Here is a 144179-nt window from a genome sequence, read left to right as displayed (position 1 = left end):
ATTGATCAAGTCTAAAAAGTCGAACTGCCACCGATCGGGAAAATAGACAAATGCACCAAGATCAGATCATAAGTAAGAACTCAAGCAAAAATGATCTTAATGATTACAAAAGAAACTTTCATATTCTTAAAAGAGGGAATTTTTACAAAAGAGGCAGGGCATACCCTGCACCTCCAAAAACAAAAACAAAAACAAAAAAACAAAAACCAAAAAACAAAAAACAAAACACATGAACAAAAAGCTACTCATGTGCAAGATCATCCTAGAGTTCAGCCCCACCTTCTGCATTGAACCTCTGAGTAAAAGCATCAACTAACTCTACCCTAGCTGGAATAGAAGTGCAGTAAGTGTCAAAGAAGGCAACCCTTGAGAACTCGCAGGATATTGGAGAGAGGGCAAAACCTCAGTGGCCATGCCACCTCGCCCTTCAGCAGGGCAGCAAACTAAATCTCCCTAGGGCCAGCAGAGGGCTCAACATATTCACCAGTAACCAAGAGCCCCTGCTTGGCATCATGCTCATTAATATCACCATAATCTCTTTCTTAAGAGGGAAGCTGCCCTTGAGCAAATCCAAGCCTAAAACCCTTGGCATAACGGAGATTGTCAATTTGGGAGAAGCGGTCAAACATATCCAAACCCCCTTTCTTGCAGGTCTGGATCATGGAGTTTGCCTTCCCAAGCTGAACATGAAAATCAGCCGCTTTATTCTCAAGTTTCTTGGGCCTCTTATCAAACTACTCAATTGACTTGAGCTGTTGGATCTTCTCTTTTTTTCTCTTCCGCAAAAGAATCCTTCAAAAGGTCTATCCTCTTCTGCAGAGTGGTAAACTGGTTCGCTTGAAGAAATTCAGCTGACAGTTTCTTTATGAAAGCGAACATCAAGAAAGAGCTCTGTAGGAGAATAATAGAGTGTCATCGAATAGATAAGCAATAAGAAGAAGAAAAAAAAATAAAAAAATAAAAAATAAAAAAAAAATAGGAATCAGAAGAAGTTACCTCCATTATAGACTTAGAAGCAAGAGAAAGCAGATCATCAACACTCATCTGCTATTGCAAAATCTCATCCCTGGGTGGCCACATCCCTCAAGCTAAACCTATCAATATCTCCGGATCCTCGGCTCCAGAATCTCCTATAGTAATAGGGGAGCCATCAGCTTTCAACATCTCAGGGAATCACCTCTCAGCTGAACCCACAAAATCGCCCCCAGTAGCATTAGTTGAACTTGGGACTAAGGCATTTCTACCACCAAAGGCCCCAGCCATAAGCTTGGATCTCTTGGAGGGAGGATCATCCCTTACAGGAGGATGTTTATTCCCTTGCCGAGGTTAAATCCCCTTTTATTTCTGAAAAGAGGAAGATTTATTAGCCTCAGCCAAGGCATTATTCCTCTCCTGCAGAAGCTTGGCAACAGCCTCCCTCTCTTTCCTGGTAGAACGAGGTTTTGGAGGAGGAAGTTCCATTGCAGACTGAGAAAGAAGAAGAGGGGCAGGCGAAGCAAGGTCAGCTTCAATATCAGAAACCTCGAGGTCAATAGGTTCCTCGGGATTCTGAATAAACACAGGAACGTCCCTCGAAATCACCTCAATAAGAGAAGAAGAGAGCAAGACCCGAGCCGAGGGAACGTCGCCCTAGACGTGCAATCATAAATATTCGAATCGGATATCTGCAAATTTCGAAGGAAAAAAGTCAATGTTACGGCCTAAGAAGTCATAAATATAACAAAAATGTTTTACGGCATAGGCAAAGTAATAAGACTCGCCCGAATCATCAAATGCGGGAACAGATGAGGCATAAAAGCTCGTCCGGATAGGAAAATCCTGGGCAGAAGAGGAGCGCCACGCCCCTCCGACCTTAACAATTTCATCTTTCCACTCTCTATCTGAAGTGTTAAGATGAGTAAAAAGAGCTCTACCCATCCTAGAATGGAAATGAAACCGACCCTCCTCACCTTTAATTCTATTAAGGGTATAACAGAAGAAAAGATCAGCAAGATTCAAGGTCAAACCCCTAACCCTATTCAGAGCAAGAAAGCAAGAAAAAATACGAAAAAATTTAGGGTTAACCTGAAGGGGAGCCAAATCCAACACCGATAAAACCCGAAGATAGAAAGGGTTAAGGGGAAATCAAAAGGCAGGGAAGTGTAAAGACGAAAAAAACATCTCGCCTTCTTCCAAACCCTCACCGATGCTAAAATTCAAATTGTGATCATATTCCTTCAGGGTAAAATTTAAAGGGACACGGTTCTTCTTTCTCAACTATACAATAGCAAAAGATTTTCTCTCTACAATATCAAGGGGAAGTACAATCGGCCCCTTAACATCACCACTTGAACTTACCGTCAGCATCACTGACTCGGAATTGGACGCACGAACACTATGGGTTCGTTCGCTACTCACTTGACTCATAATGACAGAAAGGGAATAAGAAAGTGACTAACCTTAGCAAATGAGAAGAAGATTATGTAGTGACTGAAAAACTCTTGCTTAGAATCAAGAACAAAACTGCAGAGGTAGATATCCAAGTAACAAGGTCACAACATATATGAACAAGATGAAGCAGATAACGAAGAGGCAAACATGAGACCCCAAAAACGGGGGCATGAATGGTAATGATAAGCAGTAACAGCCACAAAAATTTTTACACTTCCCAAAAACAGTTACTATTCCATATATAAATTAAATTCATAAAAGGAATCGGAGGCAAAGTGTAGAGGAAAAAATCCCCACCAACCACAATACACCACGTGGCAGCAAAAGAACAACCCATTACTAACTAAAATCACCCAGAAGACCACCATCAATTGGGAGCCCAACAATAGAAACCACACACGTGTCAAGTCAGCCCAATTAAACAAGGGAAGCTCCGCTTGACATAAAACAAACCAATGGACAGCCCAATCTCGGCAAACCCATAAGTCCATAACGCCTTCCATAAAAGAAATACGCACACGATCAGTAAGCATAAATACCCACGTCTGGGAATAAAGCCATAAAACAACTCCATGTAATTCTCTGAATAAAGCGTATAAATAGAGCATGAATGGGAAAGAAAGATCATCGAATTCATATCATTGTTCCTCTATTCAAAATTTTCTGTTGTCTCATCTATATTTCGTGTATTTCTTTTCGATTTATTTCTTTAAGTGCTCGGGTGTGAGAAATTGCATCTATAAACACTTTACCTTCTTCCTTCTTTTATTTTCAGCTTTATATCCGGACCTTCGGAACTCCATTTCAAGTCTACTTTTTTGCTCATAATATGAGCCCTTCTCTTCAGTGCTTATTATTTTCCATGCATGCGTAGCTTCAGTCTCTATTTGTCTTTTTAAATACATCTTGATTTTTTCGGTCAATCCATACTCTTCTCGGTATTTCCTCATATATGCCGCTCTGATCAACCATGAATAAACCAAGCATAAGGATTTAAATACATATACATCACAAGTTACTTTTTATGTTCTCCACTCTCAAATTCATATATCTTCCATTTACGGAAAACAAAAAATTTCATATAAGTTCCCAATTTGTTCCTACTTTTTCATGACTTTAGAAGTCTAAATTGATCTCCAATTGTAATGAGCAATTCATATATTTATTTAAAGTTGATAATTATACATATACTAACTATCCTCCTAACATAACCCAACTCTACTCCTTTATTTTTGGTTATATTTTTTAAAAATTGGAAATTATCCATATACATCACAGGTTTTCTTTTATATTCTCGCGTGTGAAATTAATGTAACTTCCCAATTTGTTCCTACATTTTAATGATTTTATAATTCCAAATTAATTACCAATGCATATAATTATTTGAAGTTGGGAATTATGAAAAACTAACTGTCTAACATAATATATTGCATTCCAATGATAATAAAAATGGAACTAAACTTCAAACCAAATTTTAATTACAAAATTAACATTAATACATACATACTTAAACAAAAAGAACACTCCACCAGGACGACGCGGCATACTTTCTTTGCTCTTCGAGGATGTAGTAGTGTTTGCCTCGGGCTCGAATTCATCTTCATCTACCTCTACCTCTTTAGGTGGCACATAATCAGAATCACTTTCAGAGGCTTTTCTAGAACTCTCACCAACCTCACGACTAAATTTCCGAATAAGAAAAGGATTACGGATTGTTTTCTTCTTTGCAACATGTATAATTTTCCTTTTCCCTTTGTTATGAGCTAGAGTCTTCAACCTACCCATTTCAAATCCAAATTCGATTTCCACCAACAAATTTAATGAACCCAACAAAGCAACAGCAATTGAACTCAGACAACCTTAATTTCAGACCAATCACGAAAACCCTCACACCCAAGCCTCAGATGAAGCAGCACAAACCTTCCCTTCTTCTTCGTCTTCCCTTGTTCCCTTCTTCTTCATCTTCCCTTGTTCTTCGTTTCAGACCAACCTCGAAAACCCTAAAGCCTCAAACCTTCCCTTCTTCTTCTTCTTCTTCTTCTTCTTTCGTTAAAACCTTCTTCTTCCCTTCTTTCGTTAAAAATTATGGAAGGGGTAAATGGACAATTGCAAACAATATGTAAGGGTTAAATGGACAATTCCAACTAATATACCGTATTATTATAATTATACCGTAATTATTATATAATATTTAAATCTTTTATACCCATTTAATACAACTAAAACAGTGTCCAGTTAAAATTTGTTCACCCAATTTTTTAAATCACCTGGCCAACTCTCGTCCACTCATTGCCAAATGGAGAAAATGGGGCACTGTTGGACTGGAGGTGATTTTTGGCCACTAGTGACCAGCATTCGACAAGGAGTTGGTTTAGTAATAAAATCACTTGGGCTTGGGTGTCTTCCTAGCATCAGGTCTGGAGTTCGATTCTCACTAGGAGTTTACGACTACTTGGGACCACTCCTCCGTTGCCATACTCTACGACTTACCCAACCAGGGATAGGGAGGCATCCTTGTTGGGTCATCGAGGATTAGTCAATGCGAAACTTTGGATGCCCGAATTATCAGACCCAATGGGTACAAAAAGGGATGGAATATGTAACAGAGGAAGGAAATATGCTCTTTCTTCTTCTATTTAACTTCCATAAAAAGAAATAAAAGAAGAAGTTAATTTAAACTCATATGACATTTGTTGTGTCCTTTCTTTTTGGGGAATTAAGAAATGAAAAATGTTTTGTAGGAACAATGTAATAGAAATTAAAGTGCAAATTCATTTCATGAGAACATATTATTTATAATAAATAATCATTTGTAATCCCCAAAACAACGCGTATTGTTTGGGATCTGTTTGGCATGTGATGTGTTTTAAGCGTTATGTATTTGGTTAATATCAAAACAACTGTTTTATTGTAGGAGTGTTTTGAATAGAAATCAAAAACATATTTAATAACGAAAATTTATTTTGGCAAATTTGAAATTTTGCCCTAATTCTTCCGCTACAGTATCAAAACACATAATATCAATTAGGTGAATTGGGTTTTGACCAAAAATGTTGATATATTATGAATTATTCCAAACTAATATACTACCAAACATAATATGGACCCAAATTTAAATATTAATATTAGAAAAATAATATTATAACATTTTTCACACAGACGCTTAAGTCTAGTGTTCTAAGTAAATGTAGATGGTACAACTGTACAAGTATATATAATACAAAAATTAATGCCAGACTTGCCGGTGGCTACACACGAAATTTGGTAAAAAAAAATTGCAAATGTAGTAAGTTATTTATTATTCTCTTACTTCTTAAATTCATCGAATCTCTTGTCCATATCAAAAGGTCAAGACTTATAAAATATATATATATATATTTCCTTGACGACCATTTTTTTATTGGAAGCTAGAGATGAAATCAAAAGTACTGACTTCAAGACAAAGAAAACTTATAATTCCGAATTTGGCTGACCAGTCACCTTATACTTACCTTTTAAAATCTTTGTCTGACATATATAATATATAGTATTCTCTTTAACCTTGCTTAATTTTCTAGTTTTTAATTTATTAGTTCCTCCATTCTATATATATATATATGCATGTTGGGTCAAATTTAGTATCTTGTGTTATTCTTGCTATATATACATTCCACTAAAATTATGTACATACGTCATAGTGTTATTCTTGCTACATATACATTCCACTAAATTATGTACATATGTCAGGATGATGTCACAATGACATCATTTAATTTAATAATGTAAGGGTTAAGTGTAAAAAAAACTCCAAAACTATTACTCTTTTGCAAATAACACTCTTGAACTAAAAATTATCCCCCTGAACTATTAATTTGTTGCAATTAAAGACCGATACATCACAAAAGACTATTTTACCCTTTCTCATTAAATTTTTATTTTTTATTAAATTATTTTTATTACCTTTTCTCTTATGTAAATATTAATTATACTATTTACTTTAATTTTATTTTTAGTATCAATTTATCATAAAAATGAAATATATATATATATATATATATATATATATATATATATAATTGTAACTACCATTTTCTAAATTGATTAACTTATTATTAAAACTTTATTATTTATAATAAAACAAATTATAACCAATTTAAACATTTTTATCGTAAAAAAATATCATTTTTTTTCCATACAATATATTGATTGAAAATTAATAAAATACTTTTGAAAAAAATACCTTCTTTTCATGTAATATATTCATTAAAAATTAGTAAATTAATTAATTTTTTTTAAAAAAATTTATACTAAAATTTTTTATTTAAATAATTAATTAAAAAACTAAAAGTAAATTTATGCAAATTTAATAAAAAAATATCTCATCAAATTAGAATGAATTTTTTCTTAATTTATTTAGATAAAAAATATATTAAATGTAATTTAATAAGAATGGCCATTATAGTCATTTAATGAAATACAGTATAGTCATTGGGATATGTTATAACAAAATGAGATAGTTTAGGGGGTTTTATGCACAAAATATAGTTCAAGAAGGTTAATTACAAATTTAAACATAGTTCAAAAGGATTTTTTTGTACTTTATCCCTAATGTAATGATGACATCATTTCCACTCACATAAAACAATCGAATACATGAGATTTCAGATTACTTATCACATTATTTTTCTTGCCATATCCATGCATGTTAGGCATGATTTTTTATATCACTGCAGAAGATCCATCGATCTCAACTTAAAATGTATTACATTTATGATCCGCCCCTGCATTGATGGATGTTATATATAGTCTCTTATATTTTAAATTATTTGCCTATTTGACCAGTGCATGCATTTACTCGGTCAAAACTAATATATTTTGCATGTGATGTAGAATATTGTTTTTGGCCTTTTATTTCTTTTGCAGGAAAATGATATTTTGTATTCTTTGTGTATGGCATTAGCTATCAGGGGCAGGGGCGGATTACGGGCATGTTAACATTGACAAAATATTTTTTTTTTAAGCGTGCCGAAAATATAATAGTGTAATAACAGTGCATTAGAATAAGTGAATAAAAAATAAATAAGAAGAAAAAGAAGAGTTATTGTACATAAATTATGCATAAGTGTAAGAAAAAATAAATTTTTAAGAAAAAAAATGAATTTTTTAAGAAGAAAATGAAATAAAAAGAAAAAAAAATATGAGAGAATTTTGAAGGAAAAAATAGATTTTAATTATAGAAAGATAATACAAAAGTTTTTGAAGATGACAAAAAAAAAATTGAAAAATAAGAAGGAAAAGGAATAAAGAATTAAAAACATTTTTATAAATAGATAATTTTATGAAGGTGTTTTATAAATATTTACAAATCATACGCATAAAATAAAATAAAATTTAGTAGATTTAAGGCCAAAGGACCATTTTAATAATTTTAGGGGGAGCATTTTATCAATTTTTACAAATATATATATAAAAAAAATAAAAAATTATAGTGGGGCAGCTGATTAGGGGAGCACTTTGGTCAAATCCATATTATTTTGAACAAAAATATTGTGAGATAATTATAAATATTATTCGTGTTTCTAAAATTAGAAATAATGGTAATCATGATTCTATGTAGTGATACACCGTCATGGGGTTGTGCCCAACCACATTAAAATGTGAGTGTTATTTGTTTTATGTTTTTGCTTAATTTGTGATTGATTTGCTTTCACTATGCCAATCAGGGATGGACCCGAGTCTAAGTGGGGGCACTTGCCTGACTGATTTAATTAAACCGAACAAAACAAAGTGTATTTATTAGTTTATTTTCTTACGATGTAATAGTGGAATTCTTTACTTAATTATATTTTATATAAATAATTAATTAAAAATTATTCAATTTGACAATTCACTGTAAGTGTTCTAAGTATCACTACTCAAAAATAAATAAATAAATAAATTTGTACACTTTTTTCATTTTTGATAATTCCCAAATAAATATTATTAAAACTCATAGATTCCCAAAAAGAGGCATTCTTTACGCAACGAAGGGAATATAAATTTAAAAGCATTGGTTTTTCTCCCTAAGAATAACACACATACACATTTTACCCTTATAAAGATATGAAACTCAAAATCTTTCACTTTGAGAGGTAGTGAGATACCATTGAATTAATACCCTTGGTGTTGTAACATTTTTAAAACATGAAATTAGTTGATGACAATTGTGAATATATTTTACGAAAATATTATGAATCTATAATTAAGTTAAATATTATTTTAGTTGATTTTTTTTTTTTTTACCTTATTATTGTTTATAATTTAATAAGTATTTTTTTTAGAGAGAGAGAGAGCTAGCTTCGAGTGAATTATCATCAACACATAAATAGATTACAAGAAATAATAATATAGATTATTACAATCATATGGGAACCAGGAAACCACTTAATGGGCAAAGCTATACAAGATTAAGCAACTAGTTTTAAAAAATGAACAAATAATAAATTTTGATGCTTCTTTTAAGTCATCAAGCAATTTCGTGTATAAGCTCTGTTAATTGTCCTTGACCAAGAAAAAATTTTCAACAATTAGATTATTCTTGTTTCCTGGTCACCGACTAATCTCTCTTCTTCAATCTCGATCAAGTTCTTCATGACTGCGTCCGAAGCACTCCTCAAAAAATCAGACCAATCCCTACAAACCCAACAGAAAACAAAACATTAATTCCTACATCACAAATGCTCAATAATTTAAAAAAACGTATACACACATATACGTGTGTATTTGTTGTGTGTATAAATATATATATATATATATATATATATAATTTTATTGTAGTCCTTATAATGCAATCAAGGTACAATATTTCTTGAAGAAAATTAAAGAGGTAATTCAATAAATAATTATACCCTTTGGAAGAGTCAAATGTAAGTCCCACTGTGTACTTGGCCTCCTCAAGAGCCCATCTAAACCTATGCAGGTCCTTCTCTGGACAGTTTTCACTGTTAACCCTAAGCTCAGATGGTTTCATATCACAAAAAACTGGTATAACCCTTTTGTTGGACTCAATGAGAAGAGACAACTCATGAAGACAAAAGGGGGACTCACAGTAACGAGGCGAAAACACGGCGATCCCAACCTTACAATCCCTAATGGCCATGTCTATCTTTTGGAACAACTTGTCACCTGGCTTCATGTTCTTGCTGTCCAGAAATGGACGAAGTTTTAACCTAACAAAGTGATCGTAAAGCAGCCCGGAAACGTTCATCTTGGTGTCGATGCCACGGTGATTGATGAAGACGTCGCAGGGTTGAGATTTGAGAATTTGATGGCACACATACTTGGCTAATGATGATGAACGTTGCATGGCTTCTTGATGAAGTTGAATATATATATATATATATATATATATATATATGTATAGCTAACTTTAGTACAAATTTGTACCTTTTACTACTTTTAGTTGTTTTGTTTGAGTTTGTAGTTGGTGTGCGACTTCTTTATTTGATGGGTATTTATAGTTTTTTTGAGATGATTTGATTAATGACCAGTTTAGTTGATGATTTTCTAGGAAAGAATGTGATGGACTAGCTAGATTGGACCTAAGAAAATACCTGGTATTTGATAGGGCGGGACACAGGAAAGAGCAAAATGTTTGGAATATTTTGACTTATATATCCCTAGAATTATATTTAAGTAACTGTTTAATCCTTCAAACACGCACAGAAGAAATGAGAGAGGTTGGTTGGAAAAATTAAGAAAACGAAAGAGGCGGGTCATTTTTGTCAGTCACCAAGATTTTGTCACCATGGCCAATTTTTAGTTTTTTCCAGATATCGCCCAACAGGGGGTTTCTCACTAGATATAGGCGCTTCATAAGCCATAGGTTTGGGGTTCGAGTTCTCGCTGGGTATTTTTTTGTAGCTAACCTCAGTTGTTCTTGCAGTAACTTATCCGGTTCGGGTGGAGAGACGCTCTTCCAAATCCTTAAGAATTAGTCGAGTAATGAGGGGCCTAAAGATTCATGCCTTTTCAGACACATCAAAAAAAAAGTTTATAATATTTTTAATATACATATTTCCGTGCTATCTCTTTTTCTTTTCTTTTCTTTTTTCATTTTTTATAAAATATAAAAGAACCTCTCCAACCGTAGTCGCATCCTCTTTTTCTATTATGCGATACTAACTAAGAAAATAAAATAAAAACTTGTAGTTAAGTGATTACAAACTTTACTTATAATTGGTTCAGCATTTGGGTATCGTTTTGTCACTACAATATAATTTCAGTTCATTAATTTGAGTTGAGACTAAATTTTAGACACACTCTCGGTGTAAATGTGTTAGCATTTAAATGTAAGATATTCCGTGTGTAAAAAATGTTGGACGTTTTTAAGAAAGACTTCTTCATATCCATAATACCAAGTAATCCAAGATATCGATCAATAATATTTTATTATACAAATAAAAATATTTAATTTTAATAAATTATATGACTATATATTAGTATTTAATGGATTGGTGTGATACTAGAAACTATAATTAGCGTTGGTTTTGTTACAATAATTTGGGCTCATAAATTCATAATGGGCAACTGGTCTTTGACTTGGTTAAACGATGACGGTGAGGTCTATGTTAGAAAATTAACAAGACGGTGGAACACAAAGGAATGTCAAGTTGTCAACACGCGTGGATTCTCTTTAATTACCGAAAAAAAACACGCGGATTCTCTTCAACTTCAAGAAAATAAAATTATTTTATAGATAGAAACAAATTTGTAAATAAAGAAATCCAACTAATTTAAAACGAAATAGTGCAACGGCTTTAACACTTTTACAATTAGAGATGATCTTGAATTAAAAAATTACAGCCTTAAGTTAATTAGAGTTGGGCTTGGTTTAGACTGCCACCAACGAGAGCCCAACTATATCTATACTTTTCACATCTATTATAATTTTAAATATTTTACGTACATGTATGTATATTTAAAAATCATGATCAATATTTTCTTTTAATTTTTTCTTTAAATCTTAAGTTATTATATATATTACTCATTGGAGAACTATCCTGAATTTTTTTATAATATATATTTCAAAATTTTACATTCAATTTGAGAGTTTGTTTATGCCATCTAACTTAAAATTAATCCAAAATCAATCCATTTTTTTCTAATCTGGGCCGCAAGTTGCATCCCTATTTAACAGTGACCACAAGAATTGAATGCGTCAATTAAGAAAAATTAATATATGGTTAGATATTATGTAGTCCCAGCCAAGACCAATCACAACGTGTCACGTACACGAACCAAAAAAAACGGGATCATTTTTTTTCTAAGTTAGATTATTTTATAGATAGAAATAAATAAATTTATAAATAAGTAAATAAATTTATAAATAAGGAAGACAGCGATTCCAAACAAAACAACAAACCCTCCTACAAAAATATGATTAGTAAATTAATTAGAGTGAACAAGTATTGTGTTGCCCAAATGATTGGGTTACTTCTAGTAGTTGGAAATCTGTATTCGAGCCTTGCACCCTTCTCCTTCTTTTTTTTTATAAACATATCATAGCTAGAAAAAGATTATGTGGGTTAATTAGCAAATTTAACCCACATAATAATCTGCTCTAACATAATGTCAATCTTAGTTTAGCTGAGTTTAGTCCCAACCCCATTGATTCTTCTTCATTGAAGTCTCAAGGTCCAATCATTTGCGAACTCTTGTGTTTAATTACTTAGTTTGTATCTTGTAATCAATACTACTTTAAGTTCATTCAATGGACCTCGATTGCACATATATATAAATTTTCTTTCTTGGCACAACAATAAGAGCTGAAGACCTTTAACAAAATGTATATATTTTTTTGTTAAAACAATCAATCATGTGTCAAATGTATTGCAGCCGATCACTTTAACATTAAAATTTTCAATTTTTATATGTTAAAAGATTAATTTATAATTTTTTATAAATTGAGAATATTTGTTGCCACAGGAAATAGTAAAGGGAATATTTTGTAACTTTTTAACAGCACAATGAAGTTGAGAGCAATTTGGCCAAAAAAATATATATACAATTTTCAATTATCCTATTAGGCTTGGAGAAGGCATGGTTTTTAGGAGAGGCGGGATGTGAATAAAAAATGTATTACTTTTTATATTTTTTTTATTTATAGATAATTTGTTTTTGTGTCAAATATATATATATATATATATATATAGTACTATTCCGTATATAACTAGTTTGGCCCTCCCTAAGCAAGAATTTATTGCATCCGCCCCTGCATTGAGGGATGCTTATATTGTCTCTTAATTATAATCAGAGCTTGCATTTATTCAGTCAAACAAAAATATTTTTATTTTGGATAAGTCACACTATCCTTCCCGAGCCTTCGTCAATATATACTGACATTCCTTCTTGTTTATCAAATTATATTTACCTCCCTTAAAAATTTTATGTAAATTAATAACATATACTTGATACTTCCCCTTCATTAACTGTCAATGACAAAAAAAAAAAATCTAATATGAGCAATTTTGTAACTTTTAAATTTCAATTTTTACCTTTGGAGAAAGGTTTATTGCAAGACAAATGTATGTACAAACTCAATAAGTCTGGCAAGGAGGTCAGTGTAATTTAACAAATAAGAGGGAAGGTATAATTTATCTATCCTCTAATTATTATTATTTTTTATATGGCAATGTCTATTCAATCTGCTAAGCATGCAATTATACAAATGGAGTACTATGCAATTAAAAGGGTAGGCTGGAGACATAATTAAAAGGGTGGGTCTGGGAGAAGCCCGAAATATTAGCCCATCAGAGTGGGCCTGATTAGGTATATCAAATACATCAAAAGAGCCCAAAAGAAGGCCCAAGACTAACTGAGACATAGCCCGTTGCTTGAACTAGCTGTGGACTAATGAGGTAGTCAAAGAGAATTCAGAAAGTTGTTCAGAATTGACAAAGACTATTTTTATTTGGGTATTGACTAATCTCTCTTCTTCTTCAACCTCTTTTTTTTGGGTAAATCTCTCTCTTCTTCAACCTCGATCAAGTTCTTCAGGACAGCCTCCGAAGCACTCCTCAGGAGATCCGCCCAATCCCTACAAACCCAATAAAAAACAAAACAACCCTTCATCCATCAGAAATGCTCAAGAATTCAAACATGTGTGTGTAAAAACACACACACATATATATATATATTTGTGTGAGTGTAAGTATATACAATTCACCTTCTCTCAAAAAGGGGAGGAGAGGGGTTCGAACCAGGCTGGGCGTGGGCGTGGGCGTGGGCGCAGTGTGTGAGGACTTACCTTAAAATAAATATAATGCTCGAAGAAATTAAAAGAGGTAAATAATTATACCCTTTGGAAGTGTCAAATGTAAGTCCCACAGTGTACCTGGCCTCCTCAAGAGCCCATCTAAACCTATGCAGTTCCTTTGCTGAACAGATTTTACTGTCCCTAACCCTAAGCTCAGAAGGTTTTACATCACAAAAAATGGGTACAACCCTTTTCTTGGACTCCATGAGAAGAGACAACTCATGAAGACAAAAGTAGGACTCGCAATAACGAGGCGAAAACACGGCGATCCCAACCTTACAATCCCTAATCGCCATGTCTATCATTTGGAGCAACTTGTCACCTGGCTTCATGACCTTGTTGTCCAAAAATGGACGGAGATTTAACCTAGCAAAGTGATTGTAAAGCAGCCCTGCAACGCTCCTCTTCGTGTCGACGCCACGGTGGTTGATGAAGACGTCGCAGGGTTGCGATTTGAGAATTTTATGGCACGCATACATGGCTGATCTAAAACGTTGCATGGCTTCTTGATGAAATGAATATATATATATATATATATATATACCTTTTACTACTTTTTAGTCCTTCGATCTTTATTTGATGGGTATTTATATAGTTTTGTAAGATTAATGACCAGTTTAATTGATTATTTCAAGGAAAGTGATAGATTAACTACCCTAAGAAAATATCTGGTATGGAGTATTTGATTTCGCAGGACAAAGGAAAAGAGAAAACTGTTTTTGAATATTTTGACTCATTCCTTGGCCGGAAAGATATGTGGCCATGAAAGAGGGTTTAAGCCCTGGAATTATGAGCATGTGTTAATGCTGGAAAATTACATAAAAAATAAATAAAGTGTTTAATGTTAAATATATATATATATATATATATATATAAAATTATTTACGTATTCATGATAATTACGAAGAGAGTTTTGGACATTATTAGAAAAGGAGTTCACTTTTTGTTATATAAAAGGGTTTCATAACCCTATTTATAACCCTTCTCATTTCTCACATAAAATATTTCAAATTTTAATCGTTAATTAAATAGGATTGTTAAATTTTTTTATTTAATTATTGCAATATTTTTTATTATTTTGAAATCGTACAATGCAGCAATTAATGAAACTTTACACATTTATGCATAGTTGACAGTATAGTTTAGATCAAGGGTTTTGTAATTTAGTTGTATCTCCTTTATCGTTTAAAGTGAACAATAAGAGTTCGAGTCTCCAAATTGTGCAAAATAAAGTGAGTGAGTGAGTGAATTACTATATATATATATATATATATATATATATAATGTATATGAATGTAATGTCCACAAGATGTGAATTTGGAACAAATAAAGTATTAACATTTTTTTCCAAGCAACTTCACTTCTCATTTTCAAAACAAAGTTCAAAAATTTCTTTTTAACATTTTGAAATCAACAAGTGTGATACAAAGACATTTTAAACATTTAAGAATCATTTTGCCATCAGTTCGTTTTTTGATAGAAAACGGCTGACAAATTAGTATTCACATTTTCACATGTGATTTTGTTGATTTTTGATAGAGATTTTCTACGAGTACAAATTTCTGTTTTCACGTGTGATAATCTGAGTCTCTGAGAGCTTTTTCATTGACTTACTTACAAGAATAGTGGGTGTGTATGTGTGTGAGAGAGACCAAAAATATTCCACTGGCGATCAAAATGTATTAATAAATCCCGGCCCCATGAATTTTCTACTAACGTAATGTTCACATCCATATTTTGCTGAAGGACAATCAATCAACACTCCGAGCCCCCAAAAAAAACAAAAACATTTATTATTATTATACATCAGTTCGCTGTATGATTTATATATAATATTACTTTTCTTCTTAATTCGATTCATATACAATATTACTTTTTAATTCACTTTGCAATCTTGATTCTTGTTGTAAACCAATTACAACCGCTATTATTAATAATTTTTTCTTATTTTTGTGAAACTTTAAGGATTTTATTTTATTGACATTTCTTATTCTCCTCTCACTATCCATATACACGTACACATACAACTAAAAATCTCACAGTGCATTCTTTACTCCTTTTTTTTTTTTTTTTTTTTTTTTTTTTTTTTTTTTTTTTTTTTAGCCTCTCACTAATAATATATGTTTATATTAGGTGTGACAATTTATACCTAAATTCATTAAATCGTCCAAATTCGTTCACCATAATTAAATTATTTGGGCACTCAAATTTAAGTGAGGGGTCAATAATGGGTAAAAACATAAATACCCATACAATTCAAGGATCATAAATGGGTTAAGAGTGAGTACCCATCTTAACCCGCTCAAATAAATTAAAACCCTTTTTTTTTCTTTTTCAGTGATAACTCTCTATCACCGCCTCACTCTTCAACTTCCTATATCTATAATTTTATAAAGAAAAAATAAGACACAGATTAAAATATATAACCATTATTTATACCATTGATATATGAATTAATTAGGAGTGGCAAATTAGCGGGTTGGGCCGAATTTGGATTGGGTTGAAATTGGACGAGTCAAATATAGGTAAAGACCCATATTTATCCCGTTCAGGACGGTTTAAAAATGAGCGGATCAAATATGTATAGGATCAACCCGTTATGACCCGTGAACCCATTAATTATTATTTTTTAACTATTTTTTTAAAAATTATTTTTAATTTTTAATTTTTTAAAAAAAATTTATTTTGTTAAATTTTTTAATTATTTTTAATTATGTCTAATTATTTTAATTTTTTAATTTTTAATTTTTTTTCCGGAAGGTTTTAAAATTTTATTTAATAACAAATTAAAAAAAACAATCTCAAACTCAGCAATATTTATCGATTCGTTTTTATAGAGAGAGAAGTGAAGGAAATAAAAGAAATTTAGGGAGAGAGAAACTTAGAGAGAGGGGATTGATGATAGACAAATTTAGAGAAAGGGGATTTTAGAGAGAGATAATTTTAGAGAGAGAGAAATGAGTTGAGTGCAATATAAAATAGATGTATATTGTGTTTTTATTATGTGATGTGTGAAATATTCAATCCATCTAGATCCTCAAATTAAGTAGTTAAAAATTATCCAACTCATTTTTGACCCATATATGTTAAATATGATTCATCCAAAATTATTAAAAAGCGAACGAATATGAACAGGTTGACGAGTTGTGACCCATTTTATTACCCCTACGTTTAATGTAGCATAATAAATTCACACAGTATATAATTAAATTATATATTGAAGATACAAGATTTCGTTTCCTCTCTCTTTTCCTATCTCTCTCTCTTTCTCTAGCATTCTGTTTTCACTTTCCACCTGTAATGGTCTATTTATAGGCCATCACCCTTATTGCTGTTAACCGATTACAATTGGCCTATATTTAAAAACTCTCTTCCTTCTGGGCTTGATCTTCCAATGGGCTTGACCTTCCTCGGTGGATCCCCCAGGTTCGGCCCATTCCAGGGCGCTTTGGCATGGATCCTACTTCAATCATTCGACCCGATCCCATTCCCGCGAACTATATCCGGCCCATGCCACTTGCCGCATCCTCAACTGCCCCCATAATTACCCCTTATTGATTAGGGGGTAATTATTAGAGGCTGCTAATGATGACCTGACGGCTCGAGGAGATCGTGTGGGAGAATGGACGGTTAGATCTAGGGGTCGGCATTTCAAGATTCAAAAAGACAACTCATCGCTTTCCTGACTCCTCAGCCCTTGGGCTCACCTTGTCTTTATAAGCTTCATTGATTCTCCATCCCACCTTTTGCTGTTTGAATCCTCTCCGGCGATCTCTTGTGAAAGATCCTCCTTCCAGTGGCTTTGCAATACTTTCTGCCGTTTTCACTCTCGAAGGTTAGTTTCATTTACATTTTTCTTTTGGAAGACTTCTTTCTTCTCCCCGGAATCTTCATTCACTCTCACCATGACAGTAGATCTAGACGTTCTTCGCATGAAACTTCACCTTCCTGACGATGTAGAAATTAGAAACTGCCCCCGAGAAGTGAATATTAGAACCGGTGCTGGCCTTCTTCCCGGCGAGGTCCTGTTTTCACTCCTCCATCTCAATCTCCTTAGGTTTCCTTTACACCCTTTCTTTTGCTATGTTTTCAACAAGCTAAATCTTTCCCCTTTACAAGTAAACCCCAATTTCCTTAGGATTTTATCTGTTATGCTACTCCTGATTCGTGACAGAGGTCTGGATCTGGACCTCGTAGATCTTCTCCTCTGTTACAAGGTCAGCAAAATTAGAACTGACGAACCATTTTACCACTTTTTCCCTATTGAGAAGAGGTCCATCTGCACGGATAAAATCAAATCCGAGAAAGGTTGGAGGAAAAACATTATTGGGGTTAGGGGAGCCTGGTTCTCTCCAGCTGCGGAGGATTTCCCTATTCCGAGCGTTTTTGGAGAGTGCTCTGTCTCTTTTTACAAGAAATATAAAAACCATAAGAGTGACTGTCCTTGCGAGATTTGCATTCCTTGTTTTTGTACTTTCTTGTGCCATTCCTTAGGCATTCCTTGTGATGATTTGAGCTACAGTGTGTGCAGGGATAGGGATAACTACCTGAAGCAGTACGTTCTGACCAACGTTCCCTCCTGCTCGGACCTTCTCACCTCAGACAATCTCCTCGATATCTCAATCCTCGGCAAGACAATGAGCCAACTCCAGATCCCTTCCTTCGGCAGGAAGAAAACTGCCCCCAGGCCTGCTACCACCCCTGCATCAAATTCCTCACCGGCTTCAGCATCTTCCTCCGCTACCCTTTCTGATACCACTCTTTCCACCTATCCATCCGTGACGGCTGCTGACCCGGTCGCTAACACGGTGACTGCCAGTCCGAACGTTACCCCCTCTGTCAACAATCCTCCTGGTTCTACTACTGCTTCCGCATGGGAAAAGGCCAGAGGAAAAAGGCATCAACCTGACAGTGCCCTCATCATAGATGACGTTCCCTTGTCTCAGAGGGTTAGGCCCTCTGGGCCGAATGTGATATCCCTGGCGAGACCTCCTCAAGCTAGGCCCCCAACCCCTTCTGGGCATGCCTCCGCTTCAGGAACGGCGTCATGGAGCCCTCGCTTCATTCGAACAGACGAATCGTCTGTAAAACCGACCAAGACCATGTTCAAAGATGGTCAGACCGCAATGGCTTACTACAAGAGTATGTGGACTCCCAAGGACATCGAGGTAGCCAAAGGTCTGTCTCAGAGGGAGGTGTTCAACCGATTTCCCTTGTCCGCCATGGAGGTAACTTCTGTCCCTTAGTCAATAAATCTTTACACACTCTTGACACTTATTTTCTTCTAACCATCTGCTCGGCTTAACCAATTGTCCTGTATATCTCTACAGACCTTGTACGGGATGATGGCTATGCAGAAACAAGTTGAGCATGTGAATGCCAAGGTCCGCGTGCTTTCTGAAAGCCTTAATGCAGCGAACAAGGAGAACGATGATTTAGCTGCTCAGAAGACCGGGTTGATGGTTCAGCTTGGTAAAATTGAACAAGAGAGGGATTCGCTAAGGAAGGAGATTGACTCTCTTCAGGATGAGAGGAATGCTCTGCAGCTTGAAAAGAGCGTCTAGCAGACCAAGCGGGAATCCCTTAAGGCTGAGAAGGAAGAACTACTACGCCTTCTGAGTGATAAGCAATCCACTCGAATGGCCTTTGAAAAAAGGGCCTTGGACGAGCGCAACGTTTTACTTGATACCATCAGCAGGGTAAATGGTGGTATGCTAGCTCTGCATGCTCGGTTCTCTAGAGTTGGAGCCCTCAGATATGCTCAGGGGTTCCGAGAGGGTTACGCCGATCGCGTTCCAGATGAGGGTCAGACTGGTTCTACCCCTGATAATGTTGATAAAGAACTGGATATTGACCCTCCTGGTGTTTATACCGATCCAGACTCCACCACTGCCGAGGGCATATTTGATGAATGTCAAGAGATTGCGTCTTCTCAGATCACTCCTACTCCTCCTGCTGCTCTGACTTTGGACATTCTTCCTCTGTCCACTTTGACTCCATCTACCGTTACTGCTGAAGATAACCCTCAGCAAAATGATTCTTCTAACGCTGTTGAGGGTAGGACTCATCAGAACAATTCTGTCATTCACCCCGACTCTCCACCTCGTAAGGACGGCGACACCACCAATAATGAGGAGGCAGCCCAACATCATCAAGAGGCCGACGAGGCAAACGCCTCTTAGTTAGAACTTCTTTTTTTTTTTAAAAAAATGTACTGACTTTGGTATATTTGCCATCTTTACACCTCATTTTTTGTAACCCTCTGAACCTTATTAATGAGATGGTCGACTTTTGATCAAACTTTTTATATAAACTTCCTTCTTCTTCTTCTTCTTTTTTTTTTGGCAAGTGTTTTGCGTTCGGCTCATAGTGCCAACTGCCACTTACTTTACTCAGGCGCCTGGCATTCGGCTAGAATGCCACTTGCCACTTGGCCCTCTATTTTTCTTAGCAAGTGTTTGGCGTTCGGCTCATAGTACCAGCTGCCACTTACTTTGCTTAGGTGCCTAGCGCTCGGCTGGAATGCCACTTGCCACTTGGCCTTTTATTTTTCTTAGCAAGTGTTTGGCGTTCGGCTCATAGTGCCAGCTGCCACTAACTTTGCTTAGGTGCCTGGCGCTCGGCTGGAATGCCACTTGCCACTTGGCCTTTTATTTTTCTTAGCAAGTGTTTGGCGTTCGGCTCATAGTGCCAGCTGCCACTAACTTTGCTTAGGTGCCTGGCGCTCGACTGGAATGCCACTTGCTACTTGGCCTTTTATTTTTCTTAGCAAGTGTTTGGCGTTCGGCTCATAGTGCCAGCTGCCACTAACTTTGCTTAGGATTTTAAAGAGGAGTACAATCTTTATAAATCTCAGAAACTTATACATTCGACTGTTTTCAATTTAAAATAAACAAAATTCAGTATTGAATCTCAACTTTTATTGATAATACCTCTTCAGAGAAGTAACATTCCAAGGCTTGTTAACCAGCCTTCCGGCCATGGTTTCTAAGGTATATGCCCCTTTTCCTATGGCCTCTGCAATTCTGTATGGGCCTTCCCATGGTGGCATCATCTTTTTGACTATCCCCACCTTCTTTTTCAGAACCAGGTCACCTGGCCTAAAGTCTCTGTGCTTTACTTTCCTGTTATGGCTGTTCGCAAGCGTTTGCTGGTAAGATGCGAGCCTTACCGCTGCTGCGTCTCTTTTTTCTTCCAGCAAATCGAGGTTAAACCTTAGCATACTGTCATTATGCTCACGGTTCCATGCCAAGCTTCGAACAGTCGGAACTAAGTGCTCGACTGGTATAACTGCCTCGGTTCCATACGCCATGGTGAATGGGCTTTCTCCGGTCGGTCGCCTAGGGGTCGTTCTGTAGGCCCATAGGACGTTCAGCAGTTCATCTAACCACCTTCCTTTCCTTTCCTCTAGTTTCTTCTTGATACAAGTAAAGATTGTTCTGTTTGTAATTTTCGCTTGTCCATTGGCCTGTGGGTGACTTACTGCTGCCAGCTTTTGATTAATTCCATACTCCTCCAATAGCACTCTTACTTGCTTACTGTCAAGGTTGGTACCATTATCCATGATGATTGACCTCGGAATACCAAATCGGCAAATAATATTACTCCAAATGAATCGTCTCACATGAGTTTGGGTAACGCTCGGATATAGCTCTGCTTTCACCCACTTAGTAAAGTAGTCCATAGCCAGTAACACATACTTGTTCTGAGCTCTGGCAGTTGGTAGAGGACCAACTACATCCATCCCCCATTATGCGAAAGGCCATGGTGTGGCCATTACATGCAAGTCTTCAGGCGGTTGGTGAATCAGTGGTCCGAACCTTTGGCATTTATCGCACCTTCTGGACAATTCTTCCGAAACTCGCGACATGTTTGGCCAGAAGTACCCTTGAGCCATTGCTTTGTGTGCTAATGATCTCCCCCCTGAGTGGTTTCCACATACGCCTTCATGAATAGCTCGTAATATTTGCCGAGCCTCTGTGGGGGTAACACACTTTAAGTACGGTCCGGAAAAAGATCTTCTATATAACTGGTTATGCACTACGGCATACTTTGCAGCATTCGCTTTGATTTTCCTAGCCTCATCTCTTTGTTCAGGCAAAGTACCATCTCGGATGTAAGTTATGATCGGATCAATCCAACTTGGCTCATATGGAATAACATTCACTTGCCAAGGATCTGAGCCTGAAGGTTCTTCGAAAATGGATGGCTGATTTAATATTCCGACTGGAATCACCCTTGCCAATGTTTCTCCAGAACTCGAGGCACTACATGCTAGCCTGTCGGCATCTTCGTTATACTCCCTCAGAATTTGAATGAATTCAATTTTTTCAAAGTTCTTCGCCTCCCGCATAACAGCAAAACGATATGCTTCCATCGTTTCATCCTTGGTTTCATACTCACCCCTCACCTGCCGAACGACTAACTATGAGTCACTAAAAACATTCAAATTCCTGACCTTAAGTTCTTTGGCAAGCTTTATTCCTACCAGCAACGCTTCATACTCTGCCTCATTGTTCGTGGCTGCGAATTCAAGCCGAAGCGTTTGGCTTAAGGCTGTACCTTCTGGCGTCTGCAGTTTGATCCTAATACCTGCACCCATCTGATTTGAGGATCCATTGACGAAGAGTTTCCATAAGCACTTACAAAGATCCTCCACCATGTCCTCTGAATCACATTCTAGTAAAAAATCTGCCACCGCTTGCCCTTTGACTGCTGTTCTAGGTTCGTATATGATATCAAATGAGCTTAACTCTATGGCCCACTTCGTCATTCTTCCGGAGAGATCTGGTTTGTGCAAGATTATTCTGATAGGGAAAGTGGTTAGAACGATAATAGGATGGGATTCAAAATAATGCCTGAGCTTTCTTTTCGCATGCACTAGCGAGAGTATCACCCGCTCTGCCTTTGAATAACGTCTTTCGGCCTCAGTCATTGTCTTGCTAACATAGAACACTGGATATTGCTTCCCTTCTGCATAGCGGATCAGAACGCCACTTGTCGCGATACTGGATACTCTGAGATACAAAAACAGCTTTTCGCCTGATTCTGGAGCTGACAGTACCGGAAGGTTCTGCATATATTTTTTCAGAGCAGTTAACGCTATGCGTTGTTTATCTCCCCAAACCTGCCTGCCGTGGTTCCATATTGTGTCAAAAAATGGTTTGCATCGATCTGACAATTTGGAAATGAAACGGCTCAATGCAGCAATCCGTCCCGTAAGTGTTTGCACTTCTTTGATTGTCGTCGGCTCGGCATTCTTAGTCAGAGCATCTGCTTGGGCAGGGCTTGCCTCGATGCCTCTGAGATTAACCACGTGCCCTAGGAATTGGCCTGAACTTACACCGAACGAGCACTTGGTCGGATTGAGCTTCATTCCATATCGCCGCAACACATCAAACACGTCTCGAAGATGCTGCGCATGATCAGCTTTCTTCTTACTTTTGACCACCATATCATCAATGTAAGCCTCCACTATCTTCCCTATTTGTTCCTTAAAAATCTTGCTAATAAGTCTTTGGTAAGTTGCCCCGGCGTTCTTCAGTCCGAACGGCATAACTTTGTAGCAATACGTCCCGCGTTCGGTAACGAAAGAAGTTTTTTCTTCATCAGCGGGGTCCATGGGGATCTGATTATAACCCGAATAAGCATCTAAAAAGGTCAAGCGTTCATATCCAGTAGTTGCATCCACCATCTGATCAATCTTTGGCAGCGGGAAGCTATCCTTCGGACAAGCTTTGTTTAAATTGGTAAAATCAATGCATACACGCCATTTCCTATTTTTCTTTTGCACAACGACCACATTCGATAGCCAATCGGGGTAGTACACTTCTCTTACAAACCCCGCATCAAGCAGCTTGTCAACCTCCTCGGCAATAATTCTGTTGCGCTCGGGGGCAAACCGTCGCTACTTCTGCTTTACAGGTTTTGCATTGGGGTTAACGTTCAAGGAGTGACAGGATACCGAAGGATCGATCCCTGGTATGTCTAGGTGACTCCATGCGAACACATCTGCGTTTTGAGACAAAAAATCAACTAATTCCTGCTTTTCCTCCTCAACGAGTCATTCCCCTACTCTAGTTGTCCGTTCCGGTCGGAACTGATCGATCTGCACATCAAACAGGGGTTCTTCAGTCAAGCCTACTGGTTCCTCCTCTCCATTCCGCTTAGAGGGAGGCTCCTGTAATTGTTATCTCGGACTTACTGAACGAATGGGAGCTTTCCTCTTTCCGGCATGTTTCAGCGTTACAGAGTAATATTCTTTAGCTGCAACTTGGTCTCCATGAATGTCAATCACTTTGGTTCCGTCTGGTCCCAGGCATCTCATTACCTGATGCAGAGTGGAAGGAACACCTTGAACTCTGTGGATCCACCCTCTGCCCATCAGAAGATTGTAAGAGGGATGAATTTCAACAACTACAAAGGTTTCCATCAAAACCCTCTCGGCAGCATGTACCGCTACCTCCACCGTGCCGACAGGCTCCACTCGCTTTCCATCAAACCCTAATAGTGGATTCCCGGTGGATTTCAGCCGATCCTGTTTGATCTCGAGCCGATCGAATGTATCTCTTGGCATGATGTTAGCACTACTTCCAGGGTCAATTAGAACTCTGCGCACCAAGCATTTGGCTACTGTCAAACTTACGACCAGCGAGTCCTCATGAGGGATCTGAACACGCAACAAGTCTGTTGCGTCAAACTTTATCTGCGTTGATGCGCTCTGTTGGTGCAGAGTGTTTACACTGCCTATCCTTCTCTTCATCCGTGCCTGGCGAAGGCGTGTTCGAAGCAGTTCATCTGATTCCTCGGCAGGTTCTGGCCGATCATGAATTGCATTAATTACTCGAACTGGTTGCGTGTTGTGAGAATTTGACTTCTGATTCTTCTTCACATGCTCCATTGGTCGGTTCTGCTCCACCGCTGGTCCTTGAATATAACTTGCGAACTCCCCTCTGGCTATCAGCATCTCTACCTGTCTCCTTAGGTTCCTGCATTCGTTAGTTTGGTGGCCAAAATCATAATGAAATGCACAGTGCTTAGACTGATCCCTCTGTTCGAGAGGTTGTCTGATTGGTAAAGGAGGTCGGAACTTATCTTTATTTTCTTGGTACAGTCTCGCTAGGGTAACTTTTAATGGAGTAACCAGCTCTTTCTCTCTAGGCCTCTTCTCAGATTTCCACGAGGAGCGTTGCGGCTGAACCTGTTTTTGCCTAATCTTTGCTTTGGTCTTTTCTTCCGTGGATATAACGGATGTCTTCCAAGCGTTTGCCGCCTCTTCTTCTTCCAAACACACAAATCCATCGGCTCTTTCGTTAAGTTCATCCATAGTCCTCGGCGTGTTGACCACCAAGCTTGTGTGGAACGGGGTTGCACTCAATAACCAGTATGAATGCTTGAACTGCCGTTAAAGGGTGACATTCAATAACCATGCTCTTGGTAAGGTTAAACCTGGTTAGGAAAGCCTGGAGACGCTCTTCAGCGTGTTGCTTCATTGTGAATAGGCTCGAAATATCTTTCGCTAGACGCTTGTTTCCATAGTATTAGCTTATGAACCGATCACACAAGCTTCGGAAACTATCCACTGAACCCTTCGGCAGGTTCTTGAACCAATTCAGAGCTGGTCTGGCCAGACTCGTAGGAAAGCACTTGCACATCAAAGAGTCATTCTCAGTGTTTAGAGCCATTTTCAGCTGGATGTGATACACATGATCGATCGGATCAGTCGTTCCGTCGAACAGAATGAAAACGGGCATGGAAAATTTCCTCGGACTCGGAGCATTCAGAATCTCATCGGTGAACGGTGAATCAACCGTTCGAGCTGCTGAACGGAGTGCTTCATTTTCCCTCTGGAACCCCGCGGCTGCTCTCTGGTCTACTGATCTCCCCTTTGAGCTGTGATAGTCGAACGTCGTCATGGAAGGCCGATAGGTCGGATCGAATGATCTGTCCTCAACAAAGTCTTTGCGCCATGGAGGCATAGCTTTCTAACGAATCAACTCTGTTGCTTCACCTCGGCTGAGCGTTTCTTGATGTGGATCAAAAATCATTGCTTCGTTTCGCCTGATCTGCTCACGCCGTGGATTTATGTGAGTCGATCCTTCACGATCATCTATACGACGAAGATTTGGCGGCAAACCGTCTCACTGGATTTCCTCGTGGTGAGGATCTACTAGATTGTTTCCAACCTCCTCACCGTGATGTGCTGCATCAGTACGTGCACCTTCTTCTCCTACCGGGAGTAGTCGTGGAATTATTGGAGCTTCTTGACGCTGCATTTCGGTCCTTAGATCCGCATTTTCTCTCCGGAGAGCTTCGATCATGTTCATCAACTCATCAATTTTCACTTGCTGGACGTTCTCAACCGTATTAGAGTTGTCACCCCCTATCATGATTCCGGATCGAAGCAAAGGCATGAATTACGAACTCCGAAACAGATCTAAGCGTTACCGATGCAAACTCCGTTAGATCTGGGCTTAACTTCACCGAATCGTGATCACTGTTTGCTAGATCTGAACTTTTCTAGCTTCAAACTCATCGGATCTGACTGCAACTGAGCAAATCACAATTGCGTCATTCCGAAGCAAATGCCTCAGAATCCACAATAAGCAAGAATTCTCTCTGAACAAACTACAATCTTACTGGTCTGGATTCAACTTCCAGAAATCACACTGCGTACTCAGAAGCTCGATTGAACTAATATGGTACTGATCGGGCTCGAATTGATCTTCGTCCTCGATTCCCACAGACGGCGCCAATTGAAGATACAAGATTTCGTTTCCTCTCTCTTTTCCTATCTCTCTCTCTCTCTCTAGCATTCTGTTTTCACTTTCCACCTGTAATGGTCTATTTATAGGCCATCACCCTTATTACTGTTAACCGATTACATTGGGCCTATATTCAAAAGCTCTCTTCCTTCTGGGCTTGACCTTCCTCGATGGATCCCCCAGGTTCGGCCCATTCCAGGGCGCTTTGGCATGGATCCTACTTCAATCATTCGACCCGATCCCGTTCCCGCGAACTATATCCGGCCCATGCCACTTGCCGCATCCTCATATATATATATATATATATATATTATTAAAGTATCATTAACATCCGGTAGTGGTACTTTTCATGGTTGGTTGATTATTCGATATTTTGCTTTTCATATTCTTTGTGTATGTCTGAATGAATAAATGAAAAGATTGGTCCTTTTTTTTTCTCTTTCTGTGATGTTCTATTAGTACAATTATTGTCTCTAGGGCCATGGCGTCATTGGTAGGAATCAGAAGTAAAATTTGTTTTTGAACCGGACTTGAATAGTGTGTATATTATGAAATCGATACATATATTTAAAAAAAAAAAAAATAAGTACAATTATTAGTATAATGTGTCTCACACAAAATCTAGGAGATTCATAAATACAATAAAATCAAATGAGTGACGTCTTTTGGGCACAGTGTAGCTAGTATATGTTGTTTGCAGTTAATTTAACCGATTCCAACGTATAGACACACAAATTTTAACCCGTTCCAACATATAGACACACATAAATATGAAATAGTTTTGTATACGAGAATATTTACTTAACTAAAAAAATATGAATTATACAAATTTTAATTTGTACATTGATATCACAAATGGAAAATACTTCAACTGAGACAGCGATGCCCCGACTTTGCGAGGGCTGAAAAAAAAAAAAAAAAATTTGCAACAATTCTCAACAATTTTTTAAATTCTGTAAATTGAAAAAGAATTAAGTAAATTGAGATAATCTTTGTTTTTTTCAATTTAATATGATAGTTAAAGAAACTTTGTTTGAGGATAAATAATAATAATAATAATGAAATTTTAAATTTGCTTTGAAGTCAGTATTAGAATTTTGCCATCACAAAAGATTCAGTTTGCAAAAGTGAGAAAAATAAAAATAAAAACAAAAACAAAAACAAAAACAAACAAACAAACAAAAACATGTTGGAACGAGTTAAATTATTTTTGATCCGCTCATTTGAATGCTTGCCCATTTATAACTTGTCATTGGTAAGTTAATAATGGATTGCTGACCTATTCATACCTAAATCATTCAAAATTCGTCCAAACTCACCCAATTGCATTGTTACCCCTAATTTATATACATTATATACACACAACTAATAATCTCACATGGATTCTTTCTTTTTTCTCCTTTTTTTCAATTTCTTTCCTTTATTACATAGCATGGACGCCCCAATTAAATTTATAACAAGTGATATATATATATATATATATATATATATATATATATATATATATATAATAAAGACAATTAAAAAAAAATGAATGGCTAAGAGAATGTTAGTGGTATAACTTACCCCAAAATAAAGAACAAAAAAATAATAATAAAAATGTTTGTTGTTGGGCTGGGACTTGGGTGGCCTAACCCAAACAACCAGATTTTCGTCCAAAAATAAGATACTTGAAACTATGGGATGGAACTTAGTTTAAATTTTAGAGTCTGAATCTTTTTTGGGCAGGACTTGAGAGTAGGTTTTACTAACCCAAACAATCCGATGAACCCGAACTTAATTTTTATATTTTTAATATTATACCTTTGATTTAATATTTATAGTAGAGAATTCACCTAACTTAGACACCTGCTTTAAAATTATAAATTAAAAAATAATAATAATAATAATAATAATAGTAATTGAAATTTAGTTAAGAAAACAAAATAATAAAGAATATAAGATTTGGATTCTTTCCAAATTCTAATAAAAATGAATTTTTCTAAGTACCATATTACCACTAGTTTCTGTATTCTAATAACATAGTTTGGTTGATTTACGTCCCTTTTATTTTATGTCAAGTATACATATTATATATTTTAATATTTATTTATTAATAGGATATTACAATTTGGGATGACTCAATGATCCCAAAAAAACCTGTGTGGTATGGTACAAGTTGAAATATGATAAGTTCTCCGGCACTTAAATTTAGCGTAGTCCGAAGGATTAGAATCTTGAGTTTGGCCTGGACTAATCCCTTGACCCGTCCACCCAAATCCCACCCGTTGTTTGTAGGGAGAAAAGACGAGACAATCATCTAACGCAATGTTAGTTTTGTGTGTATATAGTGTGTGTGTGTGTATATATATCTATGTATATATATGCATATACGGGTATTAAAAGTATATGGACGGTGAGAGGGAGTAGAAGAAACGTCAATCAAACCTTGACTTTGACTTCATTGGTTTCACATCAAACCTTGACTTTGACTTCATGGTTTTCACATTTGACCTACCCAACCCCATCCACCCCTTTGTTTTTTTGGGAGTAATCCCAATGATATTTTAGACTTAAATGCTTTTAAAGTTCCAAAAAGACCTAGTGTTGTTGATTGACAAGGAATAAAGCAAAACTATCAAGCATATTCATTTACTTTTGCTATCCCAATGATATTTTAGACTTATATGCTTTTAAAGTTCCAAAAAGTACTTAGTGTTGTTGATTGACAAGGGTATAAAGCAAAACTATCAAGCATAGTCATTTAATTTTGCTTAATCCGAAGTTGATGTTTCTAATTTTGACCAACTTCAACTTAGGTGAGGCTCCAAATATTTTTAACTGAGCTGACTGGCAAATTCAATAAATAAATAAATAAATAAAACTTTCAAAAAAAAATTTGGACCATTATTAATTTAAGGCAAGGGTCATATTTAAATGAGCAATTGAATTTGATTCCACCTAATCTAGTTATGGAATTTGTATTTGCATTATATTATTTTACATACATATATATGTATATGTATATGTATATGTATACATATACGTATACGTATACATGCTTTTATGCACATGCCCCACACACATATCACTGTGACTTAGATTTTTGCCTTACGTTTTTAGGTACAAAATAATAAAAATTAAAAGTGAAAATTCATTTCATGGCTTTACCTCTTCTAGTCTTTGCAACTTTATTTTACACACGGTTACGTACCACGTCTTTAGTTTCTCACTCCAGCTATTAGCTTTAAATTACTTATTTCTTAGCTTCAAGTGATTTCACCTTCTTTTTTTGTTTTTTCTCATCAAGTGAGATTGTACTTACACGAATTGGATAAAACTCGGACTATATCTGTGATCGTAGTCATAAAAAATTGGTCGCACCTGAAAGAAATCAAACTTGAGACCTGAAGTTTAATGAAACTTAATGCTAATCAATATGGTTATTCATCACCATTTTATTCTTTACAATTCACTCCACCACCACCATCTCCATTTAACCAACAAGGAGTTGTGGTTGTGTGAGGGGTTTTTGGGTCCTTCCACCTCACGCGATCCTTGAAACTATGTATCATTAGATTTATGATAATATATAGATATATATATACATACAGAAATGCAATTAATTGAATATAGTTGTAAAATTGATGTTGTGACGCAGATACCATGGAAAAGGCCATAGATTTGTGTTAGCGAGTGGAAGCGACCCTGCACTGGCTTGTGATTTCTTGAAGGATCACTACCTGGTCCGACCTAACTGGAGGCAAGATGCTAACAACAAAGGGATGGTGAGGAACGACGATGGCCGTTGGATGCAACCTGAACGGCCCAAACTCGACGACCACCTCAGGCAATTAGGGTTGGCTTCTGATCATCAATAGATTGTTTTGGTAATTTATTATCGTACAAGAAGTTAAATATATCAAACATCAAACATTTTAAGATTAGCCTTTTTTTGTGAAATATATTGTTAGGCATTGAAGAATCGCTTTCCTGTCATAGATAGAAAATGATGGCACAGAAATGATTGAAGAAGATAAACCTTAGATGTATGAAGGTCTTTTTTAAATTTAGCATAATTATTAAAGAGTTTTTAAATTAACATTCTAAAATTTACTTTAGATGTATGAAGGTCTTTTTTTAAATTTAGCATAATTATTAAAGAGTTTTTAAATTAATATTCTAAAATTAATTTGGTGTATATATATAAGGGCACTCAACACTTTCAGGACATACATTGAGCGACTAGAAAGACTACTGAAGACGAAAAATAACAAGCACGCAACATACAAGTGGCATACTTTCTTCTTTAAAAGCCTTCAACACTTTCCGGAAATTTCTAGGGGGACTGATGAACCACAACAGGTTCAGACCATTTTTTATCATCCAGCTCATCAGAAAAAGGGGAAATTTTGTAAGGCAAAAAATAACAAGCACACCACACGTGTGTTCTTCTATGAAGACCTTCAACCCATCATTTGAAATCAAGGTCCATCAGCCCTCGTTCGAAAATCAAGCCTTCTTCAATCTCGAAAATTTGAAGAAAACTCATCACAATTGACTCAAAGCTTTGAAATCTTTGCACCAAACTTCAACGAGATTGAATTAAAAGAAAATTTATAAATAATATATATATATCTACCACAGAAAATTGTACCATTTTCTTAAATCAATAAAATTGATTATTTATTATACATTGTGTGCAGGATCATTACAATCTTATTGGCGCCGACTAGAAACCAGTTAAAGGGCATCGCAAGCATTAACCACTTAATGGGTATTAACTAAAGGTGAGTTTCATTACTCTACATAGTCGGTGTCCAAGCTACGTCGGGTCCTCGGCCCACCTTTGCAAAACCCAGCAGCGAGCTCCATTGAAACTCCGGTGACAACGAAACCATTTCAGCATCCATTGAAATCGACGAGTTCCTTCTGTCCAGCGAAACCCATTTCGGTTTCTTAAGCTTTAAGTCAATACCATTGATTTTTTAATTTCCTACTCAACTAATTAAACATTTGGTTAAAAGAATGAACAAATTAATAATGAAGATTTTTGCAGGAGATAAAAGAAAAAAATCAACAATTAGAGAGTATTTTTGTTTCTTGATCATGGCCGGTCTAATCTCTCTTCTTCAACCTCGATCAAGTTCTTCATGACCGCGTCCGTAGCACTCCTCAGGAGATCCGACCAATCCCTACAATCCCAATATAAAACAAAACAAACCCTACATCAGAAATGCTCAAGAATTCAAACATATATAAGTACACATATATATGTGTTTGTATGTGTAAATATATATATACAATTTTAATTATTTATACACTCCTGACATTAAATAAATAATTATACCCTTTGGAAGAGTCAAAAGTAAGTCCCACTGTGTACTTGGCCTCCTCAAGAGCCCATCTAAACCTATGCAGGTCCTTCTCTGGGCAGTTTTCACTGTTAACCCTAAGCTCAGATGGTTTTATATCACAAAAAATTGGTACAACCCTTTTGTTGGACTCCATGAGAAGAGACAACTCATGAAGACAAAAGGGGGACTCACAGTAACGAGGCGAAAACACGGCGACCCCAACCTTACAATCCCTAATGGCCATGTCTATCTTTTGGAACAACTTGTCACCTGGCTTCATGTTCTTGCTGTCCAGAAATGGACGAAGTTTTAACCTAGCAAAGTGATCGAAAAGCAGCCCGGAAACGTTCCTCTTGGTGTCGATGCCACGGTGGTTGATGAAGACGTCGCAAGGTTGAGATTTGAGAATTTGATGGCACACATACTTGGCTAATGATGATGAACGTTGCATGGCTTCTTGACGAAGTTCAATATATTATATATAGCTTCTTTTTGTGTGTGTATAAATTTGTACTTTTTTGTACTACTTTTTGTTTGTATTAAATGTAGGGCTTCTTTGTTTGATGGGTATTTATAGTTTTTTTTTAGTTAATTTGAGTTTCAAGGAAATGATTAAAAATTTCAAATTTTCAACCGATGATTTAGTTTGTGCTCCAAGAAAATACCTGGAATTTGATTTGGCAGGACGCAGGAAAGATCAAAAGTTTAGAATTTTATATGAGCGACTGTTTAATCGTTCAAACACGCAGATACTGAGAAATGGGATGTTAGAAGAAAAAAAAAACCTAAGAAAACAGAGGCCACGTGCTGTTAGAAAATGTTTTTAAGAGGCGGGCTATTTTTGCTGGCCGCAAGCTAAGATTTGGCCGCTATAGCCATTTTTTCATGTACAAAACCTATCGAAAGCAAAAACACAATCAAGATATTATCAAAAATAAATAAAAATGCATCACAGAAATTGAGGTTCGGCAAAGTTCCAACACCTAAATCCTAAATGCTCTAATATACGAGGTCACGAGAGAATTTACAACTTGGGTCCACCACGTGTAAGAAAAAATGAGTCTAAAAATTTATCTCGATGAGTCACATTTGGGTCACAAATCGACTCCAACAAACATAAAATTCAGGGACAATATTTTATGCAAAGTTAATTAAGAGAATAAAATCAAGGGTTGCACGTAGTTAAGTGGATATAAATTTGCTTATTATTGATTCTAACATTTTTTTCATATCAATTCACTAATATAAAGCTTTCAATATCCAAAACATTACGTTAGTGTTTTTATCGTACAAGATAATTTCACTTCATTAATTTGAGTCGAGACTAATATTTCTTAGACAAACTTTTGATATAATTGGTGTTACGTGAATTACACTTCGCATATAATGAGTGTTGCAAGTATTGCATTTTAATGTAAAATGTTGTATTTTGATATACTTTAATATATCCTTGTAACAAAAATTACAAATAAAAATAAATAAGGGTAGTATTATGAAATTCGCACTCGTAATTTGCAAAAGTGAATTTGTTACTTGAAAACGTTGAGGTATTTTCTGTCTGTCATAAGAAAATTAACAGGAATTGCGGGAAACAAATTTCAATGTCAACACGCATTGTGCCTCCTTTTTTTGCGACAAAGATGTGGATTCTTCTACTTTTCCGTGGTGATAGGTATCATATAACTTGTTTGGCAAGTAGAAAAATTGAAAGCTAGTAGTAGTCCACAATTCAAACACCATATCTTTTAAATAGCACAGAAATTACCATTTGGCAAGTGTCCAATTATTTAAACCATAATTTTCTATAGACTGCATTGAGTCAAGTGAGTAGTTCTGAGAATGTTTCTCACAGATATATTAGTGAGTCACATGAGATTTGATCAAATTTTTAAAAAGTCGATCCAGTCTCAACCGAATCCTTAAATATTCGGCCAAAATTCGTCAATAAAATTTTACTACGATCCAAATAATTGATTTCATTACGTTACACTTTAAGTATTGTCACATTTGATTTATAACTTTGGCGTATTAATTTGAGCTCAATCTAATTTTTTACGGACTTGGACGACCCCCTTTTACGATTAAGATTAAGTTTGGGTTGAAATTTTCTAACATTAAGTTTGGACGTAAAATATTTTTTTTGGAAAATATTTTCTTTATTTTTATTTTTTCAGTGTTTAGCAAAAGTGTAAGTCGAGATTGAGGTAAAGCTCATCACGTAGAGCGTGTAAACTAAATTGCTTAAAATCGATAGGTAAGTTTTTTTTGTTAGATTGTAATATATTTTTTTCTTCGTAAATATTTTACGACAACCAAACACCAAAAAATAAATATATATATATATATATTTTATGAAAAATATTATACATCCAACCAAACGGAGCCTAACTTCATTAGAGTTCTGCTTGGTTAAGACCATCTCCAACCGTTGTTTTTTTTTTTTTTTTTTTAAATCTGATATGTCATAATAGATTTACTAAAAAAAAAAAAATTTGAATTATTTATTTTTAGCTCCAACGGTTATTTTATACCTTTTTGCATTATGCAAAAATATATCACAAATAACAACTAGCCAGTGTCATGTCCGGACCCACATAATTTTTATAAACTTATTTAATATAGGGTTGATTCGTTAATGGATTAAGAAAGAGGGAGGAGAAATGAAATATGTTAATATGACTGTGTAAAAAAGTTGCGTAAAATACACAACAATATAATGTATATTTTACATAAAATAGTATTTTAATATACTATTGGAGATGCTCCAAGGTGCACAACCTAACTTGAACTTGAACTAGAACTATAACTCTACTTTTTAGATATATTATAATTTTAAATTCAATATTTATATTTAAAAATCATGCATTTTCTTTTCAACTTATTTACCAAAAAAAGAAAAAAACATTTTCTTTTTAACTCTTTTTTTTTTTATTCGTAATTTATTTTATGGGCTCTCTTAATAAAGAATCGCCTTTGTCTGAGGACTGTCAAGACAATAATTGCAAATTCACACCCATTGTGGTTTCTTTGGCTTATAAAAGGAACCCAAATTTTAATTTTGTAGATCATCACTCACTTTTGCAGAAATTGAACTTTTTTCAATCAAAAAATACACCACACAACGCGCAGGAACACCACTCATACAAAGAAATGTGACACCCAGAAACATGGGTGAGAGAAAAAAAAAATGTGGAAAAAAGAAAAGGTTTTCCCGTAATATTCAGTACATGGAGTTAAATTTGTTGTTTAAAGCTCTTCACATCTGATATGCACTAAAATAATTATAAAAGAAAAGAAACTTCTTATTACAAGTTGTAAAGTTGTGTGCTGAATGACAGAATGAGCAGCAAAAACTTGGCTCTAAGAAAATACATGCCCCAAAAGATGCATCAACTTTTCATACATTTCAATATGGTAGTATAAGTGATTTTCAGCTCAAAATGTGAGGTCAACAAACTATAAATTTGCCTTATTGATCAAAGGTTTAATTCAATGGGTTTTTTTTTTTTTTTTACAATATTCACATACAAATTTATGTATGTGATGAACTGAAGCTAGGAGCAGTTCTCTTTTACATTTCGCCCCAGTTTAAAAAAACATCAAATAAAGCCTGAATTGTTCCTTCTCATGTGTGGTCCCTTTTGATCAGTTTTGGAAGCTATAGCTGCAGAAATCAGTCATCAAAACTATAGATTAAAGAATGCTGTGCTATATACTGCTTGGCATAAATCACCGGAGCAACTTTTTCATGGGTTCAGACTTCATAGTGGCTGGAGTTCCTGCTCGGGGACAGCACCGTCCACAGGCTTGTATGAAATAACAGATTGCTGCCTTCGTTTCCAGATAAACCACGCCCCAGAAGCTGATAACCCCAGAATTAGTGTAACAACGATCGCTACAACCACAAACAAGTAGTGCTGCTGCCACCACATCCTGTATCATTCCAAAAGGACGAATATATAAGCAAAAACTCCAGATATGATACCATGTCTCTAAACAATTTACAAAACAAATGGTCATTGAAAAGGTAGCCAAAAAACGCAACTATTATTTACTAATGAAGAAACTGTGAAAAGAAAGAGAACTCACTATCACGATAAAAGGTGTAATCATCATGCTAACAAGATAGCAACATACAACGACCAAGAATGACTTACTGTTGAAGCTTTCTACTTGTAGAACAAATATATGTGTGTAAGTTCTTTTTGCACTTATGAATGATGTGCGTGGTATATGCCGTAACCTTTATTTATCTTCTTATTTAAATTTAGTACTGTAATTTTATGAACTCAATGTGTGTACTTTTATGCATCGCTTTCAAAATATGAAGACTCATCGAGGACAATTCTAATTGTATTCTTTTTTTCCATATATTAGTTGATTTTTTATTTTTATCAAGTAGCACGAGCACAAATGAAATGAATGTGTGCATGATTGCAAAGAAAGAAAGCCTATTGCAGGCATAACAAATTAATTAGATTACTTCCAATTAAAAACAAAAAATCAAGGAACAGACAAAAAGATGACGCTTCCCTATGTAATGGATTCTATAGAATGGAGCCAATTATTTCTTCTTTGGCTTCATTATTACTCCATATTATCCCTTAGAGGTTGAAATGCACAAGTGTGTGTATATATACATAACTAACAAGTGGAGTTTAGAATTTATACAGTTGAACATGCCAAATTCTTCTAGCATGTAAGATTTTCAAATTTGATGTTCAACTCAACCATCACCCCCATCCAACAAGCAGCTGGCTGCTGCAGGAGGGGGGAAAAGGCCAAGTTCGTCACATAAATCAAAAGATTTCAAGTTACAAATAGAGTCAATCTAGCAGCACTGTACTTTTGAAAATACCCCAAAACACCCCGACATCACCAAAGAAGAAGGCCAGGTGGGCAGAAAGAAGTCATACCGTTTTGGAGGGGGCTCAACATTCCATTCAACCAATTGATAACTTCCAAAGGTATCAGGAAGCTTTAAACGATGTTCCGCTAACCGCGCAATAATATTCTGCCAATAACATACTTTTCAAAAAAATGATTCTAATCTTTTGTACAGAACTCCTGGCAAAATTAAAACTCCAAACTTACTATTGCAGTGGCATTAGAGAAGTAGTCAGCAGATCCTGCTGGCAAAATGGCCCATCTTATCAGAGAATCATTTCCTTTAGATGTAAAATTCAATAAATGGACCTGAAACCATTCATTTCGAGTTACAGTCACCCTAGGTTAAGATGACATTTAAGGTGTGAGAAATACATAATAACAAATATAATAAAGTAAACATGCAATAAAATAAAAATAAAAAATAAAAATCTGGATTGCACTAATTTCAGACCGAATGATGCAACCAAAAAAAAAAAGGTATTACCCAGTCTCGCCATAGCAGGGTCCTACCACAAAAGCATCATGCTTTACAATCTAAAATAATCTACCTGTGAAGTATTAACATCTAACTCCTGGGCAATTAATTGAGGAAGTTCTGTGATGTGTGGCTTTAGATCGGAGTACTTGGCATTCAACAACATAAAAAACGTGATGAGTCCAACTTGAAATTCCCCTGCATATCGAAGGTAACATGGAAATACCATCAGAGATGGCTTGATTCAAGATGAAGAGAGCAATTTTAGCATATGTTACAGAAGATGCATCTCAGACATTAAAGATATATTGCATGATGTCCTATAAATCCAAGGGGGTTAGTGTGAGCCTATATGGGATGAAAATAGTAAACCAAGATACATATCAAAAAGTTCTGTAAATGGGGCAAAAATTATGAGAGATCACATACAAAATTCTGTATGGTCAGAACATATTGGATCTAGAAAGATATACTGATTTTAAAAGATCGAGGACTAAGTTTTCCCATATGGCTGGTATCATACACAATTCTACACGACCTCCTGAACTCAGACTCAACAATTGCACCTTAAGTCCCAACTTTGAGGTCAACCAAAAAAATTCTTTATTGCCATTCCACTCTCTCTAGGGCCACATCCTCACCTCAATTGTTCAGGGGAATCATGACACCATACCTGTATGGCTGTGCTAATGCTAAAATTAGCGCTCACAACAACACCGCTGCACAGGACCATCCATCATAAATGTGCTTTTATCAATGGTCTTCAAAAATGAGTTCTTGAGGGTGATGAAGATACTACACGAGAGGTGTTGGAGATCCTAGTGGATCAACCCAAGGTGGGACAACATAGTTTTATGAGTGAGGGGCAATAATGGAGAGAACTAAGGAATCCCCGGAAACCATGCGGTGACATGTGGATCTTTGGGGTGATGCCAAATTGCCATGTGGTGGGATGGGAAGTGCCATGCAAGCTGACGTACCAGAGACACTGGAAGAGATGGGAGTCAGAAACCCATATACAAAACCTTAATACGTACCCGGACAAGAGACACTATGAAAAGATATCATGAGGTAAACATGTTAGTCTTGGAGAAGTTGGCCTATGACAAGCAGTCATGACCAAGACAAAGTAAATTCTTGCTCAAACTTCAAGCTGAAGTTGATCATTTCCTGGGCTAATCATGGTTATGTTTTGCTCATCCCAAAGGTATGTTTGTGTGTGTGTGTGTGTGAGAGAGAGAGGGAGGGAGGGAGGGAGGGAGGGAGGGAGAGGAAGAACGATATAAATAGAAAAAAATAGATAAGAATTGAATGTGACAATGACAACACTAGGGGTATCAAGCGAAAAATGAGCTGAATTCCATAACAAATTCTTTAAAAAAAGATAAGTTAGAGAAAATAATATAGATAGTCAATTAAATTTTATCAGAATCTCAGCAAAAAAGGAAAGGAAGAACATTAGATTGCAAAAAGTATCTAATTCCAATGAATATCATAGAAATGAAATTGAAGAGGAGAAAATAATAGATAGGACAGCATCTCTCTTTCCTCCAAACCCATAGTAGAAATATTCAGATGAGTTACCAAACAACGAACACAATAACAGTACAACTACTTACGAATAAGTGTCCAATCCAACTTTAGTATGACAAATATTAATTACTTCAAATAATGCAAATAAAATGGCTAGGGATAGGATAAACTTAAGGTACAAGCTGAAATATTATTGTACCTGGAGGAACATACTGCGGAGGTCCAATAGGAGCCAGTGTAGGTGGCATATCTGCATTCGAGTCAGTTCCATTAGAAGATATGGGAGCCGGTGGAGGAGCACCAAGAATGTGAAGTCTTTCCCATAACTCAGAACAATTAGTTTTCCAGAAACCAATCTTTTCATGCTCACGGTCATACGTCACAAGGGTATTGCGGACAATTATTCCTGTGACAGAGTACATTTACATTAAAATATTCATAGAAGTACCTTCTTTTTTGTAGGTAGTACATACACACACTAACAATTGCCCCTATAGGGACTTAACCCTTAGCCTAAATGAAATTCAGTTTTTCAACATATACTGGGTAAAAAAAACAGAAGCTTTTCACATGAAGTGGGGTGCATAATGGTGAAACTTTGTTAGAATACGTTTGATAACACAATAAATACCTCCTAAAAGAGTGGTTGGATCCTTTCCATTCTGGAAAACCCCCAGGCAATATGCACCATGCACCTTTGAATGCTTTAGATGGATAAGAAATGATTGAAGCAGGGAATAAATCATCAGTTAGTGCATATCAAATAACCAGTTCCAAGGACATCCAAAGCTACACCAAAGTATGTTGGTTTCAAGAAAACAAGATTCAAAAAAAATAAAAATAAATAAGAAGTAATGTGCTTACCTGGAACAAGTAGTTTTCAGGAGATAATGACAGCTTCTGTCCATTGCCAAAAACCATGTCAACTATTGGAAAGGTTTTTGAAAGTTGTGAGACATCACTGAAGCAAACATCAAGACTAAATATTACTTGCAACACAACGATATATAGTGAAACAATATTATTATTGATAGTAATAACCTTCTACGGTGCTATAGAAGCTACCTTTCAGCACCAGAGAAGCAAATATCATTGTAATTTGGATCAGGACCAGGAATCGGCTTGAGGGAGTGGAGTTCTTTAAAGATCTACATGTAAAACAAAACAAAACAAAACAAAAAATTACAACAGAGATAACGAAGATAAATGATAATCGAACCAGAAGAGGCTGACAGTCCGATTGAATTGTGACAGAATAATGTGAACTACACCATACATGATACAATAATGATGTTAACCCACAACTGCTTATGCAACTTATTTGAGTTCTTTAGCATTACAAGGATGTTTTGAATTAGGGCCTACTCACCATCCAACAACATATATCATGTCCATTCTAATGGAAAGAAGTGGAAAATGAAAAATGCCCACAAATTTTAAGCAGAAATTCTGTAGGAAAGATTGCAGAAAGATACAGAAAATAGTGAATGGTTTGACGCATGCACATGCAAAGTACATGAATGCACACAAGCACGTCATAAGCACACATATACATACATACATACATATATACAGAAGGGGAGAGAGAGACTGTTAACAATCACATAAAAGGGGCAAATATGGTTCATCTTTTTGTTTGTAAACAATTCAAGTAATTCTATAAGTAAAATAAAACTATATTTCACGTGAAGAACTTCTAATTCTTTTAACAAAAGAGAATGGATAAATAAATTAGAAAAATGTAAGTTCAAAAAGAATTAGAAGTATTAAAAAAATAAGGAAATCACAAATAAAAAAATTGCAAATTTCATAAGCATGCATGTTTAAACCCACCCCTACCCTTCCCCACCACTGCAGTACGCATCCACAAATTTGCACACACGAGAGAGAGAGAGAGAGAGAATTTTGTTTTCCATTTCTTGGGTTTATGAGCTCCACATAGTTATTTACCTAAAATCGAGGAGCTTGAGGTCAGCACCAATAAAAGATTTGACATCATTTCAGTGGAAGCAAGGCTTAATTCTATTAGAATGTTATATATATATATATATATATATATGTTGGGCCATTATGTAATTACATTATGTTAGTAGGGCCCTTGTGTTATTAAGGTGACTTGTATCCTTTATATAAGTCTATGTAGGCTTATTAGGTTGCATAGTGTGAAATATAGTGTACAAGTTCTCTCTCTCTCTCTCTCTCTATCTCTCATGATAAAGAACATGGTATCAGAGCGCTACGAATTCCTGGGTTTGAGGGTCTGTAATTGTGTGGGTTAAGATCGGAATCACGATCGGAATCGCGAACGGAATCGCGATTGTGGTGTTGGTGTTCCTGCTTTCTTCGCCGGCAGCTATTCGTTCACTGTCATCAGATCTGCATCGTCATTCGTCGTCGTCAGATTTGCATCGTTAGTCATCGTCGTTGCCGGCAGCTTCTTTTTTGGTTGTCAGCGAGCTCGTCATCAGATCTGCCGGCTTGATATACAGAGGTGAGGTTCATTGAATTGTTTTTTTTGGCCGGAAGTTGCAGAGGTAGCTGCCTCTTGATTCGGCCGTTGCTTATGACTGGGTCACCATTGTCTCCGCTGCTTTGTTCACCGGCGTTTGTGAAGGTGTGAAGAAGAAGACCCTTGTTTGGCTACACGGTTCTGCTATTCCAATCCTGGTTTACTAAACCTGGAAAAGCTATTCCAACCCTGGTTTACTAAACCTGGGATAGCCCAGATCCGAACCGTTTGACCAGATCCGGCTCGTTTACTAGGTTTGGCCAGAATACCAATTTTGCTTCTTTTTCTTCTCTGTTTTGCTGAGTTCAACATGGCATCCAGTTCAGATTTGTTTTCTCCCACATCCGGTCTTCATTCTCTCATGACTTCCGTTAAACTCAATAAGAAGAATTACATACTGTGGGCTAAATCTGTTAAAAATTTTCTCAAAGGTAAAGGCCTTGGTACTCATCTGACTAAAGAGAAACTCAAGGAAACTGATGCTTCTTTTGATGCATGGGAAAAGGAAGATGCTCAGATCATCTCTGTGATGATAAACAGTATTGAACCCCAAATCAGTTCAACTTTACTTTATTTGGATACTGCCAAGGAGATATGGGACAGATTGCAGCAACTGTATTCTGGGACAGGTAATATAACTCGTGTTTATGAGCTCTGTAAGCAGTATTTCAATCTTGAACAAGGTAACCATAGTATAGAAGAGTATTATTCTAAAGTTATGGGAGTTTGTGAGGAGCTGAATATGTATCAGCCCATTACTGTTGATGTTCGAAGTATGCAACAAAAACGTAAGGACTTTAATGTTGTCCGTTTTCTTACTGGTTTGTCATCCGCTTATGAGTCTTTTCGTTCACAGATTATGGGCAGTCCCACACTTCCATCTCTGTCTTGCAGATGTGTTTTCTAGACTTCAGCGCGCTACACTTGTCAGTGATACCTCAACTTTGAATAGTAGGCAGAGTGGTGAGCATTCAACATTGATCGTTTCCGAGGGTGAAAATACTGCTTTCCGTGGAGGTCGTGGGGGACGCTTCACACGTGGCGGTCGTGATTCACGGGGAGGACATGGCCGTGGCAGGGAATCACGAAAATGTACTCATTGTGGCCTTTCTAATCATACTGTGAATTTTTGTTGGGACCTTCATGGCAAACCATCTAGTTATGCAAATCAAGTTTCCTCCTCTCCGAATGATGTTGTTTCTGGATCTCACAATGTAGCTGAATCAGATACGGTCCGTGTTCCACATGATGAGTATACTCAGTTTTTGTCTTATAAGCAAGCATCTAATTCATCTTCCATGGCTACCTTTGCCCAGTCAGGTACTGCACACACGTCTATTGTCTTCCACTCACAGTCCTTGGATCATAGACACTGGAGCATCCAATCATATGACTGGATGTTCTTCTCTTCTATCTGATTTTAATTCTGTACCTCTTTCTCAAAGAGTTACCCTTGCTAATGGTTCCTCCGCTAAGGTTTCAGGTTTGGGGACAACTCAACTTAGTGATTCCTTGTCTCTCTCGTCTGTTTTATATGTTCCTCAGTTTCCCTTTAATTTAATGTACATCAGTAAGCTTACTAAATCTCTTCAGTGCTCTGCTACATTTTATCCTACTTTTTGTGTGTTTCAGGATCTCAAGACGAAGAAGAAGATTGGTATGGGGTATGAAGCCGGTGGCTTATATTACTTTGATTTGGCACCTTATCCTGTGGCTCTTCAGTCTTCTCTGTCTCCATTCCAGTGGCACTGTCGTCTTTGTCACCCGTCACTTCAAGTTTTGCAGCATCAAGTTCCTAGTCTTAGTAATTTGAAATTATTGTCATGTGAAGTTTGTTAACTTAGTAAGCACCATCGCGCGACCTTCATGGCAAACCATCTAGTTATGCAAATCAAGTTTCCTCCTCTCCGAATGATGTTGTTTCTGGATCTCACAATGTAGCTGAATCAGATACGGTCCGTGTTCCACATGATGAGTATACTCAGTTTTTGTCTTATAAGCAAGCATCTAATTCATCTTCCATGGCTACCTTTGCCCAGTCAGGTACTGCACACACGTCTATTGTCTTCCACTCGCAGTCCTTGGATCATAGACACTGGAGCATCCAATCATATGACTGGATGTTCTTCTCTTCTATCTGATTTTAATTCTGTACCTCTTTCTCAAAGAGTTACCCTTGCTAATGGTTCCTCCGCTAAGGTTTCAGGTTTGGGGACAACTCAACTTAGTGATTCCTTGTCTCTCTCGTCTGTTTTATATGTTCCTCAGTTTCCCTTTAATTTAATGTACATCAGTAAGCTTACTAAATCTCTTCAGTGCTCTGTTACATTTTATCCTACTTTTTGTGTGTTTCAGGATCTCAAGACGAAGAAGAAGATTGGTATGGGGTATGAAGCCGGTGGCTTATATTACTTTGATTTGGCACCTTATCCTGTGGCTCTTCAGTCTTCTCTGTCTCCATTCCAGTGGCACTGTCGTCTTTGTCACCCGTCACTTCAAGTTTTGCAGCATCAAGTTCCTAGTCTTAGTAATTTGAAATTATTGTCATTTGGTTCATTCATATGTATGAGGTCCAATAAAGCATTCTTCAATCAATAAATTTCATTATTTTGTGACATTTGTGGATGATTATTCTCGCCTAACTTGGTTGTTTTTGATGAAAGATCGTTCTGAGTTATTTTTAATTTTTCAAAAATTTCGAAAAGAAATCAAAATTCAGTTTGGCTGCCCAATTCGTATTGTACGTTCTGATAATGCTAAGGAATATTCTTCAACCCCCTTTGATACATATCTTAGTGATAAAGGAATTATTCATCAAAATTCATGTGTTTATACTCCTCAACAAAATGGAGTTGCAGAACGTAAGAATCGACACCTCTTAGAAGTAACCCGTGCTCTTTTGTTTCATATGCGCATGCCCAAACGGTTTTGGGGTGATGCTGTTCTTACTGCCTGTCATCTTATTAACTGTATGCCGTCATCTGTATTAGATGGCAAATCTCCACATTCTATTTTATTTCCTGATTCTCCTTTGTTTTCTCTTACTCCTAGAGTTTTTGGATGTGTATGTTATGTCCACAATCTTGGTCCTGGTTTTGATAAACTTGACCCACGTGCCACAAAGTGTGTATTTCTTGGATACTCTCGTTCTCATAAAGGTTATCGCTGCTATAGTCCTGTTTCTCAACAGTACTTTATTAGCGCGGATGTGACCTTTTGTGAGTCCGTCCAATATTTTTCAGATAGTGATTCAATTCTTGATATTACTCCTGAGTCGCCTTTTCCTGCGGTTCCACTTCCCTCACTTTCTCTTCAACCTAGATCTTCTTTGTGTACCCCGTTACAGGCATAGTTGTCAAAGGCGCCGGAGGCGCGCGCCTAAGGCGCAAGGCGCCTCCAGGCGCCATCACATCGCCTCTATTGACTTAAGGCGCTTGGGTTAATGAAGGCGTGCGCCTTTACTTCAAAGGCGCTAGGCGAAAGGCTCTCTAAAGGCGCGCCTGATTGGTTTTGTATTATTTTGTTTGTTTATTCTTTGTTTATTTGTTATATTGTTATTGTTTTTATTATATTATTATTTTATTAGTTAAAACATGATAGTTACAAGTTACAACATAAGAAAAAACAAAAAAGAGAACAAAAAAGTAAACAAAGAAGACAGAGGCAGTCAGTGACGAGGACGACTTGGTCTCGGAAGCCGGATCTGCGTTGGATTTGCCGGATCTGTGTCGGCGACTCTGCCGGTAAGTTTTCCAACTTCTCTTCTTCTTCTCTTTTTCTTCTCTCCTCCTCCTTCTCTTCTTCTTCTCTCCTCCTAGGCTCCTTCTCTTCTCGGATCTCGGAAGCCGGATCAGTTTTTTTTTTTCCTCTATTCTTCTTCTTTTCTTCTTCTTCTTCTTTTCTTCTTCTTTTCTTCTCTCGGCCAAGTCAAGTTTGGCAGATTTTTTTTTTTCTTTTCTTCTTCTTTTTATTTTTTATTTATTTTTTTTTCTCGAGTCTGGAGACTCTGGAGCATAGTTGTTGCATTGTTGCTATTTTTTATCTTGATCTTGTGCTATTTTATTTTAATCTTAAAATAACAGTTGCTATTTTTTTTTTTTGTGAACTTTTATTTTATTTATTTATTTATTTTATTTTATTTGTTGAGTTTATCAGTGAACTTTTCCCTTGAAACTTGCAGCATCTTAAAGTCTTTTTTTTTTTTTTTGGGTTTCATAACATGATCAATAGATTTTCTATTATTCAATAGAGGATGAATACTGAAAATTTTAAAGAGCTAAATTTTATACGATGGTGCAAATGGTGAAATTTGCATTAGTGAAGTTACTGTAATTTAAAATGTGAAGTTACTGTGATTTAAAATCTTACAAAATTTAAAGTGATACATGATTTTCGTGATATTTAAAATACATTATAAAATGCACTGAAGCATGGATTTAAAATACATTATCAAATACACTTTTTTTATTATTCACTGTTGAATTTAAGTACTTGATTTAGTTGGCTTTGACATCTTTATGTTGAATATTGAACTTAAGTAATTCATTTAGTTGACTTTTGCATCTTTATATATATACTATTGCATCTTTAATTCTTTATTAGGTGGGTATTGTTTTTTTTTTTTCAACGTGCGCCTTGCTTCAGTCGAGCGCGCGCCTCGCCTTGCGCCTTGCGCCTCAGGCTCCAGGAGGCATTTGCGCTTTTGTGCGCCTTGAGCCTTTAACAACTATGGTTACAGGTGTACACTCGAAGACCAAAGCCATCTGCTATCGTGCCTCCTCCATCGTCTTCGGAGTCTTTAGATCCAACACCGTCCACTGTATCTGATTCTTTGCCTATTGCACTTCGTAAAGGTACTCGCTCGTGTGTCACTAATCATCCCATTGCTCATTATGTCTCTTATAATTCCTTATCGCCATTCGTCTCATGTTTTTCCTCTCAATTATCTATTACATTTGTTCATAAGATTGTGCAGGATGCTTTGTCTGATTCGGGCTGGAGGAAAGCAATGCAAGATGAATTGGATGCTTTGCATCAGAATGGCACGTGGAATCTTGTTCCCTTACCTCCAGGTGTCAAACCGGTTGGTTGTCGCTGGGTATACACTGTGAAGTATCTTCCAGATGGGTCCGTTGAGCGTTTAAAAGCCTGTCTTGTTGCCAAAGGTTATACCCAAACTTATGGTATTGACTATGATGAGACGTTTGCCCCTGTTGCTAAGATTTCTTCTATTCGTGTTTTGATTTCTCTTGCTGCTAATAGACATTGGCCTCTGTTTCAGTTAGATGTTAAAAATGTTTTTTTGCATGGTGACTTAGCAGAAGAGGTTTATATGGAGCAACCACCTGGGTTTGTTGCTCAGGGGGAGTATCTTCACACTGTTTGTCGCCTTAAAAAGGCCCAATATGGATTGAAACAATCTCCGCAGGCTTGGTTTGGCAAATTCTCTGAGGCGGCATTAAAATTTGGTCTTAACAGATGTCAGACTGACCATTCGGTATTGCACCAGCGCACTAAAACTGGCTTCATCTTTCTTGTGGTATATGTAGATGATATTGTGATCACAGGTTATGATTCTGAAGGCATTGCTAAGTTGAAGTTGTTTCTGCAATATTGATTCCACACTAAAGACTTGGGTAAACTTAGGTATTTCTTGGGTATTGAAGTTGCTAGATCCAAGAAGGGTATAAGTTTATCCCAACGAAAATATGCGTTGGATTTATTAGAAGAAACAGGTATGTTGGGTGGTCGCCCGGTTGATGCTCCTATGGATTCGAATACAAAACTTGTGTCTGATGAGGGTGATCTATTTAATGATCCGGGCAGATTTCGTCACCTTGTTGGGAAATTAATTTATCTCACTATCACTCGACCTGATATTTTGTATGCAGTTAATGTTGTAAGTCAATTCATGGGAGCTCCTAGAATGCCACATTGGATTGTTGTTCTTCGGATTATCCGATATCTCAAGCAAGCTCCAGGTGTTGGGTTACTATATAAATCAAATGGTCATTTCAGGGTGGAAGGTTTTACAGATACCAACTCGGCTGGTTATCCTTCAGATAAGAGATCTACTACAGGCTACTGCACATTTGTAGGAGGAAATCTTGTTACATGGCGAAGTAAAAAGCAAACAGTGGTCGCTCGATCTAGTACTGAAGCTGAGTATAGGGCAATGGCCCATACTACTAGTGAGTTGACCTGGATACAACATTTTCTAAAAGAACTTGGGTTGACAGTTGAAGCTCCTACTCCATTGTTCTGTGATAATCAAGCAACAGTTCACATTGCCTCAAATCCTGTATTTCATGAAAGGACCAAACATATTGAAGTTGATTGTCACTTCATTCGAGAAAAGATATTACGTGGGAGCATTTCTACTCCATTCGTGAAGTCTAAAGATCAATTAGCTGATATGTTTACCAAAGCATTGGGTCATAACCGGTTAAGAACTATCTGTTCCAAGCTGGGATTATTTGATATATATTCTCCAGCTTAAGGGGAGTGTTAGAATGTTATATATATATATATATATGTTGGGCCCTTGTGGTATTAAGGTGACTTGTATCCTTTATATAAGTCTATGTAGGCTTATTAGGTTGTATAGTGTGAAATATAGTGTACAAGTTCTCTCTCTCTTTCTCTCTGTCTCTCATGATAAAGAACAAATTCGATGGCCACAACCAGAATGAAACATTTCTTTCTTTCCAAAGAACATAGACTATAGCAGCAAACACAAGTTTCACAGCTATGATTCCAAGATTTTACTTTGTCTGATCTAGTCTCTTGTAGCTTGAAATATGCTTAAATTGATCTTGTTTGGTTCTGGTTGTAAGAAAAAAGATTCTTTGGAAAGTCCACCACCCAACACACACAATCTAATCAGTGATCCAACAGGAATGAGGACTGCCACATTCGATTTTTAAGATTTAATGGTACTACCTGATTCCAGAACTTACAATCTTGGCTTGATAGTTAGTGGTTTACTTCTTATCTTTCTGATGGGGAGTTTATGGGCTGCGGCTGCAGTCTTACAGTCCTGTGCATAGCAGTGAGAGTCTACACTATGTTAGGTTGGGTTAATATTTAAATGGACTGTACGTATTTTGATGGATGGTACAGTACTGCAAGTATGGCATGACCAGCATTTAATGAAGGATGTCATTTTTCCAGCTTGGAACGAGAACGCTGCAGGTGATCCTTTGCAGAACTTATGCAGCAAGCTGCAAGCAGTGAAATGTGCAGTGAAGAAATTGAACATTACTCAGTTTGGCTCTATTCATCACCAGGTGATTGATGCTAGGATTATTTATTAAACATTACTCAGTTTGGCTCTATTCATCACCAGGTGATTGATGCTAGGATTACATATTTCAATATGTTGAAGGATATAAATATTAAAGTTGCACCCTCTCTAATAGGTTAAACTTTTAGAGTAAATGGTGGTTAACATGGCATCAGAGCCAAATGTCTCGAGTTCAAACCTCACCGTCACCCTAATTAAAAATTGAAAAACACATGTTGGACCAAAAAAAAGGCCACACGTGAGAGGGCATGTTGAAGGATATAAATATTATCCCTCTCTAATAGTTTAAGCTTTTAGAGTAGATGGTTGTTAGCACAATAGATGGTACAGTACTGCAATAGGTTACTACATTAAGCTTTTCTGCTTGATTTGTTTGAAGGAGTGGTGCAGATCGATATGCTGACTACACTTGTAAAGGGCCTGGGATGCCCTTCATAAATTTTAGTTTTTTTGAGGCCTTAAGGCTTGTGAATGAATTAGCCTTGATAATAAATAAATAAATAAATAGAAATGAAAAAATCTACGAATCAAAATGGGATACGATATCTAGTATGATGCCTTCATTCTAGTATCTATGAAGAGAATAGGGCCCCACGTGAAGCAGCATCATTTTTAACACTGTATGAGAAGAGTGGCACATCTCTATTCACTAAAATAGAGGAAGGAAGTGTTAGAAAATGTGTATTTTTACTAATTTAAAATTAAGCACAAGAACTGAACAAGTTTCACACTACTAGTTTAGTATGTATTGAGTGTTAAACATATTTGCAAGGTCCTACCTATCTCTTCTATTGGCCAAATCCTGTCTCATCAGTGGTTAAGGCAAGAAAGAACTTTTTTATCTCCTCTGTCCAAGCCATCAAAATCTTTGGCACAATAATTGAATTCATTCACATTAATGATGCGAGTGCAGTCCAGATACTATATGCAAGGCGAATATATAACTCTGTAAACCATTTGAGTTTTTGCTAATTACATGATCAAATGGAGTTTTTAAGGAACGACTAGCAAAAAGATGGACGGATCTCTTTAAATTCTACAGAAGTCACGGCAATACTTACTCTCTGATCTTCTTTGTTAGAGTCAACGAAATTCAAGTCTTCCAATTTCCGCTGCTAGAGAAAATTAGTCTATTTATGGTGGCATTTGGAAATAGAACAATCATCTTGCAAGACAAGAATTCAAATTTTGCATTCAGTTCGGTATCTAAGTTGGCTTCTCAAAGAAAGGATGGATCAGAACCAATTAAACCTGGGTTCTGATAAGAAAATGCTTCCAAAAATGCAACGAAATCTTGAAAGTTTGATATTACCTAAAATAAAAAGAAAAGACACTGACAAAATGTTAACATATCCAACTAATCTATTATTTTTAAAACATCACGATTATCTATTTGTACCAGGTGTGATTTCTTAATGCAACTATCTTTAAAGATTACTGTTCTAAATCTCTATCAGAACATGATTGTTAAATCCCAATCCAGATCGCAGAATCTTACAACCCTACGACCCCAAATTGCCAAATTGATCCCAATCACATGAAAATCACTGAGAAGTAGAATCGTAGTAGGATCTGTAGAATCGGAAGTTGGATTGTTGAATCGCATTATTGCATATGATAACATAATCCTATCGATCCTACTACATTATGTTGTTTGGTTGATTTATTTGGGCCCACAACCCATTTTGGGCAAATAAATTTAATCGTTTTAAATGCAAAGCCCAACTCTTTAGCCTAATTACAGTAAAAACTAAAAATATAAAATAAAAATCAGAGGCCCAATGTCAACTGCAGAGACGATCCTACTCTGAATTTCAAAGGCATAGCTCAAAACTTCAAAAATAATAATAATAATAATAATAAGATAAAATAGAAAATCTATTTTGCTTTATTCTTCTTAATTTCTCTATTCTTCTTTCTTTTTCAGATCAAGAAAAAGAAAGAATTCTATTTTTCAGCCTACTCTTTGTCCGTTCTGAAACGAAAACAAAGAAAGGATTCATTTTTTTTCCATTGTTCTTTCTATCTGTGTTGTTCTTTTTTTGAACCAAAAAGTAAACTTTTTAACTAAATTGCTTAGACAATTAGGCAACTAAATTGTACTTTTCTGTCTCTATTTCTCCATTCCCTTTTTTCTTTTTGTTTAGGCTTTACTTTAATTTCTTCTATGAGTTTCTACTTGATTGCTATGATGATGCTTTGTATAAAGGAAATCAAGAAATTCATTTTAAGTGTTTGTCATGTGTCCTAGTATTTTTTAATATTAATTGATTTTGTTAGAATGTCTCATGTTGGTAGTTTAGCCTTATTCTCTACTTATATCGGAAATATTTTATTAAGAAAGTTAGTTTGAGTTATTTGAGTTATTTTTCTAAGTTTTTTTTTATAGGTAAAGATATCATAGAAAGCGCTCAAAAGGGGAACGCATCCCGAAAGAACAGCACAAGGCCAGAAACAGGCCTCTAAGCCCTCAAAGAGGCCAAAAATACCACAATATCCTCTAAAGATCTATAATCTCTACCAGAAACCCAACAAAAAAGAGTTGCAACAATAGAGAACTTAAGGAAAGAAATAGGCCTCTCTATGCCATCAAAATATCTCCTATTCCTCTAAAGATCTATAATCTCTCCAGAGTTATTTTTCTAATAGTTTTATAAAATCAGTTAGTTTGAGTTATTTTTCTAATAGTTTTATAAAATCTGACAATCCTCGATCCGATCATACGATCCTGATACTATGTACCCCTCCGAATCCCAATCCTAACAACCTTGGTCAGAATGCATTAAATAATATATTCATAATGGTAAAATTACAAGTTCCTCTATTATTTTCAAGTTGAACAGTTTAGTTCACTACATTTTTATCAGATCACTTAGCAGAGAAAATATAAATATATATTGTCAAAGCCCAAATATGTTGCACAGCTTTGTTTATAAGTGACATAGAATATGAACTCAGAAATGTTTGTTAACAACCAAAAGACGAAGAAAAAATAACCAAGGTCTAATAGAAGAATGAAAAACTTAAAGAAAAGTGATTCTTACAGCATCCTTAAATGCTACAAATGCTGCTTCTGGTAGATAAGCATATGTAGTACCACTATCAAGAACAGATCCATGTTTTCCATCAAAAACCCTTGGATTTAAAGACAATGGCTTCCCAGCAACGTGTATCGCCTTCAGCTCAATATTGTAATATGGACTGTTGCCATCCCGAGACTAGAGTAAATGTGTGAGATCTATAAATGTATTTGTTAGGAGAACACATAATGTTCTATATCTATGAGATGAGTATTTCAAAAACATACCTGCGTAGAGGGTCTGAATGGGTAAAAACCATATCTGCAGGGGGTGAAAGTTCCCCAAGAACCATTGCCCCACCACCAACATGCATCCCACCGTAACACAAGGAAAACGAATCACTAATTACACCTTTTTCAACAAGCTGATCAACAACACTGAGATCACCACGACCCAAACCCATTATGCCATCAGCATGTTGACTATAAATGTCACCAGTTTCCACATTTTCACAACCAAAAACAGCACGCTGTGGCCTAAGTTCACTTTGATTGCCAAAAGATATAACATCCTCACCGAGGACTCCACTGCTTGAACTCATTTCAGCATACTGTCTCTCATAAACACATTGCACCCTTTCACTGTCACAGTTGCAATCTATATTGCACTTTACAGGTTCATAGCTACTTGAAATTTCTGGCTGGAACTTGGGATCCTGTTGAACCAACATTAATCCAACAAATGGGAAAAAACAAAGAGGCAATATATATGTGTGTGTGTGTGTGAACAAATTTAAATTGTGGATCGCGGGGTATGAAAATCTGGTAAGATCAGCAATTCTGGTCAATCAGTAACCAAACTACTTGCATATAAAATATATTATAGAGAAAATTTGTGTGTGTGTGTGTGTGTGTGTATATATATATATATTTTGTCATAAAGTACAAGTGTATAAGGAAGTTGATATCAAATGTATAGAAACAAGTATGAAATACTATACAATTCATTGTACAATTAAACTTAAAATAGGAAATAATTATATAACACAAGCAACGAAGCCTCCATCATGCTTAGTAACTTATCCCTATCCTATCCTTAACTAAAACAAAGAGGTTTGTGTTAAGTAGCAAACAATCAGAGAAATACCTTAGTCAAACCCTCAATGAACATGAATCCTAAATCATGAAAGGACATTTATTACCCACGACCAAGTGTAATGGAAAAACAGAATTCATTGAAGCCGCATAATTGGGATGGGATATGACTTAATTGAGTTGCGTTTGAGATAAAACAAGGGTGCCATGTTAAGACAGTATAGAAATGAAATCTTAATTCATATCCTCCTCCTCCTCCCCCTCCCTGTCCTCCTCTGCTCATATGAGAGGTTGATGATTCAAGTCCCAGTTGGAGCAATTGCAGGGGTGAGTAAGTGGGGTGCATGTGTGTTTATCTTACCTACCAAATAATACAAAATCAGAATTCAACATTCTCTAATTAATAAAAAATAGCAGTTGCCCCTTTTGTACTTAACTTTTTTTTTCTGCTAACACTCTGAAAAAGTAAAAGGCCACGCCCATGCAAGGTGCGGGGCGAGTCCTTCCAAAATCAAAACAGAACAGGAATTTGGCATTAATTTTTACCAAGTGACTGCTCTCATAATCCAACACGTACGCTAACACTTATTATCTCAAACTTTCACCACTGCACCAAGCAATGACTTATTATATCAATTTGAAAGATATACATTTAAGTTATTAGTAATAAAATGATTTCCTTTTAAAAAAAGTATAGTACCAGAGGCGCTGCTCTTATTACACACAAAATTCATTAGAAAAAAAAAAAAAAGATGGGTCAATACCCAATGCTTCTCTGGTGGGTCAGACTCGAAACCAACATCCTGTGGGACTATTTTGTTACACTCAAGGCTCCATCTTTGGGCTTTTATTATTGCACAAAGCAATGAACCCTAGACACGAAATTAAAATTAACAAACATTGTAGAACCACATACACCATTTGATACTTTTATCATGGATACATACCATACCAACACCTCAATTTGTTGCATACGGTTATTCAATCGAAACAGAGAGTACAGAAATGTCTATATAATCTATATTCATTCAATTCAATTAAAACAATTCACTACATGAGCAAGTGAATCAATTAGTAATAAATCAACCAACCAAATATATCAACACCCAAATCAGATAATCACCTGATGACGGCCACATTGTTCACAGGTAGAGCACGGAACATACGTGACGGTACTCCCTGTATCAACTATAAGAGCGAATTTCTGAGGAGGAGTCCCGATCCAAATCCTGGTGGTGTAGTAACTGCAACACCAATTCAAATCCCACAAATTTGAATAAGTCAATTGAATTCAAATCATTGCATATGCATATATGTATATAGCAATACATAGATATAAGAAAGAGATCGGAGACACTTTTATGTTTATTACCCGTTGCGGAGGAGATCGTCGTAGAGTGGCATCCGAGCGTTGGGGTGGTGAGGTTCGGATCCCTGGAGGTGGCGACGGTCGGCGGCGGCGGCGGAGCTGCGGGAGGAGTTGGGATGGGATGGGAAGAGAGGGAGGAACATGGTGTGGCGATTGGTGGCGGCATGGGGTTGTCGGAGGAGGAGGACAGTGTTGGGATCGCCGGAGAGAACGAGGTGGGATGTGTTGAGAGCGATGAGAAACAGGAGGACGACAGTGGTGGCGACAAGCGGTGGCTGCGCCATTGGGTCGTGCCGGCTAAAGGAAGACGGCAGGCCTTTCTCTCTGCAAATTTTAGAGAGAGAGAGCTAGAGAGAGAGTGTGTCACCTAGGGGAGAAAAGTCAGCGGGGCCTAGGGAATAGACATTCCAAGCTTCCTCAATTCTGACACCAAATTTGACGCATCTGAGACAAATCTACAAGAAGTGAAAGGTTGAAGAAGAGCAGTTTAAGGCCCAACATAAATTTATGCACCTAATTATGTATATTTTTATGTGTGTGTGTGAGTGAAAAATAAATAAATAAATAAAATCAATTTTTGACAATTATGTGAAACAAATATAACTTTTCCAACGACCAATAAAATGTAAGGGGATGCAAATTTTTGGGTCTTCGTTACTTACTTTTTTTTCTTTTTATTTTTAGAATTTTTCAATACATTTATTTGGTTGTTAAACAATGTTACTTCAAATTCGAGTTAACAACATTCTTGTTATAGATGCATAACAAAAATACAACACAAAAAATAAAATAAAATAAAATAAAATGTTTCTTACACTGAATAGTTGCAGTAAATGTAATCATGTATGTTCGATAGAAAAGAAGAGAAAAAAAAAAAAAAAAAAAAAATTTGATGGAAGGGAGAGAAGAATTGATGGATAAGACATTTGTATGAAAAATATTGTATATTTCATTCTTTTTTGTTCGATTGAAGAGAAGATAAGAGAATAAACTTATAATTTCTTATGTTAGTTAAAAGAAAAAGAAATATAAAGTTTTTATTATTTTTACTATTATATCCACTAATGTCTATAATATTATAAAGTATAGAGAATAGTACTGTAATTTAAAACTTGTCAAATTTATGTTAATATTTAATACAGTATAAAACTTCTATAATAGTCCACACGGCTTCTCTCCTTTTTTCCGCCCATTTTTTGGCAGTCCTTCCTATTTTCATCTCTCCACACCTTCTTTTTCCTTCCTATCCAACACAACATTATTATTTTAAGGGCGAATGACTATTACCAATTTGCAAGAAACCCCCCTTGTAAATATTTTTGACAAGAAACCCCGACTATGAAGAGGGGGTGATTTAACTTGCCTTCATTTAACAAGCCCGTGAGTCAATTTTTTTTTACCAAATTACCCTTACATCTGGGCAGTAGCTTCAGTTGGATTTTCACCACGTGAGAAAAAAATAATAAAAAATAAATAAATTGAGTCTTCTCCCCCACTTTTTAAGAACTGTGTAAGAAAAGAGAAAGCAGTATATAAAAATATACAAAGAGAGGGAACTCTAAAAATCAACCGAATGGACTGTTTGATGAACTTGTTCTGTAAAATAAACACAGATTTGTTTTTCATTTGCTTTCATTTCTTGCAATAAAATTGAACCACAAAGCGATTTGAAGAATTTAATTAACTAGATGATACAGTGGGACAGTTTCTGAACCTGCAATAATTCCAATGAAGATTGGAAGTAAAAACATGTACTCACATCTATATATATTGTAAGAATTACTGGTAAGCTGTGCCACATCTTACTAGGTAAAAGATGAATTGAAACTAGCAATCCAAACTATCAGAGCCACTCCGAAACACTCTTTCTCTCTAAGGGAATATATTGTTTTTTAAGTTAGGTCATTGAACTGCACTCCATTTGATTGATTTTTGAAGCTCCCTATGTGTATTTTTTTTATATATATATTACTTTCTTTTCTAATAACAGTTCTTAAAAAGTGAGGAAGAATTGAAGACCCAAATTTTTTTTTTTTTTCTCACATGGTAAAGACTCAACTGAAACTATTGACCCAGATATAAGGATAATTTGGTCAGAAAAAATTACCTCATAAGATTGTTAAATGAAAGTAAGTTAAATCATCCCCTTCTCATAGTTGAGGGGGTTTCTTGCTAAAAATATTCACAAGGGGAATTTTTGCAAATGAGTAATAGTCAAGGGGAATTTTTTACAATTGATCCTTATTTTAATTGGTCAATTATACAATAAATAAGAAAATGAAATCTTCGATATAAATAATCAATTAAAAATTATTCGATTAAACAATTCACTACAAGTTCGGTGTGAGTAACAATGATTGGTATTAAATGATTTTCTTCAACATGCACTTCAAAAGATTTAATCACCCAACTAATGTTAAAAATAATTCTTAATTTAAAATAAGGTTATGTTATATTTGGGAGTATAAATCAGTGACTTTGATTTTAAATTTAAAAAATAATTAATTAAAGTTTTAAATATATTTTTTATTATTTAAAAATCAGGTACACTGATTCAACACAAGACAAAATGATTGATAAAAACTAGCCCACCCCCAAGCCCAAAGATTTCCTTATGCACATCAAGCATAGTTGTTGTGTGTGTGTGTGTATATATCTTTCTTTTTTTAACACCGTGTGTGTATATATTCAAGGAGCAAAAAACCAAAAAAAAAAAAAACACTCTTTGCACATCAAGTATAGTGTAATAAGGACAAAATTATACTTTATCAATTTTGATTTGTGATTTTATCTTGAATTAGGGATTGTTTATTTATCAGCTTATTTAGCTGCTTTATGTATTTAAAAAAAAAATTAATAATATAGAAAATATATTAATATAGAACAGAGAAAAAAAAATAACAAAACTTACCATTAGAGCATCGAAACTGTCATATAAGTTTGTAACTTCAATTCAATTTTATCAATATATATTTTCGTTTGAAAGCCCATTTCGAGTAAATTTTTAAATAATTAAAATTAAAAGTTATAATTTTTTTACTATGTAGGAGGGATCTCTTTCTCATGAATTGTCAAATAATTAAAATTAAAAATTACAATTTTTTTCCTATTTTTCATCAATAAGAACCCTAATTTACATAATTTGCTTAAGGCTTTTTATAGATACCCAACAAATATAAAGTAATTGAAAAATATAGAGAGTACATAAGAGAATATATATATATATATATATATATATATATATATACTTAATCATTGGTTCTTTCATTTTCTTTCAATTTACAATTTTACAATTCGTTTAGTTTACTAAAATAGAAAATACAAATGCATAAAAGAATAAAGTGTAATGTATATTAAAATAGAGGACATTAATATCTTTTTAGTTATTGTCACATCAGATTCAAAATCAAATCTTAAATTTTAATTCGAGATGTGTAGCACTACTCTAGTGATAATTTAATCACAGTTACTATATTTAGTGTACAAGAAATTATTTTTGTATGTGTATATGGTATAATGCATGCTTAAATATATTATGGTTAGTATATTATGAGGTTTTTTTTTTTTTTTTTTTTTTTTTTTGCTGGCAGTATTATGATTCATATACATAGTTAATATGTTAAGATATAAATTTATATTAGAAGGGATATTGTCCATTTTTTATTTTTTTATCAGAGATATTGTCCAATTCTAGTCCCACTAGAACAGAGTCTTGGGGCTGAAAATTAGGCATACCTAACATTGTATACTAGTAAACTTACTAATTATTTGTTAATATAATACGCAGCTTAATTATTGTATATTAGCATACTTACATTGTATTCCAGTGCACTTACTTTGTATACTTACACAAATAGACATTGAATTTGAAAAGAGTAAGAACTAAAAGGATTTGAAATCAAAATTCATTTTTGCATTTGGAATAAATTGATATTTAAGATATTAAAATGGGTATAAATGTATAATTGGTTAAAATGTAATCTAATATAATTTTTTCACTCAAAATTTACTTTAAACTCTAATAGCTCAATAAGTTATTACTTTCTATAAATTTTGGAATGTCAAACTCTAACTCTCTACGCCTACTAATTTATAACTTTCGACCCTTCTCACCTCGTAAAAAATAATAATAATAATAATAAAATTACTTTAGAAATCCTACAACTTTCCAAAAAAAACATGTAGAGAGAGAAAGTGGGGCAGGCATGGTTGGATGGCCCCACCTTCAAAATGCTCAAAGTACATCCTTTGCATGTGCAATGCTTCATCACCTCCTGCTGGCTCTATCTCATGTCCAGTTCATACCATAGACTGGGACAGGCACGTTTAAAAACAATGAACTTGTAAATTCATCATACTACAATAATTAACCTCTGTCTCGGTCTCTCTCTCTCTGAGTATGGATTCCAAAGCTATTCTTAGTTATGCTGTACTTCAACTCACCCCAACCAGGACAAGGTACACTGATCTATATCTCTCTATCTACTGATTCAACCCAACCAAGAATATAGACAAATATAGATTTATCATATATATATGTGTGTGTGTTTGTGTGTGTGCTCTGTTAGGTCTCTTTTGGATACTGATAATTTTGTGTTGCTATATTTCACTTGTAAAGATGTGATCTTGTGGTGTGTTTGGGGGACCGTAATGAGAAACTTGCTTCTGGGCTTGTGGAACCCTTCATTTCTCACCTGAAATTTGCTAAAGATCAGATTCAAAAAGGAGGGTACTCAATTACCCTCTATCCACCATCCATTCATGCTTACTGTTTCACAAAAGCCACCATTCAAAGGTAATATATACTAATTTTTCTTTGAAATTTTTATTCTAATTGTGTGTGTATTTTACATCAATTTCGGTCAACTTTGTGATTTAATTTCTGGGTTTATTCCCAATTTCTCATTCCAAGAAGATTATAAATTGAAAAGGCCATTTTTCCTACTTTAAAAAGCCCAAATAATGAATTGTATAATTGCCCAATAATTATCATGTATCGAATTTCTCACTGTATTGTCGACGAACATTGTAACTAAATTATTTAATTATTACGTATTTTACTATAGTTATCCCAATTTCATATATCAATCAAAGGAATCCCAACTCAATCCCATATATGATGGGTAAATAATTCTCAATTTTTTCATAATTTTCAAATTTATTTAAAAAATTATGGATATATGATTCATTCTTCTTACTTACATTCTCAACAATACATTGACGTTAAAGTTGAAAAGGCTATGTATTCATTGGTTTGTTAATGTTGACTTGATTACTGGATAATTGTTGAATTTGTCCGAATATTTTGGATTGAATGACCCTGAAAAGCCCTGAAATTCGTCAGTACGTTGGTAATGAAGTTTTTCAACATTCTGCTTAGTCCTTACACTTATTGAATCTCGAGAGACATATTCTTATACTGTCATTGTGTTCAGTGACTAGGATTAGAAAATTTAAAGAATTAAAGGATGAAAACTTTTCAAGACTTAAAAATAGATGGCTGTCAAATAGATGACAAAAGTTGCAATTAGGAAACTGAGTGGGAGAACCATGAGCCTGATGGAAGACTCAATTTCATGTAACTAATTCTGATACATCTCATTTATGTGGCAGATTTGTACGTTTTGTAAGCACACCTGAAATTCTCGAGAGATTTGTGCGAATCGAAAAAGAAATTTTGCAGATTCAGAGTTCTGTTCAATCTAATGAATCCTCGAACGGAAATATAGCAGGGCAGGCTGACAAAGGTACGATGATAGCTTAAATTTTAATAGCAGAACTTTACCTGACTGGTTCTAATTTGATTACCTGTGTTATAGTCCCTGATTTATTCTCTTTGTAAATGTGTCACAACTTACACTGTGTAAAAATGCATATGCTCTTCCTCAAAGATCATGTATGAACCACAATTTAATTAAATTAATTAAATCTTGGGAACATATTTTACCACTCACAATATAAAATGTCAAATAATCCAAAAAAATTGCTCAAAAATAGGAACAGGAAGGATCTCAAGCATTTTTGGTTTTTTTGCTTTTCCAAGTACTAGATAAATTGCTTTGTAGTTTGAACCTGGCAAATGTTTTCCTGTGAAAAGATGTGGAACTTGTGTGGTTTTTACATTTTCAACAACCATAGACTCATGCATCAGTTAATAATTTTGATTCATTCTCCTTATTAACTTCGGTTATCAGGAAGCTTTCTAGCTGGCAATGCGGTTTTGAAGAAGTCAAATGATTCCTGCAAGGTATTTCATTTCATTTATTTACATATTCTATAGGTTAAATTGGGTAACGTTTTTTAAGAATTTTCTAACTTTAGTTTTACCATTTCCTTTGATTGTTCCTCCTAGTTCATAGATGAAGTTGAAGTAATTGATGATGCTGTACATGAAGAAAACTCCAAGTAAATCATGTTATCTTTGCAGTTGCACTTGATAAATCAATCTTCTTACTTTCACTGCTTCAATGTTTTCTAGTATTGAATAATTTACTTATTGGTTATAAGGATCTGCCTTCAACGCCTTTTAGAGACTCGGAAAGCATTACTCCGGAAAGAACAGGCCATGGTGTATGCCCGTGCTCTTGCTGCTGGATTTGAAATGGACTATATAGATAATCTCATATCCTTTGCTGATGCTTTTGGGGCATCACGTTTACGGTACGGTTTTATTAATAACTTCTAGGGCTGCAAGCCCACAACTTCAAGTGATGGGTTATTATGTAACTTCTTTATCCACCTTTTATGATACTAATTTATCCTTGTCCTTCCTTTCATGTCTTCTAGTTATAGTAAGATTAAGGAGACAACAGTTGATTAGACATTCCCACAGAGAGAACATTCCCTTAAAGTTCTCTCTATAAGTTGGATCTCCGTTCAAGCTCTCTACATTAATTGCCTCCCATAGCATTGTTGGGAGGCCAATTCATCTTCTAGGTTTCATAATTTATGATGTAAAATTAATTTTCAACCATTAAAATTATAATGAAAGGAATGAAGAGAATAAGATCATACAACAGTATTTTTTGCAGATATTGCTTTTCTCACTTCTGTATTATTATTATTATTATTTTTATTTTTTTTGGGCCATTAGGATCTGTATATATATATATATTATTGTATTGTTCATTTCATCTCCTTATGAATGGTAGTTATTTATTGTACTAAGTAGTATTAGGAGAACTATAATTTTACTTGATTCTTAACAACAATTTTATTGATATTCATCCATAATTTCTACTAGAAAAGGAGTTAACAGCGTTTCAAGTGGAATTCTAGATGTTGTAGGTCATGAAGTTTTTTACTGAAAGATGTATTGCAGGTCACCTTCACATATGTTCCTCTTCTCACTCTAGGTGCATAAATACAAGCACTTATTTCTGATGTTGAGTATGGTTGAGCCTCAAAATAAAATAAAAAAATTGGTTTTGTAGGGGAGCATGCATAGATTTTAGGGAACTGTCGAAGAGAAAGCACACAGATGGCCTTTGGATGGATGAATTAGCGTCAATGGAGGCATGCTTCCCACCAGAGCTGTCATATTCAGGACCATCTGGGATTGTACTTACATGTGAAAGTGACGCCACGAGTCAGAATAATATATTCTCTACCGGTAAAGTTATGCCGAATGGCTCTGTAAATGCATCATCTGACTCAAACACAAGTCTGGAAAATTCAAATGGCAACAAAGGTATTTCTTTTCATGCTCTTTTCTTTTACTTACTTATATATTACATTTATTCGAGAACCACCACTATTCTATGAAAAAAATTGCCATTTTAGATGATGCATTTGTATTGAGAATGAAACAAAAGCTTGAAGGAGCTTCCTATGTAGAGAGAGTGTAATTCTTCATATACACTAATGAGAGTCATTCTTCATCTTATTACAGCTTTTCCTGGTTCGCACTTAATTCAGTTTTCCTGATACAAATTATTTATTACAATTTATTAAGATATATTTTTCATAATTAATTTTCTCAGTTTTCCTCACCATTCTATAGACACGTGTACCTTGTGATGAAAGATATAATCCATTTGGTTCCTTGTGGATTGATCAAAGTCCAAGTATCTTCAGTTCTTGACAAAACAACTTTGGTTTTCCTCCCTAGATATAAATGAACAAGAATCTGTTTCGAAGTCTAGGCAAAATCATCCATAAACCCCCCAAAAAATGAAATAATGACATTCCTTAATAGGCCGAAAACAATAATTAGCATGAAAATCTGGGTAGGTCAGAAATTATGTTGTGCTAAACATTAGACTTTGTACTGAAACAAGGTGCCTCAAATGACTCAAACGGTTCAGATTTTTCATTGATACATAGCCCGATAAGCAACAGACTTTGCTAGTCGATCTAATACAAACCATTTCTTCATGTCTTGTTTGCTAAACGTAAGTTCTTGAACTTCCGGAAATGCTATCTCACAGTATTTCTTTGCTCTGTCCATAACTTGCTCTATTATCAGATACTCTAATCGCTCACCTGCATTAGTCTATTCAAATGAGATGAGTATCTTGCAACTTGATAAGATCAGTGCTATTTGCACTTTTTCATTTTTTTTACACTTCACTTGTCGTCCATACAAGCACTGTCATACTTCTAACGTGAAACCCGTCAAAAATAAATAAAAATAAGAAGAGGGTATAGCACAACTTCAGTTGCTTATAGCAGTAATGTTTTCTTCATATTTCTAAATATTGGCTTGGCAGAATTATCATCCTTGATAACAGCGCATGTAAGCTTGTCTAAGTTTCATGGAATGCAATACACACACACACGCACACAATATATTCCATCAGCCAATTGCCGCTCCTTACTATCAGAGAATATACTCTATGCAGATAAACACTTCCCTGCATCAGATCAGATACCACCAACTTCAGCAAAAGTTCAAATGAAGATGCCATTTTCGAATCAGATTCCTCAGTACATGTACAATTTTCATAGACCTGTTCAGCAGATGCCTCCATTTCGAGGTTATCCTTTCCCTGGCATGCGGCCTGTACCTCCATATTATCAAGGGAATATGTGTTGGCCTCCAAATATGGATGTTCCTAGTCATGGTCATCCCCGGGAGCCAGATTATCGTCAGCATCAGAAGTCATCTACAAGGAAAAAGGAAAAATCTTCAAGTGTAAAAGAACCCGTAGCTTCAGAAGAAGATGAACAAACTGAATCCAGTGACTCTGATTCTGGAAGTCATTCAGATGGACATCCACAGGATGACAGAAAGCATTCTTCAAAGGAACAACCATACAGAAAAAAGCACAGGAAGAAGTCCTCCAAAACAGTTGTCATACGTAATATAAACTACATCACTTCCAAGAGCAGAAATGGAGAAACGGTTGGAGTCCCTGGTGATCCTTCTTCAGTCGAGGATGAGTTAATTGATCAAGATTCAATCAAGCAGAAGATAGAGGATGCAGTTGGATCATTGGAGAAACACCATGAGTCAGCATCACATGGTAATAGAAGAAGAGGTGGGCACAAGAGCCCCAGAGATTTAAATAGATCGGATGGTTCTGCTGACCGAGATTCAGAGAATGACCAAGTTGCAGATACATCTGGGAGAAGGAAAGGAAATGAGAACTGGGACGCTTTCCAGAACCTTCTGGTGAGAGATGAGGATTCAACTGCTAATGAAGTAGAGAAGGATCATCCTATAAATTTTCAGGATGAACACTTCAGAACCGAAAGATCTGACGAGAGCATTGCAGTTGTGAGTATCCATGCTTTAGACTTGGAACTGGAGAAAACCCTTGCAGTTGATTCCTTTGCTGTGGTCGAGAGGGATGGAGGACAAGAAGTTAGACTTAACCTGGAAGATTTTGGAAATCGTGAGGATCTCCGTTCAAGTATGAAGAGAATAGATTGTGCAGATGAACAAATGTTACTTTTGCAAGGAATGGAAAAATCAGGAAGCTCTCTTGAGGGAACACTATCTCATTGCACCATGGAGTCGCCCATCATAAAAAATGGAAAGGGAGAAGATTGGTTCATTGTCAACCATTCCCGGAAATCAGAAAACCAGGAGGCAGCCTGTCAGCAAGCAACTTGTGGTGACCATTTTGCTTTGTCATTGGAGGGAGATCGCTCTCAGACAGGAAGTTGTAAAAAGATTGTACCTATTGATGATTCTTTCATGGTAAAATCGCTGTCAGCAGTTGATGATCAGTTTGATTCTCAATGGAAAACTGACATGAGCATGATTGCTGACCTGAATGTAGCTTCCCAGCCTAACAGTGCCAGCCCAGATGTTATACAGGAAAAGCCTGGACTATCTAGTACCTGTGAGCCAGATGACATCTGCATGATGCTTGTACGGAATTCAGGATGGGAATCTGCGGGGGCATATAGGACTCCCGAAGTGGATTATGGTATTGAAATTTCATTTACAGAAGCTAAGAAAAAGTCATCTGCCATTGAAACAAACGATCACATGGTCGAGAAGGTTCCTGTGAAAATTAAGAGCACCAATGGTAAGAACGCTCTAGGTCTTGGTTCAAATAATTCAGGAAAAGAAGCAAGATCCAAAGTTTTTCGGGGATCTCTTGCAAAGAGCAACTCTGATATTTTGTCCAAGATCAAGAAACCATCTCCTACTAGTAGGCCCATGGTTCGAAAAAGCAAAGTGGAAAAGGTATAAATGACTTTATAGTTGCTTAATTTCTGACCAGATTGTTTGATTACATGTTAGTCTCTTGTTTGGTGATTCTAATGAAACATTCTTCTTCACAGGAAGCAGATATTCGAAGGAAAACGGAAGAATTATTGATCCAACGCCAGAAGAGAATCGCTGAAAGAACTGCAGCTAGTGTTTTTACTCCTGCAGCATCTAAAAAAGACCCTGTGGGTAGTAAAACTGCTTTCTCGAAGTATGACAAGCATAGACCTCAGTCCAGAACTCAATAGACAAATATATTGAGTTGGCCTAAGCTGGGGATCAGAATTTCAGCCACAAATCACCTAGTACTTGGATAGACGATAAACAAGGGAGTATATGCTTTGTTGAAATCTGACCAACTTTGGGAAACAAGTTCGAAGATGATTGATATTGTGAATGCTTAGATACTCCATGAACATTCTACCATGAAGCTTTATTTGGCATTTCCTTGAAAGTTGAAGAGGATGGTACAACAGGTGGGAGAATTCAAATTTGACATGGAATTTTGGAGATGAAAATCATGCCTGACAGAGGCATTCATTCTATCCATCACGAACTACTTGAATAAAAATGAAGAATATATTTACTCGGTGAAGAAATTGACCGAGAATGTACTCTCCTCCATCTACCGAAGAGTTCAAAAAATACGTACTGTTTAATTGAAAAGGCTACAAATCTCCTCCCAATGGATCAGATAGTACTCGCCTCTGTTACGGGTCTTCCACTTCATATTATGATTATTTCAATTGTTGCTGCTGAACCTGAACTTGTATGTAGTGAATTTTCTCAGATCTCCAATGTATTTATTTTCTTTTCATTGGAGGTGGATAAACTGTGCTTCAGTTCCATTTTAGGTTGTCGTTGGTTTACGAGGTCATCCTTTAGCAGTTGTGTCCTGGTGTTTCTGAAATTCTTTTTGTATGTATTCTAAACTTTCATATGTATTCATCATTTATAATGTCTTTTTACAGTAATGAGCAATTCGTTAAACTTTGATCATCTTCTTCCAGTTAGTTAGATCCTTCTTGAGATAATTAACGTTAACTTGGTTCTGTTCTTGCGGATGTTGCAGCAGGCATTTAAGTCCTCCATGGAAGAATTGGTTAACCACAACATTTCTTCTATGCATTAAGTTTTGCTGGCTACAGCAGTGGACAGGAGTTCTCTCTTGTGGCTGTATTGGCTTCTCGGCCGCTACCATTTCCTGATATGGCTGGATAATTGAGAGAGCACAAGCAACATATCCTAACATTCTTGTAAGCAATTTTCTCCTGCAGTCTTCTATTGAAAATCCTTTTTCATGGATACAACTGATCCGAGTAGTTGGGAACTTGGGATTTAAGGCTTGTTTAGTAGTTGATTTAATGTATTGTCTGTAAGCAAAATAATAGTCTAACAATAATAATTAATTAGCATTAATCATTTGAATAGAACCAGATCAACGGTTATACATGCTTCTAAGAGAGGTTGCACCCTATTTAATAGAGTTGCATTGCACCATATTAATTCTTAAAGGCGCGTTTCAATCCGAATGAATAGTCACTTATATATCAAGAGTTATGTCAGTTGATGGAATCAATACATCTCTTCACATAAAAACTGAAACGATCCCAACCCTCAAAAGCCTGAGTCCATCATCCACTTTTGTAAACAAATGAGAGAGTTGAAGAACGTTTCCGCTGTAATTCTCTTCAAACTGAGTTTCTATATCCAGGTATGTCTTCTCATCAAATTTATATATTTAGCCCATGAATTCTATTTTTGTTGAAATTGTTTACACTATCATTTTCCAAAGCCGACCACAGCAAAAACAGAAGTAATGGCTTTGCAATTGTTATGACACTAAGAGCCATTGAGAGCAAGGACTGCAAAATTATAGAAGATATACTAGAAGGATTTGTGAGTGAATGGGTGCATGGCCTCACTGTCACCAACACAGAGGCTGAATTGGGAGTTTGGAAATGGAGGGAGTGATAAGAAATGCAAGAGTCCTTGGATTTCAATCAAAGTTGAATTCCAAACCTATGGAGACATTTTTCACTAATTTCTCTCTTTTTGGCTCTATTTTATGGAATTTCATTAGAACTTCTGAAACTTGTTCTATTAAAAGATATGCTTAAGTCTACAAAGTAAAATACAATATATGCTAATATGTTTTATTGCTGAATTACATCCGTCTAATATATACCATAGGTACCTGATTCTAAACTCTAAATATAATTGAATTGATTATAAAACATAGATAATAAAATTTCTCTCTTGACAAGCGTCGTACTTCCTCGAATCTCAGTGCACTGACCATAGTAAACTCCTTCTCGTTGTACCGAAATGACGGTCTGATTTAAACGACAGGTACAGCATCACATTTGACACCTGAGGAAGGTACAGCCCCACCATGAGGAATCTTTCAAAGCTCAGAAAAAGTTACTAGTTGTTTCAATGTTGGAATTCGTCCACAATTTTCCATCCATAATTATATATCCATCTCTAAACCAATGTTGTTGACAATGTTAATAACAGCAAACAAATAAGGGTAACCTATTCAATTTTCTTTCCTAAATCTAAACAAAACATTATTTTTATTTTTATTTTTTATTTTTCTCTCAATTAAGCAAACAAAACATTTTTTTTCTCTCAATTCCAACTAATTTAATTACACAGGTTGCATTCTTTTAAGGGTAAATTATACTTGCCTTCTTTGAAGTTTGAACAAATTACACACGGGTAGACCTTACTTTGACCTTTTCAGAGATTTATGGTGTGTGCGTACCGTTTTTTCCCGCCTGACATGTTGAGTAAATTTTATAAAATGACAATTTTATCCTTCCAATGTATAAAATGCAATATAATATATTACTCTGTATTATAATATAAGAGCATTATTGACTTTTAACACTCAGTCAATTTCTAATCACTGAATGGTCTACCTGTATGTAATTTGTCTAAATCTCATGGTAAATTAGTGTAACCTTCCTTTGAAGTACACTAAATTTCCAATCATAGGTGATAGTACTAGCTGGCATCTTCAATACAAACAACCATATATGATATATATATCAAACAAAACTACAATAAAAGTGTTGTTATATTATGAGTTGTCAAACATTTTAGCCCAAGAGTTGTTCCTCAATTCAAGGGAATGTATTAGTTAGCCGTTGGAACCCTCCCAAAAATGTCCACTAACAACAATTGAATAGTAAACGCAGCTTAGCCCTAAAAAAACAAACCATCATCTTCTTTTTTCTCTGGTTTGACACTCACTTTTGGAGATTTTGAGACAATAAGTTTGTACATGAGCAATTGAAAAGCCAGAAATTGGGCTGCACGTTATAATACTATATGCTCAAATTTGTTTGAATTTGAAAGTTCTTTAATACAATAATTCTCTATTGTTTTTTATTATCCATAAACTTTTTTGCCTCAGCAAACTTTATTGGGTTTTTCGTCAAACCTCGAGAACCTGACATGGTGTGCTAAACAGAGTTGTTTAAAAAGGGTTGTTAGTCCTTGGCCATGGCAACCAAAGCATGCTTCAATTTGGCACCATTGCTGTTCCGGAAAAAATCTCCTGGAGTTCAGGTATGTTTCAAATAGAATCATATGCAAAGTGTTTATCGTTCTGTGATATTAACCCTGTTGTTCCAATGTGAAAAAAAAAAAAAAAAAGAAAAAAAAAAAAAAGAAAAAGAAAAAAATGAAAAATGAAAAATAAGAGAGAGAGAGAATGTACACGCACAAGCCAATATACAACTATGTGTGTGTGTGTTTGTGTGTAAATTCAGTCTGTCATGTCTCTAAATTGATATGTTCATGCTTGCATGGTTTTAATTACTCTAGGAAAGCCAACACCAAAATATACATCCATGACTCATTGCATAGCTTTCAAAATAGCCAAATAGCCACTTGCAAATCATTCATTGATAAGTACAATATAATCAACAGAGGAGAAGAGAAAAGCAGTTCCAAGGAGCTATGTTTCCTTATTAGTACACATTGAAAATGTTTATCAATGTAAATTGTGATCTTTATATATATATATATATATATATATTTCCTGGCCGGAAAAAGAAAGGAATAAAAATTGCAAGCTTGGATCCAAGAGATTTGCTCTCAAGACTATGATATGCTTCACCTAATCCAATCATAGAACAAAATGCTGAATTCTCTAATAATAGGAGAATTTGCTCCTTGTTGGCTGACAATCTTGACAGGGAAAGAATCTGCTGGAGACTAACCGAAGGTCTGATGTATCGGATAATCAAGGGAAAGTCAAAGGCGTGGCAGTGCGCAGTTCATGCAGCGTGGCAGAAAACTTCATCACAACAATGGAGATCCGGAAGAAGGTCATGACTTTCAGAGACTTGATTGACCTGACTCCTTGTATGGGCTCTGCTTCCATAAATGAAGTAATCGTCCATCTGTATTTCTTAGAACACCGTGTGAAGTAGCAGAAAGAGAAATGCCAATCTTTTACCTTTCCTGTCCCTTTTACTTTCTTGCAGCTGGTGATAGGTACGGTGAATGATCTCCACAAGAAGTATCCTGACACCATATCCAGCAATTTGGTGTTAGATATGGAAGGAACATCTACACATCAGGTTTATAAATATCAAATCAGTACGTACACAAATAATTAACATTGTTAGTGTGTAAGCTAATTGTCCTGACATGTTCAAACACAGGCACTATCCTCCTTTTGCACTGCTTTGAAATCAATTGGAGATGTGTGGACGAATAACAATGAGTGGATGGCCAAATGCAATTATGATTCATATGATAAGATGTCAAACAATGATTTGGACCAACTAGGTATGTTTTCTTTCTTACTCCAAAATGCAGTTGACAATTTTTTTCTAACTTGAGATGATATCAGGGCCGGCTCGATCATTAGGCGACTTAGGCCGTCGCCTTAGGCCCCGGCCAATAGGAATACCTCAAAAAAAAATTATTTTTTTATATTATATCCTTCCTAAAGTTTTTATTTCCTTCCTATCATAGACTCTAGCCAAATAGGAAGGTCTAAAAATTTTTATTTCCTTATATTATAACTTTCAAAAAAAATTTATGTGTTTATATTATAACCTTCTTAAAAATTTTATTTCCTTCTTGCCCAATAAAAATGTCCCAATTTTTTTTATTATTTGTATCTATTATTAGACACTGACCAATAGAGATTTAATAAGGGCCAAAAGATTTTTATCTTTATCTTACCTCTTTTTTTTTTCTCTCTCTCTCAGCTTCTCATTCATGTTTTTTTTTTCTCTGGAATTTGTAAAATTTTCCATATCCCTCTTTTAACTTTTATCTTCATTGTGTTTTTTTTTTCCCTTCTTATTTCTTACATATTTTTCCTCCTTTTTCATTAAGTATAAGTTGTATAACTTTAAGATGAATTATATGATAAGAAAGATTAATTGGATTAACTATATTAGATATTAAAAAGCTACTTTTATATTTTTCGCGGCTCCTGGATGATATTGAGTTGATAATATTCTTTCATGTTGAAATTCAACTAGCATCGGCAATACTTGATGAGATAATTAAGGTGGCAAGAGAAAGGCTGTTTGACATGATGGATGAAGATGAACAGATGAAAGATTGCAATCCCGAAGCCAGTGGATCCGAAAGCCCTTTATCAGAATCCTATTCAGACTACAAAACCCCCTTATGTTGTTCTCCAGACACCCCAACTTCAGTCCTTCCAATGATGATAAATTCTTCTGCTAAAGTTGGAGACTCCGGAAAGATTTCTTCTTATTCCTCATCTCTTTTGCCTCTCAGAGTTCAAGCTGTTGGAAAGTTGAATCCCATTGATGTAAAGCGCCTCTCGTTCCACATGTTCCCCCATATAGATTACAACACCCTGAAGCAGATGAACAAGACATACGAGGAATTGAAGTTGGAAAAAGAAGCAAAGAATGATTCTGAAGTGACAGCTGCAGGTACTTTTGAGGTCAGCAAGGATTGCAAAATGACACAGGATATACCAAAGAATTCAATGACTAATTTTGACGAAATAACTAGCAACGAAGAAAGAAATTGGATTGGCAACTCAAATAATACAGCAGCTCCCGTGAGCTTAGCAAGTGGAGCCACGGATGTGTTGTTACCAGTGCCATCACACCCCAAGTTCCAGCCAAAAGCAGTAGCAGCGGAGATGCCACTGCCACGAACATCACCACCCATGTTGCACAAAAGAGTAGCATCAGCACCACCACTTATGATACGAAATGCAGTAGCATTACTGTCATCGCCACCACCTCTGCTACTCGCGTTGTCACCAAATACAGCAGTATCACCACCATCACACCCCAAGTTGCAACCAAATGCAGTAGCAGCGGAGGTGCCACTGCCACGAACATCACCACCCATGTTGCTCAATAGGGTAGCATCAGCACCACCACTTATGATACCAAATGCAGTAGTATTACCGTCACGGCCACCACCTCCGCCACTCGCGTTGTCACCAAGTGCAGTAGTATCACCACCATCACAAACCAAGTTGCAACCAAATGCAGTAGCAGCGGAGGTGCCACTGCCACGAACATCACCACCCGTGTTGCTCAAAAAAGTAGCATCAGCACCATCACTTATGCTACCAAATGCAGTAGCATTACCGTCACTGTCACTGCCACTACCTCCGCCACTCGCGTTGTCACCAAATGCAGCAATATCACCACCATCACCACCACCACTATCAATGCTGGCACTCACTGTACCATCTTTGCCCCCCGCGCCCTCATCACCACCCAAATTGCCAAATGCAGCATCAGGATCAGCATCCCTATCACCACCGCCCCTCATGGCATCAGCAAATACAACAATGCTGCCTTCGCTGCCACCACCACATCTAACACTAGGAAACTCAACTATGCCATCGTCATCACTGCTCCCACAGCCCATGACATCAAGAAATATAGCATCCCCACTACCGCCACCTCCACCGCCCATGACGTCAGGAAATATAGCAACCCCACTACCGCCTCCACCACCACCGCAGCCCGTGACATCAGGAAATATAGCAACCACACTACCGCCTCCACCACCTCCGCCGCCCATGACATCAGGAAATATAGCAACCCCACTACTGCCTCCACCACCTCCACCGCCCATGACATCGGGAAATATAGCAACCCCACTACCGCCTCCACCGCCGCCGCAACCTATGACATCAGCAAACATAGCAACCCCACTACCACCGCCACCGCCACCACCAATCCCTTCAAATGGAACAGTGCCATCACCACCACCACCTATGCCATTGACAAAGGGGGGGGCTCCCCCGCCACCTCCTGCTCTTGGTGGTGCTAAATCCCTACGTCCAAAGAAAGCAGCTACTAAATTGAAGAGATCATCCCAGATGGGTAATTTGTATCGACTTCTCAAGGGGAAGGTGGAAGGATCTAGTCTAAATGGTAAATCAGACCAAGGTGGGAGAAAGAGTAAAATTGGGTCCTCACCTAGTGGAAAACAGGGAATGGCTGATGCCCTAGCAGAGATGACAAAGAGGTGTGCCTTTCACAAAACCTCAAACCGGAAAAATTTACCTGTTGGGTATATTTCCCTAAGAATGTTTTCCTTTTTTATATGTTTCCTTTTTGTATCTCAGATCCAAACATTTTCAACAAATTGAAGAGGATGTAAAAAATCATGCAAAATCAATCATGGAGGTGAAAACTGCCATTAGCTCTTTCCAAACGACAGACATGGCTGAGCTCCTTAAGTTCCATAAACACATGGAATCCCATCTTGAGAAACTAACTGATGAATCTCAGGTCCAACAATATTAGTTTGTTCATTTTCTACTAGTACCATCATCTTTAGTGACCATTCTTTGACTTCATACACATTTCTTCAATGGGCAGGTGCTGGCAAGGTTTGAAGGTTTTCCGGGAAAGAAGTTGGAAGCACTAAGGATGGCAGCTGCACTATACTCCAAGTTAGATGTGATGGTCAATAATCTACAGAACTGGAAGGTGGAGTCTCCCTTGGGCCAACTCCTTGACAAGCTTGAGCCTTACTTCAATAAGGTGAACTTTGGGTTCCCATGCAATCAAAAACTTCATCATAATGCTATCTAAGAATATAAACATTTTCATCACTAACAAAGAACAATTGCACATAGATCAAAGGAGAACTGGATGCTCTGGAAAGAACTAAGGATGAAGAATCTAAGAAATTCCAAAGTCACAAGATCATTTTCGACTTCAGTATCCTTATAAAGATCAAAGAATTGATGGTGGATGTTTCTTCAAGCTGCATGGAGTTGGCACTTAAGGTAATTTGATTTAGAATATGTTGTTGATGTCGCATTTGAGTTCAACAGTTCATTAATATCTTGGCAAACTAGCTAACCTGCATGGTGGAAATATTCTTGGCTTTTGATTCAGGAGAGAAGAGATGCGAAGGCAAAAGAAAATTCTGAAAAAGGATCTAAAGCTGAGGAGCGAAAAAGGGGGTCTATTAAAATGCTTTGGAAGGCTTTTCAGTTTGCATTCCGGGTCTATACATTTGCTGGTGGACATGATGATCGTGCTGACAAGCTGACGAGAGAACTGGCTCAAGAAATAGAAATTGATCCTCATCACTAGTAAAACATATTTTTTAAAAATTTTGGGAAAGAGAATATATATATATATATATATATATATATATATATATATATATATAAAATATAGAAAATCCATATATTTAAGAGATTTGAGACATTTAATCACATTGAAGCATGACTTGTCCATGTCGGGCATTGAAGATGCTTCTTTCGAGTCATTATTTTTCATATACTAGGACATAATATTGTTAAAATAGCACCATTGCTGAGACTGCTGGGAACATAAGCTAAACTCTAGCTTACTACTCCGCTTCAGAAACATGCCTTAATGTTTTATACAAGTGATTGATTTGTAGTTTCTCCATATTTTGTATTCTCATTACTGAAAATGTTACCTATTCAGACTTCTGTGTAGAATTTTATATTTCTCTTACTTCATTAGACGTTTTTAATTAAATATATTATACTTCAGTATCTTATTTCTTTCTCATTATCGCTGGACTTGTAAAATGAAAATCTTTTTGTCAATGCTCTTTTATTCTAACTGCTTTTTGCAGTTTTGCCCCTAGTTTTTCTTTTTGCTTTTTCCTAATAAACCTCCAAAAGAAGAATAAACAACGAAGGATCAATCTCTTAGAAACAACATCGAATACTTAAATTGAACTCAACAAAACTTTTCTCCAACTACTGGGAGTTGGCTACATGAGTATATTTTGCCACTACTCTATCTAGAGCAATAATTTCATAGTGAAATGACCTATATGCCCCTTTATAGAGCTTATCTTGTCACCAATTTCATGTTTCTTCATGAATCAAATGGAAACAAATGTTTTGAGTCATTTATTTTGCTGATGGTATGCCTACTCTTTTCATAATCACTACCTGTTACTTCAATTGAAGCAGAAGTTTCTTACCATTTTATCCGATGAGAATCCTAATAGCATCATGAATCCTATCCTTTCGTATGAATAGATCATAATTGTTATGACTTACCGAATGTTTTTACTCTCTTATTATCCAACTTGATGTTTACTAGTTTCCATTCATTAATATCAGTCTGCATTGAGACCTTAAGCAGAAAGCCAGAAACCTTCCATCATTTTTCAACTTTCATGCAATCAAAGTAATCTCAAACGTGTTATGTCTTTACGGAATAAAAAGGGCATTACCCAGTTCTGGTCCCGTCATGGCGGGGTCCTTGAGATAGACCTAACCTTTGGTACTTCTCAAAGTGACTGCTCTGAGACTTGAACTCGTGCCTCACTCGCCACTCTTAAATAGATTTACATTGAACTAGATGCACTATTAGCGACCTAATAACTTTTAAATGCCATAAGGTACTCACCCTTTTCTTTTTAGAATATTCTTTCAAGTATTCAAGTTTCGTTGTACTTATAGCTTTGCCAGTGCAGTTCTTCCAAGAGTAATCACCCACCATGAATTCAGATGAAACCCACCTTAAGCTACGTGGCCCATCTGAACTGTCTCAGTGAGGGATTGCTCTTAAAAGAACTAAATGCGCACTATAATTATAGAGAAACATGGCACAAACTTATCATGCAAAGGAATGTATAAATACATTTAAAAGCAAGGACAACAATTATTGTGAGCAAATGAGAGCAAAAACGAATGCAAGCAACACTGAGTTCAATCAATTAAAAATAGTAGATCCGTTTCTTATGGACATAATAACAAACATGTAGTGTGCATCTGATGAACTCACCCAAAAAGCCTCACTAAAGCACAGTGAGAGAGTCTCTTTGATCCTGCAAAACCGAATGAATCAAGCTAGCACCTTTAGTCATTTAATTTTGAAAATGTGGGATGTGCCTTGTAGCCAGGGGCGAGCCTCACGGTGTGGTGTGGTTGTGAGTGTCAAGAGTTAGGGTCATCCATCCCCCTTCCCACTCTAAAACATCATATATATATATATATATACATTTTAGCGAGCATAATGACTCTATACCATATAATTTATGAATCCAAAAGCCCACATTCGTTGAGGCCCATCTAAAAGTAGAGGCTTAACCATTTCTAGGAAATGTACGAATTTACACATTATTTTTATTTTCTTTGGCAAACTATGGAAGGGGGACTCAAATATGAACACACTTGTTCGAAAATTTGGATATTCTACCAACAGGTCATTGGATATACACATTATAAATATTCAAATTTTGTCAATTCAACTTTAGATGCTGTCAAATAGCATATACGAATTTCCAATGGAGTGGTTATAGAGTAGGAATTTTGACTCTGGATTCTCTCAATCTAATAAATTATTAGATAGTTGGGAATCAAGCAATCAGTCAATTATTAATTGTCTTACAATCAAATTTGTCAATTTTATTTATTTTTTATGCATAATAATTGTAATTAATTGTGATCATACAATTTCAAAATAGTTTGTAATTGGCTTAGACGAAGTTATTATTATTATTTTTTTTCGAGACCACATGATTTGTAAGGAAGTTTGTGTCTTTGTGAGAGGTTGGATGGGCTCAATTTGTATCCTATAATAACAAAAGGCTAGTGATAGATGGGCGGATGATTTTGGCAGATTAGTTTGGCAGAATACACATGGTAGTTTAGGTAAACAACTTTAACAATTAAAAAAAAGGAAAGAAAATAAAAGGTAAAACAATAATAGCAGTCTGTCAAGTTCTAGGCTAAGTTATTCTCTTCCGATAGTTATCAGATCTCTCCCTCTTGGTTTCGTTTCTTCAAACAATATTTCTTACCATCTTAACTTGAAAAGAGAAAGAACTTTTAATTACCGGGAAAAAAAAAAAAAAATAGAGAAAGAACTTTTGATTTTTAAAGTATGGTTGCAACTCCATATCATATATCGTATTCATATATATTGTATTGTATGTGTAATTATTTTTTTGGAAGGTAAATATGTGTATTTATTTGTTTGATTATATTGTTCTTCACAGTCTATAAAAAAATTTCAAAGAGATATTAGAGAGAGAAATAGAATGAGAAAAATAAAGAAAGGAGAGAGAACAGATGAGCGAAAAAGAGATAGAAGTGACCTAACTGAACAGGCACGTAGTTTCTACCAAAGTAGTCGGACAAATACTTCATTGAAATATCATTTTCCATAACGAAATGGTTTACTCAATTAACAGACAATAGCAAGAATTTACCATTCACAATTGCAAACAAAAATATTAAATCTATACAATTAACAGTTCGAAAACCCATAAAAAATTTGTTACATATCAAACTTCATCTTTTATTTCTTTTTTGACTTTAGTTTTTTTAGGCTGAGAATTTAATCATTTAATTTACACGACACTATAACTAAACCGCCGTCACTCTTTTTTTTTTTTTTTTTTTTGACAGAAATTTTTTTAGTATATGTTTCTTTTTTCAATTTTTTAATTAACTATGACAACTGGGAGATTGTCCCACTCTAATTGTAGGACCATTTAGATCCCCATTTTCCTCTCTCTCTAGCGCGCCAAAAAGAAGACCTAACCGCTTGAAAGGTGATGGTTTTGTCCCCTCAGAAAGTGGAGTTCATGGTAGAAAACCGTCTCTCACTACCCCTTATATTTATATATATATATATATATATATATATACATACTTACCCATATATATATATATATGTATGTATGTATGTATATCTATACATATTATATGTGTATAAATATAACCACACTCACTCACAAGCTATATGTAGCTTTCACCTATACCTTAATCTCAAATTCAAAGCTAAGGAACATCAGAATAGGATCAACATGGGCTAACCAGCTCTCTTTCTCCTCTCTCTCACATGAGCATTCAACATGTTTGACTTCCTGTTTGGATGGAGAAAAGCTTCCAAATGGTAATTGAACCAAAACCATGTATTTTATTTTACATACAAAACATGAATTTAATATATATTTGGTTATATTTTTGCTTGTGTAATATGGAAAAATGCTTCCAAATGATAATTGAAGCAAAACCATGCATTTTATTTTGCATAAAAATCATGAATTTATATATATTTGGTCACATTTTTGCTTGTGTACTATTGAAAAAGGCTTCCAAACGGTAACTGAAGCAAGACCATGCATTTATTTTACATACAAAACATGAATTTTAGAAAAAATTTGGTTACATTTTTACTTGTGTACTATGGAGAAAAACTTCCACATGGTAATTGAAGCAAAATTATGCATTTATTTTTCATACAGAACATGAATTTAGTATCTATTTGGTTACATTTTTACACGTGTTCTCTGCAGCAAGAAAGTGCTAAAGCATGTTCAGAGCCGTCTGAAGCTCCTTAAAAACAAGAGATCTTCTATCGTGAGGCGTTTACGCGACAACATTTCTGAGCTCCTCGAGAATGACCAGTATGAGAGTGCTTTTGCTCAGGTACATACAGTTAATTTTTAAAAGTTGCTGCTATAATCCCTTTAAAAAAATCCCATTGCAGTTTCATGCTTTGTACAGTTATTTGTCTGCTACTTCATAATGATTGTCATGTCAGGCCTGAATTCAACTAGTAATTTTGACACGCACAGCTGGCCCAGGGTCTTAAGGGCAAGCCGTAAACTTGGACATCCTGAGTTTGATTCTCACTAGGCACAAAAATACATGGTTTTAAATGATATGGATGGTTGCATAAGAGAGGTCAGCTTCCAAAGGGCCGGTGGTTGGAAGGGTTCCATGTTAAAAAAAAAACTCCCAAATTTTAGTCTGATATGTAGGTTTTGCAGGACATTACATGCAGAGAAACCTAAACTGATTTCATGTTCTTGGTCTTGTTTTTAGCTAATTTACTAATTCAGGCACATTTTTGTACTTTTATTAGGTTCTATTCTATTTTAATTGCATGTGCATTACATAGATGTGTTGTTGGGTATTTTTGGGCAGAGTTTAATTAACAGTTAAGAATACCTGAAGACAAAAAGATGGCTGAAAATTGAAGTACCCATAGTTTAATTCATGTTCTCTTTAGTTACCGAGAAAACAGGGAAAGGAGAAAGCTAAAACTGGAATTTTGCAACAAAAAACTGTCAAATTAGTTCTTGCATTTGTTCTAGTTCTCTCTCTCTTCCCATATACTTCTTTTTTTTCTTTTCTTTTTTTCAATATATATATATATATATATATATATATATATATTGGGTATTAAGTAGCTGTTATTGGTTTAACTTTTAAGCTTTGACTATTATACTGTACCTAAACAAGATGACCTAAAAAAGCTAAGCTTCTGAACAAATGCAAGTGTACATAGACACAAGGAATCAGATATGATATAATAATAATTGTTTCCTTTCTATTTTGGCAGACATGATACGTTCCTCTGTAGATTTGAAAGCTTCAAATCACAGAAACATATATTGCAATTTGGCAGTGGTAATACTTAATTTCAATGTACTGAAATTGATATGAAAGAGAGAATTAGATTAATGGTTTTCGATATAGAATGAATTAAATTTCACTGGATGCACGTCTTTTTTTATCCTTATGCTCATGTTGTGAATGAGCACAAGTGTCACACAGAAAAATTGTAATGTTATTCCACTTAGTGTTGATAGACTGGTTGTTGCTTGTAAACGCATTTATCAAGAGTGTATAATATCGATCGCATGTAATTTTACCCTAGCTAGTGACTGGCGTCACCATAAGGCTTGAATATGCCTAGTCATTTCTACTATAATTTCAGAAATTACTATGCAATGTGCAAAAAATTAATTATGTCTATTATTCAGGTTGAACAGCTCTTTAGGGACCAAAGCATAGCAGCTTCATATGATCTGTTAGACCACTTCTGTGAATTCATCAGCATCCGCCTTCCCTATATCCGCAGACACAAGTATGACTCCATTCATATAATTCTCCAAAAGTTAAAGTCAGTTATGATCTTAACATGTAATTGGATCATCAGATGCATACCTCAATGCCTGCTTTTAATCTTTAATCCCCTCTTTTTCTAGAGAACCGTGCTTTGCGATGACCTAGTTTTGCTCATATCCAACACATTTTTTACTAGTATATGGTATCATTATATCCCGAACTTCCACTACTGCAAGAGTAATTTACAAGCTCAAGTCTATCTTCCCCTGACACTCGAATCATTTCACTTAAACTTGGGCCGGTTCTCCCTTTTCTAGTTAAACATTTAAACAAAAAATGCACACATTATTCAACCGGATCATTAGTTTTTTCGTGCACTTGCAGGTTTTCACTATGATGATATATATTGTCATTTTTCTTTCAGGGACTGTCCAAATGATATTAATGAAGCCGTTTCAAGTCTGATATTTGCTGCTGCAAGGTTTGGGGATCTGCCTGAACTACAAACACTTTGGAAGCTATTTGAAGATCGTTATGGCCAAAAATATGCAAAGGCTGCTGTTGAATTATCCCCCGGAAACCTTGTGAATAGTCAGGTTTTCAGCTCCGAGACTTTCTTAAAAATTATCCCAAGCAGTTTTTGTTTTCTATGATTTTTAATCTGTCTTCATAGTTCATACTGAGGAACATTTTGTTCTTGTTTCAGATAAGAGATAAACTCTGCATAAAATCAGTTCCGGATGAGATTAAACTAAGATTGATAGGTGAAATAGTTCGGGATTACAACCTTCAGCTGGAGCAACCGGGGTGTAATAGCTGGTTCAAACCACAGTCCCAGCAGGTAAGTTTGTCACAAATACTATTCGTTATTTCAACCTTCGAATTCATAACATGTCTCTGATGTTTAATTTTTATGTCATTTAGTTTGAATGTTTGTACCTTGCAACTGCAGTTGTATGGAAAAAGTGATCATCAATGGGAAGGTCATACTCTCGAGGGGAATATATTAGTAAATTTTAGTGGTAATAGAGGAGCTCAGGCACAAGTTTCATACTGCAACGATAGCCCAGGTAATAGATCTCTCATCTTATGTCCTACTGTATATAATGTACAACCCCTCAACACTGGTCCAATACATAGAAGGGAAATTATAGCAGATAATCATGGTCTAGTTAAAAGTTTCTTGCAACCTGGACTGGTTTCCAACAAGTCATTAGGACGTAATGTTGTCGAAAATTGCAGCTCAAACAAGCTTTCTATGATCCCTTTGGTGGAGAAGGTGAAAACACGAAAAATGAAAACTCCTTTGAATTTCCGATCCAACTTCACAGTAAAAACTTATATTTTGATGAGGTGGAGGAGTTTCAGTCTAAAGCACTACTCGACTCTAACGGCAAGGACCAAAGAATATTTATTTTTAATTATGCCATCCTCCCACTAATCAACAGCAACAGGGTTCATAGTGCTAATCTATCATGTATGGGGAAATTCAGAAAGAGAATGAAGTCTGATGTGAAGAGTTTGAAGAGGAGATCTAATTGCAATGATACCAAAATGCACCATTCTTACATGTCACCTATAGCAAACATGAAGGACATTGAGTGTGAACTCTACTATGCTGAATCCCGTCCACCAGGACAAAAATTTATCAGTCATCAACTTCATCACCGGAATAAGTATAGAAGGAAGACACCAACTCAAGAAGACTGGCGTTCCCCATTCACATTCCATGAGAAGCAATCATCTCCCCGAGAAAGTAAATGTAAATATAGTCGGAGGGGATCTTGCTGCAGCTGCTGGTTTAGCTATGATATGGGCTCTGATTGCTGCTTGGAGCATCCGTGCTATTTTCGTACTAATGAAGTTATAGATGATTGGGAAAGTCCTTCTTGGATGCAGAGAGGAGGAAAGTATACTTCAGGAGGTTTTTTAGCTCCAAAACATGAACAAGAATGGATAACAGATTGGAACTTCCCACTTCGGAAGCCAACCAAAACAAGATATCAGAAAAGTTCTGCTGATTTCAGTACCATGGCAATTCAGAATGACAGTGCTAATAAGCAGAGCAAGAAATTGGGAGGAGAAGCAGAAAGACAGGATCATCTATCCAACTATGCATCTTCTCAAGGATCGTGCTCGAGTGTGTCTACTCCTGACATTAAGGTGGCAGCACAGGCACCTTATTTACTGGCCAAGGCATTGCCACATGAAAGGCATAACAACGCAGCTACTGACAGCATTACACGAACGCCCTTGTGTCAATTGCAGCATTTGAACAGCAGAACCACCTCATCTACCAGCCATGTGCATCCTAAGCTACCGGACTACGATGAACTGACAGCAAAGTTCATAGCTCTGAAGCAAGAGTACCTAAAAAGTAAGAGCTGCTTCAGCAAGAAATGAGAAACTAGCACTGGAACTGGGCTGCGTTGTTAACTTACTGTTGTATCATGGCACCAAGTATCTCTGATGTTAAATGTAGCCTGTCCACTTTGTGTGCTGCTGAAAATGAGGGGTGGCTTATCTCTATTCTTTATTTCCCATTTTATTTTCATTCATGGATCTTTCTTCCTGAGTTTACCTTTGCTGTTTATTATATTGCCATACTATTACAGGACAATTAATTTTTAATCATTTTGATTTGACCACAATCTCTCCCTTCATGAATCTAAGTACAACCAAACTAACTGCTTGTTTGGCCCTGCAGTTCAGAAAATTTTACTTATATATAATGTAAAAAGTTTCCATTAGTTGTAAAAAATGTTAACAGGGATTTTGGTGTAAAAAAAAAAAAAACTCAAATTTGGTCTGTCCAACCATCAATTTAGATTTGGTCATGAGTTTCTAAATAAGTTTAGTAAGGAAATTTTGGGCCACACATAGCCTTGTGAGTGTTTAGGAATGTTTATGAGTCTAAATAAGTTGAGTTAGAATATTTATGTGCGTCCAAGCATTAACATATATTTGATATTGTCATCAACCACATGCAGTCTCTCATCCTGTCCGTTGTGTCCACATAGGTTGGCCAATTATCGTGAAAATACTCGAGGTGGCCTTGACAGGGTTCGAGAATAAATTTTAAGTTTAAAAATATAAAATGACTAATGAATTTGACAAATATTAACCATATATGAGTTTGAATACTTAATTTAGACATCACTCAAACTCTGAAATAAGTCAATTGATTAAATCAATATCGATGATAAGAAACTTAGTTCAGTTGAATTAGAGGATGGTTAGCTCAACATGTACAGTGATCACTAGATGTAAACAAGATAGCTAACTAACAAAAATGTAACAATCATACTTGACAATAGAGGTATAGTCATAACTAGGGTGCCCGAAAAATCATTAGAATTGATAAACTGGACCACACAGAAACAGAATTGCATGATTTGATTCGTTTATATGATTAAGCAGTTTGGTTCCAGTTAATAAAAAAACTTATTCATTGCAGTTCGATTCTTATTGGGATCTAATATTACTGAATTGAACTGGTCGGAATAGTTAATGACATAATTTTTAAGTACAATATCACTTCTTCAATTTCGATTGATAAAAAAAAAGAAAAAAAGAAAAGAAAGTTATCATAATAAGAAAATAAAAGTCACAGTTTCAGAAAGACAATACTTGTCTACTCATCGATGAATAAGTCATTCATATTGATCACTCATGTGATCCAATCACAATGCACACATATAGTCTATGATTGCAAAACCAAGAAAGTGATAAGTAAAAAAATTAGAGGGGTTGACTGATTTTATTTATTTTTAAAATTATTATCCTTATTTATCATTATTCTAATTTTGTAATCTAAACTATGTGTACATTTGTGATTGGATCACGTGAACTTTCAATATGGACAACCTACTCACCACCTTTGAGTAGGCCATTGTCCAAATGAACCAAATAGAACATTTATGATATGTTTGGTTGGAGAAGAGAGGAGAGAAATAAGACATAACTATCTACAAATTTATAATTTACAATTTAAACCTTTTAAATTTTTTAAAATAAATACTTACCTTTTATAATTTTATATAAAAAGGTGTATTGGTATCACTCCATTCATCATTTTTACTCTTCATTCCATTCAACCAAACATAAAATGGGATAGACACTCTCCCTTCCTTGGGCATATCTCATCCATCTCTCCCCCTATTTATTCCATCAATTTTTCCATTCCTTCAACCAAATGAAGCATAACATGGTTTGAATTTTATTATTTATGAGACCGTTTGGTTTTGTTTAGGGGCGAATATATTTTATAATTGTAGACTATATATGTGTATTTGTAATTAAACCACAGTAATCAATAAATAACTTACTCGAGTAAGTATTTTTCTTTATAAAATTGTTCAAAATTTTGAAATCCCCTTTATTAGGATTTTAAAATGGTTAAAATTAAATTACTAAATGATTGATTTACAAAAAAATAAAAAATAAAATATTAGTCCCCCCAAAATTTGAAACAACGCTTATAATAGTTTAAATTAAAATAAGTAAAAAAAATTTACTTACCAAAAAAAATTACATTAAAAAGTAAAACTTCAAGTTAATATATCATTTCAATTTGAAATGTTTAAACCCTTATTTTTGAAAATTTACATCCATACGTTAAAAAAGATATAGAGTATAACCCATATTTTTCTACTTCCCCTGTTTTACTATTTTGTAACTTTATATATATATATATATATATACACATATATATTTTGTTTGTCCTTTTAGATATTTGTATTTTATATGCCCAAATTAAACATATTATGCATGGATTATAAAATACTTTTATTTATACATTATTTTTTTAGTTATTTATTTATAAATTAAACATATTATGCATGGATTATAAAAGTACCGGAGTATTTTTTATTTACACGTGATTTTATCTTATTATATTTGTTTAATATAAAAAAAATATAGAACCCCAAACACCTCAATTTTGAAACATTTGAAATTAGAATAGGAGGGGAAATAAAATCAGGTAATAAACAGAGCCAGATTATTCAAACCATATACAGCGTCACATCGAGCGACGTGCAGGCAAGGGGTATTTTAGTAACTATGGTAACCATAGTAATTTTCAAAATCAAAGTATATTGACAGTAATACCCCTATACGTGCCACGTGTTTGTTACACACAGCCCAAATACACATTTTTTTGGTAAAACAGACTAGTAGATAAACAGTCCACAAAATAGCCGTTTTAATCATCCCACCACTAAACCTGCCGGCAAAGTAACGATTAAGAGAAAAATACACATGTTTCAGCAACGGTTCTATAGTAAGTCTTTCTAGAGATCTTCCTACACCCGTTAGATCATAGCATTTTGATATCGGACCCTAAATTCCGTTCGATCGAAAAGACTAACAACTGTTTCTATAGTTTACTATCGTGCAATTGGTTGTGTCAGATTACTCCACTCTAACATTAACCACATTTTTTTAAGAATAAAACTTGCATTTATTTACAAGCGCACTGACCTGCGCTCTTCGGCACTTCTCTCATTTGGGCCCCTCTCAGACCCTACAAATTACATCGCTCAACCAAAATAGATCCAACAAACCCACCCACGCGCCATAAACGCACGCGCAGATGACACGTCAATCAGTGGGACCCACATAGTATAACCATTGGATCGTGCCCTGACGCTTTTAAATCGAGAGTGGCTTTCGTAATCATCAAAAGCGTACAACTCAAAATACCCCGACCCTCACTCTCTCTCTCTCCTCTGTTTTGAAGAGGAAAGATAAAGATATTGTACGCACTCTCTCTCTCTACCCTCATTTTGTCATTTGTTCTCTCTTTCTCTCTCCGTTCCTCCATCTCGCCGGCACTCGGCAGAGAAAAGCGAATAAAAACTGTAAAAGAGGACGCTCTCTCTCTACATTTTCTCTATCTATATGTAAGAGTAAGTTATAGAGATCGATAGATATATAGATATAGATTTTTTTTTTATTTTATATATATATAGGGTGCAATGTCGACGGAAGATGAGAAGTTGTTGAAGGAGGCGAAGAAACTGCCATGGGAGGATCGATTGACGCACAAGAACTGGAAGGTGAGGAATGATGCGAACATTGACCTCGCCGCCGTCTGCGATTCCATCACGGATCCGAAAGATCATCGCATTCGCGAATTTGGTGAGTTAGGGTTTCGTTTCTGTGGCACGGATCTGATTTGGTAGTTTTTTGTGATATATGTTCGGTGGATCTGTGTTGAGTGTGTGTAATGTCTGGTGCTATGTTAGGGATTGTGCATGTTGATCTCTCTTTTTTGGTTGTTGATCAGGGCCGTATTTCAAGAAGGCTGTTTCGGATTCGAATGCTCCTGTGCAAGAGAAGGCTCTCGATGCGATAATTGCGTACTTGAGAGCTGCCGATGCTGATGCAGGAAGGTATTGCATCTTTTGGTATAGTGATTAATTTGTTTTTTTTTTTTTTTTTTTCTTCTTCCTGTTGCATGCTTTGGGGTCCACATTTTGTATATGTATATCATTTTGAATTTGGAATTTGATTACCTATTCCTATAGGTACGCGAAGGAAGTATGTGATGCAATTGTGGCTAAGTGCCTCACTGGTCGTCCAAAGACAGTGGAGAAGTCTCAGATGGTGTTTATGCTTTGGGTAGAGTTAGAGGCTGTTGACGCATTCCTGGTATGTCTGAGTTTCTCTCCTCTTTTGGTTTAAGTGGAGTGTAGCACTGCATTTCGTGATGACATTATGATTGCCTATCAACTAAATTTATAAAGGAGAAATTGACTTATTATAGTACCTGTAGACAAAATTGTATCAGCTTCATCGTTTCTACCTGTGTTGGATTCTTCTAATGTCATACCAACTAGATTATTTAGCGGAATATTGACTTCTTCTAGAACATGTAGAAAAATTGTATCAGCTTCATCAGTTCTAGCTGTGTTGGGTCATTCTAGCTTTATTTAGTATCAGACTCAGAGTTTCTTACTACTCATATACAACATCAGTGAATTGTTATTAAATCACTTGAAGCAATACAAACTTCATTATTACTTTATTGTTTTTCCCCATTCAGTTTTAATATTAGAACCTGTAGCTTGTTTACTTGGCTGAAATTAAATTCTGCTTTGGGCCTTTTTTAGAATCTCAGGAAATTTATAATGCTCTTTAGGTGGTGCCACATGATTCAGCTTTAACAGGGAAGATGTGAGAAATATGCTTTTTTTAGTGTCATTTTTTTATTTTTATTTTTATTTCTCCAAGATTTATGCATTCAACGATATGATTGATACTTCTTAAACAATATACAAAGTTGGTAGACTATTTTTCTTAATTCCTTTATTGTGGGTTTTCGAATTGCATATCTAACTTTCCTCTCTATTAAAAGGGAAATGCTGAAAGCAGACATTATTTCTCAAGTAGTTATGAACTACATAGATCAGGTTCTAAAACTTAATGGGTTTTAATATCAGAAAATAATTTAGCTTAGTAGCACTTCCTTACCTTTTAAAGTAGAAGGTCGAGGGTTCAAGTACCCAAAGGGGCATGCGGGTGTGTGAGTTTCTTGTATGGATAGATTTTTTCTTTAATTTTCTTTATTTTATAGAAATTCATGTAGAAGCGAATGGTAAAGTTTGTGGTTGAGATGTACAAATGGCTGCTCTTGATGAGAGAGAGATTGTGAGGATAAATGCTATTGATGTCTGGTTCGATGATTGAATGCCTATAAAGTTTTATATGGCTGGTCTTGTTTGTGGTGTGAAACGTTGAGTAGGAGGCAACATGTTTATCGAATGATCATTATAGAAATGAAGATAATTGAATTTGATGTTGTGAAATAATTATAAATAGGATAAATGATTGCATGTATTATTCTGTATCTAGAGATGCATCAATTGATGATAGAATGTGGGGCAATCATATGGATTTGTTTGGCAGAGTGCAACAAAGATTAATGTCAAATGTCAGATTAATCTTTGCTTAATAAAAGTTTCTTATCCTTTTCCCTGACCCTGGCTAGAGTTTGTTGATGGAGTGACGTTTGAGATGACAATTGAGTGTCTGGAATGTTTTTGACTATTTGTCATTATCTCGGAACAAGATTCTACATTTAGGATTTTTGCGGATTTAAAATGTAAATTTATCAGAGCTTCTACTTGCGATGAACGTTAGGACTATGAAATTGAATCTCATGAAATTGTTCTGCAGATGGCTTCATTATGTCATGGGGAATAAAGGAGATGGCTACCGTGTGAAATTTGTAATGTTGTTTGGAATGTAAGTCTTTGATCTAGGAAAGTGATTGGCTCTAGCTTTTTCAAGGCTTTTCTTTCCCATAAGCTGGTCTTCATAAATTGGACAAAAGCATTAGATAAAATCTTCAGTGTTGACCATTTAGTTCCATTGAAGAGGTAGAATTTATGCAACCCTTAATTGGGACTTATGGTTTGTATCTTCTTCCATGCTCCATTCCAAATGAATTTGGAATTCTATGCTGCCTTCAGTGGTAAAATATTGAGAATCTTTTCCTACGTATTGTGCAATTGAATTATTATTATTATTTTTTCTGTGTTGTGTATAAGTGGGAATAAGATTTTCAAGAGCAACATCAAGATGGCCCACTAGAGGTTTTTGCTTAAATAGTTAATATAGATTATGATAATTTTCTTATAGTCTTTCACCTCTTGCCACTAGAATTTCTTCTCTCCTACCTTTTCCTCTTTCTTATTATTCTCCCCCTCCCTCTTTAGGCCTCAACTATTCGATTGAATAATATATTTTAAATTCCTCAATAGTGTGAAATGATCCCGTGCTATCAAATGTGGCTCTAAAAGTTTCAAGGTGGAACTGAGGATTAGTGATTTAGCTACTTAAAACATAGTGAGTGTATCTTGAGGAATATTGTATTTAACCTTTTTCTGAGTACACAGCACTGCAGTTTGTTGTTTGTTTCCCTTAAAACCATGCCATACCATGTCAACGCTGCACTAATTTGATTGCGGGGTGGGATTATCAATTTTTGCGCTGTTTGCTGCACGTTCTAGATTTATTGCTGCTTTCACAAGTAAAGCTTTCTTTTATTAATAGGGTAACATGGTTGTATGGAAATTATATCTTATTTAAATGAAGCTTCAAGCGTGGGTTATATTGGCTAGTGTAGTGGTAGAAGCTCGGGCTGTCAAGTATGAGAATGAGCATTAGAATTCTGACAGCAGTTGGTGCGAATAATGCCAAATGTTAGGTCTCTATAAATTCTTCTCCTAGCACCACTTAAAGGACCACTTTAGGCAATGATTCTTATTTATATGAGCTTTAAGTATCTTTACTTGGTGGCCTGTACCTCTTAGTTCAGTTCCTGAACCTTTATCTATAGGTTTATATGGATCCATTATGTAAGGGCCTGTTTGGCAATCACTGCTGCTTTTTGCTTTTGCTTTGACCCGAAGCAGAAGCAATGTTTCTGCTTTAGAGTGTGTTTAACACTATTTTGAAGCTTGTTTGGTAACGTAAATTTGTTGCAAGATTTTGGAGGCAAAAATAAGAAAGCATAATTGGTAAAAAGTGTTGCAAGTTTGGAAAATTGAATGGCTAGCTAAAAATGTTGTTTTAGATATTTTTTTTGAATAGTGCTTTGCTACAGAGTAGAAGCAAACAAAAGCATCATTTTTATGCTTTTGATTTTGGCCTAAATTTTGGAAGCGCTTCGGTACTATTCAAATGACAACAAACGTTACCAAACATGCTTCGTGCCTTTGCTTTGCTACAGTACACAAAGCAAAAGCATTAGCCAAACGGGCCCTAAATTTATACCTGCATTTGCAGCCATCTAAAATTGGTTTAAGATTATAGAAAGGTGATTGAAGCCCAGAAGACACTGCTTATTCCTGCTTTGCTACAGTGGTCTTTTATATTTCATTTAAAAGTTTCTCTGCACATTTCAGTGTTAGAATACATTTCGTTTTGATGTCTCAGTTGTTGCGCTTGATTGGACTGTTTTCTTTGTTCCTTATGTGGATTGCTTTAATGGCAGGATGCTATGGAGAAAGCAATTAAAAACAAAGTTGCCAAAGCAGTTGTTCCTGCAATTGATGTCATGTTTCAAGCGTTAAGGTTTGCCCATAAGTATTAAGTGATGGAATTTTTTCATAACAGTTCTTTTTGGCTAATTTGAGGGATCCAATGTTTTTTGTTGCTTGTAATTAGTGAATTTGGGTCGAAGATTGTACCCCCTAAAAGAATCTTAAAGATGCTTCCTGAACTTTTTGATCACCAAGACCAAAATGTTCGTGCTTCATCTAAAGGACTTACACTTGAGCTTTGTCGTTGGATTGGGAAAGACCCAGTGAAATCAATATTGTTTGAGAAAATGCGTGATACAATGGTATGTTAATTATTTGTTTCTTTGTTTGGTGTCACTTCTATTTTTAGATTTTGAGAATAATTTTATTGTTTCATTTTTTTATGTTTTAAGAAAAAAGAGTTAGAGGCAGAGCTTATCAATGTCACTGGGACGGCTAGGCCATCTCGCAAAATAAGGTGAACCTTCCATCATGGTTTTTAGTTTAATACTATTTCTTTCCTTCCCTCCTTTTTTTTTTTTTCTTTTTTCATATTTTGTATGATTGCTTTTCTTACGTATTGTGGCTGAATATGTTTATTCCAATTTATTGTGGTTAAATAAATAAATTGGCCTGAAAAATGAAGATTGGAATAATTATGTTCAGCAACAATAGGTAAGAAAAGTGACCATACAAAATATGAAAGAAAATTAAAAACAAAGGAAAGAACATTTTTGGTGTACGTTCTTATTCTTATTGAGTATAAAACTAAAGGAAGAATATTGTTAGCACATAAGTGCTTATTTTCTTCGTAGGTTTATATATTTGTTGTTTATTTTATCAGATCTGAGCAAGATAAGGAACCGGAACAAGAAGCTCCGTCTGAAGTTGTGGCCTCTGGTCCTTCTGAGGAATCTGGCACAGATGGTACTTGATCAACCCTATGGATTTTTTCCCCCTATTTTTATTTTATTTTATTTTATTTTTATCAGAGAGGTTGAATGAGCTGTAGAATGAGCTTTGTGACTGCTTAAATCATGTTGCTGAATGCTTGGGCATATTAACTACTGCATCCTTTCATTGACATGTCGTACTTGGACATGATGGATATCTTGATTGTCAGTTCCTCAGGAAATTGATGAGTATGAGCTCGTTGATCCTGTTGATATATTGACTCCTTTGGAGAAGTCAGGCTTTTGGGACGGCGTGGTTAGTGATCTCTTGTTTGTCACTTGATCTCATATTAATGTTATGAAAGGAAATTTTGTTGTGGTTTTGCTTAGTCTTTAACATTTGAATATATTGTAGAAAGCTACCAAGTGGTCAGAGCGAAAGGAGGCTGTTGCAGAGCTTACCAGGCTTGCTTCAACTAAAAGGATAGCTCCTGGAGATTTCACAGAAATATGCCGAATACTTAAGAAGGTAAATTAATATTTTTTTTGGTTAGTTTAACCTTGTTGCATGACTCAGTAGCACTTTTAAAGCAATTAATATATTAGCAAATCATGGACATTAAATTATTTTACTGCTGAATTGAATTTTATTCGAGTTTTTGTGAACTTGCATATACTTTGTTTGTGTGAAGTTCAGAACATTCTGTCCATTGAATCTCATTTCCTGTTCATTTCTTGTTTGCGCTCATCAAAATTGTTAAATATTCAAGTAGTTTTTCCTAACTCTCTTTCTTTCTATTCTGTATTTTTTTATATTTTTTTTTTCATCTTTCCCCCAGCTTATTACAGATGTGAATATAGCTGTTGCAGTTGAAGCCATTCAAGCAATTGGGAATCTTGCTAGGGGCCTAAGAACTCATTTTTCTGGGAGTTCACGCTTCCTATTGCCTGTTTTACTTGTAAGTGTTGAATGATGCTGTTTGGCCATTTATTTAATTTTCCTATCTTCTTTGTAAATTTATTTGTTCTTACATTTTGATTATTTATTGTAATTTATCTCCTTGCATTTCTATGTAATTCACCGATTGCCTTTTTATTCTTTATTATGTAGAGACACTAGCATGGATGATTATCTGCTGTGAAAACTGAAATTGGTTATTAATTAAAAGTTATTGTTAACTTGCCAAGTTTTCTTTTGGAGCAAAGTGGTGTTCTGGATTAAACAATGTGGTCTGTTCTGCTTTACTCGAAACGATAAACTTCCTGCTTTATTAATTTTAATTTGGTGGCTACATTTTGCACTGTTATTGTTTCAGATCTTGCTGGAGCATGAGATATTCAGTTCTTTTCCTTTTTATTTTCTTATTGTTTTATTTTTTATACTACCGTGCGATGCAATGCAGCAAAGGTGTAAATTGACATGTAGCTCGAGAAATTGACAGATGTAACCTCCATAACATAATTCATTCCTCTTTATAGTCTACTCAATACATTTATTTTCCTTTCTTTTCCTGTTGAATAGATGGTTTTTATATGAAAATGGAATGTCCAATTCCGAATTGATGGCAGTTACCCAATTGAGGATTTTAATATGATACTATATATTCTGCATATCTGATCTGTATTTTAGCTTCATTGTGAATTTTCATGTTTGTTTTATTTTGTAGAAGATTAACTAGTTATCTAAGAAGTTCCATCTTTTCTAGGAAAAACTGAAGGAGAAAAAACCTACCATGACTGATGCACTTTCCCAAACACTCCAAGCAATGCACAAATCTGGGTGCTTAACTCTTGCTGATATTGTTGAAGGCAGGTTTTACCATCCTTTCAATCTTGGAATTCTATGACCTTATATTTGGAGAATAGTTTTTGCATGATGTCCTGTTTTGATGATCTCTATGGTTTTGTAATTTGTTATTCTACATATGGCTACTTTCAAATACGAGTTGCAATATAATTTTCTTTATTCTAGAGTGAGAGTTCCTCCAGAGCCCTGAATTATATGCTTAATCAATTAATTTACAATTAAATCACTCAAATTGTGAATGTTAATCAACCTTTTAGACTTGTAGCCTTTGCTTCTTTTAGGCACATCAACCGCCAACTTATAACTCTGTGGCGGCATATCCTCTCTTTAAGTTTAACGTGATGCATAAATGAACTGTTACACCAAGAGAGTACTTATTGAAGCTAAAACTCAAGAATTGAATCCCTTTTCCCAGCTTACTGAAGCTAAATGTAACCTTATCAGCTATATGGGGCTTCCATTGATGAAATGGGGTTTATTGAAAATACCCCTCGGCTAGATTTTTACCAGTATTAGTAACTAGTGGCGGAGGGATTCTGATGAAACGTTTGTTATATTTGTCCAATGCAAGCTATTATGATTAATTAACCATATCCCCGTCCCCCCCTTAACTGATGATAAATCTTAGAGAAGTTTATTTCAAACTAGACACAAGCTTTCCTTTTTAACAACCTAGGCTTGGAAATAGTTTCATGATGAAAGATTATTCTTGAATTGCCATCCAACTAATACAAACAGGAAACAACAATAACCTGTAGCAGAAGCAAATTAACAGTGAATAAAGAAGTGGTCAAGAACCTTTAATCTCTAGGTAATTAAGTCAAACCTCAAGGGAGTTCGGGGTAATATACCCCTTAATTAAGTTGAATCTTTTGAAAAAAGGGAGTATAACCATGACTTTATTATTCTTTGAGGTGTACTCAATTAATATTGAAATTTAATGGGATGCGGTAAAAAAGGGAGTTTCTATATCTCTCATAATTAGGAAGCCCTTATTTGCTATCAAATTTGACCATTTTTTTTTTTTCTTCTTCCTTTAATAAATGGTGAGGATTGGACTCTTTTTTTTTTTTTTGGGAGGGGGGGAGTGGGGGACATTGGAATGCCTGTTTGAGTTCATGTGTTGGACACAATTCTTACACTCATACTAATGTTTTGTTGTGTTGACATCAGTACGCTGAGTGAAATTGGAGAGTTAATGTAAAAAAAAAAAAGCCTATTGCACATGCCTATGGGATGAAAGTTTTTGTTAACCAAAAAAAAAAAAAAAACAGGGCTAAGAATGGCATTAACATCCCACTTCCCCACCACCGGTCCTCTAGCATGGATGGTATGATCTCTCCTCAAAGTGAAGGGTGATAGTTCGAGTCCCATTTAGGTTGACCTGTAAACTAATTGGATATGGGCCATCAGTGTCAATCTGATCCGACTCCGATAAGCAATATAGGCAATTCGATCCGATTCGATAATCCTACAATTTTTCACTTAATCAATTCATATCCGATATGCACCCTTCTGGATCTCTAATCCGATCTGTTTAAATTATACACTTACGCACAAATCAAATAATTGGTCAACTGAAAATCAAACACCAAATTTGAAATTCTGGTTAAGGAAAAACAAAGAGGAACAAAATTTGTTGTGTGAGTGAAATAAAATCACTTGGTTTTGTAACTAAAATCACCATAGAGGAAAAATCAAGAGAAGATATGGGGAAAAATCTGAATATCTATGTTGTGAAAGAAAATTAGGGCTTCTAATGAAGAAAGGAAGAAGAGAAGGAAAAGGGGAGAAAATCTATAAACATATTTTTGGATTTGGTGTTTGATTTTTCGGTTGAAGTGTTATTTGATTTGTGGAAGAGAAAATCCATATCCAATATGCACCCTCTTGGATATCCTGATAACCCGATCCATTTAAATTTTAGACTTTTGCATAAATCAAAGGATTGGTCGGCTGAAAATCAAGCACCAAATCTGAAAATATGTTTTAAGCTAGAACAAAGAGGAACAAATTTTTTTTGTACGAGTGAAATAAAATCACTTTGTTTTGTAAGAACTAAAATCAACATAAAGAGTAAATGTTAGGGGTTAGTTGGTGCTAAGATTCGAACCCATGCGCTCCAAGAGCCAACGAGAGGCATCTTACCAGCTATGCTAGAAGACTTTGGCCTGAAATAGCTATGTTGTGAAAGAGAAATTAGGGCTTTTGTAATGTAGAAGAAGAAAAGGAAGAAGAGAAGGAAAAGGAGAGAAAATCCATAAACCATTTTAGTTCTTACGAAACCAAGTGATTTTATTTCATTGGTACAAAATTTTTTGTTCCTTTTTGTTCTACCTTAAACATATTTTCACACACGAAATTTGAAAATATGTTCAAAGTAGAACAAAGAGGAATAAATATTTTTGTACCAATGAGATTTTGGTGTTATTTTACTTATAGTTTTTTTTAATTCCTCTTTGTTCTAATTGAAACATATTTTCACACACCAAATTTGAAAATATGTTCAAGGTAGAACAAAGAGGAATAAATTTTTTTGTACCAATGAGATTTGGTGTGTGATTTTACTTATTTAAAAAAAAAACATTTGGTGTGTGATTTTACTTACATATAAAAAAAAAGATTTGGTATGTGATTTTCAGTCGACCAATTTTTTGATTTGTGAAGGTGAAAATCGATATCTGTTATGCCCCCTCTTGGATCTCTAATCCGATAATCCGATCCATTTAAATTATACACTTCCGCACAAATCAAATAATTAATTGGTTGAATGAAAATTAAACACTAGGTCTGAAAATATGTTTAAGGTAGAATGAAGAGGAACAAATTTTTTTGTACCACTGAAATAAAATCATTTGGTTTTATAAGAACTAAAATCACCATAAATAGATGAGGAAAAATCAAGAGAGAAGAAGAAATGGGGAAAATCTGAAATAGCTATGTCGAAAGAGAAAATTAGGGTTTGAAATGAAGAAGAAGAAAGGAAGAAGAGAAGGAAAAGGGGAGAGAAGAAGAAAAATAAGAGGGGAAAAAAAGTTGAAATAACTGTGTTGTGAAAGAGAAAATTAGGGTTTAAATTGGAGAAGAAGAAAATAAAGAAGAGAAGTAGATGAGAACACCGTAATTCTGTATATATACTATGTGATCTTTTTAATTAAAGGTAAACAAATCTGATGGTTAATAATTGATGATATATAAGTTATAAATGTAATAATATATTCGTTTAATCGGATCTGATTGTTAACTGATTGGTTCAAAACAAAAATGGCCAGTAATGTGGTACGCATTCCTTCTTCGTTTTCCTCTCTACTCATTGTTGCATCCTGGACCTGCCTCCATGGAAGGGGTTTCTGCCTTCATTTTCTCTCTCTTTTTATCCATTATGTTTAATATGTGATATTTAATATGGCTAAATTATTATGTTAATTTCTCACCTTTGTTGTCTACAATATGCATGTGCAAATAATGCTATCTTCTGTTTTATTGTTAAGATGTTTGCAAGTTGAAATTCATATTTTTTTCAAATATGTTGCTTCTGTATATAAAAGGAAATTTTTTTCTATGTATTTTCTACTTAGACTTGCTTTGTGATTGTTGTGAACCTTGATACTTATCATGCTAAATTGCTTTGTATTGCAGATGTCAAGGCGGCAGTGAAAAATAAAGTGCCACTAGTGCGCTCATTGACTTTAAACTGGGTTACATTTTGTACTGAGACAAGCAACAAGGCTGTTGTCCTTAAAGCCCACAAGGACTATGTTCCAATTTGCATGGAGGTTAGTGAAATCCGTGCCAGAAACACTGATTTGTGTGGATTCGAGTGACTTAATTAATATGACATTTGTGCTGAACCTGCCTCCCATTGATATGCTCATAAAACATGGAGAGTGAATTTTTGTGTTTCCACCGACCTACTAAAAGTTTTCAGCACAATGTAAAATATATTGTTGATTTTAGGAATTGGAACTCTTTCTTTCTATGGAGTATAACACTTTTCAGGTCAATTTGTTGAATCACAGCTTTAACCTCAATTGATTTTAAACCATTCCCTAGTAGTAGTTTTTTGCAAGTCAAAAGTATAGCCACATAAGAAATACACATGTATATACTTCTATGAAAGGCATGATCTCTTTTCTCATATGTTCTAGATTTTTGCTGTAAATTTTAAATTTAAATTATCTGATATTTTTTAAATATTTATTTAGCTTATTTTGTTAAGTCACGTGAAAACAAATTATGTGTAGTGCCTGAATGATGGGACCCCTGAAGTGAGAGATGCTGCCTTTTCTGTTTTGGCAGCCATAGCTAAGGTATTCTTTTCAATCATAATTCCATTTCCTCTGAATATTCTCCATTTGTGTCTTACTACTTTGGCTATAATTGTTTTTTCCTTTATCTTTTGCTATCTTCTAGTTGGTCGGCATGAGGCCTTTAGAGAAGTCCTTGGAGAAACTAGATGATGTTAGAAAAAAGAAACTTTCGGAAATGATTGGGGGTTCTGGAGGTGGTACAGTTGGTACAAGCTCAGGTTTGAAATAATCTCTAATGTTTTCATATTGGTATCGCATTTGATCTGTTAGAGATTTTTATTTCTTTGAAGTTCTCTGTTTTTATTTCTCATAATTATCTTGATATGCCACTTACAGTCCAAACATCTGGAGGAGTCGTTTCTTGCGTAGAGGTGGGTTTATTTGTCACTTGATTTGTTTTTACTATTTTTGTTATGTTGTACTGTGGTTGGTTATAATAATGGCTTATTTTTCTACTTACCTAATTTTTAGTAATGTTTTTCGAAGGAAATACTTGAAGTTTGAAGGCCCTATGCGTGTTGATTATAGGATTTTATTTTTATTTTTATTTGTATTTTTTATTTTTTATTTTTTTTTGATAAAGGAACAAATTAATTTTATTGTACACCAGTGGCCGTAAACTTTGTAATGATCTTGTTTTGACTATCCAGATAGGGGCAATGAATTGTTAAAACTTAATGATTTTGGAATTATTACTGTAAAGAGTCCTACCTTCATAAATAATGAACTTGTTTTTTCTTGGAAACGTAAAGAATTAATTATTTTTGTGAAAGAAACATTTTTTAATGTCTTGGATTCTTAGTGATTATTCTCGACTCAAAATGGGTCAAGACATGCTGATGTAGAGTGGAAATGCTGTGTTAAAGAGAGTGGACAACCATGAGCAAATTTGTTTGGTCCATGGGAGATGCAAATCTCTGGCATGCGAATCATGTCACTCTAGCTTTAAGTTTTGTTCGGTGTTCTCCTTATTCTCAGTACTTCCTTTTTTCATTTCTTTTGCTGAGCTAAGATGAAGAACTATGTAAAAATGACTGAGGCAGCTTAAAGAGTACTTACAAATTGACCGAGTATTTACACAGAAATGACAATAAATTGCCTGGATGATACAAGAATCAGTAAAAAAGCAAAAAGATGTATCGGATTGATAATCATTGGAGAGGGAATCTTTCAATAATAAGTTGATCTTTTTGTCGCACCGCTTGTTCTTGCTTTTAGTTAACCTGAAGGGTCATAACACATAACATAAGTGTCTCATTAAAACCTGAGATGCTTCTGCCATTTTAGAATGATTTATCGTGCTTCTTTAACATACTTGTTCACCACCTGATAAGACCTCTTTGAATCCTTCATCTTTGTTGTCAGGGGCTTATTTGTTATTACTTATATACTGTTGGGGCTTATGTGTAATTTCTGAAACTTCTTGTTATAAATAGAATGTGGTGGAAGGATGAAAATATTCTTTCATGCTTTCTCTCTTTCCCCATCTCTCTCTCTTTTTCTCTCATCCGATTTCTTCTCTTCTCTTCTTCTTCTTCTTCTTCTTCTTCTTCTTCTTTATCATTTCCTCTTGATTTAATTACATCTTAAAGTCAACATGGTATTAGAGCATGGCTTGTAAAGCTTTAGGTTTGTAGTTGAAACCCTAGGGCAAGTTTGTGTAAACCTTAGTGTGTGTGAAGGGTTTTGAAGAGATTCCAAGATGGGATTTTTTTGGACTTGTTTTTCATCTATTGTAGTTTCGATCGGTGTTTTTTTTTTTGTGTTCGCGGGGTTCTGCAACAACGGCTTTTTCTTCGTTGTTCGCAATTCTGGTATGGTCTACTTTGTTGCTTTCTAGGGTTCCTGTGGTGACTGGTGTGGTCTACTTTGTTGCTTTCTAGGGTTTGTGTGGTGACGTGGTTGTTGCAGTCAATGCAGCCACAGATCAGCAAAGGGTTTCTGTTTGTGAAAACAGCTAAAGAGCTATGGACGGCTGTGGAAGAGACGTATTCCTTGATTGGTAATTTTGCAAAACTGTAGGAATTCCAACAACAGATTTTAAGATTCAAGCAAGAAGACCAAACTTTTGCTACATATTACCACACTCTACGTGGTAAATGGAAAGAGTTAGATCACTACCAAGACTACATACCTGTGTGTGCAGGTGATGTTAAAGCATTTCATGCTATGGTAGAAAGGAATCGAATCGATGAGTTCGTGGGTGGTCTGCACCCGAGATACGAGCATGCCAAGGTACAAGTGTTAGGCCGGTATTCAGCCCCTACTTCTCTTAGAGATGTGTTTTCGTATATCTAGGTTGAGGAGAGTAGAATGAAGGCTATGTCTGCAGTCTGCACTTGTATACACTAAGCCTGAGCCAGAAGTACCATTGTTTGAGAGGTCTGCTCTTGCCACACAACAATGTTACAAGCCCAATCCTCCAAAAGGAGGGAAACAAGATGACAAAAGCAAGTTGAGGTGTGATCACTGTGGGCGTAAGCGCCACACTAGGGAAACATGCTAGAATCTACACAGTCGCCCTACTCCAGCTCCTGCTAATGCGAATGCTAGGCCAAGGCCTGGTCCATTTAGGGGGTTATCTACGGCACATACTGCATAGCGGGAGACTTCTTAGGTTGCTTCTACTGGTCATGCCTCCTTAGGGCCACCAAGTTCTTTGTCCAGGGCTGAACTTGATGCTCTTCGACATCTACTAGCACAACATTCCTCCGTTTCCATCTCTAACTTCGCTCAAACAGGTACCTCTCATTCGGCACATCAGGTTTTCACATTATCTGGTGGGCACCCTGGATCATTGATTCAGGAGTCACTGATCACATGACTGGCAGACATTTGATTTTCCTTTGTAAAGTTTATGTTCTGATAAGGATAGTGAATGGCACCTTCACCTCCATTGCGGGGAAGGGCACTGTTTCTGCCTCTCCTAATCTTACCTTATCCTCTGTTCTTCATGTCCCAAAGTTTACAAATAACCTCCTTTCTATCAGTCATATTGTTATCAATGGAAATGATCCGGAAGAGATTCGTCGAATGAAGTCATTCTTGGGGACAGAGTTCGAGGTTAAAGACCTCGGGTCATTTAGATACTTTCTTGGCATCGAGGTGTGCAGATCGAAAAAAGGGGTGTTCATTTCTCAACGGAAGTATGTGTTAGATTTGTTGGCTGAAATAGGCTGGCTTGGAGGTAGACCTATTGATATTCCCATTGAGTAGAACCATAGGCTTAATGATGTAGATGGATACCCATCAGATGATGTGGGAAGATTTCAACGATAGGTTGGGAGACTGATTTACTCTCACGCGCCTGGATATTGCCTACGCTATTAGTGTGATTAGTTAGTTTATGCATACTCCACCTTGAGTCAGCTCATCATGTTCTTCGCTACCTTAAGGGTTCACCTGGTAAGGGGATATTGTTTGGCAGTCATGGCCACTTGCGTGTTGAAGCCTATACTGATGCTGATTCGACAGGGTCAGTGACAGATCGACGATCTACTTCAGGATATTGCACATTTGTTGGAGGTAATCTTGTTTCATGGCGAAATAAGAAACAATCTGTACTAGCTAGATCTAGCGTAGAGGCTGAGTTCAGATCCATGGCATATGAGGTTTGTGAGTTGTTATGGCTACGTACGATGTTGGGTGAGTTGGGTTATCCTGTTCGCGAGTCAATGAAGTTGTATTGTGACAACAAGGTTGCTATTAGCTTTGCCCACAATCCAGTTCAGCATGACAGGACAAAGTACATTGAAGTTGATCGACACTTCATCAAGGAAAAGCTTAGTATTGGGCTGATTTGTACTCCATACGTCAATACACATGATCAAGTTGCTGATGTTTTACCAACAGGCCTGTGGTCTAGCGGTACAAGGCTCCTATTTTCCAAAGGGAGATTAGGGGTTCGAACCTTAGTGGAGGCAGTGTGTGTGAGTTCCCAACTAGGAAAAAAAAAAGTTGCTGATGTTTTGACTAAGGGTGTGAGCAAGACTTGCTTGCAAAATATGTTAGTCAAGCTGGGTATGATAGATATCTTTGCACCAGCTTGAAGGGGAGTGTTGTTAGGCGCTTATATGTGTAATTTCTGAAACTTGTTATTATAAATAGAATGTGGTAGAAGGATAAAAATATTCTTTCATTCTTTTCTCCAACTTTCTCTCTTTTTCTCTCATCCGCTTTTTTCTCTTTTTCTTCTTCTTTATCTCTTACTCTTGATTTGATTGTAGCTTAAAGTCAATAATCTTTTTGTATTCAATTAGTGTTTCAAAAGCTAGCGCTAACTCCATTCATCACCATTTGAATGTTTTTCAGCATAACTTCCACATCTATTTTGCATCAATATTGTATTGTTTGACTAGCAAGGTTGTCAGAATCGGGATTCTACGTAGGATTGTTGGGGGGCTCCGTAGAATCGAAATCGTAGAATCGGATCGAGAATTGTATGATTTTACCAAACCAGTCGAAAAATAATTCAAACTAACTTCTTAAATTCCAGATATATAGTTAAAAACATCTTGGGATAGACATATATATTAGAGAGAATGTATTTCAAAAAATAGAGTTCGCATAACAACTATGCAACATCAATTCAATTTGAATCACGAGAGATAATACTAACTTGCAATAGATGCTAGGTAATAGGTCCAAGAGGAATCGAATCGACCAAGGTTCGTTAAAAAGTAAATCCAAATAATAATAATAATAATAATAATAATAATAAACACGTAACTAACATTATTTATATAATAATTGGGTTATAGACACTCCTGTTTTTGTCTATAAAAATTATCTGCATTGTATAAAAGGAATTGAACAATTTTTCATTATATGAACTTTAAACATGAACTACTAGTAAATAGTCTATACCCCCAAATAACAATTTTTTTTTGATAAGTAACCAAGTAACAATTTATTAGGTCAAAAAGAAAATTAAAACCAAGAAGTCAAGAACCAAAAGTTAGAAACAGAACAAGAAGCCCAGAAAACTCATCCCCCTATATTCACCGAAAAATCACAATCAGCCATGAAAAAAAAAAAAAAAAAAACTGAATCAACGATTCTACCACACATGCGATTTATTCGCGATTTAACCACCTTGGTGACCGGTACATGCTTGTTTTCTTTTCTCATTTTTGGTGGGCAAACATTTTATTGTTGAAAAGAAATCTAAAGTTCTCCTTTACTTGAATTTTGGGAAAGCAGAATATTAAATTTCTATCTCATTTTGGTGCATAAATCTGTTTGAAACAATTACCTCATTTTGAATTCATACTTACTGGGTGTTGCTTCAATCTATTTACTTTTTTTGTGGGTAGATCACAATTTTAATATGACGTACTTGATAAATTTTCCAGGCTTCAGAAGGATTATACGTGAGAAAGTCAGCAGCAAGCATGCTTAGTGGGAAGAAGCCTGTTCATGCAGCTGTGAGTATTATATGTCTTATATTTCTTTACCAGGGTATTCTTTTGAATGTATCTCATGTTTCAAAACATTTTTCTCAGCCTGCTAGTAAGAAAGGAGTGTCTGTGAAATCGGGTGTCAGCAAAAAAGATGGAGCTGGACCAATGAAAACTTCAAAGCCAGTTGAATCTGAAGACGTTGAGGTAAGTTAGAGATTTGACCATTTTAGCTATTCAACGATTGTATTTTGTTATGCTAATTTTTTAACGACTTATCTGTTATGTTTATACTCTCTTGGTTACCTAATAATTCCAGCCAGCAGATATGAGCCTTGAAGAGATTGAAAGCAGATTAGGTTCTGTTATACAAGCTGATACCATTTCTCAATTGAAGAGCAGCGTATGGAAAGAGCGGCTGGAAGGTTAATCATTCTCCTTATCAATACGAGACTCTTCATTTTAGTTATTTATTTATCATTATATATATATATATATATATATATATATATATTATTTATTAGTTTTAGTTTTTTGCTGACCTTGCATCATGAACTTTGATGGTCATTAAGGAAGAAATGCAAGAGTACGTTTGCCACTGTGTGGAACATCACTCCTGGCATCATCTTCAAAACTATCTCCACCTTATTGGTTTATCTTGAAAGTGAAAGGGATTTATAAAATCGTAAAAAGGACCAGTACTGTGTATTGTCTATTAGGCTCCATGTTTTAATTTTTGATAGTGCTAAGGCATTGCTTTTCTTGGAATTTAAATTTTACCGTAGCTCAACAGTGCCTTATCCCTTTCGTACGGGTTACTTGTGCTAATACTGTTCCATCATTCTGCTACATGCACCTGGAGTGCATGCCCAAGAACCTCTATTCCTGGCCTCAACTCCTGCCCGCCACCAGTGTTTGCAAGCTAGCTACACTTGCTTGCTTTCCGTCCTTATCTATTCAGTATTAATCATATTACTTAGTATTGGTAGGCTTGTTTGCTTTTGGGTTCATGACCCTGAAGGAATCACGTCTTTTTTCTTACTTTTAGTTGCCACGAAAGAGATCCTCATCCGCATACGAGTTGCCCCAAAAGGGCTCCTCATATAGTAAATTATTGTCTGATTCTTTTCATTGTGTTTTTTTTTTGGTTTCCTATTTATTTATTTTTATTTTTGTTATCTCTTTCAAGGGAAATTTAGCAGCAGGAATTCTTTCTATAAGTTAACGCCTCACATTAACAATAACTAATCTCTAGTTATATGCTAATCGTTTATTTTCTTGACATGTTATTTGTATGATTGTGGTTTATGTCTTTTTGTATGTTGTTTTGATGTTTTACTTACTTTCTGTATCTATCGCTAATAAACTTCATCTAGCAATTGTAAGCTTTAAACAAATTAAAGAAGATGGGAGTGTTATAAATTTACATCTCTGTTTGACAGTTCACATTTCTATTGTTGATTATTATTTTATTTTATTTTATGTATTTATTTTTATATTATGCATTAAATGCATGTACTTATTCTTGAATCTGTAGCAAATTATCTCTTTTTGTTGTTGCAGCAATTGTCTCATTTAAAGAACAGGTGGTTGGGACGCAGGACCTAGACCAGTCAGTGGAGATGCTAATTCGTTTACTTTGTGCTGTTCCTGGATGGAGTGAGAAAAATGTGCAGGTATTTAAAATTTCTCATCTTACTCGCTGGGTTGTTATTGTTGTTAGCTTTTTGGGTAATAAGCTTATATTTCTTGAAAAGTGCAGGTCCAGCAACAAGTTATTGATGTCATTAACCACATAGCATCTACTGCATCCAAGTTTCCGAAAAAATGTGTAGTGCTTTGCCTTTTCGGTGAGTCACTGGTTAAATTTCCAATTATATCTTGGTTTTTGGCTAGCATATTTGAATCAAAGAACTGGTTCATGTGGCCAGTTACTCACTTGGTTCAAATATCTGCTTTTTGACAGGTATAAGCGAAAGGGTGGCAGATATCAAGACCCGTGCTCATTCCATGAAGTGCCTTACAACTTTTTGTGAAGCTGCAAGCCCAGGATTTATTTTTGACCGAGTAAGGATAGCTGCAGTCTTGTTCATATTTTTTGTGTGTATAGGTCTACATCTAACAGGTGCTCAAATGGTGTCTCCCAAGTCAGAGACATGAGGAGCTCTTCTTATTTCCATTTTGGTAAAGCTATCTTTCTTCTATTTGTGTCACTTATACTTCTTGATTTGTGTTTTAGCTATACAAAATCATGAAAGAGCACAAGAATCCGAAGGTTCTTAGTGAGGGTATTTTGTGGATGGTATCAGCTGTTGAAGACTTTGGTATATCACATGTGAAACTGAAGGTGTTTCCAGTTCTTGTATTACTTTGTTGTTTTTTCTTTTTATTTTTTTAGAACAATTGATGTTCTTGTTCTTCTTCCTTGTACGACAGTTAAGAGGGAAAATTTCTATTATTTCCACAGGATTTAATTGATTTTTGCAAAGATACGGGATTGCAATCCAGTGCTGCTGCCACTAGAAATGCCACTATTAAGCTCATTGGGGTTTTGCATAAGTTTGTTGGTCCAGGTAATTTTTGTGTCAACTTTTGGATGGTTTTTAGCTGATTTATGGGTCATAAGATGTACTCCTTTTGCAGAAATCAAAGGGTTTCTAACAGATGTCAAACCTGCTCTTCTTAGTGCCCTTGATGCAGAGTACGAAAAAAATCCATTTGAGGTAGGATTGCGTTTATATTTGCCATTCTATTTCTGACTGCTTCGTTTAAATTGGCTGTTTATTGTTCTGGTGTTTTATTTTGTAGGGTGCATCTGCAGTTCCAAAGAAAACTGTGAAGACATCAGAATCCACATCATCTTCATTTGGTGGTGGGCTAGATAGCCTGCCACGCGAAGATATAAGTGGGAAGATCACACCTGCCCTTCTTAAGGGCTTGGAAAGTCCTGATTGGAAGGTCTGGTCATTAGCATATATGAGTTCTTTTTTTAACAGAGTATATATGAGATTCACTTTTAATATAGTCGTGTGTATGTGTGGGTACAGTTTTACTGTTGGCAACTCACCCTCTTGAACTTCTTGTTTCGTTGTTTATCAGATTCGTTTGGAATCTATTGAAGCTGTTAACAAAATATTGGAAGAGGCCAATAAGCGCATTCAGCCAACAGGAACTGGTATGGAATTATTTTGCGTGATTAGAACTAGCTATACATTTTAACTGTGACCATACACAGCATCATTCTCACTGTACTTTGTCTCTTTTGTTTTGTTTTCGGTAATGTTGCCAATCTGTTGCTTTTCTGTTGATTGACAGCGGATTTATTCGGAGCTCTTAGAGGTCGCCTATATGACAGCAACAAAAATTTAGTTATGGCAAGTTTGACTACTGTTGGCGCTGTCGCATCTGCAATGGGAGCAGCAGTTGATAAGTCAAGCAAGGTTTGTTGACTTTTAACCTGCAGTTGCTGATGTTTTATTTTGTTTTCTTTAGATATCTGACATTAATGTGCTGAATGGATTCTTGCAGGGCATTCTATCTGATGTTTTGAAATGCCTGGGTGACAATAAAAAGCATATGAGAGAATCTGCTTTGACTACTTTAGATTCTTGGCTTGCTGCTGTACATCTAGACAAAATGGTTACCATCTGTTCCCTTTTTTTTTCCTTGTGCTTTTTGTGCATTTTTTTTTGCTTGTCCAATATTTGACTATTCTATGTCCATTTTAGATTCCTTATGTTGCTGCTGCTTTAACGGATGCTAAGCTTGGCGCGGAAGGGCGTAAGGATCTTTTTGATTGGGTATCCAGGCAACTTACTGGATTAAGTGATTTTTCTGATGCTTCACATCTTCTAAAACCAGCTGCCTCTGCTATGACGGTATACTAGAGCAATACTAGAATGTTTTAGCAAAATAAATTGAAAGCGTTATCTGCATTCTTTTTTGGTTTTATGGAAATTATATGGTTTGTTCGTTCCCATATAGGATAAATCAGCAGAAGTTCGCAAGGCAGCCGAAGTATGCATTGGTGAAATTTTAAGAGCTTGCGGACAAGAAACAGTGCGTTGGCTTCAAAATTCTTTTGTGCTCCTATCTGTTTCTTGAAATTGACAGAACTTCTGAGATTCTTTATCCTGTTATCATTTTTCTAGGTGACCAAGAATTTGAAAGATATACATGGACCTGCATTAGCCATTGTTCTTGAACGGCTGAAACCACATGGGACTTTTCAAGGTGAATCTTCGTAAAATTTGGTGAGATGTTGCATTGGTTTTATTGGCAGTGTTGTTACTTAGCTAATCTAACTTGTTTGCTTCCAGAAACATTTGAATCAGCAAAAACAATACCAACATCCAAAAGTGGCTCAAAGGTTGGGAAATCTAGTAACAACGGTCATGCAGATCGTGCACCAAGGCATGGAAGCAGAGCAGTGTCTTCGGTATGCTTTTACCTGCTTAAATTTGTTTCTGCTTATGGTCTAGCAATGGTTCTGATTCTTTAATGGTTTGGGCAGAGAGTTCCCTCAAGCAAAGGTTCAAGGCCTGAATCAATTTTATCAGTTCAAGATATGACTATCCAGTCCCAGCCTTTGTTAAATGTGAAGGATTCAAACAAGGTATATAAGCTAGTTATATAACATCAAGTCCTAATTGTAATTTATTTAGTGCAGCTGTTGATTGGATCATCCCATGTGCAGGATGATAGAGAAAGAATGGTTATCCGTAGGTTTAAATTTGAAGAGCCACGGTTAGAGCAAATTCAAGAGCTTGAGGTTTGTGTTAATTTTCGGTTGATGAATGATTTGTTGCTTTTCTATTATTCCTTTTGAATTTGACAATGAATGTCTATGCTACAGAATGATCTTATGAAGTATTTCAGAGAAGATTTGCACAGGAGGCTTCTTAGCACAGACTTCAAGAAGCAAGTTGATGGTATTGAGATGCTGCAGAAGGTGCTTTTGCTGTCACATTTGTTGCTACTTGGACTGGCTGAGAATATGTGAATGGTTATATAATTTTAGTTTCTGTTATTTTTCCAGGCACTTCCATCCACTGGAAAGGAAATGATTGAAGTTCTTGATGTTCTTCTAAGATGGTTTGGATTGCGATTTTGTGAATCTAATACATCATGCCTATTGAAGGTGCAGTATTTTGTTATTATTATTTTTCAGGTTTGCTTATTTCAGGTGGTGGTGAGGAAAATTTGTTGGTTGTGATTTAAATTTGTTTTTCTCCCTTTAAAAAACAGGTGTTGGAATTCCTTCCCGAACTTTTTGATACATTGAGGAATGAGGGGTACACCATTACCGAATCTGAGGCTGCCATTTTTTTTCCCTGCTTGATTGAGAAGGTTCTTCTTGTAGCCCTGCACTGCTTCAATTAGTCCTGTCAGCTGTGAATTTTCTAATTCTGCATTGTTGTTGGTCATGTTTGACCCAAACCTTCTTACCAACTTGAAAAATGGTAGCTGGCAGTTTTTAGCCTTACCTTTCTAGATGTCAAACTGATCTGTTCTTTCTTTAAAAGGCAAATTACTTTCTTTACGAATGCATCTGGTTCCATCTTTCTTTTGTTTGTTAATCCACCTTTCTTTTTAAAAGTGATTATAGTAATTCCGGTTGTATACTACTTGGATTGGCTCTCTCATATTGAGAAATTCTGCTAATGGAATTCTTTTTCTTTTTTTTTTTTTCCCGAGGAAACACTTTATCATTGTAATTTAGTACCTTCTTTTTTTTGTCCCCCTTGTTCTTCTCTCTTTTAGTATCAGTAGGTTCGTGTCTTGGTTATTGTAAGTTCCTCTTCTTATTGGCGTTGTTCAGGTTGGCTTCCCTGCTTGATCTAGACTTGTCTGGTTCTTGTTGGGAGGTAACCTGGCACAACAGTTTGTCCAAATCTGCTTGTTAGATGCTAATTTTAAAGTACTTTCTTGGAGTTTCTTTTTACTGACCTGAGAATTATTAAAACATCCTTCTTGACTGTGGCAATGTTTTACTACTGCAGTGTGGACACAACATCGAGAAAGTACGAGAAAAAATGCGGGAGCTGATTAAACAAATTATTAATGCATATTCAGCCCCAAAAGCTTTCCCCTATATTTTGGAGGGTTTGCGTTCTAGGAACAACCGAACCCGGATAGAGTGTGTTGATCTTGTTGGATTTTTAATCGACAGCCATGGTGCTGAGGTAACATAGAGAACTTTATCTCATTTTGGTCATCTTTTAAAGGATGCGTAATCCTATCATCATTTTGTCTACAGATTGGTGGACAATTAAAATCATTGCAGATAGTTGCAAGCTTAACAGCAGAACGAGATGGTGAAATTCGCAAAGCAGCCTTGAATACTTTAGCTACTGGTTATAAGATTGTTGGTGAGTTTATGATCCTACATTCTCTGTATTGATTTGTATAGTGGTCTGTTGAGATACATAAAAGTCTTGCTTTTAAGGTCCTCTACTAATTTCCATATTTTTTATTGTTTTGTTCGCTTGGTGTCTGAGAAGTATGCTCTATTTTCAAATCAAATCTTCTTTTAATTTCTTCTTAGAAGATCGAAGGACCATTTAATTTGTTATAATTTCATTTTTTATAATTTTTTTTCTTGTTTAAAGGACTTGAAGTTTTGGGAAGAATGATCTACACATTCAATCAATATCCATTTACTCCTCTTACCTGGGAATGTTATGGTATTCTTTGTTCATCAACTGGTTTTGTTCTAATTATTTATTTCTTTATTTTATTTTTTATTTTTAGGCGATGACATATGGAAATATGTTGGGAAGCTAACAGATGCTCAAAGAAGCATGTTAGATGACAGGTTTAAGTGGAAGGTTTGTATATATACTATATGCTCTGCTTGTTATTCTTTTGTTTCTTCTATTTACCAATGTGTACTTTGCCAGGCACGAGAGATGGACAAAAGGAAGGAAGGAAAACCCGGTGAGGCTAGGGCTGCTTTAAGGCGTTCTGTTAGGGAAAATGGGTATGTCTGCTTTCTCTACTGCACGACTTGTTTGTTCTTATTATCAAAAGGTCATGCATCTCTATGCGTGTCCCTGCATGATGCAATATTTGTTGCTTTTAGTTGGTTTCAATTTATTCTCATCTGAGGAAAATTTCATCATAGAAGTTCTAATTCAGTTGGAACAGTTTGTTTGAATCTTATTCTAATTTACCTTGCTGTGTTTCTTTCTGTTTCTGTCTTCTGTTCCTTGCTTAACTTGTCATCTGCTACAATGGTTAAATATTTCTCAATTCAAGATTCAGTTGTGTTCCCGGAAGATTTAATATCCCAGTGATGTCGTTTTTGTGATCTACAAGTTCAAATATTGTGAACCAATTAAATTTGTGTTTGGTTTGATATTTGACTTGTAGGTCTGATTTAGCAGAGCAAAGTGGTGAAGTTTCACGATCTGTGTCTGGCCCAATATTTGCCAGGTACTGCTGGTTTACTTTTTCGTTTTCCCATTCTTTTGTTTTCTCTGTCTGTTCGGTCCTGATACTGTTTTTCTCAAATATTTTTCATATTCATATGCTTTATCTTAGTTGTCTTGTTTTGAAATGCTAAATATTTTCTTGTTCTAGGGAGATTTATGGTCACTCTGAGCTTCACATGGAGAGAAATGTAATGACTCGACCACTTGCTAGTGCGAATGGTCCGACTGACTGGAATGAAGCTCTGGATATCATTGCATTTGGTTCCCCTGAGCAGGTTGTAGATTACTTTGTGTAGTTATTTTATTTTATTTTTACTTTTCAGATATGTTAGATTCAGACGTGTTTTGCTAGATTGTATCTGCATTACTAAGCTATGTTCAATACTTTATGGTTTAGGATTTCATCTAGAATTCTAGTTTTTCTTTATTGGGTGCCATATTATCAGGCAGATTATTGGTGTCAACTGGGTATAGCGGAGGAATACCGACAAAAAACTGACACTTAAGAATGTGAACTGCACCTCTGGGAAAATCCTAATGTCATATGGGTTTTATGTGAGCATGTATGAGTGTTGTTATTATATGAGTTCATAGACTTCCTAAATGTTTTTGCATATAAAAAGGTAACACCAAAGGCACACTTGCATACCTATAATTTCCTTGTTTATTTACTTTTCCCAAATTAAGCTCTCTTTAAATGACCTCAATATTTCTAATTATGAAAATTAAAATTACTTTGAAGACTTAAAAGGGGAAAATTAGAATTTTTTATTTTATTTTTAGAATGACCTTAAACTAGAGAAAAGATAAATAGTGACTAAACTTAAAAAAATAATTGCCAATAAGTGACCATTTAAAATTAATGTCCTAAATTCTCTTCAACCACAACCCCACCATTTAATTGCCAATGAGCTTATAGGCATCTTAAATGTTTGGTAACTAATTTTCTTTTCTTGAGTTTAAGGTCACTCTAAAGTAATTAATGCCGTAAATTCCCTTCAACCACAACCCCACCATTAGATTTATTTATTTACTTTATTTTTATTTTTATTTTTATTTTTTGTGTTGTGTTAGATGTCCCACTGGGTTAACACAGCTGGACCTACTATGCTGTAGAGAATAAATTCTATTTCAGAACATAATTGTAAATTCGTTGATGTTACTAAATTATCGTATTCTTGGTCTGGCAACAAATTTGTATATATATATATATATATATATTTGCGTGTGTGTATATATATGCTTACCAAATGATTAATCTAATTCTTTGAGAATTATGCTCTCTTGAATGCAGTGTGTTAAAGGCGCGTTTAGGCTCGAGGCTTAGGTTTAGCGCTTGTTGTCATCCCAGGCTCACTGATGTTTACTAGGCGCACGCCTCAGTCGCGCCTCACTGATATTTGCTTAAAAAAATACAATTGTTTTATCTCTTAAGCCAAAAAGGGTACTTTTGGCAACTTAATAAACAAAAAAGAAAGCTCAATCATACGATATAAGGAACTTTTGTTCAAAAGAATAAAAAAATAAGAAAGCCCAAGAGTCAAAGTGTTAACCGAACAACGATAGAATGAGATTGTGAGACGAAGACGAAGCCCTAATTGCAGAAATGAACGACGAAGCCACCTCAGTTCTTTCTTTTCTTTTAATTTTTTTTTCCTCCTCTCCTCTAGATCTCTCCTCTCTTATTATCTTTGTTTACATCTCTCTCTTCGTCTTGTTCTCTCATCTCCTCTGTCTTTTTTTGTTTGCTCTGTTTTTTCTTTTTTTTCTTCTTTTTTTTTCTTGTTAACAAAATTTTTTTTTTTTTGGTTAACATATTTATTTCTTTTTGTGCTTTGTTTTGCCATTCAAAAAACACATTTTGCTTTGCCTTTCAAGAAAACAAATTTGTGCTTTGTTTTATGGTTGTTGGATGCTTGTATAGTTGATGGATTTATTTTTTTATATTTGATAGTTATTTTTAGAATATTGATATGACTTATGAGATATGAATATTATAATGGTAGTTTAAATTTTCAATTGTGCGACTCACTTCACTCAGGTGCGTGCCTCGCCGTGCGTCTCGCGCCTCGTGCCTAGGCTCCAAAGGACCTCTAGCGCCTTGGGCCTTTAATAACTATGCTTGAATGTTACACCTGATTTATCAATTTTTTTGAGAATTTCTTCAATGTTATGATTCTTCTATGCTTGAATGTTACACCTGATTTATCAATTTTTTTGAGAATTTCTTCAATGTTATGATTCTTCCCTGCAAGTGTTTAAGAAGAAGAAATACAAGAGAAATATGTAAAGGTTTGAATGAGAATCATCACTCATTCAAACCTCTGGTATTTATATACTAAAAGAGCACTTGTTAATATTACAAGAAAGTAAACCAAATAAATTCACTGCAGATTCTATGACTTATATGCCTACATAATTTCAAATTATATGATTCTAGGCTTTCATATCTTGGCTAACAGTTTTACCCACTTAGTGTCATTGTTGATCTGGTTTAAGATTTTTGACATGTTGTCTTAAATTCTCAATTTATGGATTTATCTGTTTCTTTTTCCATTTTAGCTGCAATTTGACTTGTGATCTCTCTATGTCAACCACACACCCACACAAATTTGACTTGGTATTATTTTCTTGTGGTGCAGTCTGTTGAAGGAATGAAAGTTGTTTGCCATGAGTTGGCTCAGGCAACCGGTGATCCTGAAGGCAACACAATGGATGATATTTTGAAAGATGCTGATAGGCTTGTTTCTTGTTTAGCAAATAAGGTAAAGCATTGCTGTAGTTAAAGTATTTCTATTCATTTCCTTTCAATGCTCCCAAGTTAGGCTTTTTATATCATGTATCAAAAAATCAAATTTGTTAACTTGTTTCTTGCAGGTAGCCAAGACTTTTGACTTGAGTTTGACAGGAGCCTCTTCAAGGTCTTGCAAATATGTTCTGAACACGCTTATGCAGGTAACACCTTCCAACTTTGACTTTTTGTTTCTCCTTGATGTTCTTTTTTATTGCCCTTTCAAGGATATATGTTGTTTTGATTGACTAATAGTGCAGAAATTGGAAATAAACTCGCGAGACCATGCAGAAACTAGTTGGTTGGAACATATTTTTCTCATCTTTTTCTTATTTGTTCTTTTATATCCTCTGCCTTTTTGGCTAGCCTGTGCATCAAAAAATTGTTTTAGCTTGCAGATATAATTGTTGTTATTTTTTTCAGACATTCCAAAATAAACGGCTTGCTCATGCTGTTAAAGAGAGTACCCTTGACAGTCTCATCACGGAGCTTCTTCTTTGGCTTTTAGATGAAAGGGTTCCCCGGATGGATGATGGCAGCCAGCTTTTAAAAGCATTGAATGTTTTGATGCTTAAGATTCTTGTTAAGTATTTTTAAAAAGCTTTCATTTGTTTAATTATTATATTGATGGTTTGCAGTTTGATATTGACTTATGTTGTAAATTCAGGATAATGCAGAACGGACATCGTCATTTGTTGTCCTGATTAATCTGTTACGGCCATTAGACCCTTCAAGGTGGCCATCACCAGCATCAAATGAGTCCTGTGCGACGAGAAATCAGAAGTTCTCTGATTTGGTTGTCAAATGTCTGATCAAACTCACAAAAGTAATCTTTCTTTCTTGGTGCTTATTTTTGCTTTTTGTTCTTTGACTAGTCGGTTTTTAGGTTACCTGCGAATTCCTATATAGTATCCTACACATTCGGGTACACTCGTTCTGATTTATATTTATTTTTTAATTTATATACTTCGGTAACTGAACATATTAAACTGCATTAAGTATTAGAATTGTCTTACATGTTCACATTATTTAGCAATCCAGCAGGTAGTGATATGAACAAAAATGCTTACGTGTATTGGATTTAAGATTCAGCCCTTTTTTTTTTTCCTAGTTGGGAACTCACACGCACATGCCTCCACTGAGGCTCGAACCCCTGACCTCTCTTTGAGAAGTAGGGGATTGGTACCGCTAGGCCACTGGCCTGTTGGTGATTCAGCCCTTTGTAGTTGTCATTTTGTATATTTTAATTGACTAAGCTGACATAGACTGAGGCAAGTTCCAGAAATTAACCTTTTGTCCTCCTGAAACTGTTATTTGAATTCTACTTTCTGCCAGCATTTCCATCATTTGATTGTTTTGGAGTGAGGGGACACATACCAGTTTTCTATAAAATCCACAGATTTTGCACTGTTGTAATCATGGCCTGTATAATTTTACTGACTTTTCTGTAAGGTGCAGGTTCTTCAAAGTACAATATATGAAGTTGACCTTGACCGCATCCTTCAAAGCATCCATGTATATTTGCAAGATTTGGGAATGGAGGAAATCAGGAGAAGGTATTGTTTCTATAAATATGTTGATTTGATTGCTGTTCAATTTTGTAACATCGCTGTTGATGTTTCCGCTTGGCTGCTGAACTTGATATTAACTGATGGAATTTTTTTCTTTTGACTGGCTGTCACTTTGTTATGCATTTCTAAAAGAGCTGGAGCTGATGATAAACCATTACGAATGGTTAAAACTGTTCTACACGAGCTTGTTAAGCTTCGTGGGACTGCAATCAAGGGTCATCTTTCTATGGTTCCAATTGACATGGAACCACAGCCTATTATTCTTGCGTACATTGATCTTAATCTTCAGGTACTTGTGTTGTATAAAATACACAATTACTTAATTAATTTCGTTTCTTTTGATATCACTTTTCTCTAACTTATTTATTTATCTTAATTATTTGCTCTATTTTATTTTTGTTTTACATATTTCATGGTAACCTTACCAGACTTTGGCTGCTGCGAGAATGTTGACACCTTCAGGCCCTGCTGGCCAAACACACTGGGGTGATTCTGCAGCTAACAATCCAACACCTGCCACTCATTCTTCTGATGCCCAGTTGAAGGTATTATTAGTATGCTCCAAACATTTTTTTGATTTTCTAATGTTTGTTTTGCCTCTTCATTATTATTTCAAAATAGTGTTTTTAGTTCCTTTTTCGCATGTTTTCTATTTCATTTTGTATTATCTTTTGCTACGAGATTTTATCCTCCAAATTGTGTGCATTGCCTTACAGCAAGAACTCGCTGCAATTTTCAAGAAGATTGGTGACAAGCAAACATGTTCCATTGGTCTTTATGAACTTTATCGCATCACCCAATTATATCCCAAGGTAAAACTCCGTGTATGAAATAACTATACATTAAGGTCTTGCTTGCAATTTATTTTTAATCTTTTGGAGGGGGCTCTCATACACTTTTGTTCGAAGTGATTTCTCTTTTCTGGATCTTCTTGTTAGTGTAGTTCTGAAGATTTTGATTCATGCTTGTATATTTTAGGTTGATATATTTGCTCAGCTCCAAAATGCTAGCGAGGCATTTCGAACATATATCAGAGATGGTTTAGCTCAGGTTTGGTCAACATTTTTTGCAATTAAATGTTCCAAGGGTGACGGGCAATTAATTTACAAGAACTGCTTTTTGTTTGTGCTGCAGATGGAGAAGAATGCAGCGGCAGGAAGGACACCTTCTAGTTTACCATTATCAACTCCTCCCCCAGCTACTCTAAACCTTTCTTCCCCAAAATTTGCATCACTTTCACCTATAAGTACAAATCCATTGAATGATGCAAAATCTCTAAATATTAAAGTAGAACCATCAAACTTCAGTTTACCCCCATCTTATGCTGAAGATGACAGGGCCAGTAATTTTGCCTCTTCGAGAGCTCCTATGTCTGACCATTCAGATTTACGGCAGTATCTAGGGGAACAAAAGAATGACAAATTTCCATCCGGAGGTAATTTGTTGTGCCACACTTATTTAACTGTTCCATTCCATTGAGGGAAAATTCTTACATTTGAAATTTAATTTATTGATGAATGCAGTGTCTGGCGGAACATTAGATGCTATAAGAGAAAGGATGAAGAGCATCCAGCTAGCAGCAGCTGCTGGGAACCCGGATTCTGGAAACAGGCCACTAATGCACATGAATGGCAATTTAACTCACAGTGTCCCTAGTCAGTTTACACATGCAGCAGACCGTGCTAGTTCAGATAATTCTGTGCAGAGTGGGGTTCTTCCTATGGATGAGAAGGCATTGTCTGGCCTTCAAGCAAGGATGGAGAGACTTAAAAGTGGATCAATTGAACCGCTTTAGGAGGAAGAGAGTTCGGGGACACCGATTTGATTCATTGAGCATCCGGGTGTTGTAACTGTGGCATAAGAAGCCAGCCTTCTGTAAATGAAAGAGGGGAGCACCTGAGTGTAATTATAGGGATGGTTGCCGGTATAGATTAGATACTAAGCATTTGGTGCATTGAAACTCAACCTTGGAAGTTTTTTATACTCCCTTGATTTTGCGGCAGAGATGTGGTGGTTGGCACTGGTTTATGATGTGTACCTCATTCGTGTGTAATTTGTATATTTTAGTTGACGCTTTGTTCTTTTTGGCCAATGTGCCTGTCATTTCCTCTAATTTAATGCCAACAGTTTTAAATGTGATCCTCAAAATGATTTTTCATCCATGTGCACCTAGTCCTCGTCTGTATATGGATTTAAAAGAATTCTTCTGTTACTTTCTTGCCCCTCGTAAATTGAAGGTTTGGTACCCTGGGATGGAATGAAATGCCCGTTCCAAGTTCTCATTCATTTTTCTCTTGTTTTACTGCACAAAAAGATATTGCTTAAACCCGTTTGATCTGCATATGCACACACCTGATCTGGTTAATCTCTTTATATAAGTCTTCTTTTTATTATTATTCAGCGAAGTAAGATTTCATTGTTACAATCCATGTCAGCCAATTTCATCAGAGGAAATTAGGATATGCTTATATTCCAAGACACTAATTATTCGTTCTGAGCTAGATTGCAATTTCTCCCCTAGTTCGCCCTCTTTTGGAAGTTCGTTGGCCGGCACTTAGTCGTCTTGTGTGTGTTGTTTTTGGGTATTTCATGGTTAAAGTTGGGGTTTTTATGGGACTAGAAATGGAGAGAGCTGTGATGAGGCCGTGCTTGAGAAAACGCCAGGGCGGCTTATCTGTTTGGGTTGCCAGCGGCAGAGGAGAACTGTGAGGTGGTGTAGGTTGAGTGTTGAGGGCAATGGGCAAGTGTAGAGGAGATGATTGGTTCTTTAGGGGAATTTCTAATAGCACGAGGACTTAAGTATTTTCTAACTAGACCAACTCTTTGGGATTTATATTTTTTAGGGTTACAAGGATAAAATGGTTTTTATTTTATTTTATTTATTTATTATTTTTTTTTGTAATAGTTAGTAATGTTTTTTCTAACTAAACCAACTCTTGGGATTTATACTTTTTAGGGTTATAAGGATAAAATGGTATTTTTCTTTTTTTTCTTTTTTTTTTTTTTTTTTTTTTTTTGGTAATACTAAAACTGAAAATATCAATACAGGGAAGGGCAGGGACAATAGGGTAGATCAAGTTATTTAGTCAATATTTTATATATTATATAATATATCATGTATTATGAATACCATATGATTATATATAGTATATTTTTAAAAAAATTTAATACAAATATATATTGTTCTATTTAATTAATTTTTATTAACAAAGTAATTTGATTTTTTTTTTTTAACACCCTGTTTATTCTAATTTTTAGACCAATATAGCCAAATTATAAAGGAATCAAAGTCTACCCAAAATTTATCAACAAGTTGGGAGGTAGTGCATCCTACCTGTCCCCCACACTTGTCCCATTCATGTTTCATGTGGGACAAGATCCTGTGATATTCATGGACACGAGATAGGAAGATTTGATTGGTTCAGTATAAGGTAAATGTTCATGATGAAGAGTTTAGCTCTCAAAGTGTCTCACTCTTTAAAACAGATCTCATTATTCTCTCACAACACTCCACAAACCTTAAATAACCATATATACTTATTTGTGGCTCGAATGAACGTTCTGAAGAAACTTAAGTTAAGTTATGTTATAGAGCGAATTCTTGAAAAAAAATATATATATATATATTATTATTATTATTATTATTATTATTGAATCATACCGATTACAGCTTCGGGCCGAAACAAAATTAGAGTAGAAAGTTATGTAGTCTCATCATAGAAAGTTATGTCATGTAAGACAAGCACACAATAAGATAGAATAACAGTATGTGAATAATTTGAAAGTGGGTAGCCTTCTATATAATATCATATATTTGATATTCTTTTAGAGCATTCTATAACTGGAATTTAGAATTTTCTCGACCCTTGTATGGGTGACACTTGGATGCATGAAACCATGGACCATAGCCTATAAATCGATTTGGGTTACAAAGTATTGTAAACATTTCTATTGAAAACATTTTCTAATGCAGTATAAAATCTTCTAATTTACACTGAATTTTGAATTTTAGATGCAAAACTTAGAATTAATCTAACCAATAAATAGAATTTAAGATGCAAAATTGATGGAAGTGACAAGATAGTATGTCGAGAGATTTGGTAGGAATAGACGTGACATAGAAATTTGTAAATGCGATGTGTGTAGAGATTTCTGTAATTTGTTTGATCATATAATGCACTATAAAATCAGGGAAGTGAATTTTGGATAATTTTAGTATAAATAAAAAATATAATTAAATTTTGAGTTTTAGATACAAAACTTAGACTTAATCTAACCGATTAATAGAATTTAAGGTGCAAAATTGATGGAAGTGACAAGATAGTGTGTCGAGAGGTTTGGTAGGAATAGACGTGACATAGAAATTTGTAAATGCTGTATGTGTGTAGAATTTTCTATACTTGGTTTGATGGGTTATACCAAACGTGCTGAAACTCACCCTCCATATAGAAACAGTGCCTTAAAAATAGAACTGGTTTCGTTTTGGCAATAGCGAAACCCAAATTTGCAACGTGGCACAATGTTGGGATAGGCCAGTAGCCAAAACAAGTCAGTCAGCCAGCAAGTTTGACTGTCCCAATTTTTCACATAATCCACAAATCACAACTCTCTCTCACTTTAGGCTGGAATACTTATAAACCTATTCCATATTCTTTTTAGGCATGTGCATGCGTTCATCTCTGTCTTGAAACTAGAACATCCTTCATGATCACTGTTTTGGTTAATATGTCAGCCAAATTGTTGGTAGCAAGTATTTTCTCAAATATTCACATCCCATCTTACAACAATAATCTAATGAAGTGATATTGAAGTCCTGTATGTTTGGCTCTTAAATAAAATGCTGAATTCTGTACCAGATGTATCTACTATCATTGTGTATATAAAGCATTCTTCACCTACTTAAATTCCAATTATGCCAACAAATAGAGTTATCTTACTTTATAATAATATTATTTAATGTTAAGTGTGTTATTTATCTTACCATCCATCGATGACCCATTTTTTGCCCATGACATTATTTTTGTAATTTTAAAATAATAATTCCAAGTGTTGTGTTACCCAAGTGGTTGGGTTGTTCTTCGTGTCTGAGAGTCTGTGTTCGAACCTTACACCTTTCCCTCCCCTCCCCACTAACAACTAATCCCTAACATTTTTGTCTTGAATAATAAAAATAATAATACCACCAACCCTTTGGGATTAAAGAGTAACATGTGGGCGAAAAAGAAAATTCTATAGAATTGTTATCAAACCAATTATGTTTATAGAACAACTTGAGTTCTCTCCCCCTAATTTGTCGGGAAAAAAATCCTATATTTTATGCAACGGAAGGTAGCCATATTCTTATGAAATTAAGGCAAAAAAAATGTTGAAATGATGATGAAGATGGGCACATAGGCTTGCCACACATGACATCCACAACATTATTCTGGAATTATTGCTGGTTTTCATTCACAGTGATATTTGGTGTTTTCCGATCCCCACTCCATCACCCTCCCCCACCACCACTACCACGTAACAGAGACACTTTCCAATGCCTTGCCTCCCCATCTGATAACTACTCACTGAATTAAGCACACCATTAATATTGGCCACCTAGCTAGCTCCCACAGCTCCATTGGTACAACCTAATTTGGAAATCCAAAGCTATATCAAGGCAATCCCTCAATCTTTGGATGGCAGTTCAGTCTAAATTACCTACAGTACTTGACACCCCAGAGAGTCGCTCACATTTGTTCTTCTCATGTTCTTTTGTTTCCCCCCTGGCATATCTGGAACTATATCCAAAGTATTGTTTTTTACAATGCAATGTATTTACAAGAACTGCGTTTTGTTTGTGCTGCATATGGAGAAGAATGAAGCAGCAGGGACATTTTTGTTAGGGATGTTTATATTTAACTTTAATTTAGAACTAGAAAGAAAGAAGGGATGTTTTATTATTTAATGGTTCTTTTCGGTTTTGAGGCCATGGTGCAAACTCCCATTTTTAGGTCGGGTGCTTTTGGTTAAAAATGTTTTGCTTTGTACAGTGGCGAAATGTTTTATGAATGGTGCTCAAAAATCAAAACACTGATTTGGTGTTTTTACATGTTTTTGCGCTATATCAACGAGTACTACAAGTCAGAAATGAAAAGAATTGAAAAACTAACATTTTTAAATTAGCCATTATATTTTTCAAATTTACAATATTTTTTACAAAATATGTTTTTATGTTTTTGTTTTAAAAAATCTAAAAAATAAACGTTATCAAATATGTTTTCGAATATTATTCAAAACACTCTATAAAGTTAAAACAAAAGCTCAAACAAAACACCTGTCACACTGGCAGTGAAATTGTAAAAATGGAGCCATTTTTTTTTCTTATTAACCCAAATCTGACTCTTATATGCATTAATATAGGTAAATTGTGGACTATTTAGGGTAAATTCTACTTTCTTTCAACGAGGTTTGTCAATATTGCACACTTATTAATTTGTTAAAAATATATATAAAAAAAACCAATTATTTTTCTTTTTGTGAATAGCATCTTAATTTGTTAACTAGGACGAGTTACGACAAGAAAGGACCACCAAACAATAAAAACTGGGTGCTAAAATTAACAAAATCTTCAAATGCTGTCATAGTAGGAGGAGAGTGATTCTTCAAACAATTAAGTGGGACATGAATTGTTAGCAAACAAAGCCCAGTGAAATTATTCAATATATATATAAGTACAAATATTCATAGATATCCACAAGAATCTTATCATCACCCATCACATCTAGTAACCCCAACACACCTGGAAAAGAACCCAGGTTTCACCAACATCACATATATTTTCATTAGGAGATGAGAGTGACCATAAATGAATGAACACCTTCATTATCATGAAGCTGAAACTAAAAAGGTCAGCTTCAATTAGTATACATCTACTATAATAGATAGTTACAGGTTGAGAGTGAAATCCTATATTTATCACTAAATAAAGGGACACGTGTCTTCAAATATATGGGTAAGAAGACTTGTAGAATAAGAAAAATGCAATTTAGACTTATTTCCTAAGCCGTGGAGTCGAGGATAAAGTATTCAATACCCAGAATATTTATCATGTGATATCTCAATCAATTGATGTAAATGAACTTCCCAATTCTTTGTTATCAAAATAAATTGAGAACTTCGATGACTGTCCAGAAACCAAATATCTCGTGTAAATACTCCTAAGTATTGCAACCTATGGTGTTAATTTATGCATTTGATGCCCCCATTCACTTTATGAAATGGATTAAAAAACAAAAAACAAAACCTCCTCAGTTTAAGAAATATGTCTAAATAGCATTACTTCTAACACACACATATATATGTATACACACACACACATATATCATCCACAAGATGTCTTACTCTAAAGAAAAGAAGCAACCCATCATATATATATATAAAAACATACCATTCACACAAACTGATCTCTGCTAATGAAATCATCAAAATTTCCCTTAGGGTTTGAAATCAGTATGATCATCCCATGCTATGTTGAGATCAGTAGAGACCAGTGTACCAATATCATCCCAATTCCAATAGCTTGGCATGTCCATGACACTGCTTGTAGAAGAAACCTGCCATGGCTGAGAAATAATGCTGCTTGTTCTTGGCATGCTCTCCTCCACAGTTTTCAACTCTCCAGAGCTGTTGTAACCATTCAAGGACTGAAAATAGGTTGAAACTAAAGATGGGTTGGTGTCAACATAGCTCGAGCTTTCAAAAGGAAAGTGTAAATTCTGATTTTGAGGTACCAATAAACCGCTCGAACATGTAAAGTTGCCACAAAAACTCCGATCACCACCCATATGGGTATTATTACTTTTGATCACGGCTGTCGAAATAGTACTACTGGCCGTGGTGGTGACAGTGGCGGTGGTGGTGGTGTTTGATTTCTTGTGCCGCTTATTTTTGTGAGCCCCACCAACGGGGATGTCGCGAAGAGCGCCACCTTTAGTCCAGTGCCTCTTGCAAGCTCTGCAGAAATGGCGAGGCTGCGACTTGTTGTAATTGTTGTAGTAACAGAATTTTGTGTTTGTAGAGCTACACCTCGGACATGCCACTGCCTCTGATTGTTGTCGCGGTTGTCGCCTCACCGGATTAGCTTTCAGCATCTCCATAGTTCCGGACTGCAACAAGGTCTGCCCACAATCCAGCTCATAGTCACCAGAAACCAGTTTTGTACTCAAACCCATCTCCAAATTCACACACAAAAGCTCTAAAAAGCAAAAAAAAAAAAAAAAAAAAAAGAAAAGAAAAAGACTTTGTGATGATATTGCGAATTGGTTTGTGCAATAGGGTGATGATAAATGAGCATGTATAATATATATATATATATATATATATATATCAATCTCTTTCTATACCTATCAATATATATGATCCATCTATCTGTAAAAGGAATAATAATGAGAGAGAGAGAGAGAGAGAGAGTTTATATTGCTTGAGGTTGTATGGTCCAAGATGGTTCTGATTGATATATGCGAGGTGTAGTGTAGTATTTGGTTGTGCCTTGGCAACTGTATAAAAATATACAACTTGCTATTCTTCTAATAATAGTAACTCTATTCCCCTCTCCACGCTAATATATACATATGTGTGCGTGTATATGATATATATATATATATATATATATATATATAAAATTGTAGTGTGTGTTACTTAGTCTTTAAGGAGACACGTGGATGGTCTCATCACCATTCGTAGTGCTTTGTGTTTATGGATGTAAAGTGGACGTAAATCTTCATGCCAAATATAATATACTACGGAATACTATATATATATATATAATATATATACACACACACGAATAGTCGTTTTTGATTGGGGTATAGGAGCTAAAGAAATAAAGTTGGCATGAGGGGGTGCAAAATAGTCTAAATAGGCATGACATAGTCAGTGGTCTCATCCGGTTTTCTGCATTCCTGTTTTATAGCATGAAAGAGATGTAGAGAGAGAAAATGGTCGGTGAAATGTCTGCTGCATGTGGGTGACTTTGTACTCAGTAGTTGGGAGAAAGTTGGCCTAGTAGATGGGCCCGTCAGACCCACTGATGGCTAGCCATAGTATGAAAAAATTACTAGTGGAGGGAGTATTCGGATTCACTATCAACTAGGTTTCTGAATCATATTAATAAAAAAAAGGAACTTTAACATATAATTAGAGTTAGTAAAACTATATTACTAAATTATTTATGTAATTCGCATATTTACTATATCATGAACTAAAAGTGAAGTCTTTCAATTTTAATCCTTATAGATTAAAATTATATTTTCATCCCTGAAAACTTATTTTACGTTCAATTTCACCAAAGAATAACTTTTAGAAATTCTAAAAGTGACGTCTTTCAATTTTAATCCTTTTATAAGTTAAAATTATATTTTCATCCCTAAAAATTTATTTTACGTACAATTTCACCAAAGAATAACTTTTAGAAATTCTAGAATTTCTAAAAATAGCACTTTGAAATAAACAATGATATTAAAAATATTTTAGAAAATTAAAAAATAATTATAGATTATTTAAAATCTTTAAAAACAGATATCCAAAGATTATTACAATAATTTTATGAGCACTAGTAATCTTGATTATCTAATAGTTTTAGCTGAACTTTATAAAATTGACAAAGACTCTGTAAGATTTACAAGTTTTAAGACAGACGTACAATCAACTAATATAAATATTAGACAAAATAACTTTTTAATCCAGTTATTATCCAAGTTATCTAAAAAAGTTAACAAACTTGAAGAAAAATTAGAAGTAATACAAGAAAGAATTCATAAAGAATCTTCTAAAGAATTATCTGAATTATCTGATAAAATAAAAGATTTAAAGTTATCAACTAATTCCTTCTCGACTAAAACCACCAAGCGTGTAAATCTTTTACAATCACATGGAGAATGACCATTGTCCTTAGAAAAGCCAAAGAAATAATGAGGGTAGAAGATCTATATGATAATGAGCACGATGCTCAAAATTATATAGAAAAAGGAATGAAGAAAGCATCTAATAAAGTTAATCTTTATTCTAATAATTTACTAAATTTTAAAAGCAATATATACAATCATATTAGCCAGCGAAGGATAAGTGTAGTAAATAACCAGGTAATTTTAGATCTCATAACGTCAGAGGCTTGTCAGGAGCTGAAAAAAAGGAAATTAGAGCTTATGCATTTAGGAGTAATAATGATCGAAATAGTAGGATTAAATAGATCAGAAGTAGGAATTAGAGCACTCACATATATTTATGATGATCGATGGAATAACCATCAATAAGCACAAATAGCTAGCGCTAAAATAGATCTAACAGCCAACGCAGCCATTGTCGGATGTATTCCTAATTTCACGATGACCATTGGAGAATTTAGTAAACATATAAAAATAGGTACGTCCACAAAGGGATATAATATGACTGGACAGTATGAAAATTTATTAATTAATACTTTATTTGTGGGAAAAACAGTTAATCAATATAATTTAAAGTTCGAAGCTCAATTCAGTGAAATAGTTAAACCTTTTAATAGTAAATATGTCCAGATGATAGAAGCTAGAAAAATAAGTAGTATAACCCATAAAGGAACAGAATGAGAATTGCCAAATCTTACAAAAACAACCAAAAAGATTCCCGAAAACAATATGATATATATAAAACATAGTGGAGAAGCTAGTATAAGGTTTAGTAATTATAAAAGACAAGATAAGTTAACAGATGATATCAAAGAATAATTTTTAACTACTTTAGTAGAAATAGAATCTCCCGAAGAAATAAATGTTCTTTATGAAAATTAGAAGATGAAATTCTAGATAAAATAATGTATGATTTTGACAATTTAGAAGTAGAAGACTTACAAAATAAGTATCAAGAACCTAAATACAAACTTATAAAAGTATTTACCTAGGACAAGGAAATAACGATGATATTAAGAGAAATATTCTAAACGTAGGACTTGAAATCTTTTATACAACCTATGAGTTAAACGCATTAAAAGAGGAATTAAATGTAGTAGAACATAGAGAAAGAAAAGAACCAGAATGATCAGCTTCCCATTCAGTTGACCAAGAGATTCCTAACGCCATAGGTAGTACAAATACCATAAACGATGATTATACCACTGGACAACGGTTAAATCCCACACAAGAAACCTATGTAGAAAATAGAAATATATTAGATATATACACATCGATACAAAATCATAGACATTGCGATAATATACCAGTGCAACAAGCAGGAACAATTCTAGACATATCATGGCACGATCCCCAAGATTGGACAAAAGTAATCGAAAATTGGGAACAAGATTATATTTGGCAATCTATTCTAACCAATTTTGATAATAAAACTCAAGCCATAACTTATTGTGAAACTTTATTAAGGGAACAATCCATGATTGGTGGCAGTCGCACAAAGTAACATATCCCAATGATTATACCCTTTTACGCGATAATTTTACAAGTCAAGGTTTTACCAGCCTAATAAAAAATGTGCTAGTTGGATAACGAAACTCTAATAAAGCAAAATGAAACTTTACGTAACTTAGAATTACTACAAATTGCGATTTTAGATATACAAGGGATTAAACTAATAAGTTTTTCAAGTATTTCGCAGCCATAGGCAAAACAGGAGATAAAACTCTAATCGATGGGTATCTTTATAAATTACCAGGAAGTGTAGGAACTAAGATATGAGAAAAATGGTTAGAAAATCTCAGACGAGATATGTTAATCATAGGAGATAGAGTAAATCATGTTTATAATATGTTAAAAGTTGAATGTAGACAACGTAAATAATCTAAACAAATCAAAAAATAATTTTATTATACGTGTAGGCAAATAGACTTTCTACCACAGTATGATTGTATACCTCAGAAAAATTATAATTATAAGCGTAATAAACCTAAAAAATATAATTTACGCAAAAGTAAGACCTACAAAAATTACCGTAATAAAATACCTTATTTTTAAAATAACCCTAGACAATTCAAAAAATGGCAGTGGTATAAAAGACAAAGAATAAATAAAGATAATAATAAAAAGGATAGTAAAGATAGCAAGGATAATAAAGTAAACACATTACCCATAAAAGAAAGAAATTGTAAATGCTTTATTTGTGGAGATTCAGGACGCATAAGACTAAATTGTCCTTATAAATACAAACAGAATTCTATCAAAAAAATATAGGAAAAGATCAATATACTTGAAGATATTGAAGAACAGATAGAAGAATTATATGAACTGGAAAGTATTTATGATTCCGAAGCTGACAATGAAAGTATATATAGTATCGAAAGCATAGACATCGACTTTGATAATAGTGAAGACTTTGAACAAGGACTTCATTCAATGGAAGATTTCATTTACACTATAAGCAATCCATCATGTCAATATACTTTAGTTAATTTTCATTTTTTATCTTACAATTGTAAACAATGTAGTACATCTATTAAAGAAGGTCATTACTGTAAAGACCACTGTACAACTTTATTATGTCACGACTATTACACAAAATATGAAGATAAGCAAGAAGTTATTTTACTCGAATCTATAAATTATATATATAAATCATCTAGTCTAATCCAATACCCGGTAACGTTAGAATTTTTAAAAAAAATTATTTCAAACCTCAGTTATGTTAGATACTGGAGCATCTAAAAGTATAATTCAAAAGCATTTAGTACCTGAAGAATCATTGATAAAGTTAAATTATAATGTTAATATGAGTCAATATAATAATAAAAAACTCCCAATAACTCATTGTATTCAAAATATTCCTATACTAATTAACAATGAAAAATTTATTTTACCACAGACTTATATAGTTAATAATATTACTAGTACTTATTATTTATTTTAGTATTAAATTTTATAAATTCACTCACGGGAGGATTCATATATACCCCTACAGGTTTACAGTTCTTTAAAAAGGGAACATTTATTCCATCCAACCCTCCTTATATTCCTCAGAAAGAAAAAAGAGTTATTACTTATGTCAATACTTTACCTATGACAGAGAAAACTACAGAAAACTTATTTGACGTGACCAAATTTTTAGAAGATGTTTCTGAAGTATTAATATTTCTTAGTCATCTAGATAAACCAAAAATTTTCCTTAATAATAAAGCTATATTAAAAAAAATCCTAAATTAAATATAGATAATCTTTTAAAACTAGCTGAAATCACTAAGATTTTAGAAGAAGGTCCCCAAAACATTGGTATAAAAACAAAATCGAAGCAAAATTGAATATAATAAATCCTTTCATAACTATAAAAACTCAAGATAATCCTTATACCCTAAATGATCAAGAAGAATTCCAAAAACAAATCAAAGAACTTCTATTACTAAAGGTAATACGAAAAAGTAATAGTAGACATAGTAGTCCAACTTTTATGGTTAGAAATCATGCCGAAATAAAAAGAGGAAAAACTCGTATGATTATAAATTATAAAAGATTGAACGATAATATTTATGATGACAGTTATAAAATTCCTAATAAAGATGTCTTAATAAATCGTATACAAGATAGAAAATGGTTTTCTAAATTTGACTGCAATTCAAGATTTTGGCAAATCCGTATGACTGACGAATGCATTGATTGGACTGCATTCACATGTCTTGAAGGACATTATGAATGGTTTGTTATGCCCTTTGGATTAAAAAATGCGCCACAAGAATTCCAACAAAAGATGGATACCATCTTAAATAAATATTCAAAATTCTGTTGTATTTATATAGATGATATTCTAGTCTTTAGTCAAACAAAGGGGGAACATAGAAAACATCTTGAAATTCTACTAAATGAATTTATAACTCAATGACTCATTATAAATAGTAAAAAGATGATATTAGAAAAACAAGAAATTGAATTATTAGGCTTATTCATAAAAGGCGGAAAAGTAGAATTACAATCACATATTAGTCAAAAGATTTTAAATTTTCCTGATAAATTAGAAGAAACCAAGTTACTACAAGCATTCTTAGATTTATTAAATTACGGTCGCAATTTTATTCCAAAATTAGGACAATTATTAGGACCATTATACTCTAAATTAGGAAAAAATAATCAAAAATATTATAATACACAAGACATAGAACTAGTTAAGAAAATTAAATCTTTAGTCACTCAGTTAGAACCCTTACAACTCCCACTTGAAAATCGTTATAAAATAATTCAAACAGATGCATCAGCACAAGAATAGGCAGATTTACTTCTTCAGAGACCTACAAAAAAATCTTCTCGAGAAGAAGAATAAATTTGTCACCATACTGGTGGAACCTTTAATAAAGCACAATCTACTTTACCTTCAACAGATCTAGAAATTTTAGAAGTAACAAACTCTATTGAAAAATTTCAGATATTCCTTAATAAAGAATTTCTTATAAGAACAGATTGTGATAACATAATTAAATTTGCAAATAAAGCAAAGCAATAGAGGATGTTTGCAAAAAGATGAATTTCCTTTATTGACTATATTACTATAAGAGGTTTTAAACCCATATTTGAACATGTCAAAGGAAAAGAAAATTACTTAGCATATATTCTATTTCGTTTACTAATTGATTGTTAATTTCTACGTAGGAATGGAGAAGAGTAGCAACAACAGCAATAGCCTTATACCAGGCACTTCTAATTCTCTTTTAATTATCCAAAACCTAACTCAACAATTCCGTACTAGACATAATCTTTTTTCCTGACCAAAAACTTATTTTAGATAATATTTGATTTTCTAGAAATAATCCCGATAGATCCATCGTCAGAAATTTAAACACTTTAAGTGATTATTTTGTAACTTCTAACAAAGCACATCATGATCTCCAGCAAAAACACCATATTCTCGTCTCTCATTTTAAAAAATTGAATTTAGCTTATCAAAATACAACAGCAAACCCCACAGAGCTAACCATTTCTGAATAAAGGACTAATGAAGATGAAAATTTTCAAAAAGTTCAATTTCTGCAGGTACAAACAAAGTATGTTAATCTCTTACCTATTTTCTCTCCGACTTATAGAGAAATCCTTAGACAGCAAGTCGAGCTCTTTCCGGAAGACATAAAGGAACTAATCCTTAAAGAAGCAAAGTTTGATGGATTCAAACAATTGGTTGATATTCAAAACTACCTCAGAAACAACAGTCCACCCAAAGGAGCCCGATGCAATTCCACCCAAAGGAGCCCGATGCAATTATTATTTCTTACGATTTATACAAACAGGCAACTACATACCTACCATAGCCCTGTTAGAAATAGATCTTGTACATTATTCTCCTATTGACATTATAAAAAAAAACCTATTTCTCAACAAGAACCACCAGATGTTACATAAGTAAACTCTTAGAATTAGGAATGGTTCATAGTATTACCATACTTAAAGACATGCCCTTAGAAGTTTTAGAAATTTTTAACTTTCCTGACCGATTAAATCAAGCCATTATTTTCAAACAAAAGCAAATCCAAAATTACATGCCAGAAAGTCCAATTCTCCTTCAAATTCACAGCACTCTTCCAGAATGGGTAAAAAATGGAGCTGTAATTCTTGAACAGCATCAAATTTACATTTATTCTGATCCAACAAAAGTCCTGACTCTAACAAGACATATTGATTTTGTAAATAACTTTCGTAATAATATTGACCCAGCTACCTTTAATCATTTGATGTACTATAAAGCTTATCGACAGTTTAACCCAAACTATAACCCTAGTTTCAAACTCTTTGACCATAATATAAATATGAAAATTTTCATCAAAGCCAGAATTCCCTATGTCATCCGATCTCCTCCAGAGATTGAGATATCTCCAGAGATTGAAGAAATAATAAATGAAGAAAATGTGTTGATTGAGCAGTACGAAATAGCTTACAGAAATGAAGAAACCAGCTCACCAGACATCTCACTAGACAGCGATACTGACAGAAATTTATCCAATATGGTAAAAGTTTAAAGAGCATCCAAAGAAAAAGCAGATTCTCCATCAGTGTACAGACTCTCCAATAATATCAAGATAAAAAGCAGGTCCAAAAGCAGATTCGCAACAGTATCCAAAAGTAGCCAAGATCCACCAAAAACAGATTCTAAAGACAAATGTCAAGTTTAAAGATAAAGGTGCCCCGCAATAATTCAATGAACCTTATCTCCAAAGCGTCTTACATCTCAGCCATCTATGCTGCATTTGCAATCTCAAGTGTTGATCCATCTCTTATATTACTCTATAAAATGCGGCATTCAGCTCAAGAGAAGGTCATCGAGTTTAGAGCAACCAAGTTTAGAACCATCAAGCATTCCAGCCTTCAGCTATAGCTTCCTAGAGTGTTTTCTTTTGTGATTTCTTTTAGTGTGTTTCCTTTTTATAAAATATTGTGTGAGAGTGTATCCATGTATAAACTGTGTATATCCATGTATATATTTTTCATTAAATAAATTATCCAGTTTGCTCTTATTCAAAACTTCCTTATCTCCATGTAGTATTTTTACTTTCGGGCAAAAGACTTCGGTCAACAAAAAGATTAAATATATAGATTTTATTTAGCCAGACAGTGTAGATCCTAGAATTTTATTGAATCCAACCAGTACAAGCAGCCTTAGTTTTAATTTAGCAATTTCTTCTGTGAATTGACTAGAACGGTTGCCTTGTTGACCCGTTCTTGCCGGTGTTCATGGTTTATCAGAGCGTTATCAGGTTCGATAGTCATTTCTGTGATTTAATTGTTAATTTTATCTCTATGTTATTGCATGCTTCTATCTGGTTCGATTGAATTTGATTTTGGTATCAAAGCCTACACTGTTTCGTTAAATTTAATTTATATATAAGATCTTTTGTCTAAAGAAATCTATAAGCCCATATTAATCTACTATGAAATTTTAATTTATTGTGGAAAACCTAAAAATATTAAATAGTTTGATCAAATGATTACAGTAATATAGCTTGTTGTGTGGTCCAAAGTAGAATATATGTTCATTTTATAGAATTAAGTTGTGTGGTCCCTCCATATTTAAGAAAAAGTTTGTGTAATCCTCTCATATTCTAGTTATAGCCAAAGTTTGACTTCATTATATTGTAATATTTGGGTCTTAAGCCCATGTATTGGTAAAAAATCTTTTAAAAAAACAATTATGATTGATCAAGTCCCGATTCCGGCAATTTTTTTTATTTTTTTTTTTTGTTTTTTTATTTAAGATAGGGTTAGTTTATTTAATAATTTATTTATTTTAAGAGGTCACGGAATAAATCAAGTCTCGAACTATTTTGTTAACCGCCTTTCAAAATAAGTTACTAAATGCACTGCAACACACAATTAGAACTTAATTGTGATCACCATGTGATTCCTGGTTAAAGTACCAACCTTTTTACTTTATTAGAGGTTGTGATCATGATTTGGGATAATATGTGCATGTGTGTGTGTGTGTGTGTGTGTGTGTGGGTCATTACATACATGTTACAAGTTGGGTGTATAGGCTTGGCACACATGCAGTGACATGTTTGAAGTCATATATGCTTGTAAAGTAGGGTTATAGACCATAAATTAATCTTAGGCCATCTCTCATTAATTTGATTTTCAAATATGAAATCATTGTAACAGATAATTGAGTCACATTGATAGCAATGTTAGGTCAATTCCTGACCTCCCATGCATGAACATTATTGATTGATTGAATCATTTATTTGGTCTATTGTATATATAAATTTTGGTAGGGTCAAATTTAAAAAGTTTAAATAAACGATACTCTAACGAAATTCGTATGCTCAATTTCAATTATATGATACCATGTCCATATTAAATTGAAAGTATTGAAAAGAAAATGAAAAAGATGAGAGAGAGAGAGAGAGAGAGAGAGAGAGTTTTCAATCTTATGTTAGTCTAAGTAGTCTAAATATTATGAGAGATTAAATATGTTAGGAGAAAAAGAGGGTTTGTCTTGTCCTAAAATAATTTGTAACAGAAAGTGAAATAACACACACATGTATATATATATAATTGCTCTTTTTCTTCTTTCTCTTTTAACCAGCTTTCAATTTCCTCATCTTCTTTTTTTTTCCTCTTACTTATCTAATTATTATTTGCATATTATAAAATAAAAAAACTTTAAGCCATTAAATATGTATAACATAAACATTTGTTCCCTTAAACATAGAAGACAATAAGTTGTAGTTAATTAAGCAAAGAATATGTAATTTATCTGATCGACCCCCCAAAAAAAAATAGTAATTATATTAACAAATGAATAAAATTAAAAAATTGTTAAACACGTAATAATCAAAGTTGGTCGGTAAAGTTAGGTTAGGGTTGCTTTCTAGGGCATCGTTTTCCACACTTTTGGAAAAAGACGAAACAGAATATTTGTTGGACTATTAAACTAAGATAACGACTTAGCAAGATTAGCTTACTACATATATTAATTATATATATTCATCAATTAAGTACTATTTTTGTCCCATATTAGATATTTATATTTAGAAATTAAAATTTTTAAAGAAAGATGTAATTAATGCATTGTCTCTTTTTAAAATTACCAACTTATCCTTTTTAATTTCATATATATAATTATCAAGTTTGAAATTTTTTTAAAATATAAAGGACAATGATAAAATCATAAAACTTATTTGATTTGACTTTTTAAAGTGGACAATTAATTTAAGACGTCTAACAATAAGATAGTATATTACTAATTCATCATCTATTCTGAACATCGCAACCGAAAAAGCTATTGACCGGTGACCTTTCGAAAAAGTTGCACACCTGTTCTTCTCTGAAATAAGGGAAAGTTGCTCACTCAGAGAGATTCGAGAATATTCGAAGTTACATAGAATGTAATTATTAAAAATTATTTTTAAAAAGTAAAATAATAAATAGACAACTTGTAAAAAATAATATTAATAATAAAAAGAGAACTAAGAAATATGTTCGATACTTGAAATGAAAAAAAAAAAAAAAAAAAAAAAAAAAAAAAAAACGTGTTCGATAGGATTAGGATGTATCTTGGTTTTTCTTTTTATAAAAAAATAAAAACGGATACGGCAAGATACTTTGGAGATGGGGCTGGGCAAAATCGTAAATATATTTATAAAAAATAAGGGTCTTATTGTAATAATAAAAAAAGCTGGTCGTTTTTTTTTTAAAAATGAAACAAAAAGGACTTAAAAAAAAGCCAAATCGATACTAATTGACACTAACCAAAGCAGCAAGAAAGAATTAGAGAGAAAATGAAGGAAAAGAAGAGTAAGGGAGATTTGGTGTCAACTAAGGGATGTGTTAATTAATTTAACGGAGGTCATTCATGTTTCAGAATTAGGTTTTTTTTATTTTTTTTTTATTTTTTTTAATAGCCTATTTATTCTTGAACATATAGGTGATTCGGGACGTTATGGAAAACAAATAAAAATTATTTTTTTATATATAAATATAATACATTATTATTTTATTATTGTATCTTGTCATACTCATTATGTTTTTTAAAAGATTTGGTGTATCACTGTATTTATATCATTTCATATTTGTATTTTGTATTGGTACATAATAGTTGATAAGTTTATCAAAAAACAAATTCAATAATCTAAGGAGTTGGATTCGGAATTGAATCGAATCCGTTAATAAAAAAGTATGAAAATCAGTATGACCCTATTTTGCCGTAATTAAACACATCCAAATATATATATATATAATATAATTATAAATTAATCAGTTTACCAAGGATGTAAGTAAACATACTTTTTTTTTTTTTTGAAACACTTTTTCTTTTAACCCCAATTAGGTTGTTTTCTATTCGAGAACTCCGAAATGGCAAAGCCTAGTTGCTTTCTCTTTCCCTTGCCATAATAGAAAATTTTAAGAAGTAACTTGATAATTTGAGAGTGAAAGATTTCATCCGACCGAGTGTGTTACCGTGGAGTGCACCGGTCTTTTTCACTAGGAAGAAAGAGACACACACACAACCTCCTTATGTTTAATAACATAAATTCGTTAATACACTGAAGTATGTCGTAGCCCTTCCACTTATGGTGGGCCCATGAAAATGTTCCATTAGTGTTAGGTGTGTTCACTTATTGGATCGGTTTGGTTTGGGAGTAAAGTTCAATCCGAATCGGTCCTCACATATTAGAGAAATTTAAAACCGAATCGATCCGTGGGAACCTTCAATCTGAACGATTCATGAAATAACCAATCGAATCGGATCAATTTCCACATATTGGGCTTTTCAAACAGCCCAATATGATTACATTGGGCCTAATATTATGGCCATTAAAATCTCAAATTAGTAATTAAAAACTAGTAATTAAAAATAAAAAATAAAAAAAAAGATTTGTAAGTCATATACCAGGTAACAGGCTAATAGTAACAGCAATAAAATTTATATATCATATACCTAATAACAGCAATAGATTTATAAATCATATACCTAATAACAGCAATAGATTTATAAATCATATACCCAATGAGTAATGAATTTGGGAGCTAGAAGAATAATGTATTAAAAAAATATATAAATACAGTAAGTATATTCAATATTGTATATATATAGTTATATATATAATATATTAATATATTATTTAAGCAACGGTTCGGTTAACGATTCAGATCGATTTTTTCAAGACACAATCTGTTAACCGAACCACGAATAACGGATTGCTATTTTTCTAAACCATTACCGAATCATGAGATTTGAAAACCAAACCACACGGATCGGATTGGTTCGAACCGGATTGACGGATTATTTGCTCACCCCTAATTAGTGTGGACATGGAGAAACCAAGAAGTGAAAATAAAAATGAAATGTATATAAAATACGGAGTATATAATAATATACGTGTATATATATGTATATACACAACCAAAAGCATAGTCAAACGAGTCTTGCAAAAGATTGGGAACAGGAGGACAAGTACAAATTGCATTTGAGTAGCAGCACTAAGCAGACATGTTACATCTCCACACTAATGAATAATTTAAATATAGCAATGGGCTGTGTGTGACATTTTCGTCTTTCTACATGAAATGACTTCATTTTTTGGGCATGGTCTCACCACATAGCATTTCTAATCTATTGTTTTCCGAAATGAATAATCGTCCATGTCGTACTATAGGACTTTATATATAAATATGTTTAGTAGAACTAGTATAGTTATTATAATGATTAGAAATATATATATATATATATATATATATATATATATATATATATTTGGGGGTCAAGTTTTTTGCTCACGGTAGATTACGTTTGGGATTATTAGAACTAGAATTAATGTGGTGAAGTGCCACACACACACACTCTCTCTCTCTCATTTCGTAATGGCTAAGAAGGTTTTCGTAAAAAAGAATTAAATACTAAAAAATAATTCCTAGTAATGGCTAAGAAGTTTTCTTTTACTTTTTTTTTGTAAAGGTAAATAGCTAAGAAGTTGCTTCACGTATTTGATTTACTTTTTTAAAACATAATCTACTTTAGAATCTGTCACATATCATATCACATAAGCACGATCGTTGTAGAAGTGTTTTACCACATACCATACCAGTATCAACAATTAGTGCATGTTTTTGGAATGTGGTATGACGTTTTTTTTATATTGATTTTTAAATTTCACCCATTTAAAATAGCTCATAACATATCCAAATTAGTGATGTTATGTGTTCTGGTACTGTAAGGAAGAAACTAAAATTACGGAACATAGTTCCGATTTTTACCCAGAACACTTCTATAACAAAATTATTATTTTGATACTGACCAAAAAAGGGCATAACACCTAAAACATATAGCATGCCAAACCTTCCCTTATCTCCATTAAGAGTTGTAATTAATATGGCCTTGCATTTTGATCCTCCCTCCTGTAGAATTTTATTTCAACCCAACATTTGCATACTAGTTATTAATAAAACCCCGTCAAATGAGTCTTAAATCTCAAGATTTGACAAACAGGCTTCAGTCACACCAGCCCCTAACATCCCTTCACAAGCTCAGCTCACAAGAAAGAAACTTCCATGGCTTAAAGACCCGAGACACTTCAAAAACTGCTCCGTTTTTACGGTATTTCTCTATTCCTTTGACATCAATTTTCTACATAAATCATGTCTTCAGGGACGCAAACATACACAAGTTTTCAATCCCTACGCACCTTTATCCCTACGCAAACATACACAAGAAACTTCCATCGCATGATGCTGACCATTAAGCGAATTACCACTACAGTTTCTGTTACATATATAGGCACAAATACTACAGTTCTGCTAAATAAAAAGAGGCCACCAACGACTTGAGTATGATGAATCTGACCTTTCTCGTGTCATGAAAACAGAACAAAACATCATAAAACTTGAAATACGTTTTCTGTCACTTGCCATCCTTTAACCTGACCTTTCTCCGATATCATGAAAACAGAACACGGCGTCCTAAAACTTGAACTCCTTTTTCTTTGACTTCCCATCCTTTTCCTGCATCTTACGTTTCCTCTTCTTCTCATTCTGCACCAATTTCAACTCATTACAATATTATTCTGCCAAAAAAAAAAAAAAGGCAAAAACAAATATAATATTTGATAAAAGCGTCTGAGATGCACACCTCTGCAACCATGTCACTGAAGTCCTCCCGCTGGCTACGCTGTTTCTCCTCCTCCCTTGCTTCCTCGTACCTGAGAGATGAACAATGTTAGTGGGGAAAAAAGGGGACTGGAGGCAAGACTAGAAACTATCTACTTCAAGGCTGGCACTTACTTGGCAGGCAACACGTTATCCATAAGTTCCAATTCCTCTGGTTGCAATGTGACATCAACTCTATCTGATTTCTGACCTTTAAGCAGATCAACCTAAAAACAGAATGATACAAACTGGTAACAACAATATCTGAGACACAAAGAGTGAATGACAAAGATTAATCACAGTTTTTGGTAATTAGTCATGGACGTAGGTAACTTGCACAATGTAAGGGGGTAAAAGAGAAAATAGTTATATATATATATATATATATATATATAAGTAAATAAAAGCAACAACAACAACAAAAGAACTGATGGAATTACAAAGGTTGCATGAGATTAGTCTTCCACGTTAAAATCAGAGCAAACAATGAAGTGTTGTTCTATTTCTTTCGTTTTTTACTTTGTTTTGTGTGTGGCCGTGTGGGTGGGGGTGAATCCGAGCCAATTCAGGACAACAGCATATTTAGGTAATGCCAGGGAACTGATGGAACCACATATTTGTCTTCAGAAGCCTGTTAGCTGGAGGGAATCACACAAAAAAACAATTTATGGCAGCAATATAGACTTGTAAATAGATAAACTGTATCAGCTGTAGAAGGACCGTGCGAAATGCAATATGACCACATGGTCCAAAGGAGCAATTTATCTACAGAAATATGCTCGCTGGACATAAAGACATTTTGTATTGCATGTTGAGGTTTACGGATCTACTTCAAGCAGCTGACAGATCCAAACCAAAAAGCTGATCACTCCACAAAAAGGGAAACGCGAATGTTACTTGCATGGAGAAATTTCCGTTCTTCAGTATTATGTTTCATGACCCAAACCTGTGAGAATTTGGTCAATCAGAAGAGCAACCCTTGTGCATAGGCATTCTTGTTGTCCTTGTACAATTTCTAGTTTGAGACAAAATTCTCCAAACCACCCCCAACACCGCCGCCACCCCGCCACCCCCCCCCCCCCCCCCCCCCCCCCCCCCCCAAATCTTTTACGCCTAGTAACTTTTTTCCTTTAAAATATTTTATATATATATATATAGCAAAAGGACTGTGACTTTAGATGTAACGGAATGGCAAAACATGATTCATGTATCTGACAACAAATAGGTGAGAAAATGGCTTTGTTGGGTCAAGTCGAGTTTAAAGAGACTACAGAAAAGAAGAAAGAAAAAATTCCAATACGGCATTTCATTTAAAATAGGAGCATCCCACTACCAAATGCTTATCCCGTCCAATGCACAGTGTTGGGAGGTGTAGACAACCTAACCTCATTATTTGCACATAGTAACTATCATCAAACTCCAAACTCATATCCGTATTCTTATATTTGACCATGCCAAGCTTCTACCAATGCACAAGCAATGATCCCTCGCAAATGCAAAAACACATGCCCACACGCAATTGCATGTAAACACATAGACAAGAAAGTACTCATTCCTAGCACAATCCTTCAAAAAATTGGATAGTAATGAACCAAAGTCAAGCACATCAGTTCTCCATTCAGTCAGGCCTCCATAATAAAACCAAATGGTGTGCTAATTTTTCAAATATAAGGTTTTGCTTTCAGTAAGGGAAAATAAAAAGAAAATCATGAAATTTCCTTACCCTTTTGCCTGCAGTTTTATCCTGAGTGCCACCGCTTATCACATACCTGTAGTGAGGAAAGTGTAAATTCAATCAATTCAAAAAGCAGGGGAAGAAGTTTAGAAGTTTCAATTCAATAGAACAGGTCAGATTGCATACGTATGGGTCGTTCCAAGTAAGGTTCCTGCAGCAATCTTTTCTTCTTTTTCTTCAAGTACCTTTGTAAAACAAGGGAAAAAAAAAAATGTGAACCTCAAGAACAATATAAGCAAAACTGACATCAAGAAATCAGCCTCGCATATCATATACTAACTTGGTAAAGAGGCTTCTCAGGCTCCTTTCTCTGCTGCTTGCGAAGGTCAATAACATCTGGAGTCTCAACGCCAGTAGGTGTGCTGAATAAATAGAGAGCGGAAAGAGGAAAAATAAATAAAAAACTTGTTAATAGGAGTTACTAAGTTACATTGTTCTAAAACTAGCATCCAAAGACCAAAACGCCGTCTGTCCCTCAATTAATCTTCCCTCCGTAAGTCCCAACCTTATGTTCATTTTAGTCCCTCACAAACTCACAATGTGATACAATCCACCTGATAGCAATACTACTAGTGCATAAAAGCATAAGAATGCCTGGCTCTATGGGGTGTGTGGTAATGTTAATTCTATTTTCACTACTCCATCATATATGCCAGACACCTGATATAAATGGTAATGTAGCATATAAAAGAGGTGGGATTTCTGACCCTCTGTATGTGTTTGTGGTAGTTTCAAGACTTCAGTTAGTGCCCAGCAATGCCAACACAATCCCCAGATAAGACGGCAATGCAGACATGCTCATGAAAAACATTCGGTACTACCTAACGTAATAATAGCTGATGCCAAAAAGAATGAAGAACCTTGAAAGACAACCCACCTAGATGAGCCTACTCTGACATAAACACCAAACCATACAACAATAGCAAAAACAATACCTTGAAAGACTATCCACAGATTGAATGCCAGCATCTAATTCCTCCTCCTCAATCTGATCTTCATCTTCCTCTTCCTCTTCCTCTTCTTCTTCTTCCTCCTCCTCCAAATCACCCCAATGCTTGGTTTTATCTACTAGTTCTTCCTGAATGTTTATTAGATAAAATAAAAGAATTAAGAAGTGACAAAATATGCAATTATAAACATTTGTACAATCATATTAAAAGTAAAAACTTAAGCTTGAAGTTTCAATTTTTTAATGAAATTAAACACATTATAAGGATTATATCATCCCAACCGCATGTATAACAGTAAAGCCTTTCTGCTACCCAAGAACCATCTTTGGAAAATAAACAATGAGAACTGTTACTTTCATTTACAACCGTTGACAAGAAAGTCTTCAAAAGCAGGGAATGATGCTGATTATTTTCATTAAGACAGCAAATCCAGTTTACCAATGAGATTAGCTCACAAAAACTGAGTCAGAAGTACTACTTAAAGAATAAAACCCAGGAAACCAAAAAAATTGTCTGAGGAAAGTACCTCATAGTTGGGCTGTTCTTGTTGCTGAACACCAAAAACATCTCCATACAACGGGCGCCCAAACTAATAATAAAATAAATTAGAAATCGGAAATAATGTTATTTAACATATGTGAACAAATAAAAGAATGAATAAACAAACAAGGACAAGCAGTGAAGACTAAAATGGTATAACCTACTTCATCAACTGGTGGTTTGCCCCAGCCTCCAGCATGATAACCAAAGGAAGCTCCCGCTGGAATAGGTGCATTCAGCCCCGGAATTTTCAAATGTGGATAAGAAGGTGGAGGACCATATCTCTGGCATTATAAATTTTCAGTCGAGAAGAAAAAATCAAACTAATAAAAAATTATCTTTCTTCCAAAATATGGATGAAAAGATTGCGATGAAACTGAAAGATCAAAATCTAGCACAATATCCTAGTTTATCCAACCTGCATATTAATTAGCCATGGGGGAGGAGCTCCCTCTGGCATACCAAGAGCTTCTTTTAGTTCCTGCGATAAGATTCCTGGCTTCATCTCCCTCAGCTTAACCTGAACAACATGTAAAAGATAGAAAATTACCAGCAACATTGTGTTATCCAAAAGATGCTACTATTTGCACCCATTGGTGAAGTTAGATTACATTATTAAAAATGAAAAGGCAATGTCTATAAGCCTACATATGCATTAATAAATTCACATACAGTAAAAATGATTGCCCTTGTTACAGCCAAAAAGGCAGATAATCCTTTAAAACCCAGGCACTATTCATATTTTTCAGTAATTGAATCAGCTAGTATGAGGAGTCTCATTGCAACCACGAGGCTGGAATCCTCTTGGAAAAGTTACCCAACTTCCAGGTAGAATTGCTATTTCTAGATAATTAGGCTGAAATATGCCAGGAAGAAAAAAGAAACTAACCGCATCTAAATACATAAAACATAATAACAGAAGACTATATAATACACTAATATGTTTATACATAATACACTAATATGTTTATACATAATACACTAATATATTTATATATAATACACTAATATGTTTATATATGCAGCAAATAATTTAAAAATAAGGTTCATACCTCAAATTCTTTCCCCTCATGGTATAAATCACCATGTGCCGTCAGCTTTGGCTTAGTCTGGTACTTGAAAAATGCATCATGGAGAACCTAAGAAGAAGAAAAGAAGAAAAAACAAAAGATGGTAAAACACGTTGAGTGTCAAAACATTATGAAAACCAAGGGAAACAGAGGCAAGTACAGACTATCCCCCTCCTTTGATGACAACTGGTGAAGCAAAGAATTTCAAATCTTTATTAACTTAGAAACCAAGAGTACATACAAGTAAAATTCATTAAAAGAGCTCGAGGAGACCTGATAATCAATATCCATTTTCCCCATCCTTGGCTGCATCCTCTCACGCTGCTTCTGTTTAAGCTTCTTACTGTCCTCCTTTTCAATGTAAGCCTGCATAAGAATATCAATAGACAATGCACCAAGTTACAGCTGATGACAAGGATGTGTATATCACCAGATAAATGTAAAAATTTAATAAAGAACAGGAAGCAGAACCAAAAACACTAGAAGAAGAGCAAGTTTTAGGGAAGGGACAAATTTACCAGCACTATATCTCAAAAGTCAACAAAAAGGGACTAGGTAACTGACATTTTGACGGTGTGCCTATTTGATTATATCAGCTCATGATTCAATTTATTACTTGTTTCGTACACTCCACCATGTTCATCCATAGAAATCGGGAAATGAAATGGGAAAGCTACAAATTAAATGCCAAAATGGCTGCGGGATATGTAATTGAACCAAGCATGTAGCCATATATCAAGCAAATTTGAGTTTGCAAGAATATCAATCAAATAGATATAAAAATTAAGACCAAACGACAACAGATTAGGTCAGATATAAACCTAATCATTATTGTGTAGGGTAAAACAGCTATAGAAAGAATTGGAATCAAAACCAAGGTAATGGGCAAAGATATCTTTTTAATTTTCCACTACTAGAAAAAGCAAGAAAATAACATTCTGGGAGATCAACGGTGTCAGATGACATAAACACATAATCTGTAACTGTAATGAAGTTACCATATTAACCATACCTGTCTAATTTTCTCAATTCCTGTAGCAGCAATAAAATCAGGAAGTTGAAATGGCGGTTTTTCAATACCACGCTTGCCCTGCAAAACAAACACAAAACCCGATGATGTACAAATGACTCGGCACATAAATTGCTGGGGGGAAAAAAAAAAAAAAAAACTGTGCTGAAATTAATCGCTACATGAATGTCCTAGAATATTAGAAAACAGTAACAGCCCAGAATATTGGTAGCATAAAGCATATTATATCCAGGCCCAGCATTATGCACACTACAAAAGAATCTGAAAATTCAGAGAAGATTAATTAGCATCCTGCCATGGAAGAAAAACACCGATGTCTAGCATGCAGAGAAGGTACGTTATGCCAAGACTTGTACTTTTCCCATAAATGATGTCATAAATGTCTAGATCCCAACCCACACTAACAACATATAAAAGAGAAACCATTCAATGGTCCCCCTTGCAAAACACCTACATGTCCAGGCTCCATGATTGTCGCAGCTGCTCGCCTGCAAGAACCACATATATACATATAAGAGAAACCTCATCAACATATCTTCCTTCACCCTCTTCCCTAAATCCCTTATTTGAGTAATACCTATCAAGTTCTTTCTTATTTTTTAATAGAAAATGAGCACATTTATGAATAATGCATGTTTAGACTTTACACCACATTGATTATTTTAGCTGCAGTGTCTAACCTGCAAAAATTTCCTCTTCTGACACCAATGCCTTGGCACGGGAACAGTATTTCGATATGATTTCAAGTATACCAGCAACTTAGGGTCTGCTGATGTCGCATCCCACACCTGAAAATCAAAACAAATAAATAACTTAATAACAGTAGGAAAGAAAAACATTCACTGGTCTTTGGACAAGCTTTTGCAGCTGCTTTTGTTGCTTGGGTTGGACTTAGGTTGAAATTTTCAGCCCAACCTCAATTTGGGTTGGACTTGGGCCAAGGTGCCAAGCAATGAGCCAACCTAAACCTGTGAAATCCTAGTCCAATCAAACTCATAAAAATAAGCCCTGATTGGACTCATCGTGTTGGAGGTCAGGTTGATTGGCTTAAGGATTGTATACATCCCTAGGGCCTAGACACAGTCTCCACGTTCGATTAGGATAGATTTTCAAGCAAAAACTAAGTTAGGATAGATTCTCAAGCAAAAACTAAGTCAGGGTTGGAATGTTGAAGCAAACAAGAAGAACAAAAACTAGTCAGTCAAGTAGAATATAGGGCACCCCACATTTGATTTGTTTAGTCAACTCTGTATTATAGATTTCTTTTCTAGCTCCTTCAAGTGAAGTGTTCTCCCTCTAACTATATACAAAATGAGCAGAAGACCAGTAAACAACTACAAAATTAAGTCATTCTCTATCTATCCTTACCTCAACTACGTCAGGCTTCGAGGAGATTTGTTTCAGTTCAGCAATTTTCATCCGACGTTGGAGCTGAAAGATATGTGATTCTATTAGAATTATAACACCAAAGTAAAGATTATGAAATAATTCAATGACGATAAGAATAATGATGATTTATGAGATGCTGAAACCAAAACCTTTTTCTTTTTATTAGAAATGCCTCTCTCTTTCAGTTGAACATCCTGTTCTTCCTCTTCTGAATCTGAGTTTGCCTTCTTATTCAAGGCTTCATTGAGGGCAGTCTCATCTTTGTTATCTTTCTCCTGAATGAAATCAAATGGAAAACCATAAGTGCCATGTGAAGCCAAAGTCAAAAACTTAGTTAAAACTGTACTGTTTAATGAATGATCAAATCTCCCTTTACCTCGGAACCAGCTGTTTCCGTAAAAATGAATTTCTCAAAGACTCTTCTGAATTCCTCATCCAAATCACCATCAAGTTCTGCCTTTTCTGGTATGTACTCTACTTCAACTTGTTCCAAAGCCTGTTAATTTCAGAACAAGTCATAATGCACAAGTTCAAATCTCTTCACAAAGTATCCCACAATAATAAAAATGCAACCATTTTTGCATTCTCGTCCTTACAAATACTAACTTGTTAATCAGCTCTAAGGTTCAGATATAGATTTGTGTTCAATTGAATGAATAAGATAACCAAATTAAATGAAGTTTAGAGAAAAATACAAACCCTCTATTGAGTATCCAGTCATAAGCAACTAGTAAGTACATGTATATATGTATATATGCTTATTATTACACAAAACCCTATTTTTTTTAACACCTAGGAAAAATTTTCACCAAATAATATCCAATTTAATCTGATGAGCTCACCAACCAAAGCAAAAGGGTAAAATCAAAAAACTAACAAATTTACAATGAAACCCCGTATTCAAAATACCTTTTGAGGATCGGAATGCTGCTTTACATTGTCATCAACGCCGCCGTCGTCCGCAGCTGTGTCACTGTCCTCACCGGCGGTGGTGTCCGTCGCGGCATGAGAGGTCTTGTTGTTCTTCTTCTGCTTCCGCCGCCTCCGACGTCGCTCGCTCTCGCGCGATTTCTTCCCGACAGTGGCTGTATTGTTAGGGTTTCGATGCTTCAGATCGCCGTTTGGGAACGAACGGGTCTCTGCGACGCCGTTTGCTGCTTCGACCGTCATTTTCTTCGTCGCCGATTGAGTGTTGCGCAATAACCGACGATCTGGTTTGATTGGTTTCCGAGAAAGAGAACGGACGAGAGCGAGAATTATACACAAACGGACCCTTAACACTGTTTGGATAGTGAAGTTGGAGAAAAATATCTTGCGATTGTTTTGAAAGTCGGAAAAAGTAAAATACAAACGGACCCTTAAATAAGGGGGAAAAATGGGAAAAAAGAAAAGAAAAAAATAGATAGAGATTTTTTTTTCTTTTTGATAAATTACCTTGCCTCCCTCAAATTCAAGTTCAAGTTCAAATTCTGGTATTTTATCCACAGATTAAAATTTTAAAATATTATGCCAATCTCCCTAAGGTTTAATTGACTTAGCTATGACCACCCCTCAAATAATCAAAAATTCTAAATGTCCAAACTACCCTCATGAGTAGCACATTTAGGAAATTATCATCATCAATCAGTTGAAATCA

General features: G+C 35.0%; 10 protein-coding genes across 12 annotated transcripts; 3 read left to right on the top strand and 7 right to left on the bottom strand.

Annotated features, from left to right (window-relative positions):
- Nucleotides 1–8973: 8973 nt before the first annotated feature.
- Nucleotides 8974–9754, bottom strand: LOC132277159 (probable 2' cyclic ADP-D-ribose synthase BdTIR). The gene is made up of 2 exons (XM_059778916.1): nt 9297–9754; nt 8974–9081 (listed from the first exon to the last, which is right to left on the bottom strand). The coding sequence occupies exons 1-2, from the start codon at nt 9752–9754 to the stop codon at nt 8976–8978; spliced, it is 564 nt and encodes a 187-aa protein (XP_059634899.1). The 3' UTR covers nt 8974–8975.
- A 3617-nt stretch (nt 9755–13371) lies between these two features.
- Nucleotides 13372–14184, bottom strand: LOC132277150 (probable 2' cyclic ADP-D-ribose synthase BdTIR). Its single transcript, XM_059778904.1, has 2 exons — nt 13784–14184; nt 13372–13486 (listed from the first exon to the last, which is right to left on the bottom strand). Exons 1-2 carry the CDS (start codon nt 14182–14184, stop codon nt 13372–13374), a joined length of 516 nt encoding a protein of 171 aa, XP_059634887.1.
- Nucleotides 14185–23894: 9710 nt separating this feature from the next.
- LOC132277131 (uncharacterized) lies at nt 23895–24605 on the bottom strand. The gene has a single exon (XM_059778882.1). It carries the CDS (start codon nt 24603–24605, stop codon nt 23895–23897), a length of 711 nt encoding a protein of 236 aa, XP_059634865.1.
- Nucleotides 24606–31555: 6950 nt separating this feature from the next.
- Nucleotides 31556–34346, bottom strand: LOC132277122 (probable 2' cyclic ADP-D-ribose synthase BdTIR). Its single transcript, XM_059778871.1, has 4 exons — nt 34337–34346; nt 33965–34015; nt 31799–32273; nt 31556–31643 (listed from the first exon to the last, which is right to left on the bottom strand). Exons 1-4 carry the CDS (start codon nt 34344–34346, stop codon nt 31556–31558), a joined length of 624 nt encoding a protein of 207 aa, XP_059634854.1.
- A 902-nt stretch (nt 34347–35248) lies between these two features.
- LOC132306105 (aspartic proteinase 36-like) lies at nt 35249–54496 on the bottom strand. Its single transcript, XM_059803343.1, has 12 exons — nt 54005–54496; nt 53756–53876; nt 51826–52253; nt 51563–51719; nt 39769–39851; nt 39568–39664; nt 39335–39407; nt 38903–39109; nt 37244–37368; nt 36900–37001; nt 36722–36819; nt 35249–35738 (listed from the first exon to the last, which is right to left on the bottom strand). The coding sequence occupies exons 1-12, from the start codon at nt 54283–54285 to the stop codon at nt 35567–35569; spliced, it is 1944 nt and encodes a 647-aa protein (XP_059659326.1). The 5' UTR covers nt 54286–54496; the 3' UTR covers nt 35249–35566.
- Nucleotides 54497–58288: 3792 nt separating this feature from the next.
- LOC132306087 (COP1-interacting protein 7-like) lies at nt 58289–66140 on the top strand. 3 transcript variants are annotated; one of them, XR_009481817.1, is made up of 10 exons: nt 58289–58459; nt 58620–58796; nt 59615–59748; nt 60196–60248; nt 60354–60406; nt 60509–60661; nt 61435–61691; nt 62845–64643; nt 64742–65585; nt 65743–66140. XR_009481817.1 is itself a non-coding variant. In XM_059803310.1 (9 exons), exons 1-9 carry the CDS (start codon nt 58401–58403, stop codon nt 64913–64915), a joined length of 2859 nt encoding a protein of 952 aa, XP_059659293.1. In that variant the 5' UTR covers nt 58289–58400; the 3' UTR covers nt 64916–65666. The 3 variants fall into 3 exon arrangements, 1 of the variants encoding a protein (XP_059659293.1); XR_009481815.1 differs by having other exon boundaries at nt 65740–66140; XM_059803310.1 differs by lacking the exon at nt 65743–66140 and having other exon boundaries at nt 64742–65666.
- A 3110-nt stretch (nt 66141–69250) lies between these two features.
- Nucleotides 69251–73349, top strand: LOC132306098 (formin-like protein 5). Its single transcript, XM_059803330.1, has 6 exons — nt 69251–69476; nt 70184–72176; nt 72277–72442; nt 72533–72697; nt 72793–72945; nt 73058–73349. Exons 1-6 carry the CDS (start codon nt 69416–69418, stop codon nt 73256–73258), a joined length of 2739 nt encoding a protein of 912 aa, XP_059659313.1. The 5' UTR covers nt 69251–69415; the 3' UTR covers nt 73259–73349.
- Nucleotides 73350–84776: 11427 nt separating this feature from the next.
- LOC132306081 (protein MOR1-like) lies at nt 84777–115398 on the top strand. Its single transcript, XM_059803297.1, has 55 exons — nt 84777–84887; nt 84999–85167; nt 85316–85421; nt 85557–85680; nt 89030–89109; nt 89203–89380; nt 89471–89535; nt 89902–89984; nt 90181–90266; nt 90366–90479; nt 90790–90909; nt 91657–91759; nt 95397–95533; nt 96002–96067; nt 96171–96285; nt 96404–96438; nt 101422–101493; nt 101572–101673; nt 101786–101891; nt 103030–103142; nt 103229–103316; nt 103433–103533; nt 103706–103813; nt 103934–104039; nt 104110–104189; nt 104275–104424; nt 104566–104641; nt 104782–104906; nt 104995–105105; nt 105195–105344; nt 105451–105525; nt 105618–105699; nt 105786–105904; nt 105980–106081; nt 106163–106237; nt 106322–106417; nt 106505–106606; nt 106714–106815; nt 107469–107651; nt 107726–107837; nt 108220–108296; nt 108369–108448; nt 108841–108903; nt 109051–109177; nt 111545–111667; nt 111780–111857; nt 112117–112275; nt 112361–112519; nt 113152–113249; nt 113397–113553; nt 113693–113809; nt 113981–114076; nt 114243–114314; nt 114399–114699; nt 114788–115398. Exons 2-55 carry the CDS (start codon nt 85005–85007, stop codon nt 115057–115059), a joined length of 6090 nt encoding a protein of 2029 aa, XP_059659280.1. The 5' UTR covers nt 84777–84887; nt 84999–85004; the 3' UTR covers nt 115060–115398.
- A 5245-nt stretch (nt 115399–120643) lies between these two features.
- LOC132306077 (dof zinc finger protein DOF1.4-like) lies at nt 120644–121840 on the bottom strand. Its single transcript, XM_059803284.1, has one exon. It carries the CDS (start codon nt 121469–121471, stop codon nt 120734–120736), a length of 738 nt encoding a protein of 245 aa, XP_059659267.1. The 5' UTR covers nt 121472–121840; the 3' UTR covers nt 120644–120733.
- A 13548-nt stretch (nt 121841–135388) lies between these two features.
- On the bottom strand, nt 135389–143882 carry LOC132306069 (uncharacterized). Its single transcript, XM_059803272.1, has 18 exons — nt 143453–143882; nt 142920–143039; nt 142693–142818; nt 142523–142585; nt 141835–141942; nt 141137–141214; nt 140398–140490; nt 140107–140193; nt 139473–139574; nt 139219–139338; nt 139041–139103; nt 138500–138642; nt 137845–137926; nt 137691–137749; nt 137553–137598; nt 135965–136056; nt 135813–135882; nt 135389–135715 (listed from the first exon to the last, which is right to left on the bottom strand). Exons 1-18 carry the CDS (start codon nt 143711–143713, stop codon nt 135644–135646), a joined length of 1785 nt encoding a protein of 594 aa, XP_059659255.1. The 5' UTR covers nt 143714–143882; the 3' UTR covers nt 135389–135643.
- Between the last annotated feature and the right edge of the window lie 297 nt (nt 143883–144179).

This window comes from Cornus florida, unplaced genomic scaffold, assembly GCF_030987335.1.
Source record: "Cornus florida cultivar Cherokee Brave unplaced genomic scaffold, ASM3098733v1 CherokeeBrave_3.0.0_Hap2_Chr01, whole genome shotgun sequence".
NCBI classification, from domain to species: domain Eukaryota; kingdom Viridiplantae; phylum Streptophyta; class Magnoliopsida; order Cornales; family Cornaceae; genus Cornus; species Cornus florida.
Note: the sequence above shows the minus strand (reverse complement) of the source record. Positions and strands in the feature narration are given on the sequence as shown.

Coding starts and splice junctions, on each gene's coding strand:
- LOC132277159 (XM_059778916.1), bottom strand. CDS start 9,754: ATGCAACGTTCATCATCATTAGCCAAGTATGTGTGCCATCAAATTCTC. Junction 9,082..9,296: donor ACATTTGACTCTTCCAAAGG/GTATAATTATTT, acceptor TTGGGTTTGTAG/GGATTGGTCTGATTTTTTGA.
- LOC132277150 (XM_059778904.1), bottom strand. CDS start 14,184: ATGTATGCGTGCCATAAAATTCTCAAATCGCAACCCTGCGACGTCTTC. Junction 13,487..13,783: donor TGGGCTCTTGAGGAGGCCAG/GTACACTGTGGG, acceptor TTGGGTTTGTAG/GGATTGGGCGGATCTCCTGA.
- LOC132277131 (XM_059778882.1), bottom strand. CDS start 24,605: ATGGAGCATGTGAAGAAGAATCAGAAGTCAAATTCTCACAACACGCAA.
- LOC132277122 (XM_059778871.1), bottom strand. Junction 32,274..33,964: donor AAACACTGAAAAAATAAAAA/TAAAGAAAATAT, acceptor TATAATATATTG/AACTTCGTCAAGAAGCCATG. Junction 31,644..31,798: donor ACTTTTGACTCTTCCAAAGG/GTATAATTATTT, acceptor TTGGGATTGTAG/GGATTGGTCGGATCTCCTGA.
- LOC132306105 (XM_059803343.1), bottom strand. CDS start 54,285: ATGGCGCAGCCACCGCTTGTCGCCACCACTGTCGTCCTCCTGTTTCTC. Junction 39,665..39,768: donor TGCTTCTCTGGTGCTGAAAG/GTAGCTTCTATA, acceptor TGTTTGCTTCAG/TGATGTCTCACAACTTTCAA. Junction 35,739..36,721: donor GTTGAGCCCCCTCCAAAACG/GTATGACTTCTT, acceptor GGAATGATACAG/GATGTGGTGGCAGCAGCACT.
- LOC132306087 (XM_059803310.1), top strand. CDS start 58,401: ATGGATTCCAAAGCTATTCTTAGTTATGCTGTACTTCAACTCACCCCA. Junction 58,797..59,614: donor ACAAAAGCCACCATTCAAAG/GTAATATATACT, acceptor TTTATGTGGCAG/ATTTGTACGTTTTGTAAGCA. Junction 64,644..64,741: donor GAAAAAGCAAAGTGGAAAAG/GTATAAATGACT, acceptor TCTTCTTCACAG/GAAGCAGATATTCGAAGGAA.
- LOC132306098 (XM_059803330.1), top strand. CDS start 69,416: ATGGCCAAATGCAATTATGATTCATATGATAAGATGTCAAACAATGAT. Junction 72,443..72,532: donor AACTAACTGATGAATCTCAG/GTCCAACAATAT, acceptor TTCAATGGGCAG/GTGCTGGCAAGGTTTGAAGG. Junction 72,946..73,057: donor GCATGGAGTTGGCACTTAAG/GTAATTTGATTT, acceptor CTTTTGATTCAG/GAGAGAAGAGATGCGAAGGC.
- LOC132306081 (XM_059803297.1), top strand. CDS start 85,005: ATGTCGACGGAAGATGAGAAGTTGTTGAAGGAGGCGAAGAAACTGCCA. Junction 108,904..109,050: donor TCTGGCCCAATATTTGCCAG/GTACTGCTGGTT, acceptor TTCTTGTTCTAG/GGAGATTTATGGTCACTCTG. Junction 112,520..113,151: donor GTCTGATCAAACTCACAAAA/GTAATCTTTCTT, acceptor TGTAAGGTGCAG/GTTCTTCAAAGTACAATATA.
- LOC132306077 (XM_059803284.1), bottom strand. CDS start 121,471: ATGGGTTTGAGTACAAAACTGGTTTCTGGTGACTATGAGCTGGATTGT.
- LOC132306069 (XM_059803272.1), bottom strand. CDS start 143,713: ATGACGGTCGAAGCAGCAAACGGCGTCGCAGAGACCCGTTCGTTCCCA. Junction 142,819..142,919: donor CGGAAACAGCTGGTTCCGAG/GTAAAGGGAGAT, acceptor GATTTCATTCAG/GAGAAAGATAACAAAGATGA. Junction 137,927..138,499: donor TCTGTGGATAGTCTTTCAAG/GTATTGTTTTTG, acceptor CTATTTATTCAG/CACACCTACTGGCGTTGAGA.